Below are 144,179 nucleotides of genomic sequence, written 5' to 3'. Positions count from 1 at the left end.
ACATGTCTGATCTTGGAAGCTAAGCAGGGTCAGGCCTGGTTAGTACTTGGATGGGAGACCACCTGGCAATACCGGGTGCTGTAGGCATATACCATAGTCTTTTGAGACTGAAGGTTGCCAAGCAACCAGTGCTGGAAAGCACTGACATAAGGGGTTAGGATTGCACCCATAATCATGCAAGTGAGTGGCTATAACTATATCTTGTGGAAACCAATCCCACAGACTAATTATGAGCTGCGAGAAGAAACAATTGCAAAAGTTCTGAATCAAATGTAAGTAGGGACAGGCTAGTGTAGTTGCATGCATGCATCTGTGCTGGATTGTTCAGCTCTTCCTTACATTTTAACAGCTCCATTCAGGATACGTTCAATGTCACCTCAGGCTAGCTCCAAATGGGATGGTAATTAAATAGTAGTACAATGTAATAATGTTATATACATTATATCAGTGGTTCTCAAACGTTTAGCCCTGGGACCCACTTTTTAGAACGAGAATCTGTTGAGACCCACCAGAAGTGATGTCATGACCCAAAGTGACATCATCAAGCAGGAAAATAGAGAGAGAGAGAGTAGCCTGTTAAAAGTACAGATCTGTAAGATTTCCCCAAATACAGTCACATACCATGGTAGCATTAAGTCTAACATATTTAAAATAAAATATTGAAATGAATGGGGACCCACCTGAAATTGGCTTGCGACCCACCTAGTGGGTCCTGACCCACAGTTTGAGAAACACTACATTACATAAATATCTGTTTATGTATACATTTGCACTCTGTCTGAGCAATGAGGCACAAATCCTAACCAACTTTCCAAAACTGACACAGTAGTGCCAATGGGACATCCTGCAGCTGAGTGGCAGTCACTGAGGCCTCCTCAAGGCAAGGGGATGCTTGTTCCCTTACTTGGGAGCTGCATTACCCTTACTTTAGTGCTGGAAAGTTGCACTGATTGCACCCTGAGTCAGTAAGATTTGGGCCAGCAGGATTTATACTCAGTGAACAGTAAATCTGGTGTCTGGTCTATACATGCAGGTTGCAGGTGGGACTCATATGACTGAATGCACCTTTCAACTGAAACTATCCTGCATGTAGAAAACTGGGTAACAGGGAGAAGGGCTTTAAGCTAGCTTTCTTCCTAACATCTGGATTTCTATGTGGGTGGACATTTTTGCATGAAGGAGCATATAGTCAGAGGGGCCTCCACCTGCAGTTTGCAGTGGTGCAGCCTAGATCGAGGTTTCCTACCTCAAGTAAGAACTAGGTCTCGGTTGCTGGCAATATTTCATTGTGACAGTATGCAGGAGGTTTGTCCATGAAGCTCTTTATTACACAGGGGCCTTGTTATCTTACTCGCAGTAATAACACAGCACACAGCCAGGTGAGAACTCTAAGGAAATCACCCCATGCTAAGAGCAAGTATTTTGTTTCCATTGTTAGTACATTATGGTTTATTGTCCTGTTGAGACCACAGTTCTGCAGTACAGATTTCTTACTCTGAGTGATTTAGAGTAATCAGGACTGATGTGTGGGAATAATGTATTTTCTCAAGATGAGAAATATACGTGTATACTCAGCTCAACAAACCTTTATTAGGCAAAGAACTCTATATCCACTCATTATTTGGGTTGAATTCCTAGGGGTTCTTGAATCAGAAAGCAGAATTTGAGAAGGAGTTATATAATCAATGTGGAATACAACTTGTTAAGTTCTCTAAAACCTAGTCACAGTATAAGAAACATGTCTGGTCCACCAACTTGGTAGAGAAGTTTCAAACCTCATTTCAGGCATGGATCCACTGCACGGTCCTGAGCAAACCTATGTCCCTCTGCTTCAGCTCCTGAACTAAACAAGTTCAACGTTTTTTATACCAAAGTCAAAGTCCCATTTTCAGGGGACGTAGGCAGCAGTTTGGTGTTATTTGGCCTAACCAGCTTGGTGACATCTTAAAGAGTTTTTGAGGGCCAAACTACATTTTATGAAAAATACATCATTAAGAGATCTGCTTCAGACCCCAATCCTAACTCAATTCTTCCCCTGCCAAAGCATGCTTGCCGAGGAGGCGCATGAGACATGGTGGGGGAGCAGTCTCAGAGCACTCCTCAAAGGAAAGTAACTTCCATTCCCTTATCGTAAAACCCACCGCTCTCCCTATGGATCTCCTTGGTTCTGCACCAGCTCTTTTGCTGACACAGAACCAACCAGTGTAATGGCAGCAGAGAGGAAGAGGGACAGGATCAGCCATACGTGAATCTCAGCAGCAAAGTGACATGCTGTAGCTTATCCCAGTTTTTTCCACCTGCCGCCTTTCTGCTCCTGGACCTACACCAGCAAAATAGTTGGCCTGGGTCCAAGGAGACCCTAGGGAAACAGCAGCCTACCCTCTTGCTGGCCATATGATGCCCCCCACCATATTATGCAGTATGTGCTCCATTGATATGGCTGTATGCTATATCATGGCGGGGATAGGATGTTTCTTTTTAAACAAAAAACAGCCACAGCGCTTAATCTAGATTAGGGTTATGGTGCCATTGCTCAGTGCAAATAAAGAGGGCCCCCTTATCCACGGATCTGCAAATTCACTTATCTGCAGATTGGTTCTACGAACCCCTCTGTGCTCCACTCCTCTTGTCTCTGGAGGGTTCTCTGAGCCAGGATATCTGCAGCCTCTGCCAGGCTCAGACTGAGCCTTAGAGGTGAAAAAACATCACTTCTGGGTTTTTTTGCCTTATAAGGCATTAAAAATGTCACTTCTGGTTTTACAAAAAAAAAACTGGGAGTGATGTTTTTCACCTTTAAGACTCAGTCTGAGCCTGGCCTTTGCTGGGATCACAGGACCCTCCGAAGGCAAGGGGAGCAGAACACCTCCAGAGGGTGGGGATAGGCATCTCTTCATATCTGCAGATTCAAGTATCTGTGGGGGGTTCTAGAACTGAATCCTTCGCGGATGCAGGGACATGCCTTTATGTGGTTCCACTTACTTCCTGTTCTGCATTCTTGCTTATTCCCTGATGGTCCTCTTAGATCTCACAAGATAGCACTGTAAGGCAGGAATGGGAACTGGAGTCTCGGGACTTGAGGCAAAGTTGCAAAAACACATGTTTTTTGCTGACTCGTATATGAGTCACATGAGTCAATGACTCAGACAGTGACTTGAGTCTTAGTTCCCTGACTCTGAAATGAGTCGTGAATGTGAACAACTTGAGTCTGCAAGTCTGGGTGTGCTTACTTAGTTTTTTCACAGCATAAAAGACCATGTGGAGCCATCATTCATACTGGGCAAGCGGCAGAGAAGTTCCAGCCAGCAGGCAGAGAAGGGTTAATGTTTTGATTTTACATTGTGCAGGAGGCAGGGAGGGGAGGGCCCTCTTGTCCACCTCTGAAGGAACTGATAATCAATGGATGAAGGCTTTTTTCCCCTGGATGAGTGAGGGGAGAAGGAAGAGAAGGAGGGGAAAAGGAGTGAGGGGAGAAGGGATGGGAGTGAGGTTCTTGTCTCAGTAGTGCTGGAGAAGCCTACAGAGGAGAAAGTGGGGAAATGTGGGGGAGTCAGTTCCTAGCTATTGAAGAGAAACTCATGGCTCCAGTGGGCACAATGGAACTCATGGCTTCTCTGGGCTTAATAACCCACTGCAGTGAAACTACTTCTGAGCAGTGCTGTAAAGCATTGGGTCTTACTGGTACGCCTCCCAGCTGCTGTGCTTGACCCTCTTCCTGCTTGCCGCTTCTGTCCCTACTCTCATGCAGTCAGTCCCACCCCTTCCCGCCTTGCTAATTTCAGGTGATTGAAAACCAGACATGAGCTCCAATTGCAAATTGGAGCTCACTGCAGCAAAGGGAAGGGTCGTGGAGTGGGCTGCAAGCCTCCAGGAGGCTTCCCGACACCCCTCAGGTATGTCTACATACCCCTGGGTCCACGTGGCACCTTAAACACAGCAGTGTCTTCGGGATACCCATTCCTGGGCTACTCCCCTTAAGGTGGAATGGTCCCTTTTCTCTTCCTAAGGCGGGTCACGACCCACCATTTTGAGAAGTGCTGCTTTAGAAAATAATGAAGATTCTTTGTTTCATAGCTTCCAGTAGATTCCGCCATCCCCTACCACATAAAACACACTAACAGCCCAGTCCTATCCAGGTCTTGTTCCTAGGCCGCAGGTGCAGCAGCTGCAGTTACAGCACACAGGCTGGGGCTGCCAGTGTGAATGTGCCAACAGAGTGATCAGTACCCCCTGGAGCAGATAATTTTGGGTGGTATTCCAAGAGAGGATCAGGGCACTAATCAGAGCTGGCCAGGGACGTACCAAAAATGGGCTGGAGGCAGCAGTGACACCCATATCCTATGCCATTGGTCGAACCTCAAGATGCTTCCCTGGACCCACTCTGATTTATGCCAGCTAAAGAGCTGGTACAGATGTGAATAGGCCCATTGGGGACCATGGTGCAGTGAAATAGCTGAGGAGAAGCATTTTTTAAACTTACCTCTCTGTTGCTGCCTGGTTCCCGGCCAGCCCGTAACATGCAATGGAGGCTGCACAAGCACCACTGCATACAAAAGGCCAGCCCAGGATACAATTGAGCTGTTATTCACATTAGCAGGTAGGTGTGTGTTTGGAAAATATGTATTTGCTGGTGTACTGTGTGGTTCTTCATCTCTGTTAAATACGCTTCTCACCTATTGCACATACCCTCAGCTGGGAATTAACGTCGAAAAAATAACGTGAAGTGGCCCTTTAGGCACCCTTAAGAGATTTTCGACATAAATCTCAGCAGAATTTCTCAGCAGATTGCACGTCCCTGCATTATGGCGAATTTTTTTCCAGTGTAGAGATACCTTTTCAAAAACATTCTAGTCCATTTCCCCACTAAGGAAAAAAATTAATAAAGCAGGCTTGTACTTCCTTTCCAAACTGAATAAAGCCCTTTGATCCCTGTAGATTTTTCCCCTTTGAACATCTTGGAAAAAAAAAAATCAGTGATTTTGCAATATTATTGATGTCTGGTTTGAAGAGAAACAAAAAATGTCATTTTTCTCCTAGCAGTGACATGCTAGAAAAGTCCAGAATGAACCTTTTTTTAAAACTTGCAGATGAGCCACATCCCCAAACATGAAACCAAACTGCCCCCTACTGTATATTCCAGAGCCTGGATCTGCACATTTGAGAATAGTGTTATAAGAGAAAGGCTAGCAAAGTGAAACCCTGCAAATGTGACTCTATAACATATTTTATGTTTGTTTATTTAAAATACCAAGCAGAAACATATACATGTATGGGGTGCCTTTTACAACACTCTCTCTCTCTCTCTCTCTCTCTCTCTCTCTCTCTCTCTCTCTCATTGGTAGTCTTGAGGAAAGCTTTTAGAAAAATTCCTACATCGATGCATTAGTAGCAAAATGGTCATTTTTAAGAGCGATGTAACATGTGAACTTGGGGGGATCTATATATTGTGCAGAGATTTGCTGCAGAGAACAATGGCATAATTTGGTGGAATGGTTTACAAGAAGAAGGGCGCAGATGTTAAAGGTACAACAGATAATTTTTATTGTAGGGATAATAATACAATACTGGGGAGGGGAATCAAAAATAAAAAGCAATGCAATAAGCTTGATCACTCATACAGAAGTGGTTTTTTAGGTAGAAAAGAGAGAGAGGAGGAAATCATCATAATAGAAATGGGACACAGAATGGGAATGGGTGCAAGGAAAGAGGGCAGAAAGGAGGAGGAGCAAGAATTTGGGAAATGCTAAGGTTCTGGCTACAGTGAAAACCTGTGGCAGAGTCGTAGACTCACAAACACATACAGCACTTGCACAAAGGAGGAAACTATGAGCTTAACCCAGAGAATCTCAAACTTCTTGGGAGTAAAACTCCCAAGGTAAGTCTTTGGGGGGGTGGGGGTGAAGTGGTTTGCAATCACTTTTTGTCAGTATTCAAAGACTCGGGGAGTCCTGTGTAGGGCTGCGCAGGGCACCCCGCAACTCCTTGAGTAAAAGCATTCCCCTTTGCCCCTGTTAGCAACACAATCCTAGGGATCACATTGCTGCCTCCCCCCTTTCCTTGCCCCCAGTGGCTGAGGCTCTCAGGCAGGGGCATCATGACACCCCAGTTTGAGAACCTTAGGCATCGCCCATCCATAAGGCCAACTGAAGCAGGCACCTCGGGCAGCAGGTTGATGGGGAGGCGCACCCACCACCATATGGATGGATTATGGCCTTCGTGCATCCACCTACTTGCCTCTACTGCTCCTTCTCCTACTTCCACTCCCTGGATTGTAGAAGGAAAAGGAGAATGGAGAGGAAGAGGAAATGAGAAGAGGAGGAGAATGTTGAGCTAGAGCAAGGGTCTCCAGACCCTGGCCCAGAGCCCAGATGCAGCCCGCAGCAAGCCTCTTTCCAGCCGGTGGCCAACCTCTTGTCCACTGAAAGCCTCTGGGTCACTCAACTGAACATGACCAGAACTGTGCTCTGATTGTGTCTGGAGGGTGTTCTGAGGGCCAGAGAGGTTGAATAAATGAGCCCATTCATTCATTTATTCACTCATCTATGTTCCATCTCTAATTTATTTATTTAAATTTTAAATTTAAATTTTTTTTTCCAGCCCTCCATACCACGCCAGATATTTGATGTGGCCCTCTGATCAAAACGTTTGGAGACCCCTGAGCTAGAGCATTGGAGGGCAAGAGGAGCAGAGGCTGGTACATCAGGTCGGAGAGGCAGCATTTGGCATGCCTCCTCAGGAGCTCTTGGACTGGCCCAGACTAAGTTTGATTGCATGTGAAACAAGAATGTGGAGGGAGGAGGTTGTGAGTCAATGAAAGGCTTTCCAAAGATTGTAGGCAAAGGTGCCTGGACACAGCAATCTCCAGTTGCAAAGGCAGAAAAGGGCTTGAGAACCATACCCAAGTGAGCTGGGCTTAGGAGATTCCAAGGAGGGGAAACAGAATAAGAGAGCCAAAGTTGCTTTCCCAGGGGAAGGGGTCCATTCCAAGGCAGCTCATGAAGGGACAACTGCTCAGCAAGCATCAGAGCAACAGCTTTTTCACTGCGCTCAGGGAAAGGAAGCAGGGAAGAAGGGAGAAATGCTGGAAAGGAAAAGAGTGGTCTGATACCCTAAACCAGCCATTTTCAACCACTATGCCGTGGCACACCGGTATGCCACGAATGGTCCCCAGGTGTGCCGCGGAAGCTTGGTGGAGAGTTGTTTATTAATAGGACCATTGGGAATATGAGCCCCCTACCAACAGCAAGGTGTGCCTTGTCAATTGTCCAAAAACTGATGGTGTGCCTTGACAATTTTAGTACCTCATCAGTGCGCCATGAGACGAAAAAGGTTGAAAATTACTGCCCTAAACTCTCATAGGGAAGCATAGGAGCTTTTGTGGGTTGAGCTTGTCAAGGACTTTCATTAGTGCCTAACAGCTCAATCATACCTGCTCTGGCTGATGTTCTAGCACCTTTTCCTCTGGCACTGACTGCTGACTGCTCCAGCAGCTCGCATAGTCATGGGATACTGGCAGGAAACCCAGAACCTGCCTGTCTGCTTCATTGGTTCTCCTGCTACCCGCCAGATAAAATTAATCTTCCCTTAATTTTTTTTACCGTTTGTTTATGCAGTGGACCAGTCGCTAGATCCCCACTTCTGTGCTAGAATTCTAGACATACTTCTGGTGATATGCCATGATTGGCTTCAGAGCTCATTCAAACCTCATTCTGCATTGTGTTAGTAATCAGGAGCTCAGTCTCAGACTCCACTAACTTTAGTGGAAATATTCTGATGTACATCACCCCTTTTCTCAGTTGTAATGTTATGTGAGCCATCACTGGGAGTGGGATTGGCCCTCTGAGTGAGTACAGTCTTCTGACAACATCTTCTCCCACCATGTTCCAATCTCCACCCAGTTTGAGCCTTTGTGCTGGTACAGACCAGTCAGATAAAATAAGTACACATTCCCCCCACCCCCGCAGTTGCCAGGGAAAAGCAAGTTAGGAGGAATAACAACTCGAGGACAGTATTGCTCATTTGGAGATCTCTTGATTTTCACAACTGGCAGAGATGAAGTCTCATAAGCTGTGCCCCTGCATGTCTTCTGTTCAATACTGTCTACTGCAAATACCATGCAGGGAGAGAGCTTTGCTAGCTGCCAGTTGCCATCCAGGCCAGAGAATGCTTTTCTCTATTGCCTCTTACACAGGGACTAGCCCTGCCTCTTTGCAATTTCTCTTTGCCTTGCTCAGTTTTAAGCTTTGCTGCTTTTCTACAATGTATTTTTGTCTTATCTCTGTTTTACTTCTGTGAGCTGGTGATGTTGCTCTCAGTCCCAGCCTTCTAACACATCGCTCACATTATCCTAATTTTCATTGTCCTAATTTAGGTTATGTTTCTTGTCATTTCTTTGCCGCACTCAGTCTTTTAAATGGTCATCTTGCAGTTAACAAATCGACCGTTCTTTATGGGTTATTTCTTTCAGAGCCTTTTCCTCTTGTTGCTGTCACAGAACAAGATTTCTGCAGTCAATGCCCGCTGCCCTTTCTTATATTTCATTAACCTTTTCTTCCATCTGCAGGATATGGTGGTGGGGCAGATTTCTTCTTCTCATCGTCTTATCATTTTCCAGCTCTTTCTGTTCCTCTTCCTATTCATTCTTTCGCTTTGAAGTTCACAGTGTTTGTTTCTTTGTCCTTTTAATTTACAGGTTGCTGTGACTTCTCATCCCCCTGATTCCTGTTTATCTTTCTGGCTTCAAGCCCTGGCTTACCTTGTTCCTCTTTTCTCTCATTCTTGGTGATTTTTATATCTATACTGACTCTTTCTAAATCTTCTGTACACAACACCAGAACCAGGGGACATCCACTAAAATTGCATGTTGGGAGGGTTAGGACAGACAAAAGAAAATATTTCTTTACTCAGTGTGTGGTTGGTCTGTGAAACTCCTTGTCGCAGAATGTGGTGACAACATCTGGCCTGGATGCCTTTAAAAGGGGATTGGACAAGTTTCTGGAGGAAAAATCCATTATGGGTTACAAGCCATACTGTGTATGTGCAACCTCCTGATTTTAGAAATGGGCTATGTCAGAATGCCAGTGCAAGGGAGGGCACCAGGATGCAGGTCTCTTGTTATCAGGTGTGCTCCCTGGGGCATTTGGTGGGCCGCTGTGAGATACAGGAAGCTGGACTAGATAGGCCTATGGTCTGATCCAGTCAGGCTGTTCTTATGTTCTTAACTTCTTTCCCGTTCACTCAAAAACACCCACAAACACTCACCGCCACACCTACTGAAAAATGAAATTTTGGGGAAAGAGAAAAGGGCTTGGGGGCCTTGCAAGGGAGTTAGAATGGGAGACCTCTAGGTCATGACAAGGAAAGTTTTCATTTGCATCCGTTTTCCTCCTCTGCTACCGTACAAAGTAAATTTGGGGGAAATTGTGGAGAAAAAACCTGCTCCAGAGCAGTGGTGGTCTTGGGGCTTCTGCTGTTTCGGGGATGTCCCTCTAAATGCTACCCCCATGAATCCTCCGGTCATGTCTGGAGGTGTTCTGAGGAGTGGTTTTGAAAAACCAGTAATACTTTTCTAAAGCTTTCTAAGGCCTCTAAACTCCAAGGCTATCTGGTGTGCTCCCTGGGGCATTTGGTGGGCCGCTGTGAGATACAGGAAGCTGAACTAGATGGGCCTATGGCCTGATCCAGTGGGGCTGTTCTTATGTTCTTATGTTCTTAAGGCTAGTTTAAAAAAAAAAACAGAAGTACTGGAAAAACTGGAAAAACTTAGGCCTTCTGAGGGCCCAAGAGCCATGCACAACTTTTCCAGCTTTCAGAATGCCTCTGGGGTCACTCCTGAAGCACATATGGGGGGCAGGTTCCCGGGCAGCATGGCTGGGGGGCAGTGATGGCAACAGCATTCCCCCAGCTGTGCTGGCTAGGAGCACTTGCACCTGCTGACCACCACCACCACCACTAGTGCTGCAGGGATGGCTGGAGCAAGGAAGCATTTGGGCCAGGTCCTTCCAAGTTTTCAGAGAACTCCTGAAAAAATGTAAGTTTCTTCCACCTTGTGCCAGATCATGTAGAGAGGCGTTTGTCTAAGGACTGCTATTTCTTCTTTTTACCTTTTTTGCCAGCTTTAAAGTAGTTTAATCCTTTTGTATTTACTGCCACATAAACTCCAATTTCCTTAAATAAATGTTACATTTTAATTTCATTGTGGGCTAGAAATGCACCACTATGGGGGAATGCATTCCAAATTGATATACCCAGATAATATTGGAGAGCTTGTTTATCATTTAAGAAGTTCTGATGGCCTGACAGTCAGGTAGTGGCAGCTTACTGTAGCATACTTTGGGGGAAATGGAGAAGAGATTAGGAGAAAACCCTGTGTGTTCCTGATTTGGTTTGATGGGCTGCGGTCCACAATTGTACCACAGTAATTGTGGTAAGATTGTACCACAGTAAATCCGCTAGTCCCTAAGGTGTTACATGACTCTTATTTTGCATTTTGTATATTTTTGTGCACCTATAATAATGAAAGTGATCAAATCTTAAATACAACTGCAAGCCAGCTATTAAACACTATCAAATATCAGTATAGATACTGAAATCAAATGCCTTGGATGCCATATGAACATACAGCCAGTTCTCTCTACATGCAGATTTGCTACCTGCAGCTTATTCACAGGGAGCAGGATTGCCACCTACCTCACAGTATTTGTGGGGTATTCTCGGCTATTCATGGTCTCAGTGTCACCAACAGCCAACAGTGTCACCAACAGTGATTTGCAGCATCAGGAAAACCAGTGGACACCCTCAGCAAGGCAGCAGAGGCCTTTTAAATGGAGCCCGCGACTAGCACAGAGCCCTTTAAAATGACTGTGGGAAGCTTCAGAATGCCAGCAGATAATGTCCACTGGCAGGCACCATTTGCAAGGTCACCACTGCATTCAGCAGGGCAGGAGAGACCTTCAGCACAGCAGCAGAGACTTTCAAAATGGTTCCTGTACTAGCACAGAGCCAGGGGAAACTTCAGAATGCCAGTAGAACCTCACACATACTTAAGGAGGAATCCTGGGTTCCAGTACCATTGTGACTTTGTGCTGCTAAGGAGTTTCATTCTGATTTGCGGCATTTGACATTTTTATATGTAATTTGCCTGACTGCATCTTACATGGGGGTTATGTTCCAGAGTCAGCATCTACAGCCAAAATCGCTTATAGCCAAAGTTACCTTGAAAATACCTTATAGTCAAAAAAATAGACTGTAAAAACTAAGAGGCACTCAAGAATTGAGACCAGTTGAGGAGCTTCATTCTCCTGTTACAGGCTCATTGCTGAGTACATATTTAGTAAGTGGAACACCAGGTAGAATTGCCTGCACTATTTAAACTGTTGTTTTTCTGCTTTTCTCTTTTTGTTGACTGCATGAAGTTGAATTTGCAGAAGTAAACTCTGCTTAAGATACAGGCTGACTGTAGTAGGATGAGAGAGGGACCCATGGGTAGAGACATGGGTGGCATTGTGTTGAGAGTGGAACAGGTTTGATTAGGAGTGGTGGGGATAGATTCATCAAACAATTGCATGTTTGTATTTCAGAATTCAGTTGTGTACCAGTTGGGGGTGAAGGGAACCTCATTTTGTAATAAGCTGAAATCACTTTGTGCTTTCAGAATTCTCTCTCTTTCATGCTGCAGTTAGGGAAATGACACTAAATTTGGCTCATAATTGAGCTGTTGGAAAAAGGGTTTGCTGATGAATCTAGCGGAGACAGGTTTTAAAAACCCTTCTGCATTTGGTTTTAATAATGCAGTCATATTGCCTCTCCTGCTGTTTTTTCTCTTTTTAACCACACTGCCTAAAGTGGTTCTGCAAGATAATTAGATTAACAGGCTGGTGTTTGCATCCCTGTGGTTTTGAAAAGGCAGTAACACAGTTTCCCATAAGACAGAATTTGGTTAGGACATTTAGGTTAGAGAGCACTAGTCTTTAATCAGAAGGAGAGAGAGTTTGTTATAGGATTTTCATTAATACTATTGTCCTACTTCCAGAGCTGATGTAACCTTGAATTGGGCCTTAATATTACACAGAGCAATAAAATAAGGAGCTTTGGTGCGCCTTAAGCTACCAATGTTATCATTCTGCCATCTTCATACAAAACCAAGACATTTCTGTTCATGCAGCATCTTCCTACCACAGTCACTAAACAGAACAATTTCAGATTAAAAGGTTTCTCGGTGCAAACAGTTTGGAAGGAAATAGGTTTCAGTGATTTGAGGATTTGGCAGTAATGAGTCTGGCCCAAAGACTTATCCTTATCGTGAGAGACCTTCCTGCAAGGACACAAGGTGATGGTGGGTATATAATGAAAATAAAATGAGACGAAAGATAATCCTGACTGATGTTGGTACAGTTGGTATACTAAACTTCCCCTTTGTAGGGCAATGAAGCCAGTTTGGGACATGCTGTGTAATAAGTCTTTAAAGGAAAAGATTCCCAATATCATTTTTAGGGAATACACAAAAAATGGAATCCATCAGGCAGTCTCTCCTGTTGTCTCAGAACTCATCCTACAACAATATAGTGTCAGTCACCAGCTGGCCCAGCCCCTATAGCTCTTTCAACTCACATTGTCTTTCCACTCAGAGTCATTCAGAAGAACAAGAGTTGAACAACTGCACCATTCCAGTCAGCCAAATACAACAATAAAATGCCCACTTAGTATCATAAGACATCTCCAAACCATTAATAGACCAATGAAACCATTAAGGAAGCATAGCCTACTGATGAAAGTGGTGGTGACATTGTTCAAAAGCTTTCATATTTCTCGTACATTCTGATGGAGACAGATGTCGACATATCTCCTTGGAGAGAAAGGGAATTACAAAGACATGATACCACAACCATAGAATCAAACTCCTGCATAGAGGGTGTTCAAAGCGATATAGTACTTCCTCTACAGATTTTAACATTGCTCATATGGGAAACGTGTCCCCTAAGTCATAATGGACCCAGATGGGTTAGTGTTTACAGGTGTCAATTTTTTATAGTTTCATAGGCAACAATTTACAGCACCTTGAACTGTGCCTAGAAGCCAACAGGCCGGCAAAGAGGTTGGGAAAGTACTACTGGTGCTATACATTCTCTGTGCCTTAGTCCTGCCAACTGGAAGGCTTTGGCTTGGACACAACAATCTGTAGCTTCCAAAAGTTTTCAAGGGCTATCTCTTGTAGAGTACTGTGCAATCACTGAACAGAGAAATCCTTGCACTGGACTCCCTCCTGACTCTAAAGTCGGCACAAGTGTGCCTTACGGCACGTTTGCTACACCCCCGGGTCAGCACAAGTGACTTACGCTGCCCTAACCTGGGGGTTAGGATGGCACATAGAAGAATGCAAAATTTAACTAAAAACAATGTTCCATTTCCAAACTTACCAGTTTGGTTGTCCCTGTGATGTCATTGTCAGGGTATTTAACAAGAGTTGACTGGACAGTAAAGACTTTACGAAACTGCATAACTTGGTTCAAAACTTGCCCCTGCACAGCACAGAAGGTAATGCTTCTCCCTTTAAGATCCATAATTACTACAGCAATTGTTTTTAGTTTATTGAAATGAGTATAGTACATGCAAATTCTGGACATGCCCTATTGTTACAGATCTTGGAGCTCCATAGTCAAGGAGAAGATGATTCTGTCTGATAGGAGATGACACCTGTCTGATAGGAGAAACAAGAACAAGATGAAAAATGACTCCTAGCTGGAATGTAATGAAAGAAATGCTTCTCTCTCTCTCTCTCTCTCTCACACACACACACACACACACACACACACCATCCTGGGGCAGACAAAACTCAGAGCATATTTTTGGAAGATGAAAACTCTTTTCATGGTCCATTACCATGAAGCTCAGCTCTGCAATACTGTTACCAAAAAGGCTGTTTTGTTTAGGGGAATTATTTATATTAGCCTTCTGGAAACTTTTGGGACCATAGGCTGGATACAAGACAGCGTAGAGCAAAGAAATCCCTTGTTTAGCTTAATGAGGAGACTGGGAGGAAGGTAATTTTCAATCAAAGAATTATATTTTTATTGCAAAAACACACAAAGGTAACATAATACACATGGAGAATCGATAAGTATATATTTACCTGTGGGGGGGGGGGCAGTTGGAGGAAGAGTCCCGCAGGACCACTCTCGCATGAGAGCAATCAGAGAGAGACCGCATGTGCTCTGAGTTCTCTCTTAAGAGTTGTCTTTTGCCCTGGAAGTCAATCCAAACTGACCGGAAGTATCCCAGAGCTGTGGGCATGCTCAGTAACACTTGGAGTATGTAAAGAAAAGGTGGAAGGGTCCAGAACTCAGTTATCAGCAAAGCTTGGCTCTGGAGGAGGGAGGCAATTTGCATAAGGTGCTTAAGAGTGTTAAAGCTACAACAAAAGAACAATAGACTTCCTCCTCCATAGGTGCATGCTTGTTTTGCATAATCAGGAGACACAGTGATTAGGTTATACATTGACCTGCAAGGAATTGGGGGTTTGTGTAATTCATGTGTTTGTAGCTTGGCCATGGCCCTTAGAAACATGTGCTGGGGGAGGAGTGGCCTGCTTGCTTGGTCTGTATAGTCCAAAATACATAACTAGATATAAAAACACAACTTGGAAGGGAAAAAGGGGATTTTCACGTGACAGTACAAAAGTAGGAAGAGGCAACAAGCTGTTCTGCCAGATACCCAGTCCAAGCTCCACCTGGAGAATTATGCCCACTTTTAGCTACAGAGGTCCTCCTTCCTGCCAGCAGACTCCCACCACTACAGCAGCCCCTTGGTCCTCAGCAGGTCTTGGGCACAGCAGCCAAACACCAGTCTTAGTGTCTCCAGTAGTTTCTACTCCAGCAGCTTCCAAAGTCCATTCACACATTAGTCCATTGGTTCCTCAATACAATAATCGAGTCTGTCCTTCTTCAAGCATTTCTGCTACCCACACCCAACTCTCCCTTCATCAGGTGCTTTTATGCCTGAGGGCCCTATTGCCTTCCAGTGGCTGCAGCTGTGCAGCACACTCTGCTGGATGCCCAGGCCTTACCCTTAAAGGGGCCACTGCTGACACCACATCTACCTCCTCACCAGATCTTCTTCGATTCCAATACACAAACTCCACTGTTAAGGGGTACCTAAAAAACAAATGGTGTTAGCAGAAACAAGTGAGTTAACAAATCAGGAGGAGAACATTGTTTTTTCTAAGTAACACAGAGAAAGAACGGGAAGAGCAGAACAAGCCATTTCAGAAGTGACAGTAGGCAAGAGAAACAGGGAGCACAACTTACTCCTGTTTTCTGTGCATCTGTGTCACATTCAAAGGGGAGCTTTCACATCTTGAGCAGCGTGGGGAATATGAAAGCTAACAATACATTTCCATCTTATTCATCTCCCCAGCAAATATGCTGATGTTAGTAGGAGACAAGAGGTGCAAGTCAATGGTCCCCTACTGGTTTATAGTCTCAACCCAAACAGCTCTGAGTCAACCAGAAATCAAACAAGATGAAAACAGAGAGAGAGAGGACTATATTTACAGCCCAATTAGACAAAAGATACATACTGTACAAGCATGTGCATTTTGAGGGATGATCATGAGGCCACTGTGGAAGTCAGCTCAGCTCATTGTTTACATTTACCATTTTTTCTCCAAAATCAAACTGGGGGGAAATCAATTCAGCAAGCTTGTTGCAAAAGGAAATTGAGCTCAGTGCTGATTGGCTGGAAACTTTGACATCATGGAAACTGTCTCCTTCTCCTCCCCAGAGCAGTTTTTCATTAACAGTATTTGAAAAGTTTTCATCTACTATTGTGCTTTTAGAAAAAAAAAATAAGGGGATGTTTACATGAATAAGCATAACGGTACAAGGTAGATGAGACTCGTCAGCCTGGGAAGGCAGCTCATCTAAGAGAAGGAAAACTCTGATCCCAAACCTCCACTGCCTTGTGGCTACATCCAGTTATGGAAAAGGCTTCAGGAGTCAACCCTGAGGCAAAATCTGGAGCTGGAGTCCCTGAGGCAGTTCATGGCTGAACACAGTCACGTTCTGGCAACTCCTGCGACGCCACTGGAACCAACTGTACTGGCTTCTGCCTTTCCATTGGACCATTTCAGCAACGTGGAGAGTGGGGATTTGCTGCAAGGGTAACAGTCTATCCTCCATGTCTACCTTACCCAGGCTTTGCGCACTGGAGAGGATACTGTTCTGGAACCACTATTCAGAGCGTGATAACATAGTCTTCTGAGACTGAAGGATACCAACTGTCATAAAGGTACTGTAGTTTAAAAAAAAATTAGCAGACTCCTTGCAGGGTTCAGACAGAATTATTAGCTAGTTTGCCTTTTACCTGATTTGGTTCTGACCTTAAGAACTGGGGTGGGTGTCCCAATACCTTTTAATATGGAAAACAGAGGTGATGCAAATGATCCCCAGCTCTCATGTCACATGCAACCAATGTAGCAACTGATTCATGGTCATTGGTACCAGTTTGGTGCATTTGCTTTCCCTTTCTTTCAGCACATCCTTATATTGTTTCATCCTTAAATAAAGCTCCATAACCATCTGCTAAGGAGGGCTGAAGAAATGTTGTATAACATTTCAGATTCAGTATTCCACCCACATATCCAGGAACACTGAAATTTAATTTTCTGAATTCTGACCAGCTTGGAATTTTGAAGTGCAGAAGTACTTTCATAAGCATACAGATTACAGGCCTGTCTATTCCTTTTATCCTGCATCAAATGATACTGAGAAAGTGGTATGGGAACTCTCAAAAAGCATATAGCAAGGGGAAACCATGTCAAAAGGCTGCAGTAGAAAGAGTTTGCCATTCTAATTCATTTCAAATGGAACATTGAATGGATTTTGCTTTCATTTGTATCATATATATATATATATATATATATATATATATATATATATATATATATATATATATATATGATACCCCTCAAAGGCATTCTTTACCATAAGGCATTGTATAGCAAATATTTTTGCAAAGTCTGCTTTCTCATCCCAGCATTTCTTCCCCTCATTCTCCCTCCTGCCCTTACCTTCCATGACTAGGGAAGGTCTAGAAGTCTGAGCTTGACCTGGGATTTATAGCTATGCCCAATAAAGTCTTCTTCAAATGATCTGGCATTGGCAGAGTTGTAATTTGCCTGTCTTCTGTTTGCCTTGAACAATTAGCCATTGTCTCTTAGTGAGTAAATATGTAGCAGCACCTGCTCCCTCTGCCAGTACTGTGACACTGTCCTGACTGCATCTTTAAAGACACCAGGGGCAGGTGGGATCACCCGCAGGTGCTGTTTCTAGCCCTTTTATATGTCCTTCCTCTAGGATGTGATGCCTTTAATTGTTGCTGACGCTTGGTAAGGTTTTAAACAGGCACAGGGAAAATTAGAAAGTCAAATCAGTGGTGCATATTAATATTGCTTTTTTGCATTCATGGAGTCTAAAGCTATGTTTACTGTTTCAAGGGGAGTGTATAATTATGCAAATTGTCAAGCGGTCTGCCTAATATACATGATGTTCAGGTTCACCAGCTAGAAGCAGAGATGCAGTTCTTTAATGCTGCATGCAGACCTGAGGATTCAGTTTGCATTCCTTATGCTTCCATACCTTGTACTATACCTGTATTTCTCAGAGCAGCTACTTTCTTTCAGCTCCAGACCCAATGTGTGACAGTTCCAGAACAACCTAAATTGTGAAGAAAGAGGGCAGGTGGCGCAGTTTTAACAGGAAAAGGAGCGAGGGGTACTGAATCCTTCCTACAGCCACTGCTTAGCTCCCTGAATCCCTTCTCCCAAGTGCTTCTCACCCACTTTCCAGCATCAGAGCTCGTCTTAAAAGAAAAATGTTTACTAAGAAAAAATACTTCCAGTGACAGGAAGGAGGGAGGTTTCTGCATTCTTCACCCACAGGTGCCTATTGCAGTTAAAATCCATTCTCTTCACTATCTTTCTCCAAGATGTCAGCTTTTTCAATGTTTCAGCTTTTACAATGGATTTGTAAAATCTTAAGACAACAAAAACAAAATCCTTCATAATAAATACTAGGAAGAAAATAAAGCACTGGCTCTAGATTTTCTTACTAATATAGCAGCTGCTGGGAACTTGCACTATAGGCTTGCTCTCAGGGGCCACTAGGAGCAATCTCAATTGGTCAAGGAGGTAGGGGAGTTAGATGTGCTCACATGAGTCTATTCGTCCCCCCTAGCACGTTCCCCACACACTGACCAACCAGGCTTGCTCCCTGAGGTTCTCTGCATTATTGCAGCAGCTTTTAGTGTTACATCTTCTGAGAGTGGGAGGGGAAGAGCTTCCCTTGCCCAGCACCAATGCTAGAAAGGGAGGAAGAAGAGTCATGGATGTGGGCAGATTGCAGAGCTGGGTGATGGGGGCCTGTGAACACCCACAAAGGGGCTCAGAATATTACCTTGCCCTAAGATCAGCCCACTGTGGATGTTGCTGCCTGAGGGCCAAATCCTATTTAACTTTCAAGCACTGATGGGGGGGGGCAGTCATAGAAGCCTCAAGGTAAGGAAATGTTTGTTCCCTTATCCCGGGGCTGCATTGCAGCTGCATCAGTGCTAGAAAAAGTTGGATAGGATTGGGCCCTGAGACTGGAACCTATGAAGCTCCTCATCTAATTCTTGTTTTTCTCTTGCAGTGAAAGGCGGTTGATTATACTCCCAGTATCACCAGGGAATGCTTCCTTAAAATTTTCAGACTTGACACTTTAGAGCAGCCATTTTCAACCACTGCCGTGGCACACTGGTGTGCCACGAGTGGTCCACAGGTGTGCCACAGGAATTTGGGGGAAGATCATTTATTAATAGGGCCAATGGGAGATGTGAGTCCCCACTGGCAGCATGGGGTGCCTTGTCAATTGTCAAAAACGTGGTGGTGTGCCTTGGCCATTTTAATGCCTTGTCAGTGTGCCATGAGATGGAAAAGGCTGAAAATCACTGCTTTAGAGAGAGTCAGATAGCTGTGTTATGCAGGGTGCAATCCTAACCAACTTTCCAGTACTGACATAGCTGTGCCAATGTGGCTTGCACTGCATCCAGCAGTGGAGAGGCAGTCAAGGGGCCTCCTCAAGGTACGGGCATGTTTGTTACCTTACCTTGGGGCTGCACTGCAGCTCAGCCAGTGCTGGAAAGTTGGTTAGGATTGTGCCCGCAGTGTTTTATCAATCCTATCTCCCCCTCCCAAGTGACATGGGAGCTGCATTGTGGCCGACATTTTTCACCTGCTAGGATGATCCCCCAAGATCATTTGAACTCAACCCTAATCTGAACATCTTAATAACAATCTTTGTTACTTTCAGCATGGTGGAATGAATGTATGTATCATATTCACTATTAGTACCAGCCCTGTGGCTGTAGGTGCAACTTGAGACCCCATGGGCTATCAGAACATGGATCATTGTTCTCATCCTGTTTGGCATATCAGCAAATTGAATGCTGTCAGTCCTTTCTCCCCCTTTAATGTTATTCTTAATAACATTAAGAATATCCATCCAATTCTTAGGATGTTGTCAAAATGTTTTCTATTTAAAAGCACCCTAAGAACTTTTCATGTGTCTATATGCAATCATTGCTTTTTTAATTGTATTTATTTTTTAAGTGAAAAAATTCCCTAGAGATAGGGGGGCAAACTGTATTGAATCTGAATTCAACAATTCTGGTTCTGTGGCTGTGGGGAACTTAATAACTACTGATCACTAAATGGACTTTTCACCTTCGGGCCGCACTTATTAAGGGGGCATGATTCTTATGGGATTCCCTATGAACTGAGATACTACATGCATGTCCTGTGCAGTGACTTCTCATAGGGCTAAAGAATTAGGTTTTTTCTTTGCCTATTTGGCTGCTACATTGTTACTGACATTGTTCAGGCCATCACACCCTGTCTAGGTTTTGTTAAACAGTTTGACCACCATGGTAGGAGTAGATCCCAGAGGCCGTCCACAGGCAACCTTCCTTGTGCTTTGATACGGTACAAATTTGAAACACAAATTTCATGGGATGTTTCAGGAAAGGAGATGGGGCAGACCATTATCTTCATAGCATAAGAACTTTTGGCCATTCTGACCCCTCCACAGGCAGCAGGCATAGTGAACAGGTGCCATGCTCTTCCACTGACAGACCATGTCCCATGCCGTACTACCACTAGGTACAACTAGGCTCTGCCCATCCCAACAGATTGCATCTCTGATCTTCCTGGCATCACCCAGGCTTCATCCTTAGGTTTCCAGAGTCCAAGGAGACCTGCCAACACTAATACAGTCCAAAAGTACAGTGGTGCCTCGCATAACGAAATCAATTCGTTCCGCGAGTCCTTTCGTTATGCAGGTTTTTCGTTTTGCGAAGGGCGTTTTCCCATAGGAATGCATTGAAATTTAATTAATGCGTTCCTATGGGCAAGAAAAGTCAGAACAAAGTCAAATTTGGTTTACAAAGTGTTTATTAAGTGCTCTTTAAAGGCATACATACTGTACTGAGGATTCAAAAATGGGGGGATGCTGAGTGGGGAGCTTGAAGGCTGTAATCCTGTGCACACTTTCCTGGGAGCAAGCACAATGCGACTTACTTACATAAACTGACATGAAGATCCTCCCCTTACTAGGGTGAACGGGATCATAAAATGACATGAAGATCCTCCCCTTACTAGGGTGAACGGGATCATAAACTGACATGAAGATTCCCCCCTTACTAGGGTGAACGGGATCATAAACTGACATGAAGATCCCCCCTTACTAGGGTGATCATAAACCGACATGAAGATCCCCCCTTACTAGGGTGATCATAAACCGACATGAAGATCCCCCCTTACTAGGGTGAACGGGATCATAAACTGGCATGAAGATCCCCCCTTACTAGGGTGAACGGGATCATAAACTGGCATGAAGATCCCCCCTTACTAGGGTGAATGGGATCATAAACTGGCATGAAGATCCCCCCTTACTAGGGTGAAAGGGATCATAAACTGATATGAAGATCCTCCCCTTACTAGGGTGAACAGGATCATAAACTGACATGAAGATCCCCCCTTACTAGGGTGAATGGGATCATAAACTGGCATGAAGATCCCCCCTTACTAGGGTGAACGGGATCATAAACTGACATGAAGATCCCCCCCTTAAAACAAACCAAAACAAAAAAAAAATTCGTCTTGCGAAGCACGGGTCATAAAAATTCATTGTGCGAGTTACCAAACTTCACAAAACGCTTTCGTTCTGCGAGTTTTTCGGTGGTACCACTGTACTGATTTTGTAACTTAGGCAAGATTTGTGTGGAGATGTGCAGCCTTATAAAGCATGTTCACAACCCGCTGAGCTGTTATCAAGCCAACAGTATCAACTTGTTCAGCTTCCGCACAGTTATTTCCACTGGTAGAAGCAAATAAATAACTCCTTCGAGAACGTCCCATAGGACTTGCAGGAATTTCTGCTGTGAGACAGAGAAAATATTGCTGTGGGCTTGAAGAACACAGCCAGTCATTTACACTCAGAGTGAAAAAGTCCAAGTTTTACAGGCTGTGTGACAAGGCGCAAGTTACAACAAAGTAATAAACTTTAAATTAAACAATGAGCTGCAAAAGTTATACCCGGCAGCAACTGTATCTCAGCAGCAGCATGCTGCCCAACAAACAAAGGCCTTGCACGCAATGCTCTTTCCAGTCCTCATTTCCTTCTCTAGTCCATGAACTTAAACAAACAGAAAATATTCTTGGGTGGTATGATGTGTCAGTCGTATGATATTTTTTGCCATTTATCAAGCTTAGCTGAGATAAGATCTACAATCCTTCTGAATAAATAGAGTAGAGGTGCCAGTGTCTCCGTACAGAATGTGAGACCTGCTTTAATGCTGTGTGAATTTCATGACAGTTTGATTGCTGGGTGGATTTCAAACTTATTTGCTACTCATGTTTCATGCTACTCCTTTGTTTCGTGGTGTTTTCTGGAGGGCGTGTGAAGCTGAAGTGTGACTCTCACCACATCCAAGGATGAAATGTGCAAAATAATCTGTAATCCTAACCCTGTTCATTGAAATGAAATGCAAGTGCACCAAAGACATTCTGCTTGCATAGTGCCAAGCGCTCTACCACTGAACTACGCCCCCTGTCCTGATCTATTTCTCCTTGATCCATCACTAGGTCCGTCACTGTCGTTCTCCAACTCCAGACATTTTCAATAGACTTCACTTGCAATGTAAAGGCTGCAAGACTGCTCTCCTGTTCTGAGGATAGACTCAGCATATATTTATACAAAGTTTCAAAGTCTACTTGTCACAGCTTAGTTTATCCAACTTTTGGGTAGAAGATTTGATTGTCCTTTTCATGTTTTATGCATATTTCAGTAAAAGATAAAAAATAAAACTTGGAAAATAACTTCTGTTTCTGTGAGCTTCATGAACAAAAGTCTTGTTCTGAGAATAACATTTTAAAAATCTTAATTTTTAATCTGACATTGACATCTGGCATAGACTGATAATGGGTATTTCCTCTTCTATGGTCTGCTTGATATAAAAGAGGTCCAAACTATATAGGGAATTCAAATACAGATGGAATCGGGAATAATTTAATTTTAGATTCTGGTTGTACAGAATTTGTCAAGTGTAAAACTATTACAAAAAATCTTAACACTGGGTGCATTTCCAGGATTTTCAAGCTGTTCATTCTATAAATTACATTCCACTCCTTTTGTGGATTGGTGTTAATTGACTTAATAGCAAGAGAGAGAAACACCAGACTTGGCAATATTATTCGATTCTTGTCCTTAATTGGAGAAAGTTACTTTAGAAGAACAATTGGATTTTTATTTGGAATGAGGCTATCCAGATTCCTTGAATGCTTCTATTAACACACCATCAGATGCTTCAGGCTTGGTAGGTGTGAATGAACCATGCCTCTTCATGAATCATGCATCTATCATGCATCCCGCAGTTTGATTGGCAGGAGAAATTAATTGGCTGTTCGTAGCCATTTGAAGAACCATGTTTATTCAGCCATTCATTTGGTATTCTTCACTTGTTAATTTTAATGAAGTTAAATGTTGCTTTCCTTCCCTCTCTGCAGTGTCCGGATTTCTGTATTCAATAAACAGCTCTGGCACCATTTTTGAAGCTATGTGGAGAGTTTAGGGATTGAAATTTGAAACAGAAACTTTTTAAATGGTGTTCCTACTGTCTGGCCATTCTCGCTAATTATGCCTAAATTGGGTTTTGCTTTTCTTGCACTTGATTAGACCAGTGATTCCCTAACTTTTTAGAACTATGACCCACTTTTTAAAATGACACTCTATCAGGACCCACCTAGTTTTATGAGACTTTTTTAAAAAAGGAGATCTAGAAAAATTTATTTATTCATTCATTTATTTATTTATTTACAAGTAATAATTTACAAGTAAAAATTTATCTCCCTAAATTTACACAAGCTTGCAAATTGCAGGAGCTGAGCGCTTTGCAGGCAGTCGAAACACACTGGTGGGTCACAATTCAATTTTTGGTGGGTCCCGTAGCAGCAAAGCAGAGCCTCCCATGAAAACATGGGTAATAGTAAGATCAGAAAACTAATTGCCTTGGGCCCTGAGACTATTCAAAAATCAGATCGCTGCTGATCGCTGCCAAAAGAGCAGCATAAACTTATAAGTAAACTCCTGTGAAAGTCTCTTCTATAGAAAACAGGCATAGGAAATCTAATCGAGAACATTCAACTCTTCTTCTAAATGCAGCTCTAATATTACTGAAGGCAAACACAAGATAACATTTGAACAAAGCTCTGCAACCCAACCACATCTCCCACAGTTGTAAGGAAATCTTGCTGGGAAGGAAGGGCAGAAGGAAATTCTGGCTAAAATCCAACATGGTGAAGTATGCTTAAGTACAAATTTAGGTCTTTGGCCTAAGCATGTAGCCATTTTACCATTCCTACCTTGAGCAATGAAGAGCTGTTTCACATTTGACACCAAAGCCATCTTTTGGTGTCTCCCTTTGTCTCTGTGACACTGTAAGCAGTGCAAACGTCTACTGCAAGTCTGACTGACTTTCCCCCAATCTCAGTGAACTAGGAAAGAAACAGGCAGTAAATATGCTAAGGCTTTCACAGCAAGAATCCATATTGAACTATAAACAGTTTTTGGGGCTGGGTGCCATGGTCTAGCTTTTCTACCTAATGAACCTGAACCAATTGCTTCTCTATGCATACTTGCATGGTAATGTATAGCATTCAACTATAGAGAAGCAATTGAAATAGATAAGCATCAAAACAATCTGAATAGGAAAGAAGAAACAATGAGAGTTAATAATGCCTGGTTACTAGCCCTGAAAAATGCTACTCGGAGAGTAAGGAGCCAGGTAGGGCTAACAGCTGACAAGCATGCTCCTAATGGGCAATCAGTCACAACCTGTATAAGAACAGCACCAATTTCCAGTGCCTGATGAAGCTTACCAAAGTTGTGGGTGAAACAGCAGGTTTCAGTCTTCTTAGTTGCTGGTTTTAGTTCTTAGCTTCTTGTTTTTAGACCTGTTTTTAGCCTTTATTTGATTTTTAGTTTTCAGTTTTAGCCAAGTGTGGTTTCAGTTTTTAGCACTTAGTTTTTTAGTTTTAGCTTTTTAGGTTGAGTTTTAGTTGTTAATTTTCAATTTTCAGTTTTTAACTCAGTTTTAGTGTGGTGATAGTTAGCCCCTCCCCCTTTCAGGATTGGTTTAGGTTCATTAGGTAGAAAAGCTAGACCATGGTACCCAGCCCGAAAAACTGTTTATAGTTCAATACAAGCAGGCAGTATTAAAAAAGCATCAAGTTTACATTTAACACAGAGGGATGAAGCTCAGAGGGAAAAATCAACAAATATATATTTTGCTAGTTTTTCTGCTTGTTATGCATACAAGTTAAATTAAATTATAAATTTAGTTTAATAAATTAAATTACAGTCATGTGGTCAGAGTTCTAAGTTGGGGAACTGTAAAATCAAGCTATCAAAACAGCACATGGTATATTTCCAGCTTAGGTGCAGAGTATGCTTTTGATAGCTGCCCACAGGAGTGCATAGGGCAAAAAAAGGAAAGGGGTGTGTGGGTGTGTTTGTGCATGTTTCTTTCCTGAAATCAAGATATATGAAGGGTGGGGTTCTCTCAAGGCAGGTTTATGGAAAACATGGCTGAACCAGTTGAAACAGGACACTTGGAGAGGATGTGCGAGCTCTGCCTGCAGTCTGAAATGGTATGTTTCAGAACAGACCCAGAGCTTCTTACTTCTTGTTTAAAAAGGAAAAAACCTCAGTTACAAAAAACTGAACTAAAATTAAGCATATAATAAGCACTGGCAGATATTTTCTCCCCTGTACAATGGAAAATCTTTTTTTGTGTGATTTGATTCCTTTTTAATTTATAGGCTTCTCTGCTCCCATGAGCTCGTTACATCTTGTAACAATTGACAGAAACTTTGAAAAGGAGAAAAGCTTCTATAATGCCATAGCACTGTTCATTATTGACATCTAGGAAAAGTGATAACCTTGTACCTAAATTTCTAAAGACATTTCATAAAGATGCCTAGTGCCGTGAGATTTCAGGTACTCGGTATCAGGTTTTCTGTGAGGCTCCACATTAATAATAAAGAATCCAGAAAGTGCAGTCGTGCCTCATGTTTCCTAAGAGAAATAATGATTGTTATAGCTTGTTCTTGTTCATGCTACATAACATCAGATCTCTGCTTCCTCAAACTACATCATTGCAAGCTGATGCAAATGTTGTGAGCCCCATTCAGAAGTGATATCAGAGGTTGCTAAGAGGTTCAGTCCTATCCAACTTTACAGCACCAATGCAGCCACAATGCATCCCTGAAGTAAAGGAACAAATATTCCTTGAGGAGATGTCCATGACTGCCTCCCCACTTCAGGATTATTATTATTATTATTAAGTCCAAAGTCCAGCTGAATGTCTGCGTGACTTCCTCTTTGCCGACGATGCAGCTGTCACTACCCACTCTGCCAAAGATCTCCAGCAGCTCATGGATCGTTTTAGCAAGGCCTGCCAAGATTTTGGACTGACGGTCAGCCTTAAGAAAACACAGGTCATGGTTCAGGATGTGGACTCACCTCCCTGCATTACAATCTCTGCATGAACTGGAGGTTGTCCATGACTTTGTGTACCTTGGCTCAATGATCTCCAACACTCTTTCTCTCGATACTGAGCTAAACAAACGCATCGGTAAAGCAGCTACCACGTTTTCCAGACTCACAAAGAGAGTCTGGTCCAACAAGAAGCTGATGGAACATACCAGGTCTACAGAGCTTGTGTCCTGAGTACACTTCTGTACTGCAGCGAGTCATGGACTCTTCACTCACAACAGGAGAGGAAACTGAACACTTTCCACATGCGCTGCCTCCGATGCATCCTCAGCATCACCTGGCAGGACAAAGTTCCAAACAACACAGTCCTGGAACGAGCTGGAATCCCTAGCATGTATGCACTGCTGAAACAGAGACACCTGCGTTGGCTCGGTCATGTTGTGAGAATGGAAGATGGCCGGATCCCAAAGGATCTCCTCTATGGAGAACTTGTGCAAGGAAAGCGCCCTACAGGTAGACCACAGCTGTGATACAAGGACATCTGCAAGAGGGATCTGAAGGCCTTAGGAGTGGACCTCAACAGGTGGGAAACCCTGGCCTCTGAGCGGCCTGCTTGAAGGCAGTCTGTGCAGCATGGCCTTTCCCAGTTTGAAGAGACACTTGGCCAACAGTCTGAGGCTAAGAGGCAAAGAAGGAAGGCCCACAGCCAGGGAGACAGACCAGGGACAGACTGCACTTGCTCCCAGTGTGGAAGGGATTGTCACTCCCAAATTGGCCTTTTCAGCCACACTAGACGCTGTTCCAGAACCACCACTCAGAGCGCGATACCATAGTCTCTCGAGACTGAAGGTTGCCAACTACAGCTACCACTTTTCAACAGAAAGTTCATAAAGTGGTTTATAGAGAAAATCAAACAAATGGCTCCCTGTCCCAAAAGGGCTCACAATCAAAAAAGATGCCAAAGAACACCAGCAGACAGCCTTGCGGTACAGTGGCACCAAAACAGCCACTGCTGTATCCTGTGGGGCCAGAGAAGTAGCTGACGATCTCCTATGGATAAGGCAACTTCACTTACCCCATATCAGGCCCTGACAGCCCTTATGGGTCTGCTCAAATCTGTGCCAGCTATTTAGCTGGTGGAGAACGGAAGAGACCCATGTTGGACTCCAAGACCCAGGAGGGGCTATAGGATTCAGTGGCAACCAAGGCTGTCATTCCAAACTTCTGCTGGTCCTAAATTGCTCGAGGCCTGACTCCTCCCCTCCTTTCTGCTGCCTTCCCGCCACCCAGGAATGCCTCCCCACCACTGTGCAGAGGCCCAGCTCTGACTGGGGTGGCCTTCCTACTGGCGTCTTCCCTCTCCCAGCCACCTCAACGTGCCTTATGGCATGTTTGTGACAGCCATTGCCAGGGCAGCACACAGGCCACCGGTACTGCCCAGCATTAGGACTGGTATTTTAGGCAGCTGTGCCTAACACCCCCTTCCTTAAATGGGTGTGCCTAACAGAGGTTTCTGGGTCATCATGGGGCCTCTAAGAAATGTTCTCATTGTCAAATGGGGAGGGTAGAAGGAGCTACCATTCCCCACCACCTTGGGTGGCACAAGACCCCATGTGCAATGGGGTCCAGTACAGGATTTTGCTCCAGAGCCTCCCAACAACCTGGCACTGCTCTGGCCCATTCCATACAAAATACTAATCAAGAAATATTTGGTTTGCTAATTTCTGCTTAAGATTTGACTGTTTTTTTCCCTGCAAATAATCAGTTGATAAATGGTGCAATGTTGATGTAATAATTATGAACACCTTAATATACTGCACAGTTCTCTCTTCTCAAGAATTGAAAAGGGATTTCATTATTACCTCTAAAACAATTAATACTTGATAGCAAAACTACCTATAAATACTCATTTCAGCAACTGGACACCACCAGTGAGCAGTTCAAGTAGGGTTGATGCTTAGGACAGATGGATGGCTTACTTCAAATTAACCAGGTGAGTCTGCTTAAAAAACAGATGTACATCATTCATACTAATTATGTGTCGTCTTTTTTTTTCTCCTGCACATCAGCATTTCAGCACTACGCAACAGTATCAGGCATGCATATAAACCTTATTGAGAACTAATTTCATTTGTTAGGTGGCGGCCCAGATGGAGATAAAGGGTTTATGTCCACAAATGATGAGCTAAGCAATAATTGGACAAATGGAAGCACAAGTGCAAATTTGTCTTTCTCATGTGCCAACTGCCAACTCTCCTTCTTCCCACACACCAATGAGTTGCAACCTGAGATAATCTCCCAGAGAGTGTAATGGAAAAGTATGTGGTGTAATTAGACTGTGGAACTCCTTGCCACAGGAAGGGGTGATGGCATCTCGCCTAGATGCCTTTAAGAGGAGATTGAACAAATTTCTGGAGGAAAAGTCCATGACGGGTTACAAGTCATAATAGGTATGCGCAAGCTCCTGATTTTAGAAGTAGGCTACCTCAGAATGCCAAATACAGGGGAGGGCGTTGGCATCTGCAGACAAGTACTGAAAATATGAAGGATGAAGGGGCTTGGTTAAAGAGCACACTGGTGAAGGGTGAAGCAATTTGATGTGCTTTTGTTGCCCCTCCTCCCAATTGCTGTGACTGAAAAGATAGCATACGAAGAAAGGTCTTGTGTTGTTTGGCTATGAGTCATTTTTTGTGTGTGCAAGCTACGCACAGTATTCAGGTACAGGAATAATTTTTGTTTCCCTTACTAAAATCCACTCTCTGTCTGTTCTTTGGTGAGGGCTGGTACAGGATGTTTTCAGCCTGCCCATCATTCTGTTTCCACATGAGGGCATTTGTCTGCTCAAAAACTGAGGTCACAATGTGAGAAGGAACTATTTTTTTATATCCATGATTTATAGGGATATACTTTGGGTATCAAATTAATAGATGAAATATATTGCCGTAAGCTGCGGCACTGAGCAGTAATTTAGATGACTTTTAAAAGGGGTTAGACAAACTCAGTCTATAAACAGCTTTTAGAGATGTTAGCTAAATGGAGGGTCTCTTCCCAGAGTCATCGTGTCCTCTGAGTATCAGATGCTGGGGGACAAAAAGGAGGGCAAAGATTTACTACCTGTGTGTGTGTGTGTGTGTGTGTGTGTGTGTGTGTGTGTGTGTGTGTGTGTGTGTGTCTTTACAAAAGGTGTATGGTGACCTGATGGAGACAGGAGATTGGATTTCAGTCTGAAGCTGCAAAGTAATGTGTGTTGTTCTAATGTTCATATGATTTCCTGTTTCCAAAGATTCAGGATACATTTTATTCCAAAACTTCCAAACATTAGGTACCTGTCACAGTTCCCTTGCTCTAGAAAAAGCGTTCTTGCTCTGGGAAAAGGAGACTGTGGACTCTACCCACTAGAAATATTATTTGTCCAAGTATCCCTGCACAAATCACAATCATGACTCATAACTTGGAAGAAATCAGGGCCATAATTTATTTTTTAATTTTTTTATTTTCCAAAAACAAATATAAACAAACACACATAACATATAACACAAAAAACATAACAGACTTCACTACACACAAAAAAGGGGGTGCAGGAAATCATATATCATTATCATATATCACTAAAACTAATAAATCATTACATATCTTAATCAGTTTCCTCTTCTAAATTTACCTAATATCATTTTTCATTCCTCATTCATTATATCATATCATAGTATATATGTAATACAATCATCTAAATACCCTATCATTTATTTCTAAAACTTCATTTTCAGCCAAGCATAAAATAATTTCCATTGCTCAATTTGGTGTCAATTTTCTTTGTTGATCCAAATTTTCTGAAAACCTGTCCATTTCCACCACATTCATTATTTTCTCTATTTATTCATCTTTCACTGGTATTTTCCAGTCCTTCCAATATCTAACATATAACATCCTCGCTACAATTAAAATCTTAACAACTAAATACACATCTTTTTCTTAATCTATAACATCTAAAAATATACTTTTTTAAAAAATATGTTGTTCTAATAAGTTTTAAATTATGCTTCCAGATCTGTTCCCATTGATCTATTATGATATTATGACCTATATTTTGTGCCCATTTTATCATACATTGTCTTACTATTTCTTCTTGCATCTCAAAATCCAATATGAACATATACATTTTTAAGTATATTTTTCTTTTGTTTCTAGCAATAGTCTATCAAATGGCATCTGTTCCATTTAAAAATCTTCTTATTTGTCTCCCCCAAATCTTGAATCTTATTATATGTGCGTCCACCAGTCCATCTCCACACCTTGCCTTGACAATTCTTCTTTTTTCTCTTCTTCCTCACTCTCCATGGAACATTTCTCAAAATTTTAGCTTTATTGTCATCTACTGTCCATTTCTTTTCTTGTGAAGCCTTCAGTAATTTGTCTCTGTAAAAGGTTCTGATGGATTTCACATGAATTTCTCTTGGTAATTCATATTTTCTCAGATAAAAAGTGCTCACTCTTCTCACGGAATCCAGTTCTTTAGGTATCTTCTCCATCAGTGTATCAATCCATTCTAATATTAATCTGACAATCTGTCGTGACATATCTTCTCCTTTCTCTTCTGGAATATTTTGTATCCTCACCACTCGAGCTGCACCATCCGTCTGAGTTTCCATTAACATTGTCTCTGCATCATGCTGATTTCCTTCTATCTCTGATATTTCTCCTGATAGGCAGGAGGTCTGGTCTAGAGGGTAGAGCCTCTGTCTGCCTGAAGATAACATCCACAAGGTCGCCTGTTCGAGGCCACCGGCACCGTGCGACCTTGAAGCAGCTGACAAGCTGAAGTCGAGCAATTCCATCTGCTCTGAGCGTGGGAGGATGGAGGCCAGAATGTGAAGCCAGATCGGAACGAAACACCTTGAATGTAGTGGTTCTTGAAAGAAAGAACCTTCTTTCAAATTGTAAAAATCCCTATTTAATAAGGGATTTAAATAAAAAGCCTGCCTATGTAAATCGCCTTGAATAAAGTCTTGAATAAAGACCAAGAAAGGCAGTATATAAATACCTGTTGTTATTATTATTATTATTATTTTAGATTGGTCTTTTCTTATCTTTTTTCCCAATCTCTCAATCTCTTGTCTTCTTCTGATGTAATTTTCACATCTATCAGGTGTCCACTAAGTTCATCTAATCATTTAATTAAAGCATCCACGCTGTCTTGGGTCTGTGCAGATTGATTTATTTGTTGCTGTACCATTGCCAACAGTTTTTCCATAGTTTGTCTTGTTCCATAGTTTGTCTTGCATAGTCTGTTTCCAGTCTTTCCCTTTCGCTTCCTCTTGTACTAATTTTCCAAATCCCATCTCCGACGCTGGCAAACTTTGAACTTTCTTACCCACCATCTTCATTCTTCCTTCCTTTGAAACTCAAATATCTTTTGTTTGCAATGCTCTTTAAGACCACTAGATGTCCTCAGTGTATTCTCTTCCTTGCTCCACTTACAGACACAAATCTAGTTCTTGCAATGTCTTTTTAAATCCACTAGATGTCACTAGATGTCACTGGTACACTTTTTGTTTCTGTTCTCTTATTTTATTTATAGTTGTAGCCTTGGCAACCACATTCCACTGTTCTAAAGAATCTCAAAACATCCTATCACTCTTTCCGGCAATCCCAAACAATAGTATCAAACCAAGGCAATATATGCTCCAATGCACAAACTTTATCCAAGGACAGTTAATTTATAATCCACCGAAGTTCACAGTTATAAAGTTGTAATTATACTTTCATATATCCATAACGAGCTTGGCAAATCTCTTCTACGATTTCTCCTCACACCGATAAACAAGCCTCCCACCTCCTCTTCTTTTCACGGCAAAAAAGAACCAGATCAGGCAATCAGTTACTCAATCGACACCAGGCATACACAAACAGAATGACACTTACTTAAGTCTTTCAAAGTCTCTCCCTGCTGGGGCCTTCAGCTTGATTCAGCATGAATTCTTCACCATCGCTGCCAGATGGCGAAATCTCCTGGGAAAGCCCTCCTGGCAGGGCTTATCTCTTCAGGAATCATGCCATCACATGGAGGAATTTGTCTCTCCTGACAAATATCCCTGGGTCACCTTGGATCCACAGTTTTTGGGGGGAAAACAGAGTGCCTTTCAAGAGCTGGAGAAGGGCCCCTCCCCCCAGGACCATAATTAATTGAAGGTTACAGCACCAGACTGCAGTTGGTGAATGCAGTTAGGGTCCTTCCTAAACTGCCCCCCCCCCGAGCAGCATCTGAGGAGACAGCGAACTTGTCAAAGTTTGCCTGCTGGGCAAACCACCCTGGCTCCAAATCCAGGGTCATCTCATAATTCTCCCATCTTCATCATAGCCAATCTCTGTAAAGGGGGTCAAGGAAGCTGAATTGCTCCACCACCACCACTCAAGCCAAGCAACCTCTAAGATAGGTATCCCAATTCAAGCCTGGGGAGGGGTCTACCAGCCTGTGTCCCTGAGCCAGGCAGCCTATAGGAACCCATTCTGGTTTCCCTCCCCTGAGTCCTGCTTGCCTAAGGGCAGACATCTGATCCCTAATCCTCTTTCCTATCCTACACTATCCTACCACATGGGGCGGACTAACCAGAATTGCATCAGGAGGCCTCAGCACTGCACAGCAGCCTCATAGGCCACCATCCTCTGGCCTTTACCAATGACTGCCAAGCACATCATGCTCAGGGCAGCAGTGGGCAAAGAACCCTCCAAATAAGTGAGGTATAATTACATCTCTCTCCCCCACCCATGAGTGCGTGTGTTGGGTAAATAAGCTGTCTTATTTGCAGTTGCCATGGTAACAGGAATCATAGACTTACCTGTTTCATTCCATTAGCAGTGATTAAAGCACAAATTACTTCTATTGTTGGCTCTGATATTAATGCGATTTTACAAGTTGATAGAGGCCAAAAAACACTTTGCAGTCTCTTTATTCTGTGAATAAGGACTCATCAAGATGAGAACTTAAAACAAAAAACACATTGCTTAACACATTCTCATAAACTTGAGGAATTAAGAGGGCTCATCTCTGCTACTCAGATAAAAGTTGGATTCTATCCCAGATGCAGCTCTCGGTAGAAATTATGTCACTGAAACATCATCCAGGGTAGTTAAAGGGTATGCTGGTATCGTGGAGTTTTTGTGAGTCACGCAACACTCACATCACATTTCTAATTAAAGTTGTGAAATTTGTATGCATGTATGTAATTATACTTGTAATAATTGTAATGTATAGATAGGTAGGTGCGTGTGTGTGTGTGTGAACTGAAATAAGCACATGTTTGTCCCAGTTTAAACATTGCCCACACAGGGAAGAAAACAAGGGAAGGGAAGTGGAGGCAGGGAAAAATTGGGAAAGAGGAAATGGCTGCACTATGTCGGTGACCATTTTGGGAGCACTGGCACAAGAGGCGGCAGCACTCCCCAGATCTCCCTGGACCCACCTGAACAGGCAAGGCAGCAGCAGGGGCAGGGAGGGGTGAAAGTGGGAAGGGAGGTGGGAATGGAGAGGTGAAATGGGGAGTGGGGAGGCTGTGGGAGGAGATGGATTCAGCAATGAGGGTGCACACCAGATCCTACCCTATCTTTTTTGCTGCTACCCTGCTCTCTTTCTTTCCTTGGACTTGAGCCAGCAACTTTGCTGTTGCAAGTCTGAGGAGACCCACCGTGGAGCAGGTGGCTTCTGGAGGAGTAAGAAGATTTAAATTCCCCTTCCCTTCTGAAGCATCCCTATCTGACCCACCTTCCTGGATACAGCATGCCTGTTTTCGCCCAGCTACACCTACAGGGGGGTGGGGAAGGATAGGATTGGGCTCTAAGAGAGCAACTAGCAAACATTTTTAAAACTTCCAAACTTAAAAAAATGCATCCAAACTTTTAAAATCTGCTAGAGTCACAATGACTCTGACAGAGTGTCTCAAACACCAGGGATTAAAAATCTTACTCAAGGAAAACAAGCACGAAGGCTAGCAGAAGCTAAACTCTTTTATTTTTATTTTAAATTGGTGGTTACTGCAGAGCCTATACAGGAATGCTTCTCCAATCTGAAGCTCTGTCAGAAATTGTTAACAGAAGGTGCTTTCGAGGCAAATGAGAGGGACATAATGGTGATATGTCACTAGGATTTGGACAGTATTCCTTTAAGAATTCATGCTTAGCTTTTCTCACACAGTAGTTACATTACATGCATTCAGTTACATCAGAGCAACAAGGTTGAATGCACACAGGCATACTAGGCTATGACCCTCCTTGGCTAGGAAGCCTACAAAGCTAAAGAATGAATTTGCATTAGTTGAACCAGAAGCAGCTCTCTTCTATCTCAAGCATAGGGCATGCCCAGCCTGCTGTCTGAGATCCTTTGACCAAAGATTGAACTTGGGGCAGAGCAGGGTTCCCCAAACTGTGGCCCACAGGCTACTTTGCTCCACAACCTGCTGAATTCATTAGAATTACATGCACCCACTACTCCTTTCTCTTCTACCCCATTTGCCACCACACACCTTCTTCCTCCTGCTGAATGGAATGATTGTGGGGCTGTGTCACTGTTGATTCAGACGGCAAGCAATTCAATCCCTCAGTTGTAAATATTTTGCAAATATTTTTTCTGTTCAAACTTCTCTGTGTCTCTTGTGCCTGTGTGTACCCTATACTTGTGAAATATTCATATGCATAGATAAGTATAATATTTGGCACCTCCACTGTAAATTAAGGCAGGGTTGACTCTAATTGACTGTAACTTTTGATTATGTCCAGGATTGTGGATTAACAACTGAAAATGTGGCCCACATCTGTGTTGATTTCACATAACAAGAGTGACCAGGCATAGTGGTTTGAAGAAGCTCTTCTGTGGAGTCAAAATGTAATCTCTGATTTTGAGCTTTGTCCCAGATGAACCCAATGCCAGATATTATCACTATGTTTGTCACTTAAGATTCTCTTAGGGTGCAAACCACAGCATGCCCACGACTGGCATAAGTCACATGCGCCAGCCAATGAGTGTTGCAAAAGTGTCGTGAAGCACTTTCACATCACTCTTGGAGGAGGCAGGCCAGCGCATGGATGTGTGTCAGCCTCCACACGCCAGTGCAAGTCCCAGGCAAGCCCGTGCTGGCTGAGGCAGGCCGGCACGGGGGTCTAGGGGTGTAGGGAGGGCAGAGAGAAGGTGGGGAAGAGGCATTTCCAGGTGGACGGAGGGCAGGCAGTTGGTGAGCCTGTGTGCGGGTGGCAGGTGAGTGGCGGTGGGGGTCAGGATCCAGCATTTATTCTCCTCTTTAGGTGGCGCAGATCCGAGTAACTCCATTGGAGCTGCTGCGGCTTTACCCAGGGTAAGGGGAAGCGATTCCCCTTGTCCTGGTCTGAGCCACTTTCAGCCCTAACCCCACTCTGGATACAACCCTGCTCCAGGGCAAGTTAGGATTGGGTTGTAGGTTAACACAATTGAAAGAACAGAACACCTGTAGTTCATAATAAAGTTCAGTTTGTTACACAGCTGGAATAGTCCATTGTCCTCTGTTTTGGTACCCTGGTTAAAGAATGTGCTATAAAGGCCTTTCCCTTTAGAATCCCAAGTGAATACCATGGAAGGGTCCAAGCCGGCACCTGTGTAAAATTGTGCACCTGCATGGTGCTGACCTCACTGCCCCCAAGCTGCTATGCAATGTCTGGCAATAAAAACATACCTTCTTGGTTGCTGCTAAGCAGCAGCAACTATTACTACTGCCTCCTCACCTTGCCAATTGCTGTTGCTACCATATATTTAAACCTACTAACTTTCCCTCCCCTTTGTGGTTTCTGAAAGGTTTTAAACAAACTTGTTTGAAGGATTTGACTCTGCCCCAAGCTCACAGATCTTGCATTTGCAATTAACTTCTATTTGTATGAAATTCATTGTTTGCTAGCTGGTGTTCCTATATCTTTGGAAGTCCACAGAGCATTGAGAGAGACTGTTCTATTTTATTTGTTTTGACATCCTTGGCAGACCAGGAAGTGCTGTGTGGGGCACATTCCTCCTGATGAAAGTATGAGTTCTTCGTTGAAATGCTGCCATCAATAGGAGCAGGGAGAATTGGAAACACACTACAGTGCTGCTTACATGGTCATCCACAGGGAGCAAGGCCTCTTTGTAGCCAAACTGCAAAAATACGTTACAGATTCTTGCTCTCTGCTCCTAATTCAAGCCAGGTTTTCAAGGCTTATGCAATTTTCCCTAATACCTTTCCACATAAAGCTCCCTTGTAAATAATGCATTTCAAGCAGAGATGCCTTGGAACTTAGCAAGTGAAGTGTTGGAGGTTTGGAAATGGTGTCCTTTGGCAGGTAATCTGCTAGACGGGATTTACCAAGGACCAGAGGGAAAAGGTTTCTGCCAGGAAAATGACACACAGTGTGACTTGAATAATTCATTCAGACAGTCCTGCAGAACAGTGCTAGTCCCCGTGCTCACCGGCAGTCCACGGTTGGCTATCCAGAAATGCTGTTGCTATATTTGCATTAGGTTTCTATTTTCACACACATTTTCTCCCCATTTCCTCGCCCTTTCTTTGTATTTACTGAAAGAACCTCCCTTCAAACATACACAGAGAGGTCGACACTCACATGCTGCAACTCTGAAAAGAAGAGTTCTTAGCTCTTTCTCAAATATTAGTAGTCTTGTAGAAACAGCTCAAGAGATCAAGAGTCATTAATCATTAGCAGTACCAGTCTCCATAGGGAGGTGTTGTAAGTGGAATTGTGTTACAACATATGGTCTCTAACTTCATTGACATCTGTTGTTGCCAGGGGCTGTTTTGTTGACAATTGGGGTCAGCCCAACCAGCGGGCACCTGTCTCCAACAACACCTGTCCAGTGGTTGTGCTTTTCTGGGACTGCACTTCTATAGCAACCCTTAACCCCTACTCCCTTCTATGTCTGATTTCCTGTGGTGCCCAACTAGCAACAGACAATTAAGGTTTGCATAGATATGGCTCATGTGTCTATGTAGTTCAGGTGGGTGCTGGTTTTCAGGATTCGGTGCCAGCTACAGAGTCAAGCTTGAAAATATTATCCTCAAAGGAGGGACAGGAGAACTTGCAGAGAATAGCAAGGATTCCCACCAGCCAAGGATAGCCTCCAAGGCAACAGGAAGGAAGTCAGTAAATGATCCACTTCATTTAACAGAAACCATTACATGACAGGCCAAACCAGCCTCGGTCAAATCACTCTCTTCCCACCTTCTCAGCAAACTCATTGTGAGGAAACTTTTTCATTTCACTGTCCCAAGGGCACAAACTTCTCTCATTTGACTTCATACCTGTTTCAAGATCAGGTGTGGACAATAAGTGATGAAAGGTTCTTGTCAAGAGTATGAGGTGGCAAGTCAAAGAAATATGATGTAGGGAGCAGGTTAGTACTTCAGAGACTATGAAGGAGTTCCACATCCTTTCATTTTCATCCCTGTTTCTTCATCATTTATTGTATAAATTATGAAAATGTGCCTTTGGTTTTGTTTTTGAGACTAAGAAGTGTGACTATTTGGCAGGCCTCTCTCTCCCCTTTCCATTGGCTATAGGAGGAGAACTTTGTTCATTTCCACTTATGCATGAAAAGGTAGTTATCTCTGGACTACCTCACACTTGGTGTACCTGTGATGAATCCTGTTTTTCACCATTTTTCTCCTATTTTCCTATATTTTAGGACACTTTCAACCTTCTGGAAGCACTGTGAAGTTTAGCAGCTAAAGGCCTCTAAGGCATCCTCTTGCATGCAGGCTTTGTCCTTTGTCTATGTGAAATTCCATTACTAGAAAGTCAGAGAAAAAGCATGGATTTGTAGATTCAGGGCCCGAACTTGATCCTGGCATGCCAGCTTACCGCTGGCACACACTGTCGCAAACATGCTGTAAGGCACATTTGCAAGCCTTACTGCAGGCCTAGCGCTGGAGACAGCCCAGCACAAGCACATGCTGGGCCAGCTCCTGCACTGGGCCCAGGTTCTGCCGCCCACAGCTCGCCTGTACCACTGGGCGGCAGAATCAAGTAGCCCCATTGTGGAGCTACTTCCCTTACCCAGGGGAAGAAGACAAATGTCCCCTTCCCCATGAGGAACTGCTGCAGGCTGCCTGGTACACGTTGGATGCTGCAATAGCCATTGTGTTGCCACAGCAGTCTCATGCACCAGGCAGCTCAGGATTGGGCTGCCCATCTCTCTGCCTGAGATGGCTAGCCCCCTTCCAGGATTTATATGCTTTTGGGCAGTATATCCCAACTTTTTCAACTGGTGGATTCCTTGACCTACTAGGCCATTGGCCGTGGCTCCGCATTAGGGCTACAATTCTATAGATTGGATAGTGACCTGAACTTATGCTGAATTTGTGCAAATGACTTATGTGGATGCCAGCAAGGTTCACAGTTTTTCTTTTTCCCATTGTCATTTAAATTGTTCCATGAAAGGAAATTGAGTTCCCATTCCAACATAGCAGATAATTAAAAGAATGTTGTCAAGACTGACAAGTACAAAATGTGTGTGTCCTTGATAAAAGTAAACAGTCTTTGCTAGGATGAAAGCTACAGCCATGTTAATAAAATACTGTGTTTGCCAAGCTAGCAGTAGTGCCATCCTAGGATAAAATCTCATGATGATCATGCACATATAAGATGAAAGAACTCACAGCCCAATCCTATCCAGTTTCCTGGGAGTAAGCCCCATTGACTCTAATGGAACTTACTTCTGAGTAGACAGGGATAGGATTGGGCTGTCAGTCACCTACCACAACACGTTTTTCCCCCTCTGCACAATATATTTTATAATCCTGACTTTACTCAAGTTCTGGGAGAAATTTGTGGTGTTTTTGTTTTGTTTTTTAAATCTGATGCTGGCTGTAATTCAGTGCAAACCATCGTGACTTGAAGAAATACCGTATATATCCAGTGAACCAATTCTTGGTGTCATATTTAGTGTGCAAAAGAGGGGCAAAATAAAAATGCTGCAGGTTCTGCTATAGGATCACAGGTAACCAGGCTCATCAGCTGTTTCTTTCATTCTGCACAATGGGCCTCTACCCTCTTTGAGTCAAATGTGGTTCACGTTCTTCTTTGCTAGGATTCTTTGCCCATTGAAATTACTCAGACAATTTAGCCTCAGTCATAATCCACAATGCTATAATAAAATACTTGTTTATATTAAAATATTTTACATTACATTAACATGACTCCCACCCACTCACCCACTTTTTTAATTTTATTTTATTTTCAGACACAGCCCATGAAAAAATGGAAAATGAAAGCTAAATGCTCTAGACTTTGAGTGATTGTTATTGTGCATCACAGAGGATATTCTTGAGAAGGTATGTTTAGCATTGGCTTGAGTGGTGGTGTGCACTGTGATACTCAGCTGTCACTTCCTAGGCAGTTGAGGAAGAATAGGAAGCTTATGCTCTGTATAGGATGCCTGTACAGGATGCCTGTACTATCATGGACCAATGATGTCACAAGCCTGAACAGGCCACTAGAAGTCTTGTGTGAATCAGAACTTCATCTCTATCTTGGCCACCACCTAGTACTAGAATGGTTGCTGTGCATAGAACTCCACAGCCTCCCTCAGCCACTCCCTCAGACTGCACTGAGAGTCAGAGTTATATCAAATGTCATGCTGATTAGTGTATTGGTTTTAGAGATACCAAGTGTTATTGTAGAGACCAAGATACAAGATGTTCTGTGAATTTAACTACTCAGAGGTGATTGGTAGATGAATGCATGTACTATAGATAAGGATTCCATTTAATACAGTCTTATAGGTCAAGCAAGGACTTCCTGGTTCATTTCATCAGAGATAGAAGATCCACAAGCGCATCACTAGGTGTGTGCACATTGAAACAATTCATTTTGTACCCAACAGTTCAACATTACATTCATTTCACAATGAATACTGGGAAATAAACACACACACACACACACACACTCCTCAAGCACACTCCTCCTTTTGTTTTTGCACACTTGGATCCGCTGCTTCTATGAAAGCATCGGGCTGGCCTGCACACTTAAGAGCTCTGTATGTGAATTGAAGAGTATGCCGGGCGCGGTTTAGTGTGAAGGTCTAATATCTGCTCATCACCCAATATACAAAATTTGAACGCCTAGTCCAGCATAGTAAAGAGTTTGCTAGAATTACATTCACAAGCCAGAAATCAAATGCAGGTATTAATGCTACTGTGGAAGCTTTGGAATGTGTATGCAGTTGTACAGAGTACAACCATCTGCATTTGGACTTTCTTCCAAAAGTATTGAGATGTAAATGCTGTTGTCTGAATCCTATCTGCAACTTCAAAATGTTAAGAGGTGTCTTTAGTAGTAATGATCAACAGGCATGGAAACTATGCTATGCCTAATTTCATCCTTGAACTTTTAAATTAAAAAATGATGCTTTTAAGGGGGCAACACCCCAGTACCCTTTGCCTTATTCCTCTTTGCTTGTCTTGCTCCTACGTCATTTTATATCTTTATTTCATTTCTCATTGAACTATCCCAGCTGAGAATCACATAGGGGATGAGATGACATCACAGTGAGACATAGCTAACCTGATTTGGCTATGTGGTTATGTCACTGAGGACAAATGAAACTGCGGTGTTGAACTCTGAATTGATGCCAGGGAAGAGGGAATGTGACCTTGTTGCCGAAGTTACTTGATGAACAGTTCCTTGTTTTAGAGCTGTGTGCTTTCACTCACTTTCAAAAGGGGCGCACAAACATTGTCCAAAAGGAGGGCACTTCTGCACCTTGCCAGAACTTCAACAAAAAACACACTCTCTGCTCTAATGGAAACTGCCTTCCACTTTCACACAAGTTACAGATGTGTGTGGTATTAATTCCATCTCAGTAGAATGGAGTGAATTCAGGAATAAATAAGGTGCACAGTGCAAATAATTTTTCCCCCAGTCCTAATCAATAAAAATAGTAATCATACTCATATGAATGATTTTTTTTCTGAGAGGATTTCAAGGCCCCTCTTGCTTTATTGGTTCTTAAAAGGCAACTAGGGGAAATAGCTTCAGCAGGTGGAAATGGAGGCTTGGCTTAGCCCTACCCTGTCCGGTACTGACCCATTCCAACTTGTAGATGCAAACTGTAACAGTATCTTTAATTCTTACTCCTTGCTCAGTCAGCTCCACAGATCCATTAGATAGATTCTGTACCCATAATAGAGCCCCACCTCTCCACCAAATCAGATGGAACAGCTAGGTTCCCACTTCCTGATCTGCCAGCTCCAATGGGGTGGACTCTCATTCCAGGCCAGGTAGCCCATTTTCAGCAGCCCAGCACTTCCTTCATGGCATGTCATTTTTTGATTACTAACTAATATAGCCCAAAGCAAGCACTATGCAATTATAGAAGGCTATTGATACGCAGGTACACACACAGGTTTAGAGGGACACACTTTTTACACATCTCTGACAAGGAGATGAACATGGCTGATGGCCACTTCCCAACCCACTTTCATAGTCATGTTCTTGTTCTCCATGAGCATGGAATGTGGTAGCAGCAGGAAACAGCATGAGCAGTCAGGTGGCCTCTGATGTGTGCAGATTCCAAGCATCTGTAGTCAAAAGGTCTAATTTAGCTGGCACAAATGCTCGGCTTCAGCTGCATATCTGGAAGCAGAAATCCATCTGTTTGCCAAGAGCACTGATGTGAACGCTGATGAGAAATGAGAGGAGAAAATACTCCGCTTGCTGGATCCCTTGCATCTGTAAAAGCATCCCTCAGGGGTCCTCTTCATGAAACCCCAATGCAGAGGGAGAAGCCCTGGGGGTGAACCTGTTGGCAGTCACTTGAGTGGAAATTGATACACTACAGAATGCCTTTCAATGCCCAGTAGTGACGGTTGTGCTCTTTTAGGAGAGGAAGGAATACAGTATCTGAAACTTCTGTAGAGATACACAGTTGCCATTCCAAAGTTCTTTACAGCCTGGGATCCAATAATAAAAGGATAAAAAGAGTCATCAGAGCAGGCCAAAGACACATTACATCCAGCGTTCCGTTTCTGACAGTAACCAGTCAAACGCTTTCAAGTACAGAAGCAGACCCTTATGGTAACAGTCACCCCCTCCTACTCAGCCTGGTGTACTGCCTCTCAAAATATAGGCTCCTTTAAGTGGTTATGGCTAATCGCTGTTGATAGACTTATCCATCATGAATTTGTCTACAACTATCAGGACTATCTGATCTCTCCAGACTGGCAGAATGGGCAGCAAAATGGCAGATGCGCTTCAATGTCAGTAAGTGTAAAGTCATGCACATTGGGGCAAAAAATCAAAACTTCACATATAGGCTGATGGGTTCTGAGCTGTCTGTGACAGATCAGGAGAGAGATCTTGGGTGGTGGTGGACAGGTCGATGAAAGTGTCGACCCAATGTGCGGCGGCAGTGAAGAAGGACAATTCTATGCTTGGGATCATTAGGAAGGGTATTGAGAATAAAACGGCTGGTATTATAATGCCGTTGTACAAATCTATGGTAAGGCCACACCTGGAGTATTGTGTCCAGTTCTGGTCGCCGCATCTCAAAAAAGACATAGTGGAAATGGAAAAGGTGCAAAAGAGAGTGACTAAGATGATTATGAGGCTGGGGCACCTTCCTTATGAGGAAAGGCTATGGCGTTTGGGCCTCTTCAGCCTAGAAAAGAGACGCCTGAGGGGGGACATGATTGAGACATACAAAATTATGCAGGGGATGGACAGAGTGGATAGGGAGATGCTCTTTACACTCTCACATAATACCGGAACCAGGGGACATCCACTAAAATTGAGTGTTCGGCGGGTTAGGACAGACAAAAGAAAATATTTCTTTACTCAGCGTTTGGTCGGTCTGTGGAACTCCTTGCCACAGGATGTGGTGATGGCGTCTAGCCTAGACGCCTTTAAAAGGGGATTGGACAAGTTTCTGGAGGAAAAATCCATTATGGGGTACAAGCCATGATGTGTATGCGCAACCTCCTGATTTTAGAAATGGGTTATGTCAGAATGCCAGATGCAAGGGAGGGCACCAGGATGAGGTCTCTTGTTATCTGGTGTGCTCCCTGGGGCATTTGGTGGGCCGCTGTGAGATACAGGAAGCTGGATGGGCCTATGGCCTGATCCAGTGGGGCTGTTCTTATGTTCTTATGACCAGCACTTGCTCAGAACAAAACTGGACCAGATCTCAGAGGGTAAGAAAGATCCAACCTCCCCACTCCAAGCACATACTGGGACAATCAGACACATTATGGTCACCACCCTGAAAGATGTCCCACCAGAGGAGTCTGTAGAATTGGGTGACCCAAGCACCCCAGCTAGTCATGCACTCCAGTTTCAGAACCTCCGAAGTCATGACCAGGACTCAGAAATAGATCAAATATGAATCAGAGCCGCAGTCATGAGCAGAAGATAAAGGACATGACAACATGACATCTGCCATCTGAGCTCTAATTAGGAAGAGAAATTGTGAACCTAAATAGACTCTGGATCAGGGTCTCACTGATATCACAGCAGGGACTCAAACCTGTGGCCTGGATGTTGCTAGCACTCCTTTCTGTCCAGCTCCATGTCTTGTGCTCTGGTCCTGCCCACTTGGCTAGACCTTTTCTTGCTGCTGCTGCTGCTGCAGCCTTATTGTTGCCTGATCACTCAGTGTTGGCAACAATGCAACTAGCTTTTAAGAGCCATCTGAAGAACTGACCATCACATATACAGCAGCACCACATTTAGACATTTACCACATGGCAGTATGGTATAAAATCACATTCTCGCTTGTACTGACTCATTTTTGTCCCACCTCATGATGAAAATCCTCAGTTTGTTGAGTATGTACTTTTTCACTTTCATGGTGTGCCTGAGTAGCATCATATAAACATTGCAGTTTTTCTTTTAGTTTCTTGTGGCATACCAAGGGCTGCCTCAATGACTCTCAAGTCTGAGACCATGGGGTCATTATGTACCTTGACCCTTCTGGTTGGCTCCATGCTAGTTTAAAGACAGTTTGCCTCCTACACCCTCTAAGTGCCCAGTCCTGACCTGAAATGGAACAGGTAAGCCGGCTGGGCTGAGTTGTATCCAGCGCAGGGTTGGAGGTGGACCTGGCACAACTACAAGTAAGGGAACTTCTGTCCCCTTACTCCGAATAATGCCGCAGCCACCTCAGTGGGGCTACTTGAATCTGTGCCAGCGAAATCACTGGCACAGATCCAAGCAGCCCGGTGTAAAGCCAGGGTGCTTGGGGGGGGTTAGGATCCAGTCTAAGTGCTGGAACCCAGTCCCACCTCCCCTCCCAGGGCCTGCCCACCCACCAGTCTGCCTGCTGCCCACCCTCCCTTTGCCCCAGAATGCCCATGGAATGCCCTCCCCTGCCCTCCCCAACCCCCTATGGCAGCATGAACATACCTCTTCTGGGGCTTCATTCGGTGCAGGAAGGCTGACACAAGGATGTGCACTGGCCTCCATGACTCCTGCAGTAGCGCAAACATGCTTTATGACACATTTGCAACACCTGGAAGCTGGCACAAGGGACTTGTGCCTGCTGGAGTGCACTTTAGAATTGCACTCCAAGTCTCATTTATTGAATTTTATTCACAAAAATAATTTTGTATACTTGTGTTCAAGCCATGCTGGCACTCCTAGTTTTGGTCACCACCATTTACTTTTCTGCAGCATTTCTAATGTTTGCACTACATCAAATTCAAAGTGGTTAGGAATATAAGAAGCACATCAGGATTTGAGGCAAGAGTTTTGTTCTTCGTGATGAATCATTGTTCTTTAATCACTTTTAAATGAATGTTTTCGATCATTTGTCTTCAGTGTTATTTACCGTCATTGAGACTGCTGAGGTACGTTTAAAGAATTTGTGGGTTGCAAACATTAAAATAAGAAACACATATTTTACTGATGGCAGATGGAAGAAGCAATGGAGATCACACGGACAGGACAGTCACCACCCACAGGAGACCCATACATGTGTTTTTTCTTTCTTTGTTGTTTTCTGCTAACATAGAAACATACGAAAACGTAGTAGGCTGCAATTAAAAAATTCAACGCCTCTTCAAATTAGGACAGCTGTCATTGAACTTACCACCTTTGAACAGAGATGTGGAGACAGCAGCATCATGTGGGTCAGAAGCATGGACAGTATATGTGATCAAAATACATTCACTGAATGATCATGACACAATGCATTTAAATCCAAACGTATGTGGCTCCGCATTCATACTGACTCATGCAGCTCATCGGCATGATTTTAAAAGTTTAATTTGTGTATATAGTAGGCTTCTTGTTGCTTGAGATGCTCTTTGGTTTTGCTTTGTTGTGTCCCATGCTCCATCTTTCATTGTGTTGATTATTTTAAGCCCTGAAACAAGGAATACCCTGTAGGGCCCCCTGCAGCAAACGTTAAAGTTCAATGGTTATAAATGCCAAAATTCTTACAGTAGCAGCAAATAGAGAGGTGACCTCAGAATGTGACAAATTAGACTTATAACCTTGCAGTTATGAGTTCTTCAGACTTTGCTACATCTGCTTGCAATGCGATAACTAGTTGTTTCTTGGAATGAACCAAAATTGCCTCTTACAGTCCTGTTTGCATTCTGTCACCTAATTGGGGTTTGTTTCTTCAAAACTACCCCATGCTGCCATCATTACTGATTCTACTAGTAGTTAAACCACAAATGGAAGGGCACTTCAGACAAACCACACAGCTAAGCACGGATGGGAACTCGAGTCAAGTGACTCGAGCCCAAGTCGCAAAAACACGTGTTTTTTGCTGACTCGTGTACACTTGAGTCACCTACATCAATGACTCAGGCATTGACTTGAGTCTGAGGCCACTGACTCTGCACTTGGTCCCCATTTATGCAGTCTCAAGTCTATCTGTATGGGTATATTGCTTACATTTTTTTGCTGCGTGAAAGACCTTGTGGGACCATCATTCAGATCTGGAGAACAGCAGGGAAGTTCCAGCCAGGAGTAGAATCCAGTGGTAGACCTCCCATTTAGTCGATAGGGCAAATGTCCCAGACACAGAGCCTCGCGTGCCTTTAGGACCCCACAGAAGCCTCTCTGAGGCTCCTGACGGGGTCAGAAACTGTGCTTCTATTTTTCCAGCAGCACAGTTTAAAGCAGGGAACCTCAAAGAGGCTTTCCCAACCCGTCCTGGAGTCACCTGGAGGCTCCATGAGCTCCAGGTAAGTGGGGGGGGGGAATTTGCATGCATGGAGACAGCGACATCCCACAGGGGAGTGACATTGCCCCAGGGCATGGAGCTGGAGAGGGTACCCACTGAGAGAATCAAGATGAGCATGAATGTATCTGCAAAAGTTTGAACCTTTGCAAGCAAATTGATGGCTTGAAAATTGATTGAATTGATTGCTCATGACGCTTTTGCAGACATTTGCATCAAACAAGTGCAGAAGCTTGCAAAAAATGCACAAAAGGGATAATGCCACTGATTCTGAAGGTAACAAATTAAGAGTACAGTATTGGGAAACACTAGCAGCTTTCTTGAGACGTATTTTATCTTTGTTTATGTTATGCCCAGGGTATATGCCCCTTTTGCCCCATCCTAGGTATGCTACTGACTGCTTGTCCTGATTTGCATTTCAAAACATTTCTGTTAAGTCTTGTGAGGGTGTGATGTGTCATCTGTCTGTCTTCTGTGCCTCTTTATGCCCTTATTTTGTTTTTATTTATTGTTTTATTGTGGTGTTTGTTTCTTTATTTGTTTTTGTTTAAAGTCTAAAATTGTAAGCCGCCTTGGGCATCTGCTCTGGCAGAGGAAAGGCAGGGTATGTATGTATGTATGTATGTATGTATGAATGTATGTATGTATGTATGTATGTATGTATGTATGTATGTATGTATAAATAAATAAATAAATAAATAAATAAATATGCTGTATTGCTGCTGTGGTAACTAAGCAGATAGTATAGCTTTCTGTTTTCTATTTTCTCTCCTTCCCCCCCCCCCATAAGAGCTTAAATCCAAGGCTGGAAAAAATATGCAGACCTGATATACAATGAGAAGGTTGTGCTGCAAGAACTGGGAAGAACTTATACCATTTTGATCTGAAAACAAGATTTTGATAAATTACAAGTCTTTGAACCTTGGAAAAACTGTTTACAAAACTTTAGAATTAATAAAATCCCTGTTATATCAGGATCTGTTTACACCACACCCTCACCACTGCAATTTCTCAGCCTATCCTGGGGACAGAATTGCTTTATTTCTGTCATCAGATCAAGCCAAGGAAGTTATGTATTTAGAATCAAAGCTGGGGAGCCATTAATAAGATTCACAAGTTGTGGGAAGCACTTTATGGCTATTTCTACATTTGAATTTATGGGTATGTTGCTTGAGAGCCATTTTTTCTTCTGCATCAATTTCCTTCCCTTGGTGTGAATGATTGCATGTCTGCTGACAGATGGCAGGGTGATCAGCACACAAACTGCTGAGAAATGTAACTGCTTTCAAAAGAGCTGTTTGTACAGGCAGGAAAGCATAGTGTCTAATGGAGAGAACTGATAGGCAGGGTATTTAGACTGTAAAATAAATTCATAGCTGCTTAGAGACTGGCTGTTACTTGGAACACCTTATTCCCTCATTAGCAGAAAAACTATATATTTTTGTTTTGTTTTATTGGCCATAAGCTTTTTCCTCGGTGTATCTGCAATGCATAAGCCATCCCTCAGTTAAAGTAGCATCCAGATTTGTGCTTTCATCATCAGGACCTCCATCCAGTTCCTTTTGCGAAAAGTAACTGCATTTCACTTGCACTAGAGGACCAGATGCAAACTGAAGAGGTCCATTTATGTGTGTGGAACACACACACACCTTCTGTCCATTAATGGAGGAAGCTGATACTAATAGCCAATCAGGATGGTTTTCTTTATTGTCAGTGATATGTAACTTTTTTTTTTTAAACCTATATAGTCAGTGCCATGGATAATTGGTCTTTTAAAAAATGCAGATTCTCCATCTTTTAAAAAAGCATAATTCTGGGGTTTGCATAAATTTTGGAAATTAAGCAGATATAAATAATTTTTCTTAAATTGCATGCTTTGAATTGATTTTGCTAATTAAGGAAAGGGACAATGAACAGTATAAGACAGCAATAAAAGACAGGTACAATATAAGACCCTGAAGTCTTTGAATTGTCTTTGAAGGGACAAGCTGAATACAGGCAAATTGTCTTTGATGAGCAATGTGATTGGCTAAAGGGGTGGAAGGCGTTGACATGAGACTCACCTGATCCTTCCACCTTCCTTCACCCTCCTAACAAATCACACTTGCTTTCCAGGGACCACATATTGCTGCACCACATATAGGTGGGTGTTCAGGGATGAGGTGGGTGGGCCTTGGAAGCTCATGGATTGTCTGCCAATGCCAAAGCTCATGAGCCTTCTGCCAGTGCCACACTTGACCACCCTATGATACCACTTATGCTTATATACATAATATTTTTCAATATTACCTGTACTCACTCACTCTCTCCCTCTCTCTCATTAGACATATGCTGTGGTCACTTCCCAGAATATTCTAGTGAATTAAGTGCATGGATTGCTTAGAGAAACATTGCTACTGCCTAATAAACTCTTACTGCAGATACTTGAGTATTATGTTGAGGGCAGATTTTGAGCCAAAAAGCATGGAATTTTCTATGAATCCTAGATAAGTCAGACTTAGGGGGTGTCTAACTATAGTTTTGTCTGATTTTACTTGAGGCCAGATCCTGAAAAATAATCTACCAGGAGTTGTTACCTAAGAACTGTACAGTCTTATTTATAAAAAATGTAGTAAAAGATCATAAGATACATTTTAATTCATTAACTTTTTTAATTCTGGTCTTCACCACCTTTTTGTAAACAGTATCAGAGTAATTGCACTGTAAACAACATACCTATAAAATACAGTGCAGTGTAATTGCACTGTAAACAACATACCAGATTAATCAAATCCTTCTTTAAGGTGCGGTGTGTTAAACCAGAGGCTCTACATATAACACGTAACTGGAAGTGTACAATTCAATCCACAGTGGAAGGAAAAGTAACAAGGAATGAGCGTAAGCAAGTGCAACTGCACATAGTTGCAACCCTATTTACTCAGAAGTAGAACTCATTGCTTTCCATGGGTGTTATGCTTAAGTAATGGTGCACTGAATTATAGCCTTGGACTTTGTTTCAAATGGAAACAAGGATTACATCCTGGTGTTTAAAAGACCAAACCTCTGCCAAACACTTGCAAAATGGAAGGAGGTCTGACAAAGGTCTGCTAATGAAAGGGTTTGCTAAAGAGAATGAGGCTCATTTGATTTAAATCAGAAGTTGGCAAACTTTCAACTTTAGGGATACTGGACCTTTAACAATTGTTAAAACAATCTCCTATACAATTGTTAAAGATCCAGGATCCCTAAAATTGAAAGTTTGCCCACCCCTGATTTAAATGGAAGCCTTGAGCTCTGGCTTACATTTTTCTCAGGAGGAGAATAAAAGGTTAACTTTGGCTGCAGCTTGCCCTGGAGGGCTTGCCATGGAGACTACTAGCCTTCTAATTTATCTCTGCATTGTCCTCTTGCTTCTCCAGGTGCTATGACTTGCCTGAACAGCCCTGACCCTGAGTGACCTCTCAGATAAGGCGAGTAGATGATCTAAGCTTGATTTATTGGCAAAAATTTCTCACCTTATAGGTATCTACATTAGGTCAATGCAGCAGCTACATCTTGAGGTGCTAATGTACAGATAAACCACATTTCTCCACCATCTCTGATTTGGGGTCCCTCCATACTATTCTTATTTGTTATTATTAAGACTGTACACACACACAGACACACCATAGAGCCTTTCAACATATTTTCACATGTTACATCCCTTATATGTAAATTGCTGAAAGCCATTTTGGCTTGCTGGCACTCCAAGTGAGAACTATAATATTTGTAAGTCTCCTGCCAAATGTAACAGTCCAATCAAGTGGAGAGTATCTATTAGAACAGCACATTCCTAAGTGCTGCTGGTCTGGTGTGAAGGTTTTTCATATTTTCTGACTGAGTCATACAGAAGACTTACCAAAGAGTGTTAGACTTGGACAGACCTGATCCAAGCTAAGGTGGCACCAGAACTGGCATCCAAATTCCACCCCCCTTTCTTTTGTTTTTTGGCACACCTGAGCTTGTGTGCATTGCTGCCTCCACCTCCTCTGCCCACCACACCTTCAAACGGGCTGGGCAGGGAGGACATTGGGAGTTTCGCTCCCAGGATCCTTCCTGCCCAGACAGTGAATGCTTGGAGGAGGAGGTGAAAGAGGAGAGGAAAAGAATGGTGATGAAGATCCTCTTCCAAAGTACAATAGGGCACAGGATTCAGCAGCCAACCCAGTTCCATATTTTTCAGCAGTAGCACTGAAGGAGGAGGCAAGCCCTCTCCCCTCCTCTTCTCAGTCACTTTACAATGAGAATCATCAAGAAGAGGATAGAACATCATCTGGGTGGAGCAGATGGCAGGCAGGGGGAGGCAACACCTGAGAATGGGGTGTCCCCAGAAACTGTTCCACAGCCCATGGCTCAAAGTTGACATTTCATTCCTCTTCATGGGCCATCCCTAGACTCAGACCACAGATACCCGGATTCAAATTCCTGCTCAGCCATAAAGCTCACTAAGTAACTTGGTTTAGTCCCTATTTCTCAATCAAATTGACCTTGCTGAGTTGTTGTAAAGACACAATGAGAATATAGTAGTAATAATAATAATAATAATACAGCAACTGTTACCCTGCACATGCCTGATCTCGTCTGATCTCGGAAGCTAAGCAGGGTCAGGCCTTGTCAGTACTTGGATGGGAGACCGCCTGGGAATACCAGGTGCTGTAGGCTTATACCATAGTCTTTCGAGACTGAAGGTTGCCAACCAATAATTCAGCTATTTATATACCACCTTTCTTGGTTGTCAGATTTCTCCTCAGACTTTAATTCAAGGTGGTTTACATAGGCAGGTTGTTCTAAATCCCCATAGGGATTTTTACAATTGAAGAAAGGTTCTGTCTTTCAAGAACCGCACAACAATTCAGATGAATCTGGTATCACTTCTGGCCTCCAGTTCCCTCTCACGCAGGCTGACAAGCAGCTTCTTCATCTTTCACTTGAAGGGCAGCCAAGATGCTTCTTTGCTCACACCAAAGAGCAGGTGGAATAACTCAGCTCGCCTTGTCAGCAGCTTCAAGGACTCGCTATTCACAGTGCCAGTGGCCTCAAACTGGCAACCTTCAGATGTTATCTTCAGGCAAACGGAGGCTCTACCCTCTAGACCAGACCTCCTGCCCATACACCTTGCCTTAAACCCTTGAAGAAAGGGTGTGATACAAATGCAATATATAAATAAGGCTGCAATCCTAACCTCACTTTCCTGGGAGTAAGTCCCACTGAACACAATAGGACTTACTTCTGAGTAGACCTGGTTAGGATTGTGCCCTTAATGTGTGACCATGCACACATATTGCTGCTACATGGAAACAACTTTCAGTAGTCTCTGTGTATGGGTATGTCATGTGCCAAGTATGGCCCAATCCTATGCTGGCCTTGCGCTGGTGGATCCTGCAATCCACCAGCATAAAACCAGGACCACTGGTGCAACAGCCAGTCCATCATTCTGCAACTCATTATCAACAGAGTAGGAGTCATTAAGTCCCATATCAGCTCCAGCAGGCCATAGAACCTCTGCTGGAACAAGTAAACCAGCAGCAGTGGCTGTTAGGGGAGGATCAGGAGGGAAATGGGCTGGGCCAAGGGACACTAGTGCATGCCAAGGTTCTATCACCTCTTCATGGCCTGGACCTCCCCACTGACTTACTTTGACCTTATGCCCGCTGAAAAGTTGCTGTGGTTCTGAGGAGACCCATTATTGACCAGGCAACCTACTGGGAGGTCAGTAAAACAGTTTTTCTTACTTTGTCTGGGGTGGCTAATTCCCTCCCCCCAAGCCCATAGCATGCAGTGGTGCTGCATGGTCTGGTCTGGCATGAGATAGATTGGTCTCTTAGAGTAATAGTTATCGCCAGTGCTTTTGCAGATTCTGGCACATTACCGATGGCAGACACCCATGATCAACTCTAATAATGCAAAAATAGTCATCTAGCCACTACAACGGGACCCTCACCACCCATTTTTCTAAACTAGTCTAGTTATTGTTGCTCCAGCTCACTCCCCTGTTCATTGTAATTCCTGTTATTTCTTACAGGATCCATTCTGAATTCAAACTTCATTATCATTAGTGGCCTGCATTAAAGCTATTTTCTGACAAGGCCTTCCCAGGGCCATGTGCTGATAATATTTCCACATTTCTGCAGAAACTCTCAGTGCAACACATTCTCATTTTGATTGCCTTCTTTACCTTTGCATTAATTTTGTTGGAAGATTTGTAGTGTTAGTTACCTTTAAAAAGTATGTTCCAAATGAAAGCTTTGGGGTGTAAGTAGTTTTGCCAGCATGAAAATTTGCTGAAAACAATTTAAGAACAAGGTGAGTTCAGATTCTAATAACATTCTCTAATTGAAATTGCTTATAGGCCTTTGAGACCATTTTATTATAATAGGCTGGTTGATTAATTTATATGCAGTAGAGATAAGAAACATACAGCACAGCTACATATGTACTGTACAGTCTGTTGTGGTCAAAATCAGTTAATTAGAGAATTTCATTCTGGGAACAGAGAGATTTAATGGAAAGGAAAAATGGGATATGAAAATAGAGCTGAATTCTGTTTATTTAACAGAATTTAACACTGTTAAAGGACAGTGTTAGAAGTTAGTGTACTTATAAGTTAGTGTACTCATAGCAGACAATTTAACATGATGCCTCAAGTTATCAAATGGAAACCTTTCTGAAAAAAATACAGAATTCATTTTGAAACATGAAAAAGCTGATACAAGGAGCAACACTTTTTTTTCTTTTCTCTGTTGTCATTTTTAGCTGCATTTTAGGACATCAAGCAGCAAACAACTTCTCTAAACTCCTGAAAAGTTTTTTTTTTCCTTTGTTTTGTTGTTTGCTATCCAGCTGAAATTATAGGGCATATATAGTTAATTACTTCTTTGGAATGTGCCTACAATGCAAAAGTTAACACCCTATTCTTGTAAAAACTCTTTCAAATACTCAGGAGTACAGGTGCAGCAGGGCTGGTTTTTTCTGTAGGGGAAGCAACTTGGCATCCAGTTTGGGAAAACCTATAAACTGAAATTGTTTACCTTTTCAAGACTTGCGCTGAGAACTCAGACCTATTTATATCCCCTGTTTTCTTTGTCTTGAATAAATCAGACTGTCTGGGCCACTTCTGAAGTTACCATTTTTTACAATCACACCTTTGAGTAAAAAAGCAATGTTGGATTCAAGATTCAAGTCATTAATCTGGGGAGGGGGTTGTGGCTGAGTGGTAAAGCACCTGCTTTGCAAAACTTCCCAGGTTCAATTCTTGTTATCAACCCAGGAAGAAAGGCCCCTCTCTGAGACGCTGGAGAGCAGAGACTAGTCTGCATAGACAATACCAAACTGTATGGATCAGCAATCTGCCCTGGTATAAGATAACTCATTATGTTCAAGGTATTCTCTCAAGGAGTTTTTTAAGAGAACATCCTTGTTCTTGAAATTGATGGCATCAGGAGCTGCCTTCAGTCACCAGGCAAAAGCTATTAAACTGGCCATTAAAACAGAAGATTGTGTGTACACAAATGACCAAATAATACTGTTAAATAAGGAGTTACCATAGTAGATACTCGCCTATAAGTCAATCCCACAGATAAGTCTAAGGCAGGTTTTGAGCCAAAAATCATGGAATTTTCTATGACCCTCAGATAAGTCAAAGGTTAAACTTAGGGGGGTGTCTGACTATAGTTTTGTCTGATTTTACCCAAGGCCAGATCCTGAAAACCTACCACGAATTGTTATTCTTTTTAAATTCTGGTCTTCACCACCTTTTTGTAAACAGTATCAGAGTAGGTGCACTGTAAATAACATACCAGTAAAACAGTAGTTCCCAGCCTGGTACTCATGTACTCCCAGGGACACTCAACAGGACCTTTAGGGGTACTTGAAAAAGAATGGAATAATAGCAGAAAAAGGCAGGCTGTGCTCCAGAATGCCTTGCAAGGACCAGCAAGGCAGGAAGGGAGGTAGCTAGTTGGCTGTGAAAGCCCCACCGATAGCTAGTTTTTGGTCATCAATTCATCTATGAACCAATGATTGAAAACCAGCACAGTAAAAAAGCTGAAACATAATATGGAAAGTGATCAATCACCCAGAATTTCTCAGGACACTTCTGGTGCAAAACAGTGCAAAGGCAGAGTCTTCTGTTCTTCAAACAGATAAAAAGAGAAAATATATGATGAATACATGAAGTCTGGGCTTTCATATAGAGGAGATGAGGGCTTGTATTATTAATTTTGCTAATAGGAAGGGTACAATTTATGGAAATGGGCTGCCAAGAAATATGCAAGTGTAAAGGGTTGGGAACCACTGCAGGAGAACCATGAATCAAATCTACCTTTAAGGTGTCTGGTGTGTTAAGCCAGAAGCTCTACATACAACATACAACCCATAACACATAACTGGAAGTGTGCAATTCAATTCACAGCAGAGAGATGCAGCTGCATTTATTTGCAACCCTTTTTACTCAGAAGTAGACCCATTACTTTCCATGGGTGTTATTCTTAAGTAATGGTGCATTGAATTGTAGCCTGGGACTTTGCTTCAAATGGAAAGGAGGATCCCATCCTGGTGTTGAAAAAAACAGATCTCTGCTACATGCAAAACAGAACCAGGCTGCAAAAGAATTTGCAAAAGGGAATGGAAGAGAATAAAAGGTTAACTTTGGCTGGAATTTCCCAGAAAAGTTACTATAGCAACAATGATCTCTGCATTGCTTTAAGAAAGGAAACTTTTCAGAGTTGAAAGGCTCTGCCCTCTGATTGACCGGGAGGTAAAGCGAAGTGATAATTGGAGCTTGATTACCTTGCAAAAATTTTACATGCTATAGGCAAGTATCTAAGGTATTTCCCTCTGAGATGCCTAATCTATGTCATCAAAATGTGTCAGGCCAGGTTTACCATGTTCATACTGAAGAATGGCTCCTTTATTGGTGCTCTACTAAAAGAGCACCATGTGGTTTTCTATTCTGGCATAGCATTCATGTAGATCGGTGTGTCTGTTTTTGAGCAGGTCTTTGCAGCTTAGCCAACTTTTCACAAGATTGAACTTGTTACTGAGCTATTTCAGATGGAAGAGCACTTAAGGCACTTTAAGTAGGTAAGCAAAAAAATTATCTACTATTGTCATCTGCTGTTGTTGGGAAACCAACTTTCTGATTAATGCATGGTTCCTCAGATCCGGCTACTAGCAGGGTTGAAACAAGATCTCTCAATGCTGAGGCAGTGTGAAAAATGCCACCTCTCCCCGTGACTTGGCATTGCATCAGCGACCCTCCACACCAACTCCTTAACCACTCCACCTTCCACTTCCAGGATTCATGAAGGAAATGGGGAACAGAACAGGATATAAAGTGTGGAGGAGATTGGGAGACTGGAGCATCTCCTCTACACTTCCTTTTCTGCTTTATTCCTCTCTTCCTTTTTGAATTTAAGAAGCAGCAGTGAAAGTTCTGTGGAGGTAGGTGGTTGTCTTCTGCAAAGCTGTTGAGGTGACTGACTCAGGGCACAATCCAAAGTCCTGGTTGGACAAGTGCAACTCCTTTGCCCCAGCCTAGAGATGTTGCAAAAGTGCCTTACGGCACTTTTGTGCCACTGCAGGAGAAGGCAGACTGGCGCACAGATGTACGTCAACCTCTGGAGACCAAATTTGGCCTCCGGTGCACCAGCGCTAGGTAGGTTTGTGCCAGCCTGCCTTGGCCAGCATGGGGGTCTGGGTAGGATGGGGAGAGGGTGGTCTGGGATGTTCTGGGACAGGGGAGGGCAGGCAGAAGGTGGGCCCATGGGCAGACGGCCTGGGGGGTTGGAGCCAGGATTCAGCACTTAGGCTGGATTCTAACCCTCCTCCCGGACAGCCTGGCCTAGTGCTGGGCTGCATGGATCTGCGCCATCTATTTAGGTGGCGCAGATCTGAGTAGCCCCATTTGGGTCACTGCAACATTACCGAGGGTAAGGGGAATCAATTCCCCTTGCCCTGGATTGCACCACAGCAAACCCCAACCCAGGTAGCCTGCCTGTTACAGTGCAGGATTGGACTGGGCTGTCAGTCAGTTTTATGGAGGGGTTGAGATCTTGGGCCCTCATTCGGCCTGAAAGCCTAGGAAGTCTTAAGATTGGGAGCCCTAGTCTAATTCAGAGTCCAGAGATCTCACTGCTGTTGCTGGAATGTATGTTTGGGAAAGGCGGAAGAAGATGAGGGCAGCTGAGGTATGAGCTTGTTTATTTATAAGGTGTGAGCTTAGCTGAAATTCAAAGGGAATGTGATGTGAATTGCTCAAAGTGTATTACTTCTGAAATGAAAGCCTTTGTTTCTGAACCTCCAGTCCCCAATTCTAAAATTCAATAACACCACCAGTTTGGGTATGCACCTACATCACAATTAAAGAACAGTCTTGAACTGCAGTCCTTTACATGCTTACCTGAAAGTAGGTCCCACTGAGTTGTAGGGGGTTTACTTCTGAGTAGACATGCATATGATTGGCAGTGATCTCCCTGGATCCTCCAGTGCCAGTGAGTCAGTGGCAAGGGCAACCATGAGCTGGGAGGGGGAAGGATGACCACGGGTGTTTCTGGATTAGGAGGGGGAAGAAACTGGGGGCAGCTAGGAGGTGGGAGGGGCTGGATCCAGTGGCAGTGGTGATGGTGGATTGTGTGCCCTCTTTTTAAAACCTTCCCCCCCCCCCATTTCTCTCTTTGGATATATGCCACCCAAGAAGGTGGTGCATGTCCAAGGAGACCCACTGGCAATCAGGCAGCCTACTGGGAGGTAAATGCAAAATGTTTTCACTTGCCACTTGAAGGCTCCCCCATCACACACACACACACACACTCATACACCACAAGATGCAGCACGTGCCTTTTGAGCACAGCTACATCGACACTGGTGACAGATGATAGGATTGGCTGTTTATCATTGTTTCAAGGCTTCCTCTGGATTTTAGAATTGCTTACTGCTTTGTGCTTCTGCATGCTTTTTCACTCCTGGTCATTTTCTTCCTCCACTGAGAAAGCTGGTAGAGCTGATCTCTGATCAGATAAACAACTATCTACATATTCTTCCACAACATGGCGCATCCACTTTCCCCTAGTTTTATACGTTGCAAAGTTTTCACATCCACTATGTACAATGGCCTCACTTCCATGCTCTGCCTGTGTGAAAAGTACTCTTTGGGAATCTTAACAGAACCTCTCTGCAAAAAGAAAGCTTTGTTAGCAAAAAGGTTTTCGTCTTAGTAGTTAACTCTGTGTGTTTTGTCTTGGCAGCAGTTAATTTCAGATTCATGCTGGTAATATATTAACTGAGGTTTCGTTACTGCTTTAACCTTCACCTGAAATACATTCACTTCCAAACAGGAATTGGTTTTCAGCGCTTATTTTGCATGTGTCTTTCAGGCATTTCCTATATGTGAAAATGGCTTTGTCAGTAGACTCTGCTTTGTATCGCTGGATGCGGCGGCACCCTAGAGAAGGGCCCTGCCAGACTCTGGAATCAACGCCTCTGTTGTCATCTGACTACGAGAGGCAGAAATACGATTTGAACAAATGGAGGGTGGTGTTTCCCAGTAATGAGAGATTTCAAAAGGACTCAGAGAAAGTCTCTCAAGTTTATTCTGGAAATGGAATACGAACCACAAAGTACACTTTACTGACCTTTTTACCCCTAAGCCTATTTGAACAGTTTCACAGGTATGTACTGTATTTGCATACAGCTAAAATAAAAGAAAAACATTCCACTAGGAATAAGAATTAGGAATGAGAATATTAAAACAGTAAAACTGAACAAAATATATTGGGTGAGGACATATCAGAGATGACCATTCAGATTAAAATCTGAAACCTATGTCAATGTATGGGTGAAGCTACTGTTACGCTCAAAAGCAACAGAATCCTATGGTGCCACAAAGATTTATTGTGGCATAAGCTTTTGTAGCCTAGAATTTTCTTCTTTCATCAGACGTCTAAGCCAAATTTTATCTGCCAGTCTTTAAGGGGCCACAAAATTCTTCATTGTTTATGCTGCAACAACCTAACAGAGCTATCACTCTGGGAAACCATTCAGTGGAGTTGCTGTACTATAGAGCAGTGATGGCTAACCTATGGCATGCGTGCCACGGAGGGCACAAGGAACATTGTTGGTGGGCACTCGAAGCCATCGCCCCAGCTGTCAGGCGCAAGCCTCTGCTCGCAGCCCCTGGAAGGCTCCAGCAGCCGGGGCAAAGGAGGAAGGTGCAAGGCCAATGGGGTGGGGGGAGGAATGGACTGCAGGGAAAAGAGCCAGGCCCCTGGGGAGGAGTCACCACCAGTAGCCCAATGGGAGCGCTTCCTCCCTCCCCTGTCTGGGGTAAGGCGGAAGGCTCGCACGCAGCCAGCGTGTCGGGCGGGCTCAGCAAAGCTGCTGCTTGGGGCTTGCTCCAAGGAAAGCGTGGCTGGGCTTGCAGCCTCAGAGCCCAATCCTACTGTAGGATTGCATGTCTACTCAGAAGTAAGTTCACTGTAGTCAGTGGGGCTTACTCCCAGGAAAGTGAGGGTAGGATTGCAGCCCTAGTCAAAAGGGGGGAGGGGTGCTGGTAGTTTAAGAGCCCAAGCCCATGCATGTCTACTCAGAAGGAAGTCCCCTTAGAGTCACTGGGGCTTGCTCCCAGGAAAGTGTGGCTTGGATTGCAGCCTGAGAACCCACTTCTATGCATGTCTACTCAGGAGTCAGTCTCATTAAAGTCATTGGGGCTTGATCCAAGGAAAGCGTGGCTGGGATTGCAGCCTGAGAGCCCACTCCTATGCATGTCAACTCAGAAGTAAGCCCCATTACAGTGGATGAGGCTTACTCCCAGGAAAGGGTGCCTGGGATTGGAGTCTGCTCCTGTGCGTGTCTCCTGGGAGTAAGCCTTATCCACTCTAATGGGGCTTACTTCTGAGTAAAGAGAGGCTCGGATTGCAGCCTTGGAGCCCACTCCTGTGCATATCTACTCAGAAGTAAGCCCCATTAGAGTCAGTGAGGCTTATTCCCAGGAAAGAGTGCCTGGGATTGGAGCCTGCTCCTGTGCATGTCTACTCAGAAGTAAGCCCCATTAGAGTCAATGAGGCTTACTCCTAGGAAAGAGTGGCTGGGATTGCAGCCTTAGAGCCCACTTCTGTGGGTGGGTCTTTTTTAAAAAATATATTTTCTTGTTTGAGAAAATGAGCAGTGGCAAGGTCTTGCAGCCACCCCCTCCCTGACAATAGTTCTTTGCCCAGCATGTAATTAGTCTGTGGAACTCTTTGCCACAGGAAGCAGTGATGACAACTTGCCTAGATGCCTTTAAGAAGGGATTGGACAAATTTCTAGAGGAAAAGTTCATTAAGGGTTAAGAATAATTGTGGGTAAAATATGTTAATGTATGAGTTGTTTTTTCTAAACTAAAACCTCAATTTTCAGGTTAAATTGCTGTGCTGGCACTTTGTGATAAATAAGTGGGTTTTGGGTTGCATTTTGGGCACTCAGTCTCTAAAAGGTTAGCCATCACTGCTATAGAGTTTCACCAAAAAATGTGTCCAGTTCCACCAGAACACAGACAAGGAAGTCTGAAAACTCATATGCCCAGTCGATGTTGTTGAACACCCATAAAATGAGAAATCAGAAAGTCTAAAAGCTGAGCAAGTGCATTCTAGCATGGGATTTTATAGCTAACAGCTCACACCATCGAATGCTTGCAGTGGGGTAAAAGATGGCAGGCGAATATAAAACAGTCAGTCAATCCAAATTGTGTCCCAATTGTACAGTAGCCATAAAATGTGCAATATTCTTTTGTAGGTTTTACACATGTTATTGTATTTCATTAATCCTCTATTCATTTGCTATCTCTGTCAAAGCGTTTGCCAAATCTGAGCTGTTTGAAATGATATCACATCTATCATCTTTTAAAGTGTCACTGCTTAATGCCAAATTGCAAAAGAATGTGCACTCATCCAGGATTTAATTCTGCAGGTTGACACCGACTTGGCATGTATTGTAGAAATTCAGTTGGGTGAGACAGGAGGATGTATCCTGTCATGGTGACTTGTAGCCAGGCATGGTGCTAGTGGAGGATTCATGGGTGGGAGGAGGAGGAGGTATGGAGTCATTTGCATAGAGGAATCCTCTCACCAAGTTCTTAATCCAACCACATATGTGGAATTTGTGCACCTGATATTGGATTCTGGGACAGACTGGGCTTTGTACTGCCCTCAAAGAGCTGGTAGGTTCCCTGTTTGAGGTACTAGAGACAGGAACAGAGGTGGCTGTCTGTTGAGATGAGGAATAGGACCATATGGTGCAGCAGCAGAAGATGAAGCACTGCAGACGATGGTGAGGAACAAAGGGGAGCATTTGAGCAGGGACCTTTGCATGCCAGAGAACAAAAGAAATCAAGGAGACAGCTCCACAAGATGGGATTCAGGCATCAAGAGGGCTTGAACCAGACCTGAGGAAGGAATTGCTTGCTTAGTCCATCCTTAGCAGCGGATGGATCCACTTGTTTTTGAGACTGCCTCTGGACATGTTTCACTTGCTGCCGCTAGCTGTTCTGTCAATCTCTGGATTAAGATCCATGTGACTCATACAACAACTCTGAGATTCCTCTGCTGTTGAGTGGAGTCCACTCAGCTCCATGATTTAATAGATGCTGCGGGCAATGAAACAGCAGGAATTTTGGCACCTAAGCAGTAGGTTTATGCATTCATTGTCAGACAAAGCGGAATCAGAAACAAATGGGCATTTTTTCATGACAGTGACCATTTGTTAACCCACCCTGCACCATGATGCTGCTACAGCCTAGAGCACATGGGCAAATAAAATTAAAATAACTGCCGGAAGGGGGCAGCTGCATGGGTACTGTTAGGAAGACAGGCATTTTTTAAAACAAAAATGAACTGAAATAAGAATGAAATGAAACAAGTGAATGCAAATGAAACAAATGAAAATAAAAGGGATATTGGAGGAAAAAACTACAGTTAGTACTCTTTTCTTGCAGACAACTATTGAACAGCTAACCAGAATCCACCCAAGTCATATAAACTGCTTGTGAAACTACCCTCTGTTTCAAAAGACAATTCCATGTGACGCATGGAGACTGCTGTTTGAGAAAAGGTTTCTGAAGCCCTATTGTGTTCTTGGCAGATGTTGGCAAATGAGCTGTGATTCTGTACATGTGTGAACTTACATTATAGTTCTTTTAATGGCATATCACCTTCTTAGGTTGGCCAATGTCTACTTCCTGTTCTTGGTGGTCATCAACTGGTTTCCGCAGTTGGAAGTCTTCCATAGGGACATCACAATGTTACCTTTGGTTGCTGTGCTTTTAGTTATCGCAGTTAAGGATGGCACTGAAGATTATAAGAGACACAGATTTGATAAGCAGATCAACTCCTCTAAAACCAAAGCCTACAATAAGTAAGTAAAAATTATTCAACTTCATTAAATGATGCTCTACTATCCACTGTATCGCCAATGATCATGATTGACTCATTGCAAGTTCTACCCAGTAGAAAGATTGAGTGCTGCAGTGCTTGCCCATCATAGGGTCAAAGAGTTGGAAATTATTCATCAAATAAAACTATGACCTGTTTTAGCCGGTTTTGACTTCCAACCCCTCAGTCCTCTCTGCTCCATGATTCAGGTAATACTGGAGAGGCTGATGGTCTGTATCATCTTGGTCTACTCTTTAAATATACTGGAAACAAGAAATGCCAAAAGAAATTTGTGGAGAAAGATAATTTTCAGTGGCCATGTCATTTTAGTACCATGCATACATTTTTGCCCATCCTGGGATTGTGTTGCTGCCTCGCCCGCCCCCCCCCCCGCCCTTGTAAGAACTTAATATGGTTCAAACTCTCCCTGAGAGTTTGAAAACTGCTGCCTTAGAGGATGACTTGTGCAGGGATCAAGATAGGGGAGATGAGTCCTTGCTGGTTTTGCTTCCTTCTTCATGACTTTCAATATCATCAGCTATGGCAGTGTTTCTCAAACTGTGGGTTGGGACCCACTTAAACTGAGCCAATTTCAGGTGGGTCCCCATTCATTTCAATATTTTATTTTTAATATATTAGACTTGATGCTACCATGGTATGTGACTGCATTTGGGGAAATTTTACAGACCTGTACTTTGAACAAGCTACTATGTATGTTCTTCAACAATGATAGTAAATGGGACTCACTCCTGGGTAAGGGTGAGTTGGATTGTTAAAAATTTTCCTGCTTGGTGATGTCACTTCCAGTCATGACTTCACTTTTGGTAGGTCCTGACAGATTCTCATTCTAAAAAGTGGTTCCCGGTGCTAAATGTGTGAGAACCACTGAGCTATGGTATTCTTTTGGAGTTTCTGTCTAGGGTGCGGATTGTGGTGATGGTGGATCTAATCTTTCCTGGTGAATGGTTTCCAGAATGTGGTGCTTGAGGACTCCTGTTCAGCATTGTGGTCATTGACCACATGAGTCTGCTCATCCTGTGAGGTTCAGTTGCAGGTGCTGCTATTTAGATATTCAGATACACAGTGCCCTGCAACAGGGCCTGTGGAACTCACTTCAACTGGTATCAGGACCACACATCTTGGCTGACATTTTCGAGTGGGTTAAAAAAATTTTCAAATAAAAAAATCTTTTATTTGATCTAACCTGTTGTTGTTGTTGTTGTTGTTTGGATTATGCTGTTTGGTTTTCTGTTGTGGACATGAATTGTCATGGTCTACTCTATATGATTATTGTATATGTTGTTTATTGATTTTTGTTAGCTACCTTGAGCTACAAGGTGACAGATCTGCATTACAGATTGTAACATTCAGCTATGGGCAGCATGTGAACTAGTTTCTTTGTAAAGAATGAATAACTTTGCATTGAAATGTGATTTTTTTTTTAACACAGAGTTACACAGCTCAGGAGATATATATATATATATATATATATATATATATATATATATATAGATGCAAAGCTTACCTGAACAGTTCAAGTGAGTTTTTGGGCGACAGACTGAAAAGTCTTCTGCTTTTCACTGCTGTATGCAATAGATTCTGTATAGGTATAAACGTCAGAAACTATTTCATCACTCCTCAGCACAAAGTGCAAGCACTAGGACCCAGGGCCATTCACTCTGATGACAGGAGAACCGGTTTATAGGAGAGTGATACCTTTGCGTCTGGGTGACGCCTGTGTTCGGCAGGTGTTGATTACAAGCTAATGAAAGAAGTCGGTTAAACTCAGCCCAGTGCTTCTGCATATAGCAGTTGGATAGAATAGTGAATCTCTGATTTTCTAAAACCCTCCAGGTAAGTGAAACTTTTAAGGCACAGAAAGATGTCAAGGAAATGTGCTCGATAGAATTCATAAGGGACATACTTCAGTTCAGGAGGCCGTGCTGCCAAAATGTTGCTTCAGATTCAGAGAATGAGGAACCTAAGGACAGGAGGAAGAGGAGGAAGAAGAAGAAGAAAGAAGGCAGCAAGAGAGTGGTTGTTTCTAACTTGCCCTTTGAAGACAAGTGGAAAGAAAACACAAACAGACATTATGTTGGCAACAAAATCAAGACCACGAGATACACCATCCTGACGTTTATCCCCAAAAACATCTTTGAGCAATTTCACCGCTTTGCCAATTTATATTTTGTGGCCATCGCCGCACTCAACTTTGTGCCGGTGCTCAATGCATTTGAGCCAGGTATATCTGTGATCCCGGTCTGTGTGATAATGGCCATCACAGCCATCAAAGATGCCTGGGAGGACTTTCGGAGATTCAAAATGGACAGAGAGATCAATTACATGAGCTGCATGATATACAGCAGGTAAATACCTTGATGTGTGCTGTTTGGGGATGTTTCAGAAATGTCTTTAGTCTTGAAATATTAGATAGGAAAACCGTCTGTCTTTTCCTGGAATAACGTTGTAAATCGTGCACAAATGCAAATATGTTTGCCTGGAAACTTCTGGCTATCAGTCAGCATACAATTCAGCATCAGAGACAACAGTCTGAATGCAGACTAGATATTATGCTAAGTCCATTATTAGGATTGGCAGGCTTAATTTTTTTAATACAAAAATAAATCAAGGTCAAATCAAGGGGACCTGAGATCAGGAATATAGTGCATACAGTCTCTGCTCCATCATGAACCTAATCCAGATTTACTCTCTACGGTTTCTGTTTGAGAGAACTCCTGTTGGCAGAATTGGGAGTTTCTCTGCTGGGGCAAACAGCAGCTAAAGGAGGGCTGAAGTGGATGGAGAGAGAAAAAGGTAAAGCTCCCTTCTCCTCACACCATGGAGTGGCTGATCTGTCTGGTTGATCTGTATGGCCAGTTTTTGGAAGCTTTGAGCTCCAGAGCTCCAACTGAAACCCAGAAGCGAGCTCCAATTGCAGATAGGAGCTTACTACTGCAGAGCGGAGCCTCGCGGGGGGGGGGGCTATGAGCCTCCACAATCCTTTCAGAGGTTGCAATCCCCCCAAATATGTTCATATGCCCCTGGGTGGCCACAGCACCACGATTGCTGCAGCCCCATCAGGGCATCCATTCCTGGGCCACTTCCCTTAAGGAGAAAGTGCCCCCTTTTAAGTTTCAACGGTGGGTCGTGACCCACCAGTTCAACTACCTCTGCTTTAAATTATTGTAAACAGCATCAAAGCAATATTTTTTGCGTTAAAATTTCTAGTTTCTTGGTTTCACAGTGAACTGCTCATTAAGCTAGTGGTATCACTTCAAAGAAAAGTTCAATGGACACCACAGCTCTGTTCAGACATCATGCCAAAGCATGGATTGGCCATCAGGGTCATGCCTCAGATTGGAATGTCCCCCTCTCCCCCTCTGTCCTGCAATTCTCTTCCTCACTTCCTGATTCACAATAACCATAGTTCAGGGTCATGCTCGGGTTTAAATGTTCTCTTCTCCCCATCTCCTCTCTAATTCTCTCCCTCACTTCCTGGTTCACAATAACCATAGTTTGCTGTTATGTCTGAACTGAGCACATTAGTGCTCTTCCCAGCCAGAATTTGAAACTATGACTTTGAACGGGTTTCCGGGTGTGGAGTACAGGCAAATTATGGTTTATGGTAGGGTGACTGTTGTTTGCTCACTTCAGAGAAAACTGAAAAACCATGGTTATGGCAAGTCAGGATCAAAGTGTATGAAGTAAGCAGGGAGGGGAGAAGACACAGGCAATAGCCCTGATAGCCAAGCAATGTAGTGACCATGATGTCTGAATCAGATTCTCACCATTGTGTCTAAGATTCATAATATAAATAGCATAACAGAACTACATCAGAAAAATTTGAAATTGAAATTCCCTTCCCATCTCTTACAAAAAGATAGTTCTTCCTTATGCCCAAATTATTAAAAGACTGAGGGATGTTGCTTCTAAAAAAAATTTTCGAAATACATGCAAGTAAAACTTAGACTGGCCCATCTGCATGTATCATTTAGAAAGCTACTGTATTTTCTCTCCCAAAATGTTCTGTTGTTCACTCAGGACTCAATCCTGTCCATTTTTCCAGTGCTGTGCCAATGGTGCATGCACTGTGGTGGGGCAGCTGTCACAGAGGCCTCCTTAAGGATTGGGAACATTTGTTCCCTTACCTTGGGGCTGCACTGCAGTTGCACTGGTGCTAGAAAATTGGATAGGATTGAGCCCTCAGTCTATGACTATGGTCTGCTGTGTTCAGGATTTAAGTGGTTGATATATTTTTTGACTAATGAGCCAATCTGACATTCTATTAATAAGGGTAGGAACAGTATTTCCTATCTAATATGAAGATAAAATGAATAAGATAAAAGACGCCCATTTCAGGGTTGTTATGTGTACTAGGAACATAGACATAATCTCTGTAGTAAAATATGAAAATATAGGGGCCTCCATCTGACATGAAATACGGTTGCTGGTAACTATGGACTGTCAATAAAGAGTGGATTCGATCTTTCACATACTGCTCTGTGAACAGCACCTTCAGTTCACAAAAGGAGAGTTGTGCTCGTGAAAGGGCTCCTTCCAGAAGAGGTCCTTACATGAGTGCACTGAAGCAGTTCTGTTCATGGACCGGCTTTTAAACTCTAACCCAGTATGTTCAAATCTAGGAAAATACACTGCACAGTATATTTTTGAGGGTGTTTTGTTTATCATACTATTGCTTCAAGAAAGAAAGATTGATTGATTGACTGAAGATAGGGGAAAGTTGGAATAAAACTATCATCAGTAGGGATCCCACACAATTTGCAGTCAATTCAAATAAACAGATCATAAAAAGCATAAAACCTCCAGTCATGAATACAAAATTAGGATCCCCCAATAAGAGATGTAACAAGGAACGGCACCTGAGGGGCATCTGCCACAGGCACTACACCAAGGGTGGGGGAGTGCAGTTTTTACCTCCTCCAGCACATCCTCCTCCATGATGTTTGGGTACTCTGGAAAAGGAGGAGTTGCTGACAGCAGCCGTTTCACAATCTGGCTGCCACCCTGTTCCTTCTCCTGTGAAGGCTCCCACTTCAAGGAGGAGCCCCACAGAAGAAGGAATGAGGGTGGCAGCCAGATCACGAAGCAATCAGCACCTCCTCCTTCTCCAGGCAAACTCGGAAGTGACATCACGATGTGGCCTGCAGGCTGTTGTTTGAAGACCCCTAACCAAAATGAGCCAACTGCTTAATTAGCAGTCATTCCCACAGAATTGGTACCAGCTTCTCAGTAGATTTGAGACCTGCTCTGTTGATCCTGCCCACAGGGTTGGATCAATTAACTGCTGTCCCACAGGGACTGGTACCAGAAGAACAGTTCCCACTCAGCTAGGACAATATTGAAAGGACTTCATTGTCATTTAAGGAATTGGTTCACCATGAGGTCTAGAAGTTTCAATAAACAATTGGGCAATTAGTCTTTTGCTTTACTTTCATTGTGTTTTAAAACTCTTGTATCGTGCTTTTCAGTCTCATTCCTGAGATGACCAAACAGCTTATAGAAACATATTAAATATCAGATACGAAAATTAAAAAGACAGAATAGCAAGCAACACAGCCAGTAATCCAAAAGCGGAAGGAAGAGACACGGGAACAAAGAAAGCACTGCCAGGTCATAGGCCTGTGGCACGTAAAAAGTCCAGATGGTATCTCAACACTATCTGAGCAGGAGTCGGATAGATTTCCCATGGTAGGGGCTAGGGAGTTCCACAGCCTAGATGCTACCACACAGAAAGTCCTCTCTCCCCCATCAACCATCTGAGTTTCTAATGTTGTTGAAATGCAGAGAAGTATTCTTTATGACAATATGGGTGGACTGGCAGGTTACTGTGAGTGGAGATGGTCCATTCAGGATCTGGATCCAACACCATAGGGGTCTTTAAGTTATAACCAGCACATTGAATTGCGCTTGAGAGTGGCTTGGAAGACAGTGAAGCTGGCACAACAGTGGATGACCCACAAAAACAGCTCTAGACTGAATTCTCACTGCTGCTGTCTTCCTCAGCTAAAATTTCTGAACACTTTTGAAAAACAGCTCTATATTTGATTCATAATACGTAGTAATCCAGTCTAGATGTTACTAGGGCAACTAGGGCAGGTGTAACACAACTTCCTCTGAGAACCTAAGCTATTCCCAGTTTCTTTATCAATATTCTAATCAAGATCCTTTCCACTGGAACCTTTGCCTCCTAGCCACAATTTTCCCCCCTCCTATTTATTGTGCTGCCACTTCCTCATTTCTAGCCTTTGCCCCTTCCTTGAGAGACAAAGATAAGTGGGTCTTTGACCTCTCTGCTGTCAACCCACATTGATCTTTTTTAATGTACAGATGAGTTTGCCTTTTATTTGTTCCTTGTTAGAGCTGTTCAGTTTTATGATAGTTTGTTATTTACATAGTTATGTAAATAAGTCATGAAAACTAAGGAACACATTATGACCTTTGATCAGGAAATGGCAAAGTGATAGTGGCATGTTAGAAATCCTTTAGAAGGAAGCATGTGTCTTTTTGTTGCTAGCTTTGATGCAGCAGCTGAGAGGCATCAGAAGTTGGTTTGCATAGATGCCCTTTTTCGATCTCTTATCAACTGGCAAGACCAAAAGAACTATTCTTCCACAGCACAGAGCTTATGACCAACAAAGCTATTTGCCATTTCTACTGAACAGTACAGTACATTGCATCCCTAGGCTTGTCATTTAACCCTGATTTGAAAGCAGGAAAAATAATTATTATTATTATTATTATTATTTATATCCCGTCCTTCTCCCCAAAGGGACCCAGGACGGCTTACAACAGATTAAAAACAGATTTAATACATAATTTAACCGCAAATAAAAACATATTAAAACACATTAACAGATACCCATAAAAACAGTAGGCAGATAAAAAGTCAGATAAAAAGAGCAAAACGCAGCAAATCATAGAGGAATCAGGCCTGTAAAAATACTAAAAGATATAGAAAAGATGTTTAAAAAGGCCATGAACTCAGAAGGCTTGTTTAAACAAAAAGGTCTTCAGGCCTCGCCGAAAAATCTCAAGAGAGGGAGCCATTCTCAAGTCAAGCGGAAGGGAGTTCCATAATGTTGGTGCCACTACTGAGAAGGCCCTATTTCATTGCCGCCGCCCCACATACCTCCTTAGGCGGCGGCACTTGTAAAAAGGCCTTCTCTGATGACCTAAGAGGACGAGCCGGATTGTACGGATTGTAGGCGATCTCTGAGATACCCTGGCCCAGAGCAGTATAGGGCCCAGAAAAATGACTTTTTTTGTTTGCCCAGAAAGATTTTGTGGTTGTCAACTGCACACTGGCAAAAGACTTTGGGGGGAATGGGCAGCACAACAGCCACAGTTCCAAGCAGCAAATGAGCTTAGCCTTCCCTTGGCAATGCCCTTCACCACTTCTCAGAATAATAGAATGTAAATTGTGAATTGAGTAATGCCTATAAATATTGAGACAGTTTGGTGAAAATATACTGTGTTCCTAGTGGGACATAGTTGTTAGCAATACTGTCTGCTTCTGTAGTTTGAGTATATGGTGCCCCTGGCTGGCTGGGCTGACTTCTAAAATATTTATATTCAGCACATTGTGGTTGCAATCCTAACCACACTTTCCTGAGAGTAGGCCCCATTGAACAAAATGGGACTTACTTCTGAGTGGATCTGGTTAGGATTGTGCCCTGAGACATTTAAATATTTCAGTGCTTTAGGACAGTGTTCTTCAGCCTTGGGGTTGGGACCCATTGGGGTTGCAAAGCCTCAGTTGTGGGGTCATGATAACTTACAAGAATGAAGTAGGTTGAAGACCACTGAACTTGAGCACCACCAGTTAAAGGGGGAGGCATCTGGTGGATCCCTTCAGGTACCAGGAGACTGTGTCCCAGTCCTGCTCAGGTTCTTAGCAATTGTGCTGAAATAGCTTTCACTAGTGCCTGGCTTCCTGATGACTGTTTTTGGTCTCTCTAATAAGTATATTTGGCGACAGTGAATGCTGCTGGGAGGGCATTATGAAGGCAGGGAGTGTGCAGCAATGGGAGTGGAATAATAGGGTCCTGGTATGGGGTGCAGGGATTGATACTCGGGTCCTTGATCTGTTTCTTTTTTATTTATTTATTTATTTATTTATTTATTTATTTATTTATTTGTTGTGGTCGTAGCACAGAAAAGGTTGAAGTCAACTGTTTTTGCATTTTGTTATGCACCATAGATAGAAAAAAAAAAAACTCTAGGTAGTAGGCCTTGCTAAGACAGCTAGTTAACCTGAAGTCAATATGGATTTGAAGGATGGTCAGGGAGCAGATAAATGATGCAGGTTGAGATACACAATGGAACATGAAGCTCATTTGGTGGTCATGAGCAAAGTCACTGTTTCTCAGCCTAATGCGCCTCAAAGAGTCCATTGTACAGAAACAGAATTGTAAGAAGAATTTGGTTGCAAACCTATACACATTTTCCTGGGATTAAGTCCTATTGAAAGCAGTGAGTCTTTCTTTTGAGTAGACATTCATAGGATTGCACTATAAATGCATCAAAAAGCAAAGCAGGAATTCTTAACAGTAGTACTTGATTCTGAAAAGATTGACCCCAAGTGGGATATCTTATTAAGTCGTTCCAGATACTGTCTGGAACTAGATACTGTCCATTACACCTAGGGGAGCTCTCCTCTCCCTAACAATCCAACTCGGTGGCAGCAGTTCCAACAGTCATGATTGGCATTTAGTGCTGGTACTAGAGAAGGAGGACCTGGGGTATCTGCTTACTTTCTGGGAAGAGCTGTGCAGATAATATAGCCTCCACGCTTAAGCCCAAGTTCTTCTTTTAAAAAATTTATTAACAATGTTATTTTAAGCTCATTTCTCCTCATTTATTCTCAAATATTACTACTACTATAGATTGTAAGTTCCGGGGGGGGGGGCTATTAAAATGTAGAAGGGGGAGAAAAAACACAACACGATCCTCACTTGTGCTGGAACAGACAGGCCAACGGGCCTGCACTATATCCAGTGCAAGTTTGGGGCTTACTGCAGGTCAACCTGGGGTCAAGGGGAAAATAATTCCCCTTACCCCAGGAAACAGTGCAGCAGCTCCAATGGTGCTACTTGAATCCGCATCACCTAAATCGGTGGCACAAATCCAAGCAGCCTAGGCTGCCCAGGAATGGGACTAGGATCCAGCATAAGTGCTGGATTCTAGTTCCGCCTACTGCGCCCCAACGGCCGGCTCACAGAACCTCCCCCCCACCCCAAAACATCTCCCTCCCATCACCTTCCTGCCATCCCCACGTCACCCCAGACCTCCGCACAGGCCGAACTTGGCCAGGTCAAACTCACCCAGCCCCAGGGCCTGCATCGGTGCAGGGAGGCCTATCTCCCCCAAGAGTGGCGTGAAAGTGCTTTATGGCACTTTTGCAACACTCATCAGCCGGTGCAAGTTGAGCCAAGTGGGCATTTTGGACTGCGCCTTTAGCAAATGTGTGCCAATGGGATTGAGTGGTTTAAAAATTGAATGAATGAATTGCAGAGCTGAATAGTGCTATCTTGATTTTTCTCATAATTAATTATAAGGGAAACATCCTGTTTATCAATAATAATAATAATAAAATATTATTATTATTATTATTATTATTATTATTATTATTATTATTATTATTATTTATTTAAGAGATTTATACCCCGCCTTTCTATCCCATGAGGACATTCAAGGCGGCTCACAATTAAAAACATTAAAAACATAATATACATATAAAAACATTAAAAACAATAAAACACAATAAAAGCCTGGATCCCAAATTAAAATCTTTATCATTGTTATTATTTAGCACTTTCACTGTACAGTATCATGGCAACATTTAGTAAGAAGAAATAATCTAACTCCTCTCTATGGGGTTCTTATTGTCAACACAGAGAACATTCCTATGCATTTTTTCCTGTAGCTGATTTCTACTGAGAACACAGAAGGCCATTTTAGATCCAGAAAAGCAGCAAATAGTTTGATTTCTATAAGAGTGGTGGTGTTCAATATCAAATGATTACAAGTAAGAACTGATGTGTCATAGCGGCAGAGACACTATGCTGTGAATCAGTTGGAATTTCCCTCTGCCATGAACTGACTAGGTAGCTCCAGCTTTGCCCTAGAATCCTCAGAATGAAACAGCTGGAATTGTCCTGCACTAAAGCATTCAATTCTGAAAGCACTCCCTACATCTACCTACCCAGTTTCTTCTGGAAATTTCTAAGGAAAGAAATTGCACAATTGCCATAGCTGTTCAATTCATTATTGAACTGCTCTTATAGATAGGAAACTTCTCCCAATACGTATCCTGGGCCAGCTTATCATGTGGCCCACTGAAACGGTTGCCTCAGGCAGCAGACCGGGGGGGGGGGCTCTCATGTCTGTCTGCTTACTTGCTTCCACTGCTCCTCTTTCTACTTCCACTCCCTGGATTGTAAATGGAAGAAAGGGAAAGAGAAAAAAGAGGAGGGAAGTGTTGGGTTAAAGCACTGGAGAGTGGAAGGAGCAGAGGCTGGGACAATGTGAGGAGAGGGGGAGCACCTTTGACATGTCACTTTAAGCATCATGAACTGTTGGGTCAACCTTGTCTTCTAAGATACTGACTAGCCAGCAGGTTGCCTGTTCATCATATTTGTTTGCTTTGACTTTCTCCCCAAGTTTGCACGTAAGTTCTGCAGTTATGGCTCTCAAAATGTGAAGTGGGACTTCAGTTGCTACATAAGACTTGAACTCCTCTCTGCCACCTAATAGGGTTAATTCAAACCTTATTGCTTGCCTGACATGAGTGCTGTTTGTATGCAGTGTTTTCTGTTTTCTTTTTCACATTTTTATACCACCCTTCCTCCAAAGAGTTCAGGGTGGTGTATATAGTTCCTCCCCTCCCCCAGCAGTGGACTGTCATGCGCAGTGCTGCTGTGGCCTCCCCGCCAGTGCTCCGACAGCATGTGGCTTTGTACATTGCAGGAGACTGTCATAACAGTCACTAGTTCCACCAGCTGATAGACCCTATGGGATTGGACCACATTATTATTTTCTCAATGTTTTCTGTGATGTTTTCTGTGAATATTTGTATATTAATGAGATACATGGTTGTCCATGAGTCCTCCAGTCACACAAATATACTGGTGGGAGTGTATCCATGCTTAATACATCTTTCCCCCCCCCCCCAACCATTTTTTGCTGCAGTTCTCACTGTGGGATCAGCTTCCTTGAGATGTTTCTTTCTGTATTAGTTCTAATGCACAGGCTTCTGAGAGAAATAAGAAGCTGCTGTGTGAAGTGAGTGTATAAATGGAAGCCTGGAAACCACAAGACCTCTTAGATCAGCTCTGGGTGCCCATTTGCATTTCGTCAACCTCTAATGACAGAGCCGCTTTGAGTCGCTTCTGAGGGGAGCACCTCAGTGCCCTGATCTGTTGTTCATCTTCAGCTTGTCTCAACGGCTTCCACAGTGGGCGTACATGGAGCAGAGCTAACCTGAGCTCAGCCCTAAAAGAAGCAGATATTTCACATGATGATAATAACAGGCATGCTGTGACATTCAGAGCACTCCAGGCAGTGAATTAATACTGCTGTTTCATCTGTCAGAGAGGCATCCTCTTATTTTCTCCTGGCAAAACTTCAGGAGGAAATAATGTGCCATTCCCCAGGTGGAGAATACAGGTGCGTCTTTAATCACTGATGATGCCACACCCTCTTTGTACAGTGTTTTATTTAAACTAGGTCAAAGGAAACCTTCTTGCCATGGTGAATTCTCTGCAGACAAAGAATGCTGAATGGGCTGGTATATAAAAAAATATACCAAAATAAAAAAATTTTCTCCCTCATTAAAATGCTTCCCAAAACATCAAATGCACTTTGAATTGTTTCAGTGGCTTGTAGTATGGCAAGTATAAGACATCTTGTTGGGCCGAACCTCAGTTGCTCACTCACTTCACTCCTGCTCAGCTGTGAGGCTCCTCGTCCTGTTCTGCTGGGCAAGCCTTTCAATGGTTTGGGTAGCCGGGGCTATTGGTTGGACTTCAGAAGGAGTCATTGGGAGGGGGTTCACTCATTTGAGTCCTCCTCCACTGGCATGGGGTACTTTTCTCACAGAGTGGAGAGCAAGCCAGTCCTCCTTGTTGGAAGATGCAGGGCTGCCCTTAACATCAGGGGTATCCCCTGCCTGTCTCCTCCTTACAGGCCCATCTCAAGTTATATGGATGCCCTTTGGTTCTGTCTCTTCCTAGGTTAGGCCTCAGTACCCACCCCAGGTGGCTTACAAATACCCATCAGCTGCACTCTCCCGTTGATGGAGCTTTCTTCCCCTCATTGATTGGGCTAGCTTAGCCCTTCCCTCCCCATGCTTTCCATTTCCCATCTGCCTCCCTCCTGCCTTCTGCTACTCATCCGTTGTGCTGGTAAGAGCCTCATCTCTTTGACCCAGGAATTGCCCTTGCATTCTGGCATGGCCTTGGGATGAGTGGTCTTGGTGTGATGAAACTGAGTATTGTTGGATGCTTGCTGGGGTAGGGGTCTATGTGACAATTGATTCTGGGGTTGGACAATAAGAAAGCAGAATATCAGCACAACAATTCAGTGCAGTTTCGTCTGTCCTGCCTGGACTCTTGATAGATGACCCATTTGAACAATAATTTCATTGTTCAGCTGCCCCCCATGCAATTATACATGGGTGCTTTCATGTCTCAGGAATGTCCTGATCCCTCCTTCAGCGCAGGACCAGTTTCCCCAATCATATTTTAAAGTAGGTTTAGCAACAAGTGTAGGAGGATGATTCAGACAAACCACCACCACCCCTTGCAATTGAGAGAACTGGCCAAGAGGGAAAGAGCCAAGATATGTTTGTGCCATGAGCACACATGTCTGTAATAGTGTGGAACCAGTCAGATGATTTTGACTGGTCCCTTTTAGGGAGAAGGGCGGGATACAAATAAAGTTGTTTATTATTATTATTATTATTATTATTATTTTATTTTCATCTGAAGCAATCCAGACTGATAGATCCAATATTCTGAGCCCACAGCTTTAAGCAGACTACCTTGCCTTGCAGCTGCCACCCACAATGCTTCTTGTGCCTTACAATTAACAAATCCCCAAAAGGACAATGCAAGCTTGCCCTTTACTTGTACTTGGAACCGATCATCTGGTCTACACAATTGCACAGACTTGTCCCTGTAGAGCAGGGTTGCCTAAACCCTGGCCCGGGGGCCACTTGCAGCTCTCGGGGACTCCCAATCTGGCCCGCGGGGAGCCCCCAGTTTCCAATGAAACTCTGGCCCTCTGGTGACTTGCTGGAGCCCATGCCAGCCCAACACAACTTCTCTTAGCGTGAGGGCGACTGTTCAACCTCTTGCATGAGCTGTGGGACAAGGGCTCCCTCTGCTGCTTGCTGTTTCACATCTGTGATATAGCAGTGGCAGTGGAGGAAAGGCTGGCCTTGCTTTATGCAAGGTCTTTTATATGCAGGCCTCAAACTATTGCAAGACCTTCATTCATTCATATAAGTTCTGTCTCTAAAATATTCATTTATGTAAATCTATTCAAATTTGAAATGTAAATTAATTCTTTTTTTCCACGGCCCCCAACACAGTGTCAGAGAGATGATGTGACTCTCCTGCCAAAAAGTTTTGACACCCCTGCTGTAGAGCAATCACACTTCACTGAAGAGGACCCCAAATCCTTATAAATGCACGCCACCCAAGCCACATGTGTAGTTCATCTCAACCAAGCTTCTCTCTTTCACCCAATTTGTTAGTCTTTAAGGAGGCACAAATCTTTGTAGATTTTTTTTAAAATTCCACTGAAGACTCAAACATGCTGAGCAGTGTGGAAACATTTTTCTTCCCCAGGTGCAATACGTTACATTTGTCTTCATTGTATTGATTGCAGCCTAGCTCTCCCATTTCTCAAGATCATTTGAGACTCTAATCCAAACTTTTAAGTGTTTACAATCCCTCATCATAGCTTTGTTTCCCCAGCAAATACATACTTTGTTCTCCATCCATGTTGCTGATGAAAGTATTGATCTGCACAATCTATCCTTTTCCTGAGGATGTGAGACTGATAGCCACCTTGTCTGCTCTTACCCCCTTTAATTTGTTTCCTGTTGTGAATAGGTTGGCAACACGCACTGGAAGCTTAAGGAAAGATCCCAGACAGGAGAGAAAGATATATAAAATATAAAATAAAAACGCAATGTAATCCCATAATCCCACCCTCACCCCCCCCCCCCCCCGTAAATTCTAGGAATTAAGCAGGAGATAGAAGAGCAAGATTTATCAGTTTTCTGCTTGCATCAGCAGTTTTCCAGTATTTAAAAATTATAACAAGGAGAGAGAACTGGGAAGTGAACAGTCTGACTTTCTAAACACTAGGGACAGTTGGCATACTTTATAGGTCGTTGTATATGCAGTATTAGAGCTGAAACAGATGATAGAAGCTCAATGTCATGTCTTAATTTCAGAAGTGAACTATTTCAACATGGAGATGGGGGCTGAGCAGTACTAGCACCAGATTGCTGAGGGTCCTGGGCAAACCCCAGGCCTGGGTTCCGCTTGGCACCCCTTGGATAGTACTAGCTAGTAATTGGGTTCATTGAGTGGCACCGCTGTCACTGGGATTGAGATTTCAGGGGTCCACTCAACCAGGTGAGCCCTCTGGTGAGGGTGGACTGTCAGGCAGTGCCTATCCTGGTTGACTGCTGACACCACACTTGGGTTCCAGCATTTGTTTCTCCACATTAAAAAAACACAAAAAAACCCACCTCTTTTTCACATGTGATAGGAAAGACTAACATCCCTAGATCATTCTCCCTGGCATTATGTACTATATGCCATTTTATATTTCTTTTATCCATTTGTGGTATATTTTACCAAGTGTGTGTTTCTCTGCTGACACCCAGTGCAAAGCATTGCAGGAATCAGAGGGCTGGCTTGCCAAGTTCAAGCAATCTCCTGATTTAAAGTGTGGTGCACAGGTAGAAAGGCTTGAAAGCCAACCCCAGAGTGGCAGGGGACAATTGCACTGACGAAATTAAAAGTGTGGCCTTCCTCAAGGCCTGTGGGATCTGAAACCTCTTGCCATTAGTCAATTCTAAAGTGTGGTACTGGCCTGGGTCAATGCTCTCCTGCCAGACGCCCAGTGCCATATGCACATGTAATCCACTAACAGATGCTGATGCTGGCCTCCTCCACACTTTCCCATTCACAACTCAGTTTTAAAGAGACTGGCAAAGCCTGGGGAACAGGTCAAAGAGAAAGTGTGTGGAGGACAAAAGAGTTGGGTAGCCTAGAACTCTTAGAGGAGGTCTGGTCTAGAGGGTTAAGCCTCCATTTGCCTGAAGATCCGAAGGTCGCCAGTTCAAGGCTACCGGCACCATGTGACCTTGAAGCAGCTGACAAGCTGAAAGATAGAACCTTCTTTCAATTGTAAAAATCCCTACGGGGATTTAAATAGCCTGCCTATGTAAACCGCCTTGAATAAAGTCTGAGGAGAAATCTGAGGACCAAGAAAGGCGGTATAGAAATACCTTTATTATTATTATTATTAGAGGAGGAGATGGCCAGAGGGGGTTGTGCATGCACACCCAGCAAAACAGTTGGAGTGACAAGATGACATACTGTCTCAGGCGTGGTGAGAGGTTTGGGCAGGCACTACAATTGAAAATTTCCTCTTGCGGGGCAAGTAATTAAGCAGTGATCCCCAGTGATCCAAACATTCTTAGTTGTCCCTTATCAGTTTCAGTCTGGTTTCAGGCCCAGAGTAAAAACAGTTATTCTGGTGGATGACGCATATACAGAGAAGATTGGAGGAGTGCAAACCTACTAAGGGCGCAATCCTAACCCCTTATGTCAGTGCTTTCCAGCACTGACATAAGGGCAATGCAGCTCTGAGGTAAGGAAACAAACATTCCCTTACTTTGAGGAGGCCTCCGTGAGTGACACCCAACTGCAGGATGCAGCACATGTTCCATTGGCACCGCTATGCCAGTGCTGGAAAGCACTGACATAAGGGGTTAGGATTGTGCCCTAATTCTCCTCCTGGATCTCTGAGGGGCTTTCAAAAGTGTTGATACCATCAGCCATGATAGCCTCATGAACCGTTTTGCCAGACATGAGTATTGGGGGCACTGCACACCACTGGTTCCATTCCTAGCTAGGTGATCAGTTCCAGAAGACAGTGCTGGAAGATGTTTAGTCTGGGCCACAGCATCTGTGCTATGGAGTCTCACAGGTATTTTAACATCTTGTCCCCCATGGCTGTTTTTAACATCAACATGAAACCACTGGGGGAAGTTGCCTGTGAATCTGGGATAAATGGTCACCAGTGCACTGTTGACATTCAGCTCTATTTTCAATTGATTCAAAGAAAGCTGAAGCACTAAACAGGTGCCTGAGGTCAGTAAAGGATTAGAATTAATAAACTGAAACTGAATCCAAATAACATGGAGTACTGTTGGCAGATACTTTGTCTAACCATGAAGACCCTGATCTGCCCTTTCTTCACAATGCAATAAAATTTCCCCTGAATGATCCAGTTAGGAGTGCTGTTAGATCTAGCCATTAGTCTAGATGCCCAGGTGATGACTGTATCCTGAAGCACCTTCCACCAAATTAGGTTGGTGTGCCAACTTCAATTCCTCCTATACAGAGATATTCTGGCCACAGTTATCCATGTCCTGTTAACGTGTCAATTAAAAGACAGGCTATAAATAGTTCCTTTGTTTCTCATACCTTACAGTAACTAGCAACCCAAACTTATGCAAGCCTTGCCTTGGAACTCTCGTTGCAGCACATAAGACCTTTTACGGTTGTCACAAAAAACAACAACCCATTCGATGTGGCCTGGCCACTGCAAGCGGTGAGTGGCCAGGTTCACACACCAGCAGACCAGGAAGGCCGTCTGCTCTGGCACCAGTAAGTTGGTTCAGGGAGTAAAAGAGAAGCAGGGTGGGGGCAGAATAGTCAGGGAGAGGATGAATGGGGAGAGGAGGGCCAGGAAGCAGGTAGTATCAGCAGGAGCAGCACATCCTCCCAGCCTCCCCTCCTCCCAGCTTCAATCCCCTGACCTGGATTCATGCCAACTTGTGCCAGCTATAGAGCTGGTGCCAGTCTAAGTAGACCCAGCAGCCCAGCATGGGCTTACATGGAGCAAGGGAACAAATGTTCCCTAAACCTGAACAGCCTGTTACATTGGAGCAGCTGCATTTCCACATGGGGAGTTAAACAGGATTGGGCTGCCCAACTGAGTGTGTGTAATAAAAATAGTTTCATATTTTTCTCCTGCTTACCCTACCACCACTTCCCTTCCCTTCCTGTGTTGTGTTCTTTGTGAAAATCTACAGACTCTGAGTCTCTCTAGGCAAGGATATGTTCTCTCATTCTTTGTAAAGCACCATGTACTTGAATTACATAAAAGAGAAACAGAGAATCATGCAGAGCAATCCTATGCCTGTCTACTCAGAAGTCCCATTGTATTGAATCAAACTTACTCCCAGAAAAGTGTGTACACTGCAATGTTTCTCAGGCTGTGGGTCAGGACCCACTGGGTGGGTTGCAAGCCAATTTCAGGTGGGTCCCCATTCATTTCAATATTTTATTTTTAATAGACTTGATGCTACCATGGTGTGTGACTGCATTTGGAGAAATGTTACGGACCTGTACTTTTAACAAGCTATTATGTATATACTTTTAACAATGATAGTAAATGGGACTTACTCCTGGGTAAGTGTGGGTAAGATTGTTACCTAGGATTGTTAAAAATTTTCCTGCTTGATGATGTCACTTCCTGTCATGACATAACTTCTGGGGGTCCCGACAGAATCTCATTCTAAAAAGTGGGTCCCGGTGTTAAATGTGTGACAACCACTGGCGTACAGGATTGCAGCCTAAATGAATGAATGAAATATGTGCTTCACTGAGGTCCTTGGAGGAATGGCAGAATGTGGTGTAATAAACAAATTATTCATTCTGTAGAAACCAATTAGTCAACTTATACGCTAAAAGAAAGGAGATGCTCAGTATCTTGATAAAGCTGTCACAGACTGTTCAGTTGTGCTGCTTTTTCCTCCATAACAGAAGCAAAAACGCCTACATTGAGAAGTGCTGGGAAGATGTGCAAGTGGGAGATTTTGTGCAGCTGCAGTGTAATGAGATAATCCCTGCTGACATTCTGCTACTCTACTGCTCTGATCAGAATGGAATCTGTCACTTGGAGACAGCAAATCTTGATGGCGAGACCAATCTTAAACAAAGACAAGTTGTGAAAGGATACTCTAATCAGGTAGGCCCAGAAACAACTTCAGCAACTGATTTCCCCCGTTTTATTTTAGCGGAACCACTGGAAGAGTCCAGCTGCAGAGGCTCTTTAGCAAGATGGTTCTTTGTACAGGTGTTTTTGTTAAATTTGTTTGCAAAATGTGATTTGGCATACCTGAGACCATTTACCCAATTTGCCACAGTGTTACCTCCACATGCAGGATTAAAAGTGACTGAGACCTCTTGCATGAAAAAGGCGTATAGAGAGGATGTCTGAATCAGCCTCAAGTCCCCATTAGACTGAATTTTAACATATATTTATCTTATAAAAAGTCTATACTCAGGTTGCCTTCTAGTCTGGGAATGAAACGGAGCTTGATGGTAGAGCACATATTTTGCCTACAAAAACACCAAAATTTATTTATTTAAAAGATTTCTACCCCACCTTTCCTCTGCTGAAAACAGATGCCCAAGGTGGCTTACAATTTATAGATTTTTAAAAAATACAGTATACAGTAGAGTAAAAAATAGAAAATGCAGTACAACTAAAGAAAAAGGAAATACAAGGGTGGGGAACACCAAGTGAAGGAGGGCAAAAATAATTCAAGGAACTGCTATAGAGGCACAGGAGGCAGACAACCCAAAATAAAATGAAACAAAAATGTTTTAAGCCTCATGAGGGAAGGGGTAGATCTTAATTCCCCCGGTACGGAGTTCCATAACTGTGGCACCACTACTGGAAAGGCTTGCCCCAGTGCCGCCATCCCCCCAACTTGGGAGAAAGGCGGCACTTGCAGGAAAACCCCCTCAGATGACCTAAGAGAGCAGGCTGGAATATATGGGAGAAAGCAATCCCTCAGATAACCAAGCCCCAAACCATGAAGGGCTTTAAAGGTCAAAACCAACACCTTAAATTGGGTCCAGAAATGAATGGGCAGCCCATGCAGTAGCTGAAGCAGCGGTTCGACAGAATCAAACCACCTAGCTGCAGTAACCACCCTGGCTGCCGCATTCTGCACTAGTTGCAGCTTCCAAACAGTCTTCAAGGGCAACCCCACAAACAGTGCATTACCTTAATCCAATCTTGGTCACTTGGGCATGGACCACTGTGGTGAGGTCTGATCAACACAAGTACGGCCACAGCTGGCAGACCAGCCAGAGCTAAGCAAACACACCACTGGCCATCGCTGTCACCTGGCTCTCCAGGGAAAGCTGTGAATCCAGGAGCACACCCAAACTGCACACTTGCTCCTACAGGGGGAGTGCAATCTCATTCAGAGCAGGCAGATGACTCAATACCTGCATTGAGGATTTCCTGACCAAAAGGACCTCTGTCTTTTCTGGATTCAATCTCAACCTATTGGCCCTCATCCTGATCCCAACTGCCTCCAGACATCACTCCAGGACTTCCATAGCCTCCCTGGAATGAGATGGTAAAGAGATATAGATCTGGGTATCATCAGCATATTGATGACACCCCACTCCACATCCCCAGATGATATCCCCCAGCGGTTTCATGTAGATGTTAAAAAGCATGGGGGACAGAATAGAATCCTGTGCCACCCCACATTGTAAAGGCCAAGGTGCTGAACAAGAGTCCCCCAGCATCACCATCTGGGACCTGACAGCCAAGAAAGAGTGGAACCACTGCAAAGCAGTGCCCCCAATCCCCAGTTCAGCCAGATGACCCAGAAGGATACAATAGTCAATGGTATCAAAAACCACTAAGAGGTCCAGGAGAACCAACAGAGACACGCTTCCCCATCTAGTCCTTGGTGAAGATCATCCAACAGGGCAACCAAGGCTGCCTCTGTCCCAAATCTGGCCTGAAGTTAGATTGGAAGGGGTTCATATAATCCTTTTATCTAAGACCCCCTGGAGCTGAGATGCCACCACCCACTCAATCACCTTACAAAAGAAAGGAAGGTTAGGTGCTGGTCAGTAGTTGTTTAGATTGGTGGAATCTAAAGCAGGTTTTTTTTCAGGAGGGGGCACACAATTGCAATCTTCAGGATGCTAGGCATTTCTCCCTCATACAGTGAGAAATTCAATCCTTGACATCTCCAAGCTGGAAAAAAACCCTGACTGAGTGCTCAGAAGGCCACTGCCACTCAGTATAGGTTTATAGGTATTATAGGGCTAGATGAGCCAATGGCCTCACTTTGTATAAGGCAGCTTCATATATTTGTATTGTTCTACATGCAATACTTGTGCATGCAATACCTACCAAGGAGGTATAGTCCCTCCCCCACACATGGAATCACATTATTTTCTTTGCTGTTCATTCTTAACCAGGATATAAAGATATCGGATGTTATCTTTTCCACTACTCTGTCATTATGTTCCTAGTTTACTATTTTACATACCAGAAAAAAATGAAGAATAAGGCTGAAAACACCTATGTACATGTGCATTATAACTGAATGAAAATCAGGAAACATTATATTTGAACAATAAAAGTTGAGATGCCTAAAAGTTTTAGTTTGCTTGGCAGTTGTGATGGAAAGTTAAATGCTTGATGTTCCTTTTTTTTAATTACTCATACCGTTATTTTTTTCCCCTCAGAAATAGTACATTAAATTATTTCTTTTGAACTATCTTCAGAGGATAAATCTTCAGTTTACATGACAGTTTGACATTATAGAATTATATTTCTCATGCCATGGAATGAGTTCTAAAATACGTATATTAGTGACAAGTGCCTGATAAAGGCAACATAGGTTAAATCAGCAACAGGAGCAAAATATTGATCCTTTAAAATGGAATAAAACTAAATAAGGTACATCAAACATCATATCTGATATTTCTGTAAACCAGAGTTAAAATATATAAAGCTTAGACAAACAATTGGAGTTTTGTCAAAATACAGGTGTTGCTGACAGTGGTATAGGAAGCGGGGGCAGGGGGCCAATCCACCCTGGGTGCCAGACCAGAAGGTGTCGCCATGGAATGCACACATGCTCCAGCCACTTCCTGAGCCAGAACAGTGACTGGAGTGCCCACACACCCATAGCAGCAGTGGCTGAGGCAATTTTCTGAGGCGTCCTCTTTGTGTTCATCAAAGAGAACATGACAAAGAAAAGACGTCATGTCACATCATAACGTCACCACCCCAGGTGCCATGGCCCCTTGCAATGCTACTGGTTGCTAAGAATTTTGTCCTCCTTTTGCTAGGATACACACTTTTTTCAGCTGGTTTCCAAATATGTTCATTTGAGTTGGTCACAAAAGAGGAACTCACACTGTGTTTCTTTTGTTTTGTTTTTTGGCAGAACACTGAATTTAATCCAGAATTTTTTCAAAACATCATTGTTTGTGAAAAACCCAACAACGATCTCAATAAATTTAAAGGCTATATGTAAGTTACTTCACTTTTTATTTATATTGTTCTACAACCTCTTATATTCAGTTGTGAATTCTTCATATATGCTCTCACCGTAAATGTTCCCCCCCCCCTTGCCCCAGGATCACAGATAGAAATTCTCAGCAACATCATAATAAATGTCAATTTTATCTAAATTGCCTGGGGTCTCAGGGTGTCTGCAGAAGCATCTTCATAAAACTTCTAAGAAAGTTAGAGAAATCATCACTGTGGAATTCTGAAATAAAGTAGAATTGGGATGTGATCATTGTAAGATAGAGTTTTTACATTTGTATAGAGAAACTAAGCAAGGATATAAGCTTTACTGTGGATTCTTCAGTGGAAAATAGCTAGGCTTACACAAGCACAAGTTTCTGACTTGTTGCTATTAGGAAGTGATTGAAGATCATTGCAGGTGAAATTTGTACAGTAGTTCCATTTCAAGCATTACATCAAATGGGTGAGTCATTTTCATTTCTGCAAGGCTTGTATCATATCAGCCTCGACTTAATCAACCCAAGTCACACAATATAGTACCTTGTGGGAGCCACATGGATGCCTGATTCCCTAATGCATTAGGTAATTAGCTACAGGAATTTCATCAGTTGCTATCAGTAGATCTTAGTTTTGGCTCACCTGGTATTCAATCCAGATTAGCCAAAAGCAACACTCTTGGCTAATCTTGGCAACACTCTTGTTAACTAGATGTATATGTCATTAATTTTCCCGACCCACTAGGTGAGCATTGTGTTTACACACCCCCAACACTCCTATCAAGATGCAACCCAATACTGCCTGGTCCATATATCAAAAGTTGCTTCCAGTTGGTCCATATATCAAAAGTTGCTTCCAGATGTCAGCTTCTCCAGCAGTAGCAGCTATAAAACTAGACGTGAAACAGACAGCACTAGACAGAAGAGGTACTGGTTATCACAGGGCAATTGAACTACCATTGCTGAATTTGCTTTATGGTTGCCATTCCCTTATACTGCATCTTCAAGGATTCTTGCACTAGCAACCATCAAAGCAAGGATATGTGCAGTTTATACCTGACTTGTGAGTGTCCAGCATCCCAGCAAGTGTTAAGGGTGCTGACAAAGTCAATATTTATGCCTTAGAATACAGTAAGAAAGCACCTCAGGTACCTCTGCAGCAAGCAGTTCTCCAACTGTGCTAAACTGGATGTCAGTTTGGCCAATATTTTTTTTCATTTCTCACAAAATGTTGTGGTCACTGCTTACAGACACACACACCCAGCAATCTGTGTTCATGTGGCTGTTGAAACTAGATACAGTTCATTTCCCCCCTTCACCTGTTACATTCATGCCCCAATCCTATCCCCCACCATTAACACTGATGGAATTGCACTGCTGGAGCGCACACTGCATCCAATGGCTGGGGGGGGGGGGCAGCGATCAGACAGCCAGTATGAAGTAAGTAAAAATATTTTTAAATTAGCCCCTGGTAGGCTGCCCAATTGCCTATGGGTCTCTTCAGACCAGCTATTTTTCTGGTGTAGGTCTAAGGAGAAAACGGGGCAAAGTTACCTGGAAAAGACACAATATGATCCTGGAGCAAATTGCTGCTGCCAGGATCCAGCTACTCCTTCTCCTCCCTGCCTCCTGCCCTCCTCCCTCCCCACTCTGAATCTCCCCTCCCCACCCACAACATGCTGACACCAAGATAGATGGATCTGAGATTCCTCCACTTTGTAATCTAAAGTCTGAATTTCTGTCCCTCTGCCTTTTAGCTCTGGTTTGAAATAACATTTTATGAAGCTGCCAAGCAGTTTTGTCTCAATAAGATATGAAAACACAACCTGTCCCATGAAAAACACAAATATGGAAGCATGATCCACAGGCATAAAAGAACAAAAAATAAAAGGAAAATTCCACTCTTCCTTATAGGGAACAGCCTGATCTCACACGAATTGGTTTTAACATCGAAAGCCTTCTCCTTCGTGGATGCACAGTGAGGAATACAGAGGTTACAGTAGGAATTGTGATCTATGCAGGTAAGGTTTTTCATTCTTTTTCATTTTCTGATTAAGTTTTTTTAAAATCCATTTAATCTAAAGCTATAACTTGCTAGTGGACCATTTGTTGACATGACACTTTATGAAGAACCAGCGAATTGGAATAAAATATTTTTCAGTGAAACTATTAGACAATGTGCAAAGGCAGAGCTGTCATACCCATTGGTATGCTTGGATCAAGTGGATATTTCAGCAGCCCTTAATAAAGAAAGTCAGAATCAGACTGAAGAAAGGCAAGTATGCCTGTTTCACTCGGTGGTCCAATATGAGTGGCAGATAACACTGTAGAGGTTGTTACTCTGTAAAGAGGGAGCCTCTGAGTAGCAGGAACTGGGTGGCTTATGTGCCTGACCCTTCCACTGATGAACATAAGGCTGTGATCCTAATCCTGACACCCACCATGCTACAGCATGCAACCATGCCAAAAAGGCATGCACAGCATACTATGGCAGGGGGAAAACTGAAGACCCTTAGGTCGCCTATGGGTCTCTTTGGACATACACCACCCATTCTGATGGCATAAATCCAAAGAGAGAAAAGAACTGGGGAAGTTTTAAAAAGGGCACAATCCTAACCAGCTTTCCAGCACTGGCATAGCTGTGCCAGTGGGGCATATGTTGCATCCTGCAGTTAGGGGACAGTCATGGAGGCCTCCTCAAGGTAAGGCAATGTTTGTTCCCTTACATCAGAGTTGCATTGCCCTTATGTCAGTGCTGGAAAGTTGGTTAGCATTGCGGCCAAAGCAGGACAAGATCCAGCATGCGCAATTGACACTGGATCCACCTCCCTGCCCCAGTTCCTCCTCTGAAAGTCACTACTCCTCCCCCCCCGCCCATGGGCCACCCACACTGGCGTAGCTAGAAGGGGGCAGGGCACAAAGTTTTGCAAGGAGCCTCCCCGCAGCGTGCAAGCGGCCCCTCCTCCTCCCCTTGGGAGCCATTCGCCTCCGTTTTGCCCCCCCAAAAAATGGCGCTGTGGGAAGGCTCCCTGCAAAATTTAGTGCCGCACCCCCCCTAGCTACACCAGTGGCCACCCCTGCTACTGACTTACCAGCACTAGGGGATTCAGGAGGGCTGCTGTTATGCAACTGGCACCATTTGCTGTTTCCAGCAGCAACCAGGTAGCACATGACAGCATGTTTTGCAATGATGTTGAATTAGGCTGAACTGCAGAAACATGAATTCCAGCAGCATGACCCAATATCAGATTGGACCATAAGTCTTTCACCTGCAAGTAAGTATTGTTGAAATAAATTAAGCCAAGGTTTCTGTCGGGGTTCCCCTCCTCCCACAAGTCCCCAACTTACCCAGGGAGAAGGCTTCTGGGCCAAAGGATCAGGGAGGAAGCTGGTGGAACATGGGGCCACCTCCCCATAGGCTGCCTGGGCACTCCTGTGGGCGGCAAGGCACAGCAGAGGAACACTGCGTGCCGAACCCCCCGCTTCGCCCCCGGCCTTGGAGGGGGGAGGGGGGAGACAGGACGCAGGCCATTCGGCTGCTGGGCAACCACCCCTCCCCTGCCTTGGAGGGAAGGGGAGCACTCCCTCGCCCAACCTTGCTGGGCAGGGCACCTGGCTGTGATATCAGGAGCCCACAGCTGGACCTCAGTAGAGAGCATTTAGATCTAACATCCATCCCCTGCCATGCCTCCTTCAATGATAGATCTTGACTTTAGGGTCATCATTTTAGAAGTTCTGGAGAGGTATTAGAGGCAGGTTTTAGGAATATTCATTCCTAATAAATTTCTCTGCAAAACTTAGCAATTTGCATCTTAGATCTTTGGTGCTGAGACTATCGTTTGATATGTTCTCACAGCACTGCAGTGGCCATGCTCCTAGCAAGGGAAAAGCAAAGAGCTCAGAGATCATAGTGAGTGGTACAGAATAAAGTCTGGTTTCCCTTTCATGTATAATAGTTAGAACTTCAAACACCCATCCACTGAAACTGTAGCAATTTGATTCCAATTTAGTACACATTTTCTCTTTGGCCTGCTGTTTTGTTGGTAGTTCAGATTCACTTCAGAAAGAGCTAAATAACATTAAAATTACTCACTGCTGGATCTGACATATTGGGCTTTCTTTATGTTCATACAGAAAGTGCACTAGTAGCTTCTCATTAAGTCAATTTGGCCGCTGTGAAATAGTCAAACATATTTAAAAATCAGTCGCCATCTAATTAGATTCTAACACATTTAAGTACTCTGTCTTTTCCAACTCAAGTGCATGAGCTTTGTGGATAAGGTTTCCATTGTTCAGATGCCAAAACAGAATCAGTGACTTTGCTGACTTCCTGAGAGTGAAATGCATTGTGTATCAATAATCCAAAATTCAGGCACTTTTGCAGAAGTTAGTTGCATGAAAGTGATAAAGGTTACAGGAAGCTTCACATACCTACTTCTCCCCCACTGACTTTACTCTGTTCATTCTCCTGTGATTTGAATTATGCAAAAATGTAATAATTGTAATTATTACAAAAATGTATTAATTTTAATAATAATTTAGAAAAAGATTTCTAAATATAGAAATCTTTGTGGTAACAGGCATTTTTTTATAGGATAATCACACGTTAGAATGCAAAACTCAAGTGGTTTCCTCATCCCATGGGTTTCATGCCACAGAATAGCCAACTATCTCTTTACCACTCAACACCTTCCTAAATCCAACTGTTCAGATTCTTGCATGAGGGTTTTTGAACATGTGGTTGCAAAACTCATATGGTTCTCGAGATCCATGAGTTTGGTAGGTGGCGCAACATCCTAAGAATGGCTGCTAACAGAGCCCTTCTTCACCACAACTCTACCTCTACTTATTTTCGGCTTTATCCACTTGTATGGACATTGTGTATTCCAGCTTCTGCCTTCTTTTAACCAGTTACCTGTCCATGAGAACAGGTAACTGAACAGATCCATGAGAACCAGTTACCTGTTATCTTAGCCCATGGCTGTTAAACTCACTCAGGAGGCATAAACAATTTTAGTTTTTTGGTACATGCACACAGATCTGGCCTTGCCGCATTTATGTTCTCCTGCATCTGTAGTCCAGTTGCCTCCCTCACCCCTGCCCCAACCTTATCAATGCATTTAATAGATGTGTTGACCAGCAAATTAAATGCTGATTCTGTTGTCCTTCCATGCTTCAACCTTTAAAGACTGTCAACCTTTTAAAAATTTTATTGAAAAATTGCTTTGGGGAAGATGGGAGAGGGAAAAGACTGGTCAGTAATGTCACCAGTTTTCAGTCAATCAGAACTATGCACAGGTGGCTTCTGTTGTAAACACAGAGAGCCAATTTCCCTAAGCTTAGGCTAGGAGTGAAACCTGTATGTCTAAACAAAATGCAACAAGTGTGCTTCCAAAATGGAAACACCATTTTGATTGTGTGTGTTTGTTTGCATTCTGGGAAAGGCAGTACACTACAGATCTGTAATTTTATGGATCTCCCTGGATCCTTTTCAAAAGATTGGTATTCCACTGACTACCATATAATGCTTTCAGAAGGAGGCTAGTTTTAGTTTTAAGTTGTCATATTTTCATTAGAAAGGCACTTGTGTGAATGCCACCCAGCTCCAGTGACTTGTTTTGTTTTGTTTTTAAATTGGGCACTTGTTTTGTCACCTCTACTTGTCATTGTTAGAGGTCCAGTCTGATAACAATGGTTCAGGTATGGCTGTGTCTCCCATTCATGAGACCATTGCAAAGAATATATTCACTTTCTCTAAAAGATTTGCAGGCACTTCAGTCTTGCTTAGAGGGGTAGCTCAATCTCACCACAAGATCCACCACAGTAAGTTTCAGTCTGGCATTGCAAAAGGAGTGCTGCTGTTGTGCACTGTGGGACTGCAGTGTAAATGACCAGAGACCCCAGGCGCACACCATTGGCTCACCCAGGCCATGGCAGAGCAGATCAGGTAGCGGCAGGAGCAGCTTGGGAAGGATTGGGGCAGGGAGCAGGGTAGGCAAGGTGGTTCAAGGGCAGGAGGGAGTGGATCTCGGCAACAGTCACACATGCTGGGATCCTATCCCCCTTTTCCATGCCGAAGCTGCTCCCTGAGGCTACTCAAATTTATACCAACTAAGGGCCCAATCCTATCCAACTTTCCAGCACCAGTGCAACCACAATGCAGGCCCAAGGTAAGGGAACAAGTGTTCCCATATCTTGAGGAGGCCTCTGTGACTGCTTCCCCACCACAGGATGCAGTGCATGTCCCGTTGGCACTGCTGCACGGTCACTGGAACATTGGATAGGATTGGGCCTTAAATTGCTGGCGTAGTCCAAGGAGACCCATTGGCAGCCAGGCAGCTTACTGGGAGGAAAGTAAAAAATATTTTACTTACCTCTCCTGGGCTGTCTGGTTACCCCTTCACCATAGGATGCAGCTGTTACATCACATAGGCTGGTGGGGGATAGATTTGGAGCACATTTCAACCTACATCCATTATTTACTTCAGATACTAATTCCCTGAACAGCTTCTCCAGAATAAGACAGAAAGGAGCAGTGGCGTAGCTAATGATCGTGTAGCCCAGTGCCAAGCTCAAAATGTTGCCTCGGAAGTGATGTCACAGCCGGAAGTGACGTCACACCTGGGTTTTTTTTAAAGTGAAAATTGGGAGGAACTCACCTCCTCTCCCCAGCAGCTTGCCACCTACTTGTTCTGCTGCCTCCCCCCAGTCAGTGGCATAGCTAAGGCATCTATCTGCTACCTGGGGTCAAAGAAGATTTGTAGCCCCCCAGACAAAATCAAATTAATTAAGTAAATAAATAAAAAGTGTGCCCCTGATAGGTTTGAGACACTGTGCTGGGGTGAAGAGGGATGGTTATTCTCCCCTTGCTAAATATAAGAGGGGAACCACTTGAAAAAGTGCCTTTTCACCCAGTTAGCAGGGGTAATTGTATTATGATACATGGAAATGAGATCTGACTCATATTAACACCTTATTTGTTTCATGCCACATCATGATAACATGTCATTGCAACATGTCAATAACGTAATAATATGTCACTGGCTGTCAGATCAATCAGTCTCATAGGTCGGTTTTGAGTTAAGAAAATCCATTTTTTGTTCCATAAGGCAATTGTGTTTTCATTTTCTGGTTAATTGACCATAGCTTTTGATAGTATACAGATATTCCAATGCAGTTTGTTTCATTGCATTCTGCTTTAAATTACCTTTCCAATGATATATAACACGATGGTATTAATCATACATACCAAGATTTTCACAATTTTGATCACTAGTGTCAAGCTCAGCTTGTTGCCCCCCTAAAGCTTGATGCCCAGTGCAACTGCTACCCCTTGCACCCCCTTAGCTATGCCACTGGAAAGGAGGGAGAGTTGGTTATCAACATAGTGATGATACATGCAATCCATTTCCAGACATATACCACATTTCCAGAAAATCTCTCCCAGTAGTTTTCTGTAGATGTTAAATAGCCTGCAGGACAAAATGGAACCCTGCAAGATCCCAAAGACCATGGCACTTAGCAGTAATCCCCCAGCAGCATCTTCTGAAATCTACCCTGCAGGAAGCCCCAGAAGCTCTCAGCCCTGTCCCAGCCTGGAAATCTAGAACAAGATGAAAGGTCCAGTACAATAAACTTGAACATTTCTTCTTGTCAGGTTCCAGCATAGATCATTCACCAGGTCCTACTATCATTCTGGATGATTTCCTGCTTCTTATTATATTTAAAGAATTTTGCTGCTATTCATTTCTATGTCTTTACCCATTTTGATCATCAGATTCCTTCTTATTATAATTTTATGGGTGTTTTGCCAATGTCTGTGCTATTTTTTCTTCATTTGGGCAAGAATTCCACTGTTTAGATATCATGTCTCCACTTACACTCTCCTTCAATACAAATCATTTGAGATCTAGATGTAAGTGATACTCCCTTCTAAAGATTCTAAAGTTTTGACAGAATTCCCCCCCCCCATAATACAAATCAAGCTTTTATGCATGCCTGTACAGTAAAACTGTGTACCTAAAATTGCTTTGATGTACTTGAGCATAATGAATGTAGGGGAGCCAACCTGTGCATATTCACAAATTCATCTGAAGTTTACCTCCCAGCAATTCCTAAGAAATTGAATTAACAATTCCTTCCATTTTTATTTCAAAGGCCATGAAACCAAAGCCATGTTAAACAACAGAGGTCCTCGTTATAAGCGCAGCAAAATAGAACAACGGATGAATGTGGATATTTTCTTTTGTGTGGGACTGCTTTTCATCATGTGTCTCATTGGAGCAATAGGTATGGCATAATGGGAAAACTTTACTAACTCTCTGTTACCTCTGCATAAACTATTTTTGGGCCCAATCCTATCCAATTTTCCAGTGCTGATGCAGCTGCAAGGCAGCCCTGAGGTAAGGGAACAAATGTTCCCTTACCTTGAGGAGGCTTCTGTGGTTGCCCTCATCCCCCAACAAGGGATGCAATACTTGCCCCGTTGGCATGGCTGCATACGTGCTGGAAAATTGGATAGGATTTGAATATTTCCCCATTTTCAAAATCACTTTGCCATTCACCATGAAGGGACTACCTTTGAGGGGAAAAAAAAGATTCAAAAATTTGTTTCTTTTGAAACTGAGGCAAATTTCAAAAGCAGATTATGATATGGCAAGAGGGGAACAAGGGGTTGCAAACTCTGACTGAAGCTATTCCTGGAGATTTTATTTTCCAGTACGATATAATGTTGAAAGTTTCTAGAGACCCTGGAAAATCTTCAGGGTTGCTTTCACTAGTCACCTAGAGATTGATGTTGATTCCAGGAGACTCCAGGCCAGGTTGGGAACCTGGGGCGGGGGGATTGCTGAAAGGAAAAAGAGTCAAAAACCCTATGACTATACCCAAGCCTAAAGTAGCTCTTTGGGTCTTTCAGTCCTATCCTATTGAACTGGTGCACCATTGGAGCACACACTCCACTGGTGTGTGCTATCACAAACATGTGGGAAAGCACTTTGCAACAACACTTCTAACAGGCATGCCAGCAGGAAAGTCAGAGCCTACCCATGGGTGCCCACACTTGGCATGCCCACTGGAGCAGGTAACTCTGTCACAGGGGCATGGGAAGGGTGGGAAGGGGGCTAATATGTCTGCCCTAGAATGTACCTAGTACTTCCCTGTGGCTGCATATTTCAGGGGAAAGGCAAACATTCAAACACATTATTTTGAATAATGTGAACTTTGCTGTCACAGATCTTCTCTTTGAGGAACTTTAATGAAATAAGAAATAAGTTTATAAGGTGCCCAGCTTCCCATACCTAACACAACTTAAAAACCACTGGGACAGAGCATTCAATATGGGTAGAAATTTGTGTCTAGTTACAAGAACTTGACTTCTAAAATTAATCATTCATTTCCATGGGACTTCCTAGATTGTTGCTGAAACCAGTGGCAAACATTCACATCTGTAGCCAGAAAAAGCTTTCTAGCAATTGTAATCATCCTGTCTTAACTTGACCACAATTTGCAGGGATGTCACTCTAATGAAAACAAGTCCGCTGAGAGTGTTCCACAAATAAATATTTGACAAAGGATGTAATATAATTGTATCCTGGTTGGGTTGCAAAGTGCTATGCTGAAAGATTTCATATCAAGTGGAGAACCCTGGAGAAATGTGGCATGGGAAGACTGCAAGGCATTCAAGTAACCAGACAAGAAGGTCTGAAGAGGACCCACGAGTCTTCCTCAGCTGAATAGTAGTACCTCAGATTTAATTATTATTTAATGCTAGTACTTCAAATCAAAATGAATTCCTTGGATTTCTTGACTTGAATGATATGACTTTAAATTGGAAGTGCAACCTTATCAGTTTTGTGGGAGGTTATTTATTTACAAGGCAAATAGTTTGGGTCAGCTAGGGTGGAAATGCAAGCAAACTTATTTGTTAACAAGATCTGCATAAATATTTGCAAGCAATAAAAGCCTCTCCCCCTTTCCAGCCATGATCTATGTCCTATGAGATATCAACAGGCTCCACTCACTCATCCTTTTGGGGGGGGGGGGTTGTAAATTTTGTTTTTCTTTTCAAGCAAGGGACCCTGCTATAGCTTTTTTATTTATTTTTTGAAAAGGATACATTGTATTGACACTGTGACCTGCTTTGAGGATATCAGTCTAAAAGCACCCTTAAATCAAACAAATTCATAAACCATTTAAGCCAAGAATGTTACTTCCATGCAAAAATCCAATTTCAGGGATTGCTTGATTTTGTGGTCTTAAAAGTTGCAAGGATATACAGTAGGCCCTCAGTAGGCACAAGGAATCCATTCCAGGATCTCCTGCGGATACTGATTTCCATGGATAATGAAATTCATGGAAGGGCCTCACAGAACCTCCTGGACACAACCTGAAGGACATTCTGGTCATGTCTGGGAGGTTTCTGAGGTGTAGGGAAGCCATGTGCGGCCTCCCCAGGCCTCAGAAAGCCTCCAGATACATCTGGAATGCACTCCCACTTTTCGGCTAAAACTGGAAGTACCTTCCGGAGGCTTTCCAAGGCCCACGCATGGACTCCCCCCACCTTAGAACATCTCCCAGATGTGACCAGAAGGTGCTTCCAGTCATGTCCAGGAAGCCCTTAAGGCCTTCCAGACAATGGCTCAGAACCCGTGTTGAGTCAAATTCACAGGTGCCAAACCCACAGATAAGGAGTGTCGACTGTATTGTGGTATTATTACTGTATTATGATAAGTGTTTGATGACACTTTGTAAACCAGCAGTTCAGTCTTGTGTTTGAATTTGAACAAATTGCTTGGTTACAACTGCCCAAGAAGGAACCTGGAAGATAATCCACTTCCTAATTTAATAGTAGCATCAGTCCTTTGCAAAACACACATACAGACACACATGAAATGCTTGAAGATTAATGGTACAATTTAGTATGCATTCTTATTTTACTTTAGTTTAATGCAGTCATTGGTAGAGTTTAGGTTTCTCCTTAACAGGAAAATGTGAATAACTTCCCTTATCCCAGCATATGTCTGTTGGATTTATAATTCTAAAGTAGTTTCTGGGTTTTTTCACAGGTCATGGTGTTTGGAATGGGAATTTTGTAGAACCCCCCTTGTATTTCATCCCAGATGGAAACGGCAGTTATCTTTCTCCAGCTCTTGCAGGTTTCTACATGTTCCTAACAATGATAATTCTCTTACAGGTGAGAAAATAGTTATTGTTAGTTAATTATTCAGTTCTCACCTTAACCACCTCGCCTTGATCTGTGTGTGTCTCTTTGTATATTCTCAAAGGCTAGACTAAAAAGAAGAGAGGACTTTTTGTAAAAGATACGTATTCAAGTGAAACATTAATTAGATTAAATCAATAGAATATAAAGAGCTTGCTTTGGCACTATTGTTCAATTTATAACCTAGCACCAGAAGGAGAGTATCAGAATGCATGTGTTGGGAGCCTCGCATGCTATCACCAGGAATGATCTTCTGCACATAGGGGGCCCCAAGGCAGCAGACAGTAGCAGCCCACAATGCCATACCAATGCATATAATTGAGTGGGCAAACAGCACGAACTCTTACAGCAGGAATGAAAATGCCAACATTCTGCTCCTATAGCAGGAGTAGTTATAGGACTTTGGACCAATAACATAAAGGCGTTCCTGGGTGAATAATGATATCTAGAATACATCCTGAGTGTGCAACTGGGAGTTTCCTTGGCTTGATTAAGGTATTTCATCCCAAAGAGCACAAATGCTTTGTAGAGGTTCCTGAGGACAAAAGGCATGGCAGGGTGTGGGCTGCGCACATGCTTAGGTCATGGGTTGAAGAGACTTCCTGAAGAAGGAATCTGAATAGATTATCCAGTTGTCCGGGACACCAGGCAGCTAATTTTAATTTATCGTTCAAGAAGACTTGTGCTTACAAGCAAGATTATGCCAAAGTGGAGAGCCTAAATTTGCCAGACTAAGAGGAAGGTGACATACAGATGCCCCACTTGAGCTTTCTGTTCTCAGCAATGGACATTTATTAGCATGACATGTTTACAGGCAGCCTTACCCCTTCTAGGGCAAAGTCCTAGCTGACTCTCAGGAATGTAGTTTGGAGACACTGTGCTTGTTTTAGAAAGTGAGGTCATTGGTAACACTCTTCTGTACGACTGTGAAAAGAACAGGATGCCTGACCTTGTTTTTTATCTTATCACGTCATTGGTATCTTAATCATGCTCAACAAAATCAACAGCCCAATCTTATACTTACTGCTGTAAATTAGCATGAGAGGTGGAAGAGGTGGCAGGAGGGCAGAATGAGGCAGAGGAGGGTGGAATGGTCCTGGGCAGGGGCGGGATAAGCAGCACTGACCTAACCTCCTTCCTGGACCTGATCCTGCAGTGCAAATGCACACAAGTAGATCCCCCCCCCACTCTGCAACACAGAGGCTTACAAATGTCCCCTTACTTAGAGGAGATCTCTGCAACTGCCCTCTACCATAGGATGCAGAAGTTACTGTTTTGGTGTGGCTGCACCGATGGGCGTGGGGATAGAGGATAGGATTGGGCTCAATGAAACAGAGGGAGAAATATTTTACCTTTTTTCATGGTATATTATAATAAAATAATAGCACTCGTAACAGTATCGCTATAAGACAAGATAGATTAGGACTGACAGAGATGTCTAGCTGGAGCTATTTGAGACCAATGTATGAGATAAGAAATGAAATTTATTCCAGTTTTGCTGTGGTTGCTGCCAGCATGTAAGCAAACCAGATTTCATCAGCATGAATGAAATAGAACCTTCAGAGCTCCTTATAGAATTCCAAAAAGAAGCAGTATGTTATGTGAGAAAAGCAATTGTGTCTGTCCACAATTACTGAGAGAGGAAATTGAATGGGGAAAAATACAAATGAATACTTTTAAAAAATAAACAATTTAAGTTTAAACTTACTGTGTTTAGGATGAATAAGAACCTTCCAGAAGGAACTTCCAGAGCCTGCAGTCATATGTATATATTTTTCACATTTTTATACCGCCCTTTCTTCAAACAGCTTAGGGCAGTGTACACAGCTGCTCCCCTCCTTTTGTCCTCACAACAACCCTGTGAGGTAGGTGAGGCTGAGAGAAAGTGACTGACCCAAGGTTACCCAGGAAGCTTCTTGGCTGAGGGGAGATTTGAACCTAGATTTTCCAGGTCTAAGTCCACCTCCCAAACCACTATACCACTCTGGCTACTCTGATAAATAGTGGATAAATCTGATATGTAGTGGGGTATGCCCATATATTGTTAGCACATGTATACTTTCAAGAACATTAGTTGCTACACTCTTGTACAGAAAAATGTCCTGGCTACAACTGCTTCACGGTTGTGTCCTCATCCTGTAATATGACTCTGCTATTAGTGTGTTGTTCCCAGTATGGGGGATGAAAGATCTTTGGTTCTCAGTAACTATCTATGTCAATAACCAAATGTGACCATTCTCTTTGGCTCTGTCTTGCTAGTTTCTGTAGATCCAAGGGCTTCAATAGCAGAATCAGGGCACCCACTGTGGACAACATGAGATGTGAAGGCATTTCTGCTGTTAACTTTTATCTGTTGGCATTTTATTCAGGAAAGACTGCTTTCTTTCCTGTCCCCCTGCAGGAAGTCTTCTTACAGAAATCAGCATGAAATCTCGTTGATGCTGAAAGAAGAAACAAAGAAGTGCAGTACATGAATATCTAACATTCTAGGAAATGATCTCTTTCAGGTTTTAATCCCCATTTCCCTCTACGTATCCATCGAACTTGTCAAGCTGGGTCAAGTCTTCTTTATTCACAACGATATTGACCTGTATAATGAAGAACAAGATTTGCCCATACAGTGCCGAGCACTAAATATCACTGAAGACCTGGGACAAATCCAGTACATATTCTCTGACAAAACAGGGACACTGACAGAGAATAAAATGGTGTTTCGACGGTGCACAATTAATGGGAAGGAATTCTCGCATCAGGAAAATGGTAATCTGCACATGCATGGACAACTATAAACCTGGGTTCAATTCAGTTTAAATATGGTTTCTGACATATAACCTGGACATGCCACAAAAGCCAGATAATCTGAACCTTCCCTTTTTAAGCCATTTTAACAGCAGGGATTTCTGGGCTGTGGTGGTTGTGTAAGCCACAGTCCTGCTGCAGACTTAGATAGATGGTGTGCATGGAAAGGGTGGGCAAGCAGGTGAGGGTTGCTGGTCAGGATTGCTGAGTCCCTGGTGGAGATGAACAGAGAGCCTAGGGTTGCTGTGGCTTGGTGTGGGCCAGGTAGATGACCACAGATGGTAGGAGACGGGCTCTGCATGTAAGTATGTGGGTTACTCCCAGGGCCTGTGCTTATATACACAGTGGTAGTAGTAGTAAACAGTTGTAAAATACTATCTGAATCTGCAAAGCATGTTGCATGTATTTATCTGGATGTAACCTTTACAACAACCCTGTAAGATGAGTGTTATTATCTCCATATTACAGGGGAGCTGAGGCTGAAAGGGAGTGGCTTCCACATCCGCTCTGCACTCTGTCCCCCAGTGGTGGGGAGAGAACTGCGGCTCTAGAAAAATAGGAGGTCTGATGTGAGATTTTTCTCTCCCTCACCACAGGCTTTTCTTCTTGCCTCTGCCCCCACAGCATGTCCCTTTGCTTTTATTCTCACATTGTGTATGCAGTGGCATCTGCACGAAGCTGCTTATGGTTCTCATTTGTGACTGCAGAAGACGTAACTCTTGTGTCTCATCTCTTATAGCCAAGCGACTGGAGACCTACAAAGACTTCGATTCAGATAGTGATGACTGGACAAAATGCTTGAGTCTCCCTCCAGACAGGGGTGCAGAAACAATCACTTTAACATGGAGAGGCACAAAACCCGTGAGGAGGTGCCAGAGTGCCCGGGCTCATGTCCAGGGACATTCGAGAAGCAGATCTCTGGGTAATTGGGGAAACTCTCCATCTCAAGTGGCATTCAGCAGCACCATTGTGAGTTATACTTTTGACATCTTTAGATTCTGCTGCATCCAGTTTTCAAAAGTGAGGGTGAACAATGAAGCAATACACTCTAAGTCAGGGGTGCTCAATAGGTGGATCACGATCTACCAGTAGATCGCAAAGCAAAATGAGTAGATCGCGGAGTGCCGACCCCCCCCTTCAGGTACCTCTGGGAGGAAACGCCAGGAGTAAGGCCCATTGTACTCAATGGGGCTTACTCACAGGTAAGTGTGGCTAGGATTGCAGCCTCACAGCCTAATCCTAGGCATGTCTACACAGGAATAAGTCCTGTTATACTCAGTGGGGCTCAAGGTACACCAACATACATTGTACACATAAATGTTATATGTTATGATGGCACAAAAATTGTAAAAAAAACTCTGATAGATCTCCGGGCCTTGCTGGGTTTCAAAGTAGCTCTCGAGCCAAAAAAGTGTGAGCACCCCTGCTCTAAGTTATAACTGCAGGTGGTAGAGCAAAAAATAGGGCTACATGGAAGTCAGAAGCCTTTAGCAAAAATGCCCTTTTTCTCCTGATGGCATAAATATTGAATTGACTCTTGCCGGAGGTCCATTGTGGACTGTATGGTACGCAAAGCCTCTGGTAAATTTGTTTTCCATTCCCTCAATTGGCCAGGAAACATGAATATTATATTGGGGCACTTCTATTCTGTTACAGTTTTTATTTTTAACAACATATATCATGCAAAGAGAAAGTTTGAACTGACAAAACGAAATATTTCTTTACCTAGTGTATTAATCTGTGGAATGCTTTGCCACAGGATGTGGTGATGGCACCTGACGTTGATGCCTTTATAAGAAGATTGGACAGATTTATAGAGGAAAGGTCCATCACAAGTTAAGGTCATGATGTCTATATGAAACCTCCAGGTTTTAGAGGTAGCCTATTACTGAATGCCAGGTGCAAGTGACTGGCAACAGGATACAGGTATCTTGTTCTCTTATGTGCTCCCAGAGACATCTGGTGGGCCAATATGAGATTCAGGAAGCTAGACTAGATGGGCCCTTGGCCTGAACCTGCAAGGCTCTTCTTATGTACTTATGGGTTTGTACTGAGCTGAGGTGCAAATTAAGCCCTAGTTAAAGTAACTAGAACTCATGAAAGCATAACAATAGTCCTTAGTTTGAGGGGGAAGGTCTTTTAAAAAAAAACCATGAAAAAGCATTAGCCTCCATTCAAATTTTCATCATTTTTAATAGGAATGCAGACAAATTCTTACTAAAAGATAACAGGTGTGCCCCAAAGGCCAGCATGGTACAGCTTGTTGATTTTTGCTTACTAAATGCCAGTCTTCTTAGTACTTATGTGCAAGGCATGAAAAGTAGTGCCTTTGGGTAGAATGAAAATAGAAAAATGTAGCACTGCTGAGAAGACACAGTGGTGCCTAGCTAAAGGTTAGCACAATGTCTCCTTCAAACACTTCCATCTTAAGTCCACTGCCAAGAAATCTGATAAGCAGCAAACCACCCATGCTGAACTTTAATAGGAAGTATTTTTACAAATAGCTGTTGCAGTAACACCTTAACAACCAAAATAAAATATAATTCCACTTTTGTTTTAATAGAAGGTAATATTAGGCAGAAATAGTTAGGAGGAGATAGTGAGGGGAAAAGTCCCCTTGCATTCATTCAGACTCATATCCATAAACAAATAGGCTTTTCAAATTGATTACCACATCCCATGTATGTCTCAGGCTGATAGGGTTGCCTCTTGCTCAGTGGTTGATTTCCATGCCGGTCTTGAGATGTGTGCAGTCTTCCACCAGGCTTGGGATCAACATGGTAAGGCATCTGTCAGGCCCCTTGCAAAAGAGAGGCCCTGCCACTAGCCAGAGCCTCTGAAACTGACCACGTTGGGTCTGCCACAACTAAACATGCAGCAGGCAAGGAAGAACAGCACCTGTCACACACACACCCATATAACCACCTCCTCACCGCTGTTATCATCTGCCTTTGCATCGATCCAGCAGCGGTTTTGGAAGCCCACTCCATGCTGCTACTGCTGCTCCTCAGTATGCAGCCCACCTGTCTGTCCACCTCTGGGCAGTGAGGAAGAGGAACAAGCAGACTGGTAAGATCGCTGCTGATCAGGGGATAAGGCAGATAGTAGCACTAAAAGGAAGCTGGACAAGCAGCTGCTGCTACTGCCCCTCCTCCTCCCCTTTCGACCCAGAGGAAGAGGGTGTATACACTTGTAGCAAAAAAAAAAAAAAGGAGCAATAGTAGACTGGGTAGGAGCTTCAGTTCAACCCCTCATGTTTCAAGAGGTTCCCCTGTGAACAACTTGCTAGAGGTCCCCCGCCTGACTTCTGTCGTCATTAATGCCACTGATGTCACAGTTAGTAACCATGCAAGTAACCAATGTTTGGTCTAGTTTGGTACTATGCAAATGTAATTGATTGAATAATGGGTTGAAAAATGACATTCTTTAATTCTCTCTCTCTCTCTCTCTCTCTGTGTGTGTGTGTGTGTGTGTGAGAGAGAGAGAGAGAGAGAGAGAGAGAAACAGTGAGGACAGATTCATCCGTAGTTCCTCTTAGTTTTAATCGCTGCTAATTTTAGCAGATATAATGCTATTATGTAGTACACACAACATACTTTGAAACCCTCAAAAATCTGCCGAAAAGGTGCTATTTTTCACAACATCCTACGCATGTGGGGCAATTTTAACCAAGTGAAATGTATTCCAGGAGAAAGACGTGACCCCAGATAACAACCTGTTGAAGAAAGTGAAAAATGCATCGTGCCAGCTAGAATCTTTGACATCATTTACGTCTACAAAGACAACCTCTTCTGTCACTGACTTTTTTCTTGCCCTGACCCTCTGCAACACTGTTGTGGTCTCCACAGCAACTGAACCAAGACAAAGGGTAATTGTACTTTAACTACTCTATGAGGAAAGTAGGGGTTTAAAAAAAATGCACTGAATTTAATAAAAGAGTTATGAGCTTTATGATGACAACTGTCTAGCAGATTAAAAGGAAAACTGCTTTCGCATTGCACTGGGGGTTTTGTTTTTCCTGTGGCCTCCAATAATGCTATTGAATCCTCTCCCGGCGTCTGTCTGCCTTCATATCTCTCTGCATAGCTATTTACTGGTGGCCCTAAGGAATATGCTGATTTGAAAATGAAATGGTTCTCCCTTATATTTCTTGATTATACCACAAATATCCATTCATTAATTAGAAGGATTAAATGATTAAAGCTTTCATTGCAGTTTTTAAAAGGATTCCTGTTCATCAGGCTAGTCGCTTCCTTTGTAGAACAGGCTTTTTTGTGAACTGAAAAGTGCCTTGTTTGAGCAAAGGAATATGAGGCTCCAGTGGCATCACTAGGATTCACATCACCTGGTGTGGGAGGCCTGCGCGTCACCCCATGCAGTGGGCGGGGCAACACCCCAGATGGTGGGCATGGTGATGTACCATTGCCGCACCCCCACTGGTTTTTTGGCAGTACCTTTTGATAGAACACAGATATTTCAATGTGGTTTGTTTCATTGCATTCTGCATGAAATTATGCATTGATTGATTTATAACATGATGGTATTATTCCTCCAAATTCTGATTTTAGTGATTTTGAAAACTTGTGGAGTCACACGCACACACACCCGTGTCAACTTACTAACACCTTATTGCAGCAGATCTCATACTTTTAGCACTGGGACCCACTTTTTAGAATGACAGTCTGCCCAGGACCCATTGGACATGATGTCATGGCCAGAAGTGACATCATCAAGCAAATTAAAATAAATAATTATAAATAGTTAAATTAAAATAAAAGAAATGATTAAATAAGGGGGAGCCAGCCCTGGGACCATTCTGGTGTCCTCACATTCTTTGCCTGGCCTGACCACAAGCCAAGGCATGTCTGCCTACTCACGAGTAAATGCTACGTGAGGCTGCTTCGCTTCCCATAGGGCTCTATACACTCACAGCTGGCAGGGTGGGACCTCCTCCACAGGTGTTTTTGGGGCTGCATTCATTGGATCAGGACCATTCTGATGTTGGAGTCCTCTCAGTCTGCCCTTTTGACAGAGCAAAGCAAAGTCGCCTACTCACGAGTAAACGCGGCCACATAGCTTCCTTTCCTTCCCCATAGAGTTGAACACACTCACAGCTGGGAGAGAGAACCTCCTTCTCGGGTGTTTTGGGGGGGCTGCACTCATTGGATCAGGACCATTCTGATGTCCTTGGAGTCCTCTCAGCCTGTCCTTTCCAACGGACTATGGCAAGTGCACCTACTCATGAGTAAATGCATGATATAGCTCACTTTCCATAGGGCTCCATGCATTTTTTCCTTCCGGTTTTTTGGCCATAACTTTTGAAGGAATGGAGCTATTTCAACAGGATTTTTTGCATTGTGTTCCACCGGTAATTCCACATCCAACAATGTATGGCATGATGTGGTAGGCTTGTAAAGACATGATTTTAGCACGTCACCCCCCAGGGCGTGTCACCTGGTGCGGCCTGCACCCCCCACACACCCCTAGCGATGCCACTGTGAGGCTCTAACCAACAACAACAGCCCCATGTTTTGATGTAGTGCAGCCATCTTAGTAAATAAACTATGATTGCTTTTTGAGTTTACCAAAATCAGCAAACTTGTGTGTTTTTAAATCATGCCTAAAGTACTAACTGGAAAAACAGAACCATAACAATAGCCCCGTTCAGACATTCCAGCAAACTATCAACCATCGTTTGTTGAATCAGGAGAACAACCCCATATACTCCTGTTTCCCCTTCCCTTCTCCTCAGCTTGGGTGCAGTGATGAAGGATTCCTGGTTAAACTACAGATTTGTGTGTTGACTGAACCCAGGAGCTGCAGTTTAACAGTAGCTTATAAAGCAGGATATGAAACAAAGGTCAAATCCTGGTTTCATATCCTTTTTATAAGTTACAGTCAAACCATAGCTCCCAGGTTCAAACAATACACAGAGCAGTGGTTTAACAAGCCAGGACCTTCCACTCATGTGCCAGGGTCAGGCTGGCCAGATTGCCTCTGAAACCACTAGTTATACACTCAGCTATAGAGCTTTCAGAACACTACCTAATCCACAAATCTTATTTTAAAACTATATGCCTTTCTTCCTTTAGCTTGTTTGAGCTTGTAGAATGTGCCTTTTTCCCTACTCAGATGTCTTCTAAGAAAGAAGCACCACCTTGCACGTCCAAGCTGGTGTAGTCAGGAGGAGGACTGAATTTGACAAAGTTCTGTCAAGGTCCAGATGTAGCCGAAGGACCACCTGTTGACTAGTGCTGTGCTAAACAATGAATGCGTAGATTCTTCTTTGAATTCTAAATTATAACTTACTTTAAAATGCTGTCATCATGGATCACCAGGAAAGCACTTTTAACATATGCAAACTGATTTGTTTGTTTAACAGCACAATTTAATGCATGTTCACTCCGAAGTTTCATTGCGTCTTATGGGGCTTACCCATAGATAAGCATGGATAGGATGACAGCCTAGAGGCCTGATCCATACGCGTTCGTGCCATTCCAAAACTGGTGTGCAGTGTCGCAAACGTGCTGTAAGGCATGCCTGTGACATCTGCGCCAGTCCCATGCTGGCTCGGCATGAGCCTGTGCTGAACCAGGAGAGGACAGAGGACTGCCGCCCGGGCCTCCAGGCGAGCGCTGGGTGGCAGAGTGGTAAGTCGGGGCAGGGGGGAGGGTGGGAGACAGGAGGAACCAGAGATGGCAGCAGGCCCTGCAACCATATCTTAATCCCCCTCCCAACCTGGGAGGCCCAAATCAATAATGGGCGCAGATCTGAGGAGACCCATCAGGGCCACCTGGAAATTACACAGGGTAAGGGAGCGTAAGCGTGAGCTCCCTTACCCTGACTAGCCCCAGCGCTGCCTCCCAGCCCCATGGGATGCAGTGGTAGCCATTTCGGTGCCACTGCAGCCTTGGGAGCTGGGAAGCATAGGATTGGGCTGTGAGTGACCAGTTAAAAGCAACTGATCCAATGTTACATTGTCATGAAAATCATTGGTGGGCGGCCCTGTTTTTGAAATGCATATCAAGAAGTAGGAATGTATGAAACAGAATTCTCCCAATGCACTGTCCTTTATTATCTCAGTACCTTTGCAGATTGCAAAGCATTTCCATCCTTGCTTCTCTAATACTAAGAATGTTAAAAAAAAAAAAAATTCCTGATCTAGATGTCAACTCAGTGAGTCCCTCATTGTAGCTGGAGACTTCACCTGGCAGATACTCCACTTAGAAGAACTTTGTTGTGCGATACATAGCAGTGCCCTGGTGATCTGAAGGCATCCTCATGCCTTGTACAGTACTGCATAATTAATCCTGGTTCCCTCTTTTCTCTCAAGGTTACTACTCCATCACTGATGAAGTCGTCAGGAATCTCTCTGGAGAAAATCCACCAGCTGTTCCAGCGGCTGAAGTTGGCAAGCCTCAGCCAGTCTTTTTCATCAACTCAGTCAAGTTCAGACTTTGCAGAGAGTTTTAACACAGAAAGCACCAGAGTCTGTGCAGATTCTGAAGCAAAAGACTATTTTCCTACCCAAAGCTGCTCCACTTTAGCAGATTGTGACAGTTTTAGAAGAGACTCAGTCACCGAGCAGGAGACTTCTGGCCCCTCTCTGAATGAGATCTGTGAGGCTGCTGATCAGCCAGAATTTTGTTACGAAGCTGAAAGTCCAGATGAAGCAGCCCTTGTCCACGCAGCCCGTGCTTACCAGTTTACCTTGGTGTCCAGGACAGCCGATCAAGTGACTGTGAAGCTCCCTGATGGCTCAGTGCTAACATTTGACCTCTTGTTCACTTTGGGATTTGACTCCAACAGGAAACGAATGTCAGTGGTAGTGAGACATCCACTTACCAGTGAGATCATTGTCTACACCAAAGGGGCCGACTCTGTCATAATGGACTTATTGGAAGACCCCACCAGAGGTAACTTAGGGCATTAGCCAAGCAACCATTAACAGTGTATAGATTGAGTTACATGCAATGCATATCTAGTCTGCAGGACTATCATTGAAGCACAAGTACTGTATCTGCAATGCAAATATTAGTGCTGCACATCAGAGCTGTCTGTTGGTTTAATTGGGAATTCCTCGAATAGAGCCTAATTAGCATTTGCAGGGAGCCTAAATTAATGACTTTACATGCCCGCAGTCATGTCAGAAGAATCTTGCATACTGGGATAGTGTAAGATCAGGGCAGACAGGCACCACCATTTGACCATGGACTGTTAACTGCAGTTGTCACAATCTGGAGAAAATGAAGCACATTTATGTCCCTTCGCGCAACTCAGTGCTGAAGCTGTGTTGATTTCAATGGGACTTGAGAGCCTACATAACGCAGGGCAAAGATAGCTATAATATAAAAAGATCACCCATTACGGCTCATTTCAAATATAGTGTCAAATCATGACTTAGCACTGTGTGAATGGGCCTAACAGAGTTGTGCAGTGGCATAGCTACAGAGTGGTGGCACGGTAAGTTCTGCAGACACTGCAATGTGCTGTGTAACCAGCACAGTTGGTTGAAGTGAAGCCAGCTGCTTCTTCAGAAGTATTCCGCTTAGCTTCAACTGCGCCAGCAGTAATTGCGGTGACATCATCACGTCACAGTTACTTCCAGGCCAGTGGGGTGGCAGGATAACCAGCATGTCCTGGAGTGGCTCACCAGTCATCTATGCTAGTGCACAACCTCAGCACATTCTGTGACTGCATTGGCCTCTGGGGAGAGGAGAAAGAAAGAAGTGCCTTGAAGCATGCCTGGGAGAATTCCAGTGGTGGCCACATGGCTTGCAACAGCTTAGAAGTTGACTTAAGAGAAGCTAGAGTCACATAACAACCGGTGATGGAGTTGTGCCCTTTGGAGGCCATGGACACCTGGCACATGCCCCAGTAAGCCCACTCTCTGAAGTTATCCTTCCAGTGATTCCTTCTGCTGCATGCCGAGTCAGGCTTCTTCTTTGATTCACAACTGAAAGAACAGCTACAAATAAGCAAGTCTAATACTGGTTCACTTGTCCACCTTTCCTGCACCCCTTCCCCCCCCCCATGCTTCAGGCTGTCAACCTTCCTTATTTTGAAAAGTGCCACATGTGTGTTGATATGTTTACCCATGTATTACTTTAATAATACTTTTTTAAAAATAGGAAATATTTTTGAAAGTTTGAAACTACTCCAGGAACTGGGATGAGAAAGACCTTTCCTTATTAACATCCTGGGCATCTCCTGCAATCATTGTAGAATGTTGCTTCCTCGCCCACCCCCCAAGAGCTCAGTCCTAGAAACTTCTGTTTGGACTGAACAGAGTGAGGGTTCTTCCAAAGCAGCTCCCCTGCTCTAAAAATGTTCTAACTCTAGATTTCACTCACTGCAACTATACACTTTACATGTATGGTTTTGGAAAGAGAGTGCTGGTATATCAGCATGCTTTTACAAGAGTGTGAAGATAGTTTTGACTGTTAGGCTCGCATAAATCTGTTGCTGACATTAACAACCGTCTGCTTGTATTTCTCAGCTGGTGTGGCTGTGGAAAAGAGGACAAGAGCAATTAGAACTCAAACACAGAAACATCTAGATTTGTATGCAAGAGATGGCCTAAGAACACTATGCATAGCTAAGAAGGTAAGAGGCAGAAATCTTTTTTTTTTTTAGTGTGGAAGTATCAAATTATGTTTAATTTTTTAAGGGAGGTTTATAGAGATGTTTCAAGCCAGTTCCTCTGTAGAAACATGGTTCCATGTCTGCCTTCACAGGCTTGTTTCCTATTCCTTTTTATCTCCCTCCTATTCCTTTTTATCTCCCTCCCTGAATTATCTGAAAATAAAAATAACTGGGCCCATATTCTCATCCAGCCTTTCCACTTCTGCTCCTCTTGTGATTCTCCTTGCTGTCCTAACTTAATTATTCCAACAAACAAAACCATAACCAAGTCGGCAATTTTTTCTGGTGCTTGCAACATTCTGTACTCCATCTAGGCCAGTTCATCTTGATGTAAATAGTTTGAAACCTATGGTTGTTTTTTCTAGAAACCTTTCCTAAAACAGCGTTGAAGACACACTATCAAAGTTTGCAGAAGCACTCCATGACTGCTCGAGGAGAAGGGATTTGTGGTTTCCAATCTATTTGGCCTCTGAATTTTAGTTCCTTTGTTCCCATCAACAATTCATATGGCATAAAAGGAGTATTTGGGATCACCATAAGGTAGAAGGGACCAGAAGGTGGGGAGTCAGTCACGAGGACACATAAGACACTCAGCAATTCACTCTCAGTTCATTTAATTTTTCTGACAAAGTTTTTATTGAACTGTATGGATAATAGAGCAACATCTGAAAGAGAAACACACAAGTGGGGATTGCCAACCATCTCCTCTTCTCCTGCCAGTGAAGTCTGGCTGCACCAGTCGGTTCACTGTCTGCCATGGAGTTTGCAAAAGCCACAAGAACCTGACTGGAAGAAATAGGTCAGCAACCTCACTGAGCATCAGCTGGGCTCCCACTGGTCACTGCAAGCAGGCAGGTTATAGGATTCCCTTGGGGTCTGCACAGTGTCTTTACCTGTTGAAGCAAAGGTGTGGTAGCACCTGTGATTGTGAGTAGCACAGAGAAAGTAAAAAGGGCTGGACAACAGCATCTGTCACTCCTGTTCTGTGGATAGAGATGCATACTCAGAGTTTGTGAGAGTGATGCCAGGGTATATATGCAATGGTGTCCTATTTGGGATGAATACAATGTGGCTCAGAAAAATATCTATATGGATATACCAGTAGATATATACACATGTGGATTATATAAAAGGAAATAACAGCAAGCAATTCAATAAATAGCACCACAGGTAACAACCGCTTGTGGCAAAGGTGCAGTTCTGAAAATCAAAAAGAATTCTGCTGACTGTTTGGACAGCAGAACCAAACTGAGTCTCCAGCATTCAGCAAAAGAGAACAGACATTCTCTGCTCTTAGATGATTAGGCATCACAGTTTGTTGCAGAGACACATTGCCATACATGTTGTAAGATCAAGAGGTTGTTTGTGGAAAAGGCTCCCTCTGTGCACCAAGTGCCCTTTCAGCATAGTTCCTATCAAGAAAGTTTCCCTACTGTGCTGTAAGTATGAGCAAAATGCCAGAGTTATAGTTCCTTGCCATGCATCGTATCATCTGAACTGTAGTCACCATGGCAGGGTCTGATATACTGATGTTGATGTGCTATGATTAGCCACCAAATGTAATCTGTATCCTATGCTCCATCATGGGAAATGGGTGAGGTGTGGGTAGCACCAAGTGTAGTTTTCTTGTATTTACTCCTCATTTCCTGTCATAAGAACAGCCCCACTGGATCAGGCCATAGGCCCATCTAGTCCAGCTTCCTGTATCTCACAGCGGCCCACCAAATGCCCCAGGGAGCACCAGATAACAAGAGACCTCATCCTGGTGAAATGTCATTGTTCCCTGTGGGTTTACTCCTTCCTGCACCAGCTCTATAATTGGCTTGGCATTTTTCCAGCATCAGGAGCATGTCCACCATCTGAAGGGAGGGTTAGGACATGAGATATGCTGACCTACATATGCCACCTACATCCCTCCCATATTTCACCTCAACCCTGTCATCAATTTGGCCTCTCCACCAGCAGAGTTCTGCCAGTATCCAAGCTATGTCAGTGCAGCATTGTACAGGTGGGTGGGGTGCCTCCACTGGCAGGCAGGCTTCTATGCAACTGGGCATTGTGCCAGCATACATGGACATATGTCCCATCCAAATAGTCCAACTCCCTTCTAATGCCCACTTTTTGGCTAATTAACAACCACCTTTTCCAAGAACAACAGCTGTGGTGTGCAGAGAAATGAACAGAACTCCTTATCAGTTGAGCATTTAACAAAAATTTATTGCTACAAACACATACACTCCCTGCAAGTCCTGTTGTCCAGAGGCTTTTCCTCCCCAAAACTCCACTTAACTCAGTGGGTGAAGGTCTGAAGCCTCCAGTCCAAGTCCACAGTCTAATCTCCAAAGCACAGTCCAGTCTTCCCAGTTCAGTCTTCTGCAGCAGAGTCCCTCCTCTGCAGCAGAGTCCCTCCTCCAGCAGGGTCCTGGCAGTCCTCTCTTCTGTGTCCTCCAGCAGAGTCCTGGCAGTCCCCTTCTCCCATAGGTCCCCAGTCTGTTCATGTAGGTCTAGGGTCCTGTAGGTCTGCGTCCAGGGTACCTCTGATCAGGTAGTGTCTCCCTCTGGGTCAGGGTAGCACTTGGGCAGGTAGCCCTGCTCCTTCTGAAGCTGCCTTTTATCTTGCAGCCCCTTGTTAAGTCCAAATGCAGCTCAGCTGTGAGCTACCTCCTTAGCTCATTCAAAGTCCCATCAAGGTCAAATGAAGCTCAAGTGTCCATCCAGGTCTCCATTGGCCTTGATTGATTACAGCTGTGGAGTCAGCCCTGCCCTTCCCAGGGTTGTCAAACAGCTGTCAACGCCACATCATCCACCTGATGATCTACCATTACAACATACATTAGCATTTCTCAAATATAAGATTGGGCTGTAAACCCTGCAGGATTTCTTTCTGAGTAAACATGCATAGGACATGCTTTCAGTACTATGTTAAGTGGCAACAGTGTTATAAATTTGTAGCTGTGTATCAGCCTGGAGTTCTCTGGTAAAATTCTGTTACCATTGTTGAATGCATACCTTTTGATTCTTTTTATTTGTGCTATATTTGTATTATGTATGCCAATAAAGGTTTTGAACTTGAAAAACTTGAACTTGAATGCATGCCATTGTGGCTTGTAATGGTATACTGGCTCAGCAGTTGGTACAACCAATCCCAAATATGCATTTGCTGTGCTGATATGGCAGGGTTTAAGATTGAGCCATAAATCACATAATCCCATTTGAAAGGCTTGCCTCAATCAATCCATTGTGCTGCAGGAACCCGTAGTGCATTCAGTTCCTAAAGTATTGACAGTGTGCTATCATAGGTCTTAAACGAGAATGACTTTCGGAAATGGGCCAACTTTCGTCGTGAGGCAGAATCAGCTATTGACAACAGAGATGAGCTATTGATGGAAACAGCACAACATCTGGAAACTCAACTCACTTTACTAGGTAACTTTAAGAAAACTTCTTATGGACTAAAGCATGACTTGATATAACTTGGCTTCTAAAGGGATGAATGACCTATATTAATCCTGAATACATGTATTGGAAGTGAGTTTCACTTTTCCTATTTCTGAAGAAAGCATTGTTTGCATTGCAGCCTATGCAATTTGGCATGTTTTGCAAATTATGGAGGGGCACATACATAAATTCAAGTATATACCCCAACCAACCACCGGAATGCAGTGGAGACACACCCCACAGGCCAGCCCTGGATAGTATTGGATTGTTGAACTATTCTGTTTTATCAATGCTTTATTTTTAGCTAGAATTTTTAGAAAAATAATATAGCACTTCCTATAAACTTGATTAGGATTATGTGCTCTGGCCCATTTTCACTGTCCCAGATGTGTATCATATTAGATGCATTTGTGCATGTAAAGTGTCAATATAACACTGAAGGGCACTTTCTTCAATGATGCATTTTAAAACTAGAGCCATTTTATACATCTTATTAAAATGGTAGCTTAGTTCAACTGTAATGCATACCTCACCTTCTTGAGTAATGATGAATGGTGTTGCTAGAGCTTCTTCTATCCACACCCATTTCTATGTAACATGAATTGGCAAGCATCAGATATGAGCCAGTGGAACAGCCATTATTCTAAACAAAACTTTTTACTTCAGTTATTGCATTTATCAGAAATACAGTTGTGCCCAACTCTAACATGGAAAAACAAAGGCAGTTTGCTTTTAAACCAGTGACATTCATCCTTTCTGACAATTATGCCACAAGTCGACAATGTGAAACAATGCCACTCTACAGCATATGTGCTGTACACATGCCTTGGTATGGTACTAAACTAAAGCAAGGAGCAGGCAGCAGTGCATGACCGATGAGGCAGGCCCCTCTATGCCACAATGAGACCTGCAGCCTCCCTTCTCCAGTCCAGGAGAGCAATAAACTTCACTTGTGGAACCTTTGATGCAAGTGTGTCATCCATACTTAAGAAAAATAATTTGCATTCCATTTATAATGCTGATCACTGCTAATACTGACATTTGGTAGAAAAGCTATTAGTACTCTTTCAGTCAGTAATTATATTTAGTGTTCATTTAGCCTTCTAATGTTCGTTTTTGAATGTCTCAGGCAAGGAAGTGTGATATAACCTTCCAGTTTTCTTTGATGAGACAAGGAATTGACCTATTCAGCAAATGTCTTTCAATTAAGTACATCAACTTTCAGTTAGGCCTTGTATGTTTCTTGTTATAATATGGCCTCTTCAAAGCTATGGGTCATGGTCCAGGCAGGTAGTTGGGGGGGGGGAGGAGGAGGAGGAGAAGAAGAAGAGTACTTCTTGTGCAGTTCTATGCAGTGATACACAGGCACTAAATGGTGTCCCTATAAGAAGAGCTTGCACTGGAGTTCGGGGGGGGGGGGGTGTAAAACACTAAGTTTCTTCAGGCACCTGGCCACTGGTGTAAAGCAGTCCCTCCTCCTTGCCTTCAGAGCCAGTCAGGATTGCTTTTGCAATCCTGACTGGCTCTGAAGTAGAGGAGGAGTAGCTGCTTTACACCAGCAGCCAGGCACCTGAAGAAGGTGGATTTTGGCTGCAGCCATTCATACCAGATTGTATCCCTTCTTCCCAGCCCAGACCTGCCCCCAGAGGCTTTTCAGACTTATGCCAGCAAAAGAGCTTAGGTCTGAAGAGACCCATTGGGGACCAGGCTGCCTACAGACAGTAAGTAAATATTTTCTTTACTTATCTCTCCCAAACGGCCTGGTTGCTGGCCAGCCCATCACATCCAGTGTGTGCTCTATCAGCAGCACTCCATGCTCTGGGACAGTCCTGGATAGAGTTGGGCTGACAGTCACATGGCAGCTGCTTCCTAGTTATCCAAATGTTGCCCATGAGTCTTGGAAAAAAATAACAGCAAGAATCTGCATTACTGATTTGCTTTATGTTGGAGTTTATTGGTAAACCCATAAACACCACAGCAAAACAGTTGTTGTTTAGCAGTTGATTATGTAGATCAATATTTTTCTTTGGAACAAGGTTTCATTACCTTGTGAGTGCAGAAGAAGAGCATTCAGCACCGTCAGTTGGAGCTTGCTTCTCATTTCTTGCCTTTCACCAGGAGCGACTGGAATTGAAGATCGGTTACAAGAAGGTGTGCCTGATGCCATTGCTGCATTCAGAGAGGCTGGGATCCAGACGTGGGTTCTGACTGGAGATAAGCAGGAAACAGCAGTCAACATTGCTTATGCTTGCAAACTTCTAGCCCAAAGAGACACTGTCTTTACCATTAATACTGAAAGTAAGGTAAGTCTAGATAGCTGACTAAGGTTTGTATGGCATTGAAACAGCAGTTACTGCAAATGTAAATTTGCAGCTTGATTGCTGAGCCCAGCTTGTTAAGATCAGAGCTCACCATTACTTAGGGAACTTCACTGCACACCCCCCCCCCCAAATCCATTTCTGAGCTGCATTCAAAGTGCTGAGACATGTCTTTAAAGGTTGACATGCTTTGGGACCCAGGAACCTAAAGGAATGCTTACTTCCATATCAACATGTTTATAAGCTGGTATTATAATCAAAGGCCCTTCTTTAGGTGCCCATGCCATCTGAGTGAGGCAGGTGGGGACAAGAATTCTCTCTCTAGAGGAATTCACCTGGCTCTAAACTTGTGTCTTTTCAGTGCCAGACGAGTATCTTTTTATTATCTCAGGCCCCAGAGCCTGTCTGTACAAGGGGACAGCCACTCAGTTCTCTGAGTCACTACATCAGTGTAGCAGTTCAGCCATAAGCCAACCATGCATTACATAGTATAATTATACCATGCAGTAAAATGGTATAATTATTCAAATAAGTGCACTATTATCAGTTTCAACTGATAATTTGTATACGTCTTCTATTGATGTACATCTGTACATCAATTTGTGTACATCTGCTATCATATTCTTGCAGTTACTTCTGAGTAGTAATTGAGGGTATCCATGCTGGCATCCTTCAGTCTTGGAAGACTATGGTATCGCGCTCTGAATGGTGGTTCTGGAACAAAGTGTCCTCTCCAGTGCGCGAAGCCTGGGTAAAGTAGATATGGAGGATAGGCTGTTACCCATGCAGCAAATCCCCCCTCTCCACTTCGCTGAAATGGTCCAATGGAAAGGCAGAGGCCAATATGGTTGGTTCCAGCGGCGTTGCAGGAGTTGCCAGAGTGTGACTGTGTTCAGCCATGAACTGCCTCAGGGACTCCGGCTCCGAATTTTGCCTCAAGGTTGACTCCTGAAGCCTTTTCCATAACTGGATGTAGCCACAAGGCAATGGAGGTTTGGGATCAGAGTTTTCCTTCTCTCAGATGAGCTGCCTTCCCAGGCTAAGGAGTCCCATCTACCCGGCGACTGTTTAGTCGCCTCTTACGACAAGTACAGCCAAACAGTATATAACTGTTTATATACAAACAAATTGTATATTCTTGGATATACTATATATTTTCTTCTATCACAAAGTAATGTCTTTAAGCCCAAGTGGCCCTGTTAAAATCTTGCTTCAGTAGTAACCCAAAGATGGATGGTGGTTCTGAGGGCCGGAAAATTAATAAATTTAAATTATAAATAAATACATTAGAGATGGAAGAGTGGGAATGGATTTTGAAAAAGGATTTGGGAGAGCAGAGGGCAAAATTGATTTGTACTGGAAGAGGGGGGAATGGCTATTGAAAAGGAAAATTAATTTGGGGAGAAATAATTTTTGAAAGGAGGAATATGATAGAGAATTAATATTTTGGGAAAAACATTTGATGGAAAGATTATTTGGAGGGATTGGGGAGAGAAGTAATGTGTTGAAGGGCTGAAGAGTTGGGAAACAATTGAATAATAAGTAAAGTTGAGAGAAATCTGAGAAATAAATTAATTTGTAAAGAGAAAACATGCTTTCAGTATGTATTGGACAGATGGGACTGATTGGCCAGCAGATTGATCAGGGTATTGAATATATCTGGAACTTCTTCTATCAGGTTTCCAAAGGGCGTGTTATAATTTTGGGGAGTTGAGAATCAGACAGAAGTTGCTCGTGCATTTGCCTCTCTCTCTCTCTCTCTCTCTCCCTCCCTCCGCACAAGGCTCTGCCTTCCTGGTCCGTCAGTGGGTTACAGTGGGCCAGAACACTCAAGCTTCCCCACCACATGCCACGGGCTGCTTCAAATCCTCCCGTAGGCCAGATTTGGCCCATGGCCCAGGTTTTGGAGACCCATGCATCAGACAAGTCTGAGTATCATTGGTCTAACGCAGTAAAAAGCAGGTTCAGATTATGCTAAAATAAAATGAAGGATAGTAGATGGATTAAATTGCTTGCATAAAATTATTCAACAGTGGCACTTCTGCTTCTTTGCTTATGTTAACATACAACATATAATCATAAGCAATCCTCTTTCATAGGAAACATGTGAATCACTGCTGGATATCACTCTGGAAGAAGTGAAGAAGGCTCAAGTCAGTCCAAGAACAAAGTACACTGTGTTTGGCATCACACTGCCATTTTCTTTGTCATCCACTGTGACTCCAAATCCTGCAATTGGTCTGGTGATCGATGGGAGAACTCTGAATACCATTTTCCAGGGACAACTTGAGCATAAGTTTCTTGAATTAACCAAGTACAGCCGATCCATTTTGTGCTGCAGGTGTACTCCTCTGCAGAAAAGCATGGTTGTCAAACTTGTGCGGAGTCAGCTGAAAGTTATGACACTGGCAATAGGTGAGCATTTGTTCTTTAAGCAACCTGGTCCTATGATTTGGCTTTTGTTGCTTCTGTTTGCTCGAACTGTGAAAGCTAAAGCCAAGTGGGCAAAGTTGACCTGATCTGCACTGCTTCGATGATCAACCATGGTGCCAGAGGATTGGAGGATAGCAAATGTCACACCGATCTTTAAAAAGGGAAGGAGGGGGGACCTGGCAAGCTTTAGGCCGGTCAACCTAACATCTATACCAGGTAAGATGGTGGAATGCCTTATAGAATCTCAAAACACATAGACGACAAGCCTTGCTTTGGGAGAATTAGCATGGCTCCTGTAAGGGTAAGTCTTGCCTCACAAACCTTTTATAATTCTTTGAAAAGGTCAACAGGCATGTGGATGCGGGAAAACCCGTAGGCATTATATATCTGAACTTTCAGAAGGCGTTCGACACAGTCCCTCACCAAAGGCCACTGGAAAAACTCCATAGTCAGGGAATAAGAGGGCAGGTCTTCTCGTGGATTGAGAACTGGTTGAAGACCAGGAAACAGAGAGTGGGTGTCAATGGACAATTTTAGCAATGGAGAGAGCTAAAAAGCGGTGTACCCCAAGGATCTGTCCTGGGACCGGTGCTCTTCAACCTCTTCATAAATGAACTGGAGACAGGGTTGAGCAGTGCAGTGGCTAAGTTTGCAGACGACCCCAAAGTTTTCCAAGTGGTGAAGACCAGAAGTGATTGTGAGGAGCTCCAGAAGGATCTCTCCAAACTGGCAGAATGAACAGTAAAATGGCAGATACGTTTCAATGTAAGTAAGTGTAAAGTCATGCACATTGGGGCAAAAAATCAAAACTTCACAAATAGGCTGATGGGTTCTGAGCTGTCTGTGACAGATCAGGAGAGAGATCTTGTGGTGGTGGTGGACAGGTCAATGAAAGTGTCGACCCAATGTGCGGCGGCAGTGAAGAAGGCTAATTCTATGCTTGGGATCATTAGAAAAGGTATTGAGAACAAAACAGCTAATATTATAATGCCGTTGTACAAATCAATGGTAAGGCTGCACCTGGAGTATTATGTCCAGTTCTGGTTGCCACATCTCAAAAAGGATATAGTAGAAATGGAAAAGGTGCAAAAGAGAGCAACTAAGATGATTACTGGGCTGGGGCGCCTTCCTTATGAGGAAAGGCTATGGCATTTCGGCCTCTTCAGCCTAGAAAAGAGATGCTTGAGGGGGGGCCATGATTGAGACATACAAAATTATGCAGGGGATGGACAAAGTGGATCGAAAGATGCTCTTTACACTCTCACATAGCACCAGAACCAGGGGACATCCACTAAAATTGAGTGTTGGGAGTGTTAGGACAGACAAAAGAAAATATTTCTTTACTCAGCGTGTGGTTGGTCTGTGGAACTCCTTGCCACAGGATGTGGTGATGGCGTCTGGCCTGGATGCCTTTAAAAGGGGATTGGACAAGTTTCTGGAGGAAAAATCCATTACGGGGTACAAGCCATGATGTGTATGCGCAACCTCCTGATTTTAGAAATGGGCTATGTCAGATGCAAGAGAGGGCACCAGGATGCAGGTCTCTTGTTATCTGGTGTGCTCCCTGAGGCATTTGGTGGGCCACTGTCAGATACAGGAAGCTGGACTAGATGGGCCTATGGCCTGATCCAGTGGGGCTGTTCTTATGTTATTATTTTACCTGTCTTACCAGGGCCTTGTGCTGCCAGAACTCATGTTCTGGCAGCACAAGACTTTTTGCATTGCACCTGTCTGTGCCACTGCTGGTAAGTTGGCAGTGGGGGGCAGAGAGGGGATGCAGTACCAGCATATGCCAGGATCCTATCTCCTCTTTTTCCACCTGTCTTTCCTCTTTTCACTCCTTGGACTAACGCCAGCTATATAACTGAGAAGATCCATAGGTCATCAGGAGGCCTATGGAGAGGTAAGAGAATATTTTTTCTTACATGTCCTAGGCCTTCTGTCACCACTCCCACCACTGGATGCAATTGTCAATGGGGCCAGGAGCTCTTAATGGGGGGACTGAGTTCTTAATGTCCATTTAATGTGAAGAACCAGTTCATAGTTCTGTGGTGTTACTGTAGCTCCACAACTTTATAAAAACCCTTTAGCCAAGTTTGAAATAATTATGAAACTAGATCCAAGAGCCAAAGAATTTGCTTTTCTCAAAACAAAACAAAAACAGCAAACTAATTTTGAGGCTACAGGGAGTTTCAAAAGGCTACAGGGAGCGTTGTGTTTGTGATATGGCAGGGGGAGACAGAACCCCTTGTGTGAACATAAGTTGTGTTCTTTGGATCCCAGCCTTCGACATGAAGCAATACTTCATTTCAGGCTAGGAAGTATTCTGAACAAGTATTTGCATTAACTGTAACAACTTTGCTCATTTCTTCTCTCCTAGGGGATGGTGCCAATGATGTCAGTATGATTCAGGCAGCCAATGTTGGAATTGGTATTTCTGGACAAGAAGGTATGCAGGTATGATCATCACTTGAGCACATTCTGTACATCAGTGAACAAAAGGTATCATTATTGCTATCTTGACATAATGCACCTGTTGTGAAACAAGCATGGATCATTCTGTATCCAAGTAGTTGCCCCATCATTTATTTCGGGAAATTGCCCTCCCTCAAACACATGTCCAGAGCTAGTAACACTATTTTATTTGTTTGTGTCTTATTTTAAGACACAGTGTTGTGTCTTAAAACACTGTGTCTTATTTGTTAACACAGAGTGCAATCCAAAGGCACTTTTGGGTTGGCACAAGTCCCTTGCGCCAGCCCAGAGGTGTCACAAAAGTGCCCTAAGGCAGTTTGGCACCGCTGGGAGAATCAGGAGACCAGAGCACAGAAGAGGCTAGTGCAGCCTGCACAGCACTGGCAGATGGGTAGGTTTGCGTATGGGGGTCTGGGAAGGGCAGGAGTGCATTTCAGGGTTGGTGGAAGGCAGGTGGTGGGCAGGCCAGATCCGGGAGGGAGGCTGGTGCCAGGATCTGGCACTTAGGCTGAATCCTAATGCTCCTCTCAAGCACCCCAGCTAACACTGGGCTGCTTGGATCTATGCCACCTGTTTAGGTGGCGCAGATCCAGGTGGTGTCATTGGGCCCACTGCTGCATTGCTCGAGGTAAGGGAAATTACTTCCACTTGCCCCAAGATGCGCCACAGCCAGCCCAACCCTGCTCTGGATGCAGCGTAGACCATTCAGCCTGCCTGCTCCAGGGCAGGTTAGGACTGGGCTGACAATAATCTTATGATGACCAGACAATAGATGCTGAGTCACAGCTACTTAGTAACTCAGTGAGCCCATAGGAATTTTAATCCAGGTCTGTCCTGGGTGCAGCAGTCTACACACAGATTTCCCTTGCTGTGGAAGGCTATTGGATAAACAACAACCATAGATTGTCAGCTATAGGCAGTATTTTTCCTAGAGCACCAGGCTTATTGTCTGGGGAAAGGCAGTATAGAAATCTCCTAATAAACGTCCATTGCTAAACTGCTACTATCATTGTACTTGGTAGACTGACTAAAAGCCCAATCTATCCAATTTTCCAGTGCCGGTGCAGCACTGCCAATGGGGCATGCGCTGCATCCTGTGTTGAGGAGGCAGTCACAGAGGCCTCCTCAAGGTATGGGAGCATGTGTTCCCTCACCTCAGGGTTGCATTGCAGCTGAACCTGAGCTGGAAAGTTGGATAGGATTGGGTCCTAAGTGTTTGGGCCTGGGAAAGGAGACCATAAACAACATATTTCTACATTCAGCCACACCTGAGACACATTTAAACTTCCACTCTTTACTTTGCCTACCTCTGATTTACTTTGGGTCAGATAAAGCACAGAAAGTCGTGTTTTCTTTAATGAACATTCTCTATTTTAGGCTGTCATGGCCAGTGATTTTGCCATATCTCAGTTTAAACACCTCAAGAAGTTGCTTCTTGTCCATGGACATTGGTGCTATTCTCGCTTGGCAAAGATGGTGATATACTTTTTCTATAAGAATGTGGTAAGTTCAAACATTTCCTTGAATGCCGCAATACCAGCTGGTCATGTTTTCTTCTCGTAGGCACAGATTACAATAATCATTTATATTCTACCTGATTAGGACTCCACATTCCAAAAATATCATACAAAACATTCCATAAATCACAGTCAGCACCTTAAAGCATGAACAATCATCCAATTAAAAGCACAAGATAAAAACAGATTGACCTTACCTTGCTATTGGGGGGGGGGCAGAAAAGACACACATGGTTCTCTATTTTTGCTTTAACCTACCCTGACATTTTTCGTATAATCCTGGCTGTGCTGCTGCATACAGAATGGTAAATTACCCAAAATGGGAGCTGGCTCTGGATAGGCTACAAAGCCTGCTGCCAGTATATTTAATTTGATGAGAACTACATGCTAGCAATTAGCAAAAACTGTAATCAGCTTTAGGAATATTCTGAGTAGCTTCATTACACACCTCTATTCTCATTCTTCATTATTTGCCATAGAAATATGCAACATTTTATGTTACATAACATGTAAGGGCATGTATTTGCAATTACTAATGCTGGATGTCTTCTGCCTCTTAACATTTTCCCACCAGACCTACGTCAACCTGCTCTTCTGGTACCAATTCTTCTGTGCTTTCTCAGGGGCTTCCATGATAGACTACTGGCAAATGATCTTTTTCAACTTGTTTTTCACTTCCGTGCCACCCATACTTTGTGGGATCCTAGATAAAGACATTTCATCAGAAACTCTGTTAAGTTTGCCTGAGCTTTACAAGAATGGACAAAACTCAGAGGTATACCTTTCCTGATCAAGTATGCTCTGTGAGTTCTCACAAGACTTTCACATGATCATGTCACCTTGAGAAATATTCTTCATAAACCAGACATTGTGGAAAGTTGTGGTATCAAGAGCATTGTTCTGTGGTGGCCTCACGCAAAGGTGAAGCAGATGGAGTTATAGGACCTTGGAGAGGGAGCACATTGATTGGAGCAACTTGATTGGATATCCTCCTTTCCCAGAGAACTTTTATGTGTCCAGGCCCTGACTACCCATCTCAGATTTCAGCCCACTATAGCAGAGTGAGGATCATTAAAGGGATAGTCTCCAGGCCTGAAATAAAACACTCTGCCACCTGGTGACACATTCTCTGTGTTGAAAGACAGGCAGCAAAAAGCAAGAGGTTCCTGGCATGTCAGGATCTGACCCCTTGAGGGACAACGTCTGATTCAGGCCCAGACTGTTTTTCAGGACTCCTTCCTGCCTGGTCTTCCCTCACTTTCAGGAACTGGGGGCCCAATCCTAAGCTTCGTGCACCAGCTCACCGCCTGCTGGTGCTAACCCAGTGCTGGCCAGCTCTGGTCTAGCACCTAGCAATTGCTGGAGCTCCACCGCTCAGTGGTCACACGAACCGCTGAACCGTTGGGTGGAACCGTTTGCCACCCAACACAGAGGCTCTTGATTCTACGCCAGCCTTTGGGTCACCGTAGAATTGAGTAGCCCCATTACAGGGTTACTAGCTTTACCTGGAGGAAGGGGACAAAAGTGCCCTTCTCCCAAGGAGCTGCCTGTGACTGCCTGGAGCATGCAGAATGCAGCGGCAGCCATTTTCGGTGCTGGGTAGCTCAGGATTGGGCTGTGGGTCCCAGTTCCACTTCTACCTGTCACTTGGAAGTCAGGTCATGACAAGAGCTGTACTAGCTACACAAAGGCCCAGAGCTTAGGGTGTCACCTGGCTCTGCTAAGGTCCAGACAACATGTTTTGCAGTATGTCTTTTTTCCCCAGAGCAAATGAAGGTGAGCAGGGGCTGTAACTAGAGTGACTTTCCCCTCACCATCCCCAAGCTGTTTTTTCATCCATGAGAGAAAAGGTACGAAATCTGTGTCGCTTTCTTCTTGTGGATGAAAAGACTGGGAGAGGTGATTCTGAACCTCAAAAGGAAAGCAGCTTCTACCAACCCACCCTTCCTTTGCTTAAACACATCCTTAAACACTGGCTACATGTGTTTAAAAACAAAAAAGCAAACCACAACAGAAAGAACAACACAACTCTCTCTATAATGTGTAGATTGAGCCTTCAACCCAAACGACACATGATGTTAAACCCATTTTTACAAGATGGGATTAACACATAAATAGTCCTTTAAATATTAGTGGGGGGGGGGGCTCAGCTTGGCCCAGGAGCGCAGTGTGCAGTGATGGGGGATTACGGCTTCCTATTGCACCAATTTGTGCAAAACAGCAATTTGTAACAAACAAATTCTATTTAATTGGTGAATTTTGCAGGCCTGCTTTGCCGCTGTATCCCTTCAAGCGATGATCCAATATCACTTCATTGAAAGTCAGTGGCTGATATCCATACCCAAATAGAGCTGTTGTTACACAAAAGCACATTAGACCCAGTCTTTCAGTCCTTAGCAGCACCTAACTGAAATAGGATCAGGATCAAAAACGGCCATCTATAAAAGCGAATTACTAGGGCTACAATCCTATGCAACTTCTCTGGAAGTAAGTCCCATTGAAACTGAGGAAACTTACTTCTTAGACATGCATAGGATTACACTGTAGGTGAAGTACTATAAAATGGTGCACAGCCTTTGAGGATCACTGTTCTCTTTGTGTTATAATTTGCTACAGATTTATAAGCCGTTAACATTTTGGGTTGCCATTTTGGAGTCCTTTTACCAAAGTCTCATCTGCTTCTTTCTCCCGTATCTTGTAAGTATTTAAGGTTTGCTCTAAATGTTTTATTCAGAAGCCAAAATCACAGTCAACTTACATATGACTTCTGTTTTTGCAGGCATATCATGATTCTGATATTGGTGTGTTTACCTTTGGAACAACAGTCAACACAGTCTCCCTGTTAACTATTCTATTTCACCAAGCTTTAGAAATTAAAACTTGGGTATGTTTATAAATCCTTCCAGTGAAGTCATTCAGATTGCTTGCTTTTAGAAATGTAAATTATTTTAATGCTAACAGGAGCTAAGAAAACTGGGAGTGGTAAGGGAAAATATGTTCCCTTATCTCTTCGAAGCCTCCTGATTTGCCGCCCCCCCCCCCCCCAGGATGCATCGAAGGCCTTTCTGGTGTGGCTGCATTGGTGGAGGAGGAAGGAAACAATTGGGCTGTAGGAAAGGTAATCGATGCTGTTGCCATAATTGCTGCTTCTTCACTTCTCTTCACAGACTCTGTTCCATTGGATCGTAATGATTGGGAGCATTTTGCTTTACTTCCTTTTCTCCCTCATTTACAATGCTACCTGTGTCGTTTGCAACCATCCCACCAACCCCTACTGGATCATGGAGAAAGAATTCTCAACAGCTAGCTTTTATTTCATATCCATCATCACCCCAGTCACAGCACTTCTCCCAAGGTTTGGCCATTTGTCTCTTGTCCTTCCCATTTCTCTTTCCATTTCCTGGAGGGGCTTTTTGAGAATGGGGTCTTTTCACCCTCTTCCACTGTGACGCTGCAAGGATGAAGAAAACTTACCTATTTGTAAGGGGACTGGTGCAGTGCTTAAAGCAAGCTCTGGGCTGCTTTTGTGCAACAGCATAATACCAGCCAGGCCACAGATGCCTGGCATGCTAACAGTGCACACGTAAGCAAGGTGACATGAACACTGGCTACTCCTGATTTAAACAAGTCCTATCCAATGATTAAAACAAAGCTGATGCTTTAAACACATCCTCTCCCCATGCTCTTCTTTTGCCCCCTTGAAGGTCAGGTGATAGGGATATATATTTGGCTTAGTTGTTGACCCATAATATATTATCATATATATGCCCACCATCACTGTCTTAATCAATTTAGAGTGCAATCCTAACCAACTTTCCAGCACTGGCATAGCTATGTCCGTGGGGCATGTGTTGCATCCTACAGTCTGGTGGGGGGGGCAGTCATGGAGGCCTCCTCAAGGTAAGGCAATGTTTGTTCCCTTACCTTGGAGTTGCATTGCTCTTATGTCATTGCTGGAAAGTTGGTTAGGATTGCGGCCTTAATTTACCTAGTGATGCAGAGTATTCTCTGGTGGTGCTACCTCTGTATGGCTGCCACTGGATAGGGTTGCTTGTTGGTCCTTTAGCTGCAAACCAAGGGGAGGAGAGTATGGAAGGCCAGACATTTGTATTTTTTCTCCTTCCCCCTCTACGGGGCTCTGAGCAGCACATATGCCCTAGACAGCCCATGCTATTTACATAAGAACAGCCCAGCTGCATGATGCCATAGGCACATCTAGTCCAGCTTCCTGTATCTCACAGTGGCACACCAGTGCATATTTGGGATGCATGCGGCCTCAAAGATGTAGCCCAGGGTGGAGGAACTAAGTATAACTCCGAATTTTCTACAGCAAAAGTGGTGATATCATCAGCAGTAGTGCTCAGATGCTGCCTTTTCAAAGGACCTTAGGCAAAAGAGTGACCCAGTTCAGCAGGTGGCAAACTGGGAAAATTGTCTTGGGACATATACTACATTTAGGCCATTGTTTTTCCCAAGGGCTGCCTAAGAGACAGTATGTATCTCATGTTATATTAAAGGCTGCAATTCTATGCAAATTTCCCTGAGAGTAAGTCCTACAGATTTCATTAGAACTTACTTCTGAGTAAATTTGCTTAGGCTGTACCTTTTAGGATGCAATTCTTACCCACTTTCCAGCACTGACACAAGGGCAATGCAGCTCTGAGGTAAGGGAACAAACATTTTCTTAATTTGAGGAGGCCTCCGTGAATGACACCCAACTGCAGGATGCAGCACATGTCCCATTGACACAGCTATGCCAGTGCTGGAAAGTTGGTTAGGTTTGGGGCCTTAAATGTATTTGGAGTTTTTTTCAATCCAGTGTTTCATTTTTTTTATAATTTATTTTAAACTATTGCAACTCACTTGAACAGTTTGGGATGGAATGAGATTAAGTGGCAAGAGAAGAAAATGCTGAGAAATTTAAGGTTTGTTTTGTTTGTATCGTCTTACCCCACTAAGGGCCCAATCCTATCTAGTTTTCCAGTGCCAGTGCAGCAGTGCCAATAGGGCATGCACTGCATCTTGTGGTGGGGCAGCAGTCACAGAGGCCTCCTTAAGGTATGGGAATATTCCCTTACCTTTGGGCTGCATTGCAGCTGCACCAGTGCTGGAAAATTGGATAGGATTTGACCCTAAGCTGATACAAACAAAACAAAAATTTCTCAGCATTTTCTTCTCTTGCCACTTTTTTCTACTTTGAAACACTTTGGCTACGGGGGGGGGGGGGGCGGTGTTATAACAAGCTTGTGCACTTCAAAATTTACCACTACATCACTGCATAAGACAGACAGGCTGAATAAAGGGAAGGAGAAGCCCTACTATCTACACTACCAGATCCCAGGAATCTCTGTTCTGCTGTTGGAACCCACAATTGATATGAGGCTCTGACTCTGCCCTTCTCAGGTACAGTTGAATCTTAAGTTCAGGAGATGTGTCAGGGCCTTTATCATGTTGCAACTACTTTGTGATTGTATCTCCATCCCAATAGTCATCTGGCCATCAGAATTACCTCTTCTGCCCAGAATATTGACAAAAGGCTGTGGAGGTTCCCCTCTGACTTGGGGATCTCAGGAAGGTGTGTAGTCTGCTCAGAAATGACAGGAGTAGATTGATAATGTTCCCTCATTTGAAGAAAATCAGTGAGGTCAAATCCTTTAAGGAGGACATGAGTGTTCAGGAGGTTTATCTCTAAAGGAGGACACAAAATATGGTGAGACAACATTGCATCTTGTATTGTGTTGACAGCACACCCTGTAGTTGTCGCATTTGCCATGCTGATAGGCAAGGCCGGGCCCAGTGCAGGATGAAGTCCCAGAGATGTGTATGGCAAAACCACAAAGATGAGCTGCCTCAGTGTGCCAGATTCCCCAGAGAAAGGCCTGCTCACTTACCTTTAGTATGCTGTTTCTGATCCCCCGTGATCTGCCACTCAGGAGCAATATCCTTGTGATTTCTGTCAACCTCTGGGAAGGAGGTGTAAAATCCTTGACAGCCCACATTCTTTCATGTGGTCACCACTTTTTCCGAATTTTAGGGGAACTGAGGCCATTTGCCTCTGCTGGAACATAAAGCCTTTGTGGTTATGCTGTGTAATACAGTTCTTTGAGAGGTAACCCTTGAGCATTTCAAAGAAAAACTGCTTTCTGTGCTTTTCTCCAGTGCTAGAATATGGATGTAGCTAGCTGTCAGGTCTCAAAACTTTCTCCCAGCTGCCAAACAAGTCTTAGAAGTTGTACAAAGGTAAAATATATCTTTCTTCCCCCACCACCACCCCACTGCTGGCAGGATCTAGAAGTAGAATCTCCTCTACATTCTGCTTGGGAGATTATTCCTCACCTCTCCGCTTTGCTTACTTATTTCAAATACACACTGATGTGAGGATACATTCAGAAGGAGAACACCAATGCTTGTTTCTGCAGCATTCTCCTGGGGTTTTTGTTTGCTGCAGAATCAATTCCTCTGTGGTGAAATAATTTTCCAGACTGGAGTACCATAAGAGTCTCTGTGGCATGAAGGTTAAGCAAATGACACACATAAACTCTGTTATCACAGCGCTCACAATTTTCCATCTGGCATTTGCACACCAAGCTCTACCCATTTAAGAATGGAGCACAGAGTGATTGAGTAAGGGAAACAGAAATCCTCATAAGAATGTGGGCACTATCTGGTCTCCCCTCTACCCAACCCAGAACAAGCTGAGGGAAATTAGATCACAAAGTGTGATAGGCTTCCCCACCACTACCCCAGATTTCTCTCCCTGTAAGAGACAGGATGGTGAGAGAGTTTAATAACTCCAGTTCTTCTGAAGATTAGTACGATGGGGCACTTCCATTTTCTAGGCAGAGTTTGTTTGCTCTACATTGCTTTGGAACTTTCTGAATCTAGTTATTTTTACAGCACCGACTATCAAACAAGCCAAGGCTCCATTGGGTTAGAAGCCTTGAAAGCAGAGAGTATTAAATTCTCTTCCATGGGGAATTTTAGACAAGCCAGAACAGAATCTGGTAGCTTTCTTCTGAATTGATTTATACACAGATCAGCTAGCCTCGTGTGCCTAAGCAGATGACGTTGTATTTCAAAGAGGGTTTAGCAATATCCACAGGCCAGGTCAATCTGTGCTGAAAATAAGTTCCTAAGAGTGTTAGCACTGTAGGATGATTTGCAAACATGGCCTGGAGCTGAAGCTTAGAGGAGGCTAATGGTTGAATGCTTCCTGCTTAACCTGCAAGCCTTGGTTGTTTTCCTTTCTCGTTTTGAGATATAGCTTAACACATACAAAAGTTCTGGAGAGTTCAAAAACTTGCTGCTTACAGCGTTGTGTAATTTTGGTTCATCCTAAATGTGTAACCAAACTGGTGCTGAAACAAGATCCAAGCTGAACCTTTCCCTGCTGCGCATTCTGTGAAAAACCCTCTTCCTGATTAGCCTCCACCTCCTAGCAAAATGGCTCAGTGGAATCAGTAACTCCCCACATGGTTTCCCTACATCCACAGATTTAGGGAGGTGCGCCATTAGCCTTGCCCTCTGGCCTTCTCTCATTCGATATGCAGTGCTGTGCTAGTCAGCTGGTGGTACAGAGTAGTCCTACAACATCCTTACTCCTGCATGTGCTTTGCAACCGTTTCGTTCTTCAAGAAGATTGCATTATATCTTCAAACCTGACCCTGACAATTGACCCCAAGCCCTTGCTGGTCCTCTAACAGGCAAGCAGATTATATATCGGGAGGCCATTCCAGCAACTCCGTCCATTGGCACCTGTGTTGTTTGTGTCCATCATCCCACTTGTAATTATGAACCTTCATTCCCCAAGTATTGCATCTTCCTCTACTTCCCCATTCACTGCCCACCTGACAGGTGCATGAGTGACAAGCCTCCAGCAGTCCTGAAATCTCCTTCCTGCTTATATCTGGTCCTGCAGATTCTAAGACTTCAACTGGTCTATACATATTGTACAAGGGAGAAGGTCTATTTAATGCACCTGGTTCATATGTGCATAAATGCTGAATTGATGGGGATATACATCTTCATCAATATGCAGCATAATTGAAGGTGGAAGAGTAAAGGCTGATTTTAACTCACTATATTTTTTCCTGTTTCCTAAGGTATCTTATCATGGCTCTGCAAGGAACCTTCCAAGTATCTCCCATTCTGAAAGCACAGCAACTGGATCAACTCTCTAAGGAGCAACGGGACCTGGAAATTCAGAAATGGAAATCAAGGGAACACCATACACCTTCAGGCACAGCAGTCCAAAACAGTGAACCTGACCAGCCCATTGCAAACATGGGTATATCAATGCCTAGTAATGTAGGTATCGACAGTATGCTCTCTGGGAGTAACGGTCAACAGGGATTCTGCTCTCTGGAGCAAGATACACTTGGAGTATGGATGTTGAATAAAGAAGACAATGACTACAGCATACAGGAAGAGGCTATGGGTGCCAGTTTCCTGTCATCAGAAAACTCTTCTGAACAATGTACAGCTGCAAAACCCTTTTCCAGCCTCCTGGCCAGCAGTGGTGAAAGTTCTGTTCGAAGTAGCCATCGGAGGACTGTGAGTGCTGTGACTCTCTGAAAAAGTCTAAGTGTTACACGCTAAAGGACCTATTTTTTGGAACATTCTTAGTCTGTCTCACGCACCCTGAGAGAAGAAAGCAGAAGGAAAATAGAATTTATATTTATATTAAACAGCAATGCCTTCTGCCAGCATTTTGCCAGCATAGTGGGACAATATGTTTTGTCTTTACAATGTGACATAGCACTGGTATACACATATATACTTTTGATATGGAAAAGAAGTTCCAGGTACCATGGAAAATTATTACACAAACAACACCTAATCAATGTGAAATGCATCATTTGCTTGGAGACCAGTAATATCTCCTGCAGTGAGCTATTTTCTTTTTCCCAATAATGAATTGCTTCTGTCTCCTAACTCTGATCCAAAACATGTCAATTATGACCCTTGGACTCTTCCCTGTGGCAGATACAGAGCTGTAATACAATTGTAATCAATTTCTCCACTAGTCTAGAGAAAAATTTAGAGATATCTTCAAATTGTGACATTGTACAGAAAAATCATCAGACATAAGGACCAGAATGAACTAAGCCTTTGCACTGAACTCATTAGTGTCAACATTTTGCAATTCAGCACCTGAAACGGTGTCAAGATTTTTTTAAAAAGTTTTTTTAAAAATATAAATGTACAGTAAGTTATTATTATACATGGCAACTTCTAACTTATTGAACAGACGTCCATGAGGGGAGGGGATGGGTTGTATAGCCAACAGCCTAATCCCAAACGCTCCCACTGAATGTAAACCCAATGACTCCAAAGGAACTACCTTCCAAGAAGTTGTACTTAATTAGCAGCACAATCACAGGCATGTCTGCTCAGAAGTAAGTCCCATTGTGTTCACTGGTGCTTACTTCCAAGGAGGTGTGTATAGGAGTGCAGCATAAGATCAAGAAATAGGATTGCGGTGCTCAAAGCCACTAAGCTGACATATTTGGATTTAAACCACTTCCACTTCAGTGAGCTGAGTAAGACAGAAGTTGCTTAAATCCAAGTGTTCTGCTTTAATTGATTTACAGGTCAGACTGCCTACCTAGACATCATTTTGCCTGAGCCAAAACAACACAGGAACAAGTTACAAGAAGGATACAGAAACACATCTACCCAATGGCGGTAGGTTGATTAAAAGGGCTTATTTAGCCAATGTAGCAATTGATGGCATTGAGTGTGGGCTCTGGTCCTTTTTTTCTTCATGAATTCAAGGTGAAAGTACACATTTCACCTCCATTTCATGTATTTGAGATGCAGATCACCACTTCTTTGCAAAGCAGCTTTAGCAGGGGGCTGTTTGCTGAGCCAAAGTGATAGTGAGGAGGGCTGCTTTCCTTCACAATGCCCACTTAAGCCATTTCTGCCCAATGTTGTATATACACGACAGGGACCAAATGTGTACACCTGTGGGCCAGGCAAAAATGGGTTAAGCAGTTTGGATACATTAGGAGTTTCAGATGTGTTTTTCCATAGCAGAACTCAAGCAGGCATAAAAGCAACTGAGCAGATTTGCAGGAGGAAGCGGCAAGCAGGGGAAGGATTAAGTACACTTCCACCCTCCCACCACTTCTCCCCTGCAAAACCCCCAGAATTCCTTTATGAAGGAGAAGCGGCAGCTGTGGTTTCAAGACACAAAATAGAGGTGGGGCATGCTGCTCCATCCTAAGTGGGCAAGTCACCATCTCAGCCACAGTTTTTTTCACATTTGACCAGCCTCATTGACTTACTGTGGGGATGTGTAAGACTGGGATCTGTAGAGCCCCTTTTGCACTAAAAAAAAATACTGTAAAAATCATATATTGCTGTTTAATAAAGGCATAATCAAGATCCAGCAGTGTGTATTTCTTTAATATCATTTCCATGCAGAAACTATTCAGTCAAATGAGCAGTGCAAAAGCAAAGATGGAACTGCAAGCCTTGAAGTGCCTGTAGCATAAGATCTGTTCAGGAAAAGCAAGTCAGTGAATGGGCATCCCAGTGAAGAATTCTAAGAACATAAGAACAGCCCCACTGGATCAGGTCATAGGCCCATCTAGTCCAGCTTCCTGTATCTCACAGCAGCCCACCAAATGCCCCAGGGAGCACACCAGATAACAAGAGACCTGCATCCTGGTGCCCTCCCTTGCATCTGACATAGCCCATTTCTAAAATCAGGAGATTGCACATACACATCATGGCTTGTAACCCGTAATTGATTTTTCCTCCAGAAACTTGTCCAATCCCCTTTTAAAGGGATCTAGGCCAGATGCCATCACCACATCCTGGGTCAAGGAGTGCCACAGACCGACCACACACTGAGTTAAGAAATTTTTTCTTTTGTCTGTTCTAACTCTCCCAACACTCAATTTTAATGTATGTCCCCTGGTTCTGGTGTTATGTGAGAGTGTAAAGAGCAACTCTCTATCCACTTTATCCTTCCCATGCATAATTTTGTATGCCTCAATCATCTCTTTTCAATCTCAATCATCTCAATCATCTCACTCTCATCTCAATCATCTCTTTTGTATGCCTCAGGCATCTCTTTTCTAGGCTGAAGAGGCCCAAACGCTGTAGCCTTTCCTCATAAGGAAGGTGCACCAGCCCAGTAATCATCACTCTCTTTCATCAGTAATCATCAGTAATCACTCTCTTTCAGTAATCATCATGGGTCACTCTCTTTTGCACCTTTTCCATTTCCACTGTCTTTTTTGAGATGCGGCGAACAGAACTGAAAACAATACTCCAGGTGTGGCCTTACCATCGATTTGTACAACAGCATTATAAAATCAGCTGTTTTGTTCTCAATACCTTTTCTAATGATCCCAAGCATAGAACTGGTCTTCTTTACTGAAGCCGCACATTGGGTCAACACATTCATCGACTTGTCCACCACCACCCCAAGATCTCTCTCCTCATCTGTCACAGACAGCTCAGAACCTATTAGCCTATATGTGAAGTTTTGATTTTTTGCCCCAGTGTGCATGACTTTACACTTACTTACATTGAAACGCATCTGCCATTTTGCTGCCCATTCTGCCAGTTTGGAGAGATCCTTCTGGAGCTCCTCACAGTCGCTTCTGGTCTTCACCACTCGGAAAAGTTTGGTGTCGTCTGCAAACTTAGCCACCTCACCACTCAACCCTGTCTCCAGGTCATTTATGAAGAGGTTGAAGAGCACCGGTCCCAGGACAGATCCTTGGGGTACACCGCTTTTCACCTCTCTCCATTGTGAAAATTGCCCATTGACACCCACTCTCTGTTTCCTGGTCTTCAACCAGTTCTCAATCCACAAGAGGACCTGCCCTCTAATTCCCTGACTGTGGAGTTTTTCCAGTAGCCTTTCGTGAGGGACCATGTCGAACGCCTTCTGAAAGTCCAGATATATAATGTCCACAGGTTCTCCCGCATCCGCATGCCTGTTGACCTTTTCAAAGACTTCTAAAAGGTTTGTGAGCCAAGATTTAGCCTTACAGAAGCCATGCTGATTCTCCCTCAGCAAGGCCTGTTCTTCTATGTGTTTTGAGATTCTATCTTTGATGAGGCATTCCACCATCTTACCCGGTATAGATGTTAGGCTGACCAGCCTATAGTTTCCCGGGTCCCCCGTTTTTCCCTTTTTAAAGATAGGCGTGACATTTGCTATCCTCCAATCTTCTGGCACCATGGCCATTTTGAGGGACAAGTTGCATATTTTAGTCAAGAGATCAGTAACTTCATTCTTCAGTTCCTTAATAACTCTTGGGTGGATGCCATCAGGGCCCAGTGACTTATTGATCTTTAATTTATCAATGACGTCTGAAACATCTTCTCTTTTAACCTCTATCTGACTTAACTCCTCGGTCAGGAGGGGCCGTTCGGGCCGTGGTATCTGCCCAAGGTCTTCTACCATGAAGACAGATGCAAAGAACTCATTCAATTTCTCTGCCATCTCTAAGTCTCCTTTTATTTCCCCTTTCCCTCCCTCACCATCCAGAGGGCCAACCACTTCTCTGGCAGGTTTCCTGCTTCTAATATATTTGAAGATGCTTTAATTATTCCCCTTAATACTGCTGGCCATGTGTTCCTCATAGTCTCTCTTGGTCTCCCATATCACCTTCTTACATTTCTTTTGCCACAGTTTATGTTCATTTTTATTCTCCTCATTAGGGCAAGACTTCCATTTACAGAAGAAAGCTTCCTTGCCCTTTACGGCCTCTCTAACTTGGCTGGTTAGCCATGCGGGCACCCTCCTGGACTTAAGTTGAGCCCTTCTTCCTTTGCAGTATACACTTCCGCTGGGCCACTATTACTGTTGATTTGAACAACTTCCATGCACTCTGTAGAGATTGGACTCTTTTTACCTTCCCTTTCAACCTCCTTCTAACCAGCCTCCTCATCTGAGGGAAGTCCACTCATCGGAATTCTAAGCTAGTCTTCTCTTGCTTAATGATATTTCATCACAGCAACAGGCCTACAGTGTAAGTACTGTGAGCACCTCTCAGGCCTACAGTGTTTGCAGTGCTTTGGGCCCCACAAATCTGGGGCTTTGCTAGGCTAGGAAACATCTCCTAGAGAAGAGGTGAGCTTGACTGTTCATCAATTCGTAGCTCACTGGCAAAAGTATATCGAACTGGAGAAGAAAAGAACTATCCGTCATGTTTTGAAACCGAGGGGGTCAGATCTGAACACTTAACATTCTGGTGTAAATGTGTGCTTGTATCACCTAAACTACTGTGCACTACAGTCTCCAGCACAGCCATACTGTGTGTACTGGAAATTGTGCGTAATGGAATAACTCAGCACTGTTCCCACTAGACTCCACTAGAGTTTATGAGAATAGCATACAGGATGTTGCATGATTAGATGCTTGTAAACAATTGTCATTACAATTAGTCTAAATAAAAAACCAAGAGAGGGTTCAAAACAGTGAAGAAAGCACAAATGATGGCCATCTCTAGTATTTGGATTCTACTAAGGACTGGAATCCACCACCTTGGTGGGAATCCAAAATCTTACTTAGGGCTCCTTGAGTAATTATCACTTTACCACTTCCATGGAAGCAAACTGTTTGGGAAAAAAAGGATTTGGGGAGTTTCCAGGTCTTTGGGAAGATGCTTTCTTCATTGTCCTAAGGCACTGTTTTGCCAGCCTAGAGTTGTATTCAGTGGCGTCAGGGAAGCCTTTACAGATTATTCCTCAATCTGTAAGACAAGCCCACTCTCAACATTCCTACAAGGAACATACCAGACAGAGCAATGTGGAAGCCTGTGGTGGGGGTTAATTGGCAATTGGTACTGTGAGAGGCTTCAGAATCTCACAGACCAATCCTATTGGGATCTACAGCTAATGGAAGGAGTATTCTGGCAGTGATAGATGCCTTATAGCCATTATAAATGGCCCTCCGGAAGCGTGTGAGCTGCACACTTCTGGACTACTGCTAGAGAGGTTGGAGCAGCAACAATGCTGCACAATGCTTGCACAACTGCAATCCTCATCCAAACTGCTCATGACCTAACCCTACTGCCACCTTACCTGTGCCAGCAGGGTGTCCAGAAGCTGCCGCCACACGCACAGAGCCTCCAGCCATTTGCACCAGTGGCTCCAAAGCACACAACAGGGATGCAGCTTTTGCAGCACTGCACTGGGACAGTGGCAGCTCATAAGATCTAACCCCCTAAGAGCCCATTAGGATTGTCCTGTTACTGTCCGTTTTCCAACTTAAGAGGCCTCTTGTAAAAACTGCAAAAAGTAAGCACCAAGCAATGCTCAAGTAGTAGAGTAAGATTTTAGAGATTGGAAATATGCCATTACTGGAACCAGCCCAGGGTCCTGTACGTTCTCTCTTTTCACTTTCAGCTTTGCAGGGTTCTTTTCCTTTTTCGCTCAGCTTAGAAGTCTAGAGAATGATGGGGATCAGCACTTTTCACAGTGAAAAAAGGGGTTGCTTTAGAAGAGCACTCCCTGTAGTGCTGAATGAGCTCAAAGAAAAATGTTCAGTGCTGTCAGGATGGAATACAGAGTTGGTGCTTAAGGGCATCAGGCAACTCTAGGTCCATTGCCACGTCTGTGCTGGTTGCATCCATTCTTCTCAGTGCCATTTGTAGACCGTACCAATTAATGAATTGACCTGGAATTTTTGCCTTCTTTGTCAAATTTGCAAGTTCAAAGGTAAACTTCTTAAGACCCACCTCCTGAGTCTCCAAATGTAGAATTAGGTCTGTGGTTGTGAAGGATGACAAATATACTTTAAATATTTACCATGCCATTCTTTTGAAGGTCTTCTCCTCCAAGCAAGGGGAAGTAATGTCTTGTCGTAACATACAATGCTAAAGTAGAGATTGCCATGTTTGTGCCACCTTCCCTTATGTTTCTCAGTAACTCAGGCACATTTCCACCTTGGAAAAGTTACTTCTACCAAAAGCTGTCCCAAGATCTGAAGAAGAATGAGCTGGAGTCACTAAACAGATTTCAGTTAGGGGCAGCTTCAAACATTATGGGAAAGACAAGATTCCATTTGTAACTTGTGGTGAGATGGTGTCTCTCTGAAAACACTTGATCAGTATGTGCCCAGCAACCATACCAGATTGAGGCACCTGCATCCATCTTTACCTTATCTTCTTAGAGGTACATCGACCCTGTGCACATAGTGGTATTTTCCACAAGGACATAAAGTGGACAGTGGGATTTCATCTCTTATGCACTGGGTGAAAAAACCTTCAGACCATGCCCAAAAGACAAAAAATTACACCTCAGTTGAATGGCAGGAAATTGTACACCTTTTGTATTTTTTTAAGGAAAAATCTATGTGTGTTTTTAAATCAAACTTCTTTCTATCCAATATGGTTCAGCCGGAGCTATTGAGCTTAGCTTTGATCAAATCCCACCTCAGCTATTACCTTAGTGAGCAACTATTGGTGAGTCACATTTCCCAGTCCAGAACCCTGTGGCTGAGTCAGTGTTCACACCGAGTTCCATTGTGCCCAGGCTCCAGCATTCATACCAACTGTTTTCCACTACTGAAGAGACACCAGAACTCCATTGGACAGAGAAGCTCCATATGTGCCATTATTTCTCTCTTGCTCACAAGAGATCAGGTTCATGGTTACTCGCCTTTGGTTCCCCTTCTGTAAAATGTGAATTTTTAATTACATATCTCACTGGTAGGTCATGATATTCTGAGGATAAGACCATAAAAAGTGCTAAAATTTCATCATCATAATTTATTAACAGAAAGGGAAATATTGAGAGATCTGAGAAATCTCAGCACAACGGGGAACAACTCTGCTTGACGGGTAATCTATAGTCAAAGAACAAAATGATTCCAGTTTCAGGCACATTACCCCAAAATCCAAAGAGCACTTTTGCATACACTGTATGCAAAAATAGGAGATGTATCATACTGCCACCTAGTGATATCGCTATCACAGAGGAAGCTCACAAACTACATCAAAATAATGAAAGCTGTACTGGTCCATCAGAACAGCAATAACAGAGCAAAAGAAATAACATCTTTTTTATTCAGGCTACTAGTGCTCAAAAGGTAGTGTGCAAGTCTTTGTGTTACACTGTACTGTATTGTACTGCTTCTCAGGGTGGGTGTTCAGGAAAAGAACAAGGAAAAACGTGTCTGAGCCTGGGCTTGTCAATCCCAATTTATCTGGTCTGCGGATTGTAAAACCTTAAAATGGAAGGAGGAGGAAGTACTTGCAGGCTTTGGGTGTTAAACCACTAGGGAAAGTGGTTCTTGCTTCAACTGGTCCTAAAAGAAATATAACGACAAAAATTGCCAGAATGCCTCTTTGATTCTTCATGTCTCTCTTCCACATCAACAACAATTTAAAATTCACATAAAGAATGCAGACAGAGAAATGGAAATTCCCCAGAGCATCTGTTCCTTTGGGGCAGTATTTCTCAAACTGTGGGTTGGCACCCACTAGGTGGGTCGCAAGCCAATTTCAGGTGGGTCCCCATTCATGTCAATATTTTGTTTTTAATATAATAGACTTGGTGCTACCATGGTATGTGACTGAATTTGAGGAAATGTTACAGACCTGTACTTTCAACAAGCAACTATGTATATTCTTTTAACGACAATAGTAAATGGAACTTACTCCTGAGTAAGTGTGGGTAGGTTTGCAGCCTAGGATGGTTAAAAATTTTCCTGCTTGATGATGTCACTTCCGGTCTGACATCACTTCTGGTGGGTCCTGACAGATTCTCATTCTAAAAAGTGGGTCCCAGTGCTAAATGTGTGAGAACCACTGCTTTGGGGAATGGTTCCCAGGTGACCAGGCACCTCCTCAGGACTGGGTAGCACTTGAGTGTAGGATCAGCCTTGCCAAGCAGTGATGTAAAACAGTCTCATGGAATGGCACCCTCAGAGGAGGGGTAAGCAGACAAGCCTCCTCTCCCACCATCCATCTGTCTGCCACCATCTCCAGCCTGTCACTCCACTGGGGCTCCAATCCTAGAGCAAGTCAGAAGAGGCTCACAGCAGCATCTTCCGTCTGCCTCCAGCACTGCTGGGAGAAGTGATCTGGAGCTGTGGCAGCTTTAACTCCTCCCTTCTCCCTCCAGCACTGCTGGTAGAAGGGGAAGGGAGTCTTCAACAGTCAGTTCCAGATCATCCCTCTCTGATCAGTGCTTATAAAGTGCCAAGGAGGCAGGGAGAGGCAATTAGGAGCCTCCTCCCTTCCCTTTACACAGGGGAAGCACAGGGCATTCAGCCTCCCCACTCTATTCTGCTTCTGCCTGCAATGAACAGGAGCAGTGCATACTGGGTTCTGAGAGGTAGAGTCCAACCCAAGGCCTTCTAGTGTACTCAAAGCAGAGGCAAGATTTGAACCAGCTGAATTCTGCTCCAAACTCCGAATTCTTCACCGTGACGCTACACCAGCTCTCAAACTAGGAGAGTTTGCTCCCTTTGAAGAGAGAAACTAGTTATCTGGTGTGCTCCCTGGGGCATTTGGTGGGCCGCTGTGAGATACAGGAAGCTGGACTAGATGGGCCTATGGCCTGATCCAGTGGGGCTGTTCTTATGCAGCATGTCCAAATTGTCCCAGTTGCCTTTGTGATCTCCACAGTCTGCCTGAGTGGTCTCCTTCAAGAAAGCAATCTGAAACTGGAGGTGTTTCCACTTCCAGTCCAATTAATGCAAATGTGTTGCTCTTCTTCAAGAAAGGACTTGGGTGTTGACCTCTCCTGTGAAACTCACATGGCGGCCTTCCCCTTCTGCTCACAAGTGACATTGCCATCATTTGCCATCTCACAGGCTCTTCTATTGAGCATCAGCGCACTGTGGTTGTTTCTAAACCGGAACCGACAGCTGCCAGCCTCTTTACAAGTGTTCAGTCCAAGGCTATAATCAAGATATCTTCAGCAAAGAGTTGTTTCAAGATGTTTATCATTGTTCTAAAGAGTGTTAAGACAATAAACCAGTCAATTCAGACTAATGGCCAGGTGTAATCTAAGCATTCAGAGGCTCATAAATATTGATTTGTAGATGCAAGTGTCATGGCTGCCAGCTGCTATGCCGACAGTAATTGAAACATTGTAAATATTTATGCTTAGACTTTCTTTCAGAGATTTTAGATAAACAGTAACATGAATAATGCTGTATTCCACTGTAAATGTTTCCTAACCTATTAATTTGAGAATCTGGTGATGGACTCTGAGAGGCACCCTTTGTAGAAGCTTCTAGATGACACCACAGAAACCCACTGTGAATTCTAGAAAATCCACAGACCAAGTGCACCCACTTTTGGCTCCAAGAGTGGCTCCAAAAGCCCTGTGAGGGCTACTCCGTAGTGTGCTCCCTTCGACATTGGAAAACATGTGTACACACCAGGTACCCATCCCATTGCCAGGTATGCCCATGAACCAGGCAGTGAAGTACCCTGAATTATTATTATTAAGAATATTTATATACCACTGAGGGCACAATCCTAACAAAGTCTACTCAGAAGTAAGTTCTGTTGTGTTCAATGGGACTTACTCCCAGGAAAGTGAGGTTAGGATTGCAGCCTGAACCGTGAACAGGAGTAGTTCACAAAGTGGTTTATACAGCAAAATAAATCAATAAATGGTTCCCTGTCCCCAAAGGGCTCAAAATCTAATAAGAATACAGAAGAGACACCAGCAACAGTCACTGGAAACAGCCATGCTGGGGTGAATAGGGACAGTTGCTCTCCTTCTGCTAAAAATAAGAGGACACCACTTTAAACGTGCCTCCTTGCACAGTTAGAAACTAGTGTCCTACGACCTGCTCCCCACCACCTTCTTGGAAACCTCTCCATTAGGCCATGGACCTAATGGGCTGTCTTAGGCTATGGACTGTCTCACCTGGGGACGGTGGGAAGAAGGGGTAGCAAGATGGCACTGGAGGAAGGAGAGTCCCTTGGTGCTCCTCCCTATCTCCCAGGAAGCTCAAAAAGCACAAGCAGTGGACCAGCCTCTATCTAAGAATTCCCAGATGCCCCATCCCATGACATGACATGGAAACTATAGGCCAGTCAGCCTAACATCTATACCAGGTAAGATGGTGGAATGCCACATCAAAGATAGAATCTCAAAACACATAGACAAGCAGGCATGTGGATGCAGGAGAACCCATGGACATTCTATATCTGGACTTTCAGAAGGCGTTCGACACGGTCCCTCACCAAAGGCTACTGAAAAAACTCCACAGTCAGGGACTTAGAGGACAGGTCCTCTCATGGACTGAGAACTGGTTGAAGACCAGGAAACAGAGAATGGGTGTCAATGGACAATTTTTGCAATGGAGAGAGGTGAAAAGCGGTGTGCCCCAAGGATCTGTCCTGGGACCGGTGCTCTTCAACCTCTTCATAAATGACCTGGAGACAGGGTTGAGTGGTGAGGTGGCTAAGTTTGCAGACGACACCAAACTTTTCCGAGTGGTGAAGACCAGAAGTGATTGTGAGGAACTCCAGAAGGATCTCTCCAAACTGGCAGAATGGGCAGCAAAATGGCAGATATGTTTCAGTGTAAGTAAGTGTAAAGTCATGCACATTGGGGCAAAAAATCAGAACTTCACATATAGGCTGATGGGTTCTGAGCTGTCTATGACAGATTAGGAGAGAGATCTTGGGGTGGTGGTGGACAGGTTGATGAAAGTGTCGACCCAATGTGCGGCAGCAGTGAAGAAGGTTAATTCTATGCTTGGGATCATTAGAAAAGGTATTGAGAACAAAACAGCTAATATTATAATGCCTTTGTACAAGTCTATGGTAAGGCCACACCTGGAGTATTGTGTCCAGTTCTGGTCGCCACATCTCAAAAAGGATATAGTGGAAATGGAAAAGGTGCAAAAGAGAGCAACTAAGATGATTGCTGGGCTGGGGCACCTTCCTTATGAGGAAAGGCTACGGCGTTTGGGCCTCTTCAGTCTAGAAAAGAGACGCTTGAGGGAGGGACATGATTGAGACATACAAAATTATGCATGGGAAGGATCAAGTGGATAGAGAGATGCTCTTTACACCCTCACATAACACCAGAACCAGGGGACATCCACTAAAATTGAGTGTTGGGCGGGTTAGGACAGACAAAAGAAAATATTTCTTTACTCAGCGTGTGGTTGGTCTGTGGAACTCCTTGCCACAGGATGTGGTGATGGCATCTGGCCTGGACCCCTTTAAAAGGGAATTGGACAAGTTTCTGGAGGAAAAATCCATTTCGGTTTACAAGCCATAATGTGTGTGTGCAACCTCCTGATTTTAGAAATGGGCTATGTCAGATGCAAGGGAGGGCACCAGGATGCAGCTCTCTTGTTATCTGGTGTGCTCCCTGGGGCATTTGGTGGGGCCGCTGTGAGATACAGGAAGCTGGACTAGATGGGCCTATGGCCTGATCCTGCAGGGCTGTTCTTATGGTACTGGACAGGATATCCAAGAGCTGTAAAATGTCAGGAGGGAAAAAGATGGTCTACTGCTCCTGCTGTTCCCCTGGTTTGCCAAACAATGTTGGAGAACAGAAGCAGCAACAAGTCCTCCCAGTCTCGGGGGTTGTCGGGCAAACATGTGGGCTCTTGCGTGGCCCTGGGCTCAAGGCACATACTCTACCAGGGTCCAACTGTGAAGCCACTCCTGGTCCCACCTAAGCAAAACACTCACTCTGCCACTCTGCTTTGCTCTGAATAGAAACTGGCCACAACCACAGTGATTATTATTAGTAGCTGAACAAAAACAAATTAAAAAAAAATTAGTGCAAAAACTGTCCATCTGGATTCACTCTGATGGACAGCTATTGATCAGGTGCTGACACCACAGCAAAGTTCTGGCTCTCATCCAGCTAACGTGCCACCTGCTGAGCATCCTTAAGAGAATTTAATACACTGCCCAAAGTCATGCAGATGTTCTTCTCTGCCTTTTAATATTCAGGGTAGGCCTCTTCCAACTTTCTTTCTCCAGCTGTATCTGGTTCATACATGTCCGAAAAATACTCATACGGTAATAAGGAATTGATTTGCTACTGGAGATGCTGTATGAACACAACCCTGGAATTGTTAATGTCAAGATACTTCTGCAGGTGATTATAAATGTTCCATTACAGAATGTAACGAAGTGGCCAGTGAATAGTTATCATGGTACCCCTCTGCGCTTTGCCAGATGTCCAGCTCAAAATGTGGCTTGAGCACCATAGCCAAGTCCCAATCAAGCCTATGGCCTGATATTCCCTCCACATTGCAGATGAGGGGAAGGACAGCTTCGGTAGGATCTGGATGGTTCCCCTCCCTTTCTGGCGGGAGGCATAATGTAATTCAGAGTGCTCAGCCTGCAAAAGCAGAAGCATCTGGGACCTAAAACCCACATCATAAGCCTTGAGAAGTCCCTTGCCACTGTCAGCAATGCCACAAAGCTCCCAGAAGTCTCCAGGAGGAGCCTGCAGCTGACACTGATTCTGGGCTTGCAATTAAGTCAACTTTGGGAAGGTTTCCCTCTCCAGAAATCTGCATGGAGCTGAAAAGCAACAAAGACTTAAGAGCCTGACTGAAACATGACTAAGAGAGGTTTTCAGATCTGTTCCAAGAGTCAGGGTCTCAAATTGTGGCTCTGGGTAGCATTCAGGGAGATGAAGGCTTGCTAGGCTTTTGGGGAAGCTCTGGGTCCCAAGAGATGGAACATGCGCTACATTCTAGTGACAAATTAATCTCCCACACAATCCTGAACGGAAAACACAACACATTCACATCTAGAGCTAAGACAGGTAAGTGCCTGCAGCTGATACCATAAAGCTGCACTCCATTCTCTCCCCCAGCCTGGCACTGGCAACTCCCCACCACCACCACCTCATCTTAATATACAATTGGCAAAGACTCAGTTTTCTTAACTATTAATTGACAGCTATCCTTTTCTGCATCATTCCCACTGCGAGGGACACAATCCCAACATGATTTTCAGCAGGCTCTGAGTCCCTAGAGATCGCAAACAGGCAATAGTCTTGCAAGTTTCTCAATTGTCTTAAAATAAGCGCCACATTTGGAACCATTCCTTGGATTTTCCAATGCAGAGAATCCTTCACAGTCATGCAGAGGGCAGGGAGCCAATTCCCTATGAAATGTCTATTGGTTCAGTCAGAGCATTCAAGTCCAGAGCCAAGACAGGCCAGTGCCTGAACTTTCCCCGGTAAGTAACAGCACTTGCAGTGCAATTCACTGCACAGCTACTCAGAAGTCAGTCCCACTGAGTTCAGTAGAGCTTACTCCCATGTCAGTGTGCATAGGAATTCAGCCTCAGGGCCCAATCCTATCCTCGTAGTGTGCCAGTGCAAGGGCTGGGATGCTGCCCACTGCCAGCAGTGTTTTGCCAGTGGTGGGGTGGAGCTTGAAGGCACCGAGGGTCACTGTATCCAAATCCCCATCCTGGGCCTGACATGCCTCCAGCAGACTCCTCAGATCTATACCAGCTAGAGCTGGATCTCGAATTCCTAGAAGACCAGGCAGCAGCCAGGGAGATAAGAAAAGTTGTTGTTTGTTTTAATCTCTTACCTCTCCTGGGCAGCCTGATCCCTTGCCAGTGACAAGGTACAGTAGCCACTGTGCTGGCAGCCCTGTATCCAGTGCACCAATGGGGAATAGGATTTGGCTGTAAGATACCTTCTCTGGTTTCACACTTCATCTACTTCACTTTAATACACAGTTTGCAAGCACTTGTTTTACTGAAACATTAGTTGAAAGTTCCATTTTTATGCTACTTTTCTGCTGAGGGGGACAAAGTTTCACTATGGCTTTTGGCAAGCCCTGAGCCTCTAGAGATGGAAAGCAGGTGACAGCCTTGTATAAATCTGAGATGGCCAAGAGCCAGGCAAGCCAGGGGCTAGGAGAGGAGGGGAAAGGAGGTTATCTGTACCCGGGTCCAAAAGGGGGCCCAGGAGCCAAAGGAGACAGCCCAGAAGTGTCCTGGGATCTTACATTTGCCTATTTACTCAGATAAGATGCTCAGACATATGGGATGCTGGGGACACTACCACAAGCGTGTGGCTGCAGCTATTGGCAAGCCAAGGAATGCATACATGACACTCCTTAACAGTGTCAAATCTGAGAGGAAACTGGCCTGCTACAGTAGCTCTTTGGCTTGTGGATCTGCTTATGAAGGAGCATATAGGAGCACAGAGATACAGCTGCAAGATTACAACTGCTGCAGAAGCACGTTTTGGTACGCACAGGACACTTTCCATTCTAGTGTAAGCCTAAATATGATGGTGCTAGTTTTCTGCATGATTTTCTATATTTAAAAGATCTTAGAGACACTTAGGAGTGTGTTTGGTTTTCTGTATTACTGCATCTAGCTGCCAACACCACATCGGTTGGTAGACCTGGGCTTCAAAGACTTTTCCAGTTGTCTACATCCTTGCCCAATCCCCCCTGTTTTGCCCCTCCCTGCCCCCATTCTCCTCGCCTACCACCACCCTCCCCTGCTCTGTTTCACCCCTCCCCCTTTGCAAAGGGGCCCAAAAGAAACTTTGTACCCCCAAGAAAATTCCTCTCAGAGGCCCTGAGGCAAGCCATCACTATTTTCCATCTCTAGGGACCCAGAGCTTGTGCAAAAATGATAGTGATTCTTCATCCACAATGGTGATACCAGCTGACAGCTCACCCCATTCAGCTCATGAACTTGGAAAGATCCAAAAAGGACCCTTAATTTTCATCATGTCTACTGAGACAGTCAAGAAGGAAGCCAACAGCAGGGAGGAGACTTAGACTTAACAGAGCAACAACCCTGCAGCATTTTAAAGTCTAACAACTTCTATCATGGTACACACTTCCAAAGGATACAGCCTACTTCATCCAGTGCAAGAACACAAGATGAGCCCTGTTGTGTCAGAGCAAAGGTTCATCTCTAGGGCAGCACCCAGGTTACTGAGGTGGCCCCGTCACATGCATTCAAGAATCCTTAAGCAGGTCATGGGGCAAAAGCCTTTCCCTTCCACTCCTCAGAAGAACTTGGCTCAGAAGAACTGGAAGAACACTCAGTAAAGAGCAACAGCTCTGCATGTGTTGTCCAGGAAAAGAATTATCAGGAAATCGCCCATTCTCTCTTTGATGAAACCAGAAGACTCAGCTTCCCTTTTCAAATGTAGAACTAATTATTAAGAAGAAACTGTTGGGCAATTTTTTTAGGCCAAGCACACACCTGCAATTTGGTAACATCAGCTCTCTTAAGAATAAGCCACAGGTCACAGCTTTATGTCCCGCCATCCCCATCCCATGGAATAGACTGCCCGCTGGGACTGACTGGAAGATTCAAGTCATTTATTAAAAGAGCCTTCCGTCCTTGGGGAGCACACCACTGCACACACTCCCAAGGTTTAGGAACGTCATCTTTCCCCTTCTGGCCATCTCTTTTGCAAGCTCATAATCTGCACTCACAAATCCTATAAGCATCCCATTTCCCTCTCTCTCCCCCAATTAAATGTGTCCCACTTCTTAAATTACAATATTCCCTAACTGCTTGCTGGTAACATATTGTTTTAGAGGCATTCAAGGCGCCAAAGGGATTTGTCATTTTGCCACCCACAGATGTGAAATGAGGATTCAGTTATCTTTTCATTTCAGAACTTGCTGTTATCCAAAAAGCTTGCTGTCAATTTCACCAGCAAAATTGGCCCCATAATTAGCAATACCTGAAGCGTACTTTGGATCCCATCCTATTTAGTCAAGCCAGTCAGAGAATATAAATTCTACTTTTTAAATATAATACAAAATATCACATCATTTCTCAGTGGCTTCTTAAGAACATAAGAAGAGCCTACTAGATCATGCCAATGGTCCATCTAGTCCAGTTTCCTGCATCTCAATGGCCCACCAGATGCTTTTGAGAGCACAACATGATACTCATATCCTGTTGCCACTTCCTTACAGAGCTAGCCCATTCAGAGATAGGCTACCTCTAAAACTCAGAGGTTGCCTATACTCATCATGACTTGTAAACTATGATGGATGTTTAAATCTGTCTGATTCCCTTCTAAAG

The 144,179-nt window shown here is 43.6% G+C and overlaps 1 protein-coding gene and 1 pseudogene across 1 annotated transcript; both read left to right on the top strand.

The window, feature by feature from the left end:
* Positions 1 to 50,832: 50,832 nt before the first annotated feature.
* On the top strand, positions 50,833 to 50,952 carry LOC136642498 (5S ribosomal RNA; annotated as a pseudogene).
* Positions 50,953 to 57,681: 6,729 nt separating this feature from the next.
* ATP10B (ATPase phospholipid transporting 10B (putative)) lies at positions 57,682 to 127,746 on the top strand. The gene is made up of 23 exons (XM_066612907.1): positions 57,682 to 57,956; positions 61,480 to 61,674; positions 79,793 to 79,997; positions 83,245 to 83,330; positions 85,241 to 85,347; positions 91,484 to 91,615; positions 94,393 to 94,520; positions 97,055 to 97,307; positions 98,086 to 98,315; positions 101,035 to 101,214; positions 104,680 to 105,262; positions 106,572 to 106,574; positions 106,846 to 106,952; positions 110,291 to 110,417; positions 112,548 to 112,732; positions 114,847 to 115,162; positions 117,561 to 117,637; positions 119,033 to 119,158; positions 119,747 to 119,947; positions 121,789 to 121,869; positions 121,952 to 122,056; positions 122,340 to 122,527; positions 127,275 to 127,746. Exons 1-23 carry the CDS (start codon positions 57,682 to 57,684, stop codon positions 127,744 to 127,746), a joined length of 4,362 nt encoding a protein of 1,453 aa, XP_066469004.1.
* The last annotated feature ends 16,433 nt before the right edge of the window (positions 127,747 to 144,179 follow it).

The sequence above is a fragment of the Tiliqua scincoides genome, chromosome 2, assembly GCF_035046505.1.
Source record: "Tiliqua scincoides isolate rTilSci1 chromosome 2, rTilSci1.hap2, whole genome shotgun sequence".
NCBI classification, from domain to species: Eukaryota; Metazoa; Chordata; class Lepidosauria; order Squamata; family Scincidae; genus Tiliqua; species Tiliqua scincoides.
The sequence above is the reverse complement of the archived record's forward strand: the minus strand, read 5'-3'. Positions and strand labels throughout refer to the sequence as shown.

What these genes read in the sequence shown, in the direction of transcription:
- ATP10B (XM_066612907.1), top strand. Translation starts at nt 57,682, where the DNA reads ATGGCTTTGTCAGTAGACTCTGCTTTGTATCGCTGGATGCGGCGGCAC. An exon ending in AACTCAACTCACTTTACTAG is followed by an intron (nt 110,418 to 112,547) that starts GTAACTTTAAGA and finishes GCCTTTCACCAG; the next exon opens with GAGCGACTGGAATTGAAGAT. An exon ending in GCTTCTTTCTCCCGTATCTT is followed by an intron (nt 121,870 to 121,951) that starts GTAAGTATTTAA and finishes CTGTTTTTGCAG; the next exon opens with GCATATCATGATTCTGATAT.